Source organism: Arachis ipaensis, chromosome B2 (genome assembly GCF_059453495.1).
Source record: "Arachis ipaensis isolate K30076 ecotype BB chromosome B2, ASM5945349v1, whole genome shotgun sequence".
In the NCBI taxonomy this organism is placed as follows: domain Eukaryota; kingdom Viridiplantae; phylum Streptophyta; class Magnoliopsida; order Fabales; family Fabaceae; genus Arachis; species Arachis ipaensis.
The window spans coordinates 2,365,754-2,495,132 of NC_142437.1; the positions used below are offsets into that span (position 1 = coordinate 2,365,754).

General features: G+C 34.0%; 11 protein-coding genes, 1 long non-coding RNA gene and 3 pseudogenes across 30 annotated transcripts in view; 6 read left to right on the plus strand and 9 right to left on the minus strand.

Moving 5' to 3' along the window:
• LOC107621729 (putative disease resistance RPP13-like protein 1) overlaps positions 1-3,178 on the plus strand; it is a 5,631-nt gene extending 2,453 nt beyond the window's left edge. The window contains exons 1-3 of one of the 2 annotated variants that reach the window (XR_001615916.3): positions 1-1,363; positions 1,941-2,116; positions 2,522-3,178. The exon at positions 1-1,363 is cut by the window's left edge and continues 2,453 nt beyond it. Coding sequence is in view for 1 of the 2 variants with exons in the window: in XM_016323743.3 (XP_016179229.1) it covers positions 1-1,363 (1,363 nt within the window). In the remaining variant the exon portion in view is untranslated. Of the gene's footprint in view, positions 1,364-1,940; positions 2,387-2,521 lie in introns of those variants that run through there. The other variant, XM_016323743.3, reaches the window with a different exon arrangement.
• A 34,203-nt stretch (positions 3,179-37,381) lies between these two features.
• Positions 37,382-42,749, plus strand: LOC107621768 (putative disease resistance RPP13-like protein 1). 2 transcript variants are annotated; one of them, XR_015905323.1, is made up of 3 exons: positions 37,382-41,376; positions 41,799-41,886; positions 42,381-42,749. XR_015905323.1 is itself a non-coding variant. In XM_016323773.3 (2 exons), exon 1 carries the CDS (start codon positions 37,675-37,677, stop codon positions 41,356-41,358), a length of 3,684 nt encoding a protein of 1,227 aa, XP_016179259.1. In that variant the 5' UTR covers positions 37,499-37,674; the 3' UTR covers positions 41,359-41,376; positions 42,381-42,749. The 2 variants fall into 2 exon arrangements, 1 of the variants encoding a protein (XP_016179259.1); XM_016323773.3 differs by lacking the exon at positions 41,799-41,886 and having other exon boundaries at positions 37,499-41,376.
• A 1,014-nt stretch (positions 42,750-43,763) lies between these two features.
• Positions 43,764-45,275, plus strand: LOC107628109 (putative UDP-rhamnose:rhamnosyltransferase 1). Its single transcript, XM_016330917.3, has one exon. It carries the CDS (start codon positions 43,808-43,810, stop codon positions 45,185-45,187), a length of 1,380 nt encoding a protein of 459 aa, XP_016186403.1. The 5' UTR covers positions 43,764-43,807; the 3' UTR covers positions 45,188-45,275.
• Positions 45,276-46,457: 1,182 nt separating this feature from the next.
• On the plus strand, positions 46,458-48,248 carry LOC107628110 (UDP-glycosyltransferase 91C1 pseudogene; annotated as a pseudogene). Its single transcript, XR_015905164.1, has one exon. The product of XR_015905164.1 is annotated as a UDP-glycosyltransferase 91C1 pseudogene (transcript).
• A 15-nt stretch (positions 48,249-48,263) lies between these two features.
• Positions 48,264-51,947, minus strand: LOC107621785 (Mechanosensitive ion channel protein). Its single transcript, XM_088504859.1, has 7 exons — positions 51,807-51,947; positions 50,611-51,518; positions 50,238-50,515; positions 49,874-49,974; positions 49,645-49,752; positions 48,956-49,177; positions 48,264-48,778 (listed from the first exon to the last, which is right to left on the minus strand). Exons 2-7 carry the CDS (start codon positions 51,411-51,413, stop codon positions 48,677-48,679), a joined length of 1,614 nt encoding a protein of 537 aa, XP_088360985.1. The 5' UTR covers positions 51,414-51,518; positions 51,807-51,947; the 3' UTR covers positions 48,264-48,676.
• A 13,920-nt stretch (positions 51,948-65,867) lies between these two features.
• LOC107621797 (uncharacterized) lies at positions 65,868-72,353 on the plus strand. Its single transcript, XM_088505205.1, has 3 exons — positions 65,868-67,279; positions 71,364-71,903; positions 72,142-72,353. Exons 1-3 carry the CDS (start codon positions 66,380-66,382, stop codon positions 72,241-72,243), a joined length of 1,542 nt encoding a protein of 513 aa, XP_088361331.1. The 5' UTR covers positions 65,868-66,379; the 3' UTR covers positions 72,244-72,353.
• Positions 72,354-72,655: 302 nt separating this feature from the next.
• Positions 72,656-74,028, minus strand: LOC107626552 (limonoid 7-O-acetyltransferse-like). The gene has a single exon (XM_021114681.2). The coding sequence runs from the start codon at positions 74,018-74,020 to the stop codon at positions 72,656-72,658; it is 1,365 nt and encodes a 454-aa protein (XP_020970340.2). The 5' UTR covers positions 74,021-74,028.
• A 1,535-nt stretch (positions 74,029-75,563) lies between these two features.
• On the minus strand, positions 75,564-81,330 carry LOC107626553 (palmitoyl-acyl carrier protein thioesterase, chloroplastic-like). The gene is made up of 6 exons (XM_016329456.3): positions 81,166-81,330; positions 80,009-80,142; positions 76,926-77,039; positions 76,111-76,282; positions 75,951-76,019; positions 75,564-75,839 (listed from the first exon to the last, which is right to left on the minus strand). The coding sequence occupies exons 1-6, from the start codon at positions 81,313-81,315 to the stop codon at positions 75,564-75,566; spliced, it is 915 nt and encodes a 304-aa protein (XP_016184942.2). The 5' UTR covers positions 81,316-81,330.
• A 5,063-nt stretch (positions 81,331-86,393) lies between these two features.
• On the minus strand, positions 86,394-91,764 carry LOC107621808 (putative disease resistance RPP13-like protein 1). 3 transcript variants are annotated; one of them, XM_088504520.1, is made up of 4 exons: positions 90,432-91,764; positions 87,817-90,341; positions 87,281-87,348; positions 86,394-86,716 (listed from the first exon to the last, which is right to left on the minus strand). In XM_088504520.1, exons 1-2 carry the CDS (start codon positions 91,594-91,596, stop codon positions 87,835-87,837), a joined length of 3,672 nt encoding a protein of 1,223 aa, XP_088360646.1. In that variant the 5' UTR covers positions 91,597-91,764; the 3' UTR covers positions 86,394-86,716; positions 87,281-87,348; positions 87,817-87,834. The 3 variants fall into 3 exon arrangements, with proteins under 3 accessions (XP_088360646.1, XP_020970343.1, XP_088360645.1); XM_021114684.2 differs by having other exon boundaries at positions 87,817-91,763; XM_088504519.1 differs by lacking the exon at positions 86,394-86,716 and having other exon boundaries at positions 86,724-87,348; positions 87,817-91,764.
• Positions 91,765-92,301: 537 nt separating this feature from the next.
• On the plus strand, positions 92,302-99,361 carry LOC110268519 (uncharacterized). Of its 9 annotated transcripts, none has more exons than XR_015905069.1 (6): positions 92,302-92,581; positions 92,766-93,801; positions 93,893-93,951; positions 94,326-94,466; positions 95,578-98,521; positions 98,676-99,361. It is a non-coding gene; the product is annotated as an uncharacterized LOC110268519 (long non-coding RNA). The 9 variants fall into 9 exon arrangements; XR_015905070.1 differs by lacking the exon at positions 94,326-94,466 and having other exon boundaries at positions 95,578-97,584; positions 97,686-98,521; XR_015905072.1 differs by lacking the exon at positions 94,326-94,466 and having other exon boundaries at positions 95,578-95,692; positions 96,004-98,521.
• LOC148572798 (putative disease resistance RPP13-like protein 1) lies at positions 94,899-101,149 on the minus strand. 2 transcript variants are annotated; one of them, XM_088504522.1, is made up of 4 exons: positions 96,834-101,149; positions 96,153-96,231; positions 95,605-95,767; positions 94,899-95,200 (listed from the first exon to the last, which is right to left on the minus strand). In XM_088504522.1, the coding sequence occupies exon 1, from the start codon at positions 100,737-100,739 to the stop codon at positions 96,834-96,836; it is 3,906 nt and encodes a 1,301-aa protein (XP_088360648.1). In that variant the 5' UTR covers positions 100,740-101,149; the 3' UTR covers positions 94,899-95,200; positions 95,605-95,767; positions 96,153-96,231. The 2 variants fall into 2 exon arrangements, with proteins under 2 accessions (XP_088360648.1, XP_088360647.1); XM_088504521.1 differs by having other exon boundaries at positions 96,153-96,243.
• On the minus strand, positions 94,899-116,967 carry LOC148572799 (putative disease resistance RPP13-like protein 1). 3 transcript variants are annotated; one of them, XR_015905064.1, is made up of 3 exons: positions 96,153-96,264; positions 95,605-95,767; positions 94,899-95,200 (listed from the first exon to the last, which is right to left on the minus strand). XR_015905064.1 is itself a non-coding variant. In XM_088504525.1 (3 exons), the coding sequence occupies exons 1-3, from the start codon at positions 116,825-116,827 to the stop codon at positions 95,189-95,191; spliced, it is 3,792 nt and encodes a 1,263-aa protein (XP_088360651.1). In that variant the 5' UTR covers positions 116,828-116,967; the 3' UTR covers positions 94,899-95,188. The 3 variants fall into 3 exon arrangements, 2 of the variants coding, with proteins under 2 accessions (XP_088360651.1, XP_088360652.1); XM_088504525.1 differs by lacking the exon at positions 95,605-95,767 and adding an exon at positions 113,127-116,967 and having other exon boundaries at positions 96,153-96,231; XM_088504526.1 differs by lacking the exons at positions 94,899-95,200; positions 95,605-95,767; positions 96,153-96,264 and adding exons at positions 111,312-111,865; positions 113,127-116,967.
• LOC148572800 (putative disease resistance RPP13-like protein 1) lies at positions 105,673-110,729 on the minus strand. 2 transcript variants are annotated; one of them, XM_088504529.1, is made up of 4 exons: positions 107,583-110,729; positions 106,954-107,512; positions 106,533-106,603; positions 105,673-105,985 (listed from the first exon to the last, which is right to left on the minus strand). In XM_088504529.1, the coding sequence occupies exons 1-2, from the start codon at positions 110,608-110,610 to the stop codon at positions 107,478-107,480; spliced, it is 3,063 nt and encodes a 1,020-aa protein (XP_088360655.1). In that variant the 5' UTR covers positions 110,611-110,729; the 3' UTR covers positions 105,673-105,985; positions 106,533-106,603; positions 106,954-107,477. The 2 variants fall into 2 exon arrangements, with proteins under 2 accessions (XP_088360655.1, XP_088360654.1); XM_088504528.1 differs by having other exon boundaries at positions 106,954-110,713.
• Positions 116,968-117,872: 905 nt separating the features above from the next.
• LOC107621888 (putative UDP-rhamnose:rhamnosyltransferase 1 pseudogene) lies at positions 117,873-119,498 on the minus strand (annotated as a pseudogene). The gene has a single exon (XR_015905065.1). The product of XR_015905065.1 is annotated as a putative UDP-rhamnose:rhamnosyltransferase 1 pseudogene (transcript).
• A 6,136-nt stretch (positions 119,499-125,634) lies between these two features.
• LOC107626555 (UDP-glycosyltransferase 91C1 pseudogene) lies at positions 125,635-127,078 on the minus strand (annotated as a pseudogene).
• Between the last annotated feature and the right edge of the window lie 2,301 nt (positions 127,079-129,379).

The following is a 129,379-nucleotide window of genomic DNA, read 5'->3' on the forward strand; positions in this document are numbered from 1 at the left end:
TGGACAGTTGCCATCTCTTAAGGCCCTGCGCATTAAAGGTTTTGGTCAGCTGAAGTGTGTTGGCATGGAGTTTTACAAGGCTATTGGTGACCCTTCTTTGCAAATTGCTCCTCCTTTTCCCTTGTTGGAGAGTTTGAAATTTGATAAAATGGCATGTTGGGAGGAGTGGCACTTACCTGACTCAAAAGCTTTTTGTCAGCTTAAGAGTCTTAAAATAAGAGATCGTCCAATGTTAAAGGGAGATATGCTTCATCAGGTATTCATGAGAATCGTTTCTTCTTCATCGGATGCTTTGAAAGTTCGCGAGTTAGTTATAATCGAATTTCGAGAAGGAGGGTTTTCAGGTATGTCACTTAATGGGGATACATTATCAATTAGCGGAAGTGAATGTGTGGTGGAGTCTGCATTTAACGAAATGATGAGCAATAAGCATCTACCCTCCCTCCAAGAAGTAGAAATCATCGGGTGTTGGTTTGCTGTGTCCTGGCCGAACAATTGTTTACTACCCAAATCTTTGCAAAAGCTCACAATCAGGGAGTGCAGCAAACTGGAATTCCCGCAGCAAAAGTATGATTTGGTAGAGCTACTATTACACAGCTGTGATTCACTGAGCTCCTTATCGTTGGATGTCTTTCCCAATCTCAAGAATCTCCGGATTGATAGGTGTGAGAATCTGGAATCAGTGTCAATGTCAGAGGCACCACACGCTGCTCTTCAACGTCTCATAATCTGGGGGTGCGAGAAATTAGTGTCATTAGCAGGAGGAGGACTGGCTGCACCCAACTTGACTCATCTTCATGTCGCAAATTGTGAGAAGTTGGAGGCATTACCACGTGACATGAATAGTCTACTCCCAAGTCTGCAGTCTCTCGAGATATATGGTTGCCCAAACATTTGCAGGTTGCCAGAGGGTGGTTTGCCGCCTAACTTGAAATCACTTGAACTGCAAATTGGCGAAGAACAAATGAGAGATCTATCCTGGATGGCCAACTTGCACGCCCTCACTCATCTCAGATTTTATGGTTCTTACTGCGACAACTTAAAGTCATACCCAGAGGTGGGTTCGCTGCCTCACCTTCCCTCCCTTACCACTCTTGGGATATGGTGCTTCCATAATCTGGAGACATTGGAGTGCAACGAGCTTCTCCGCCTCACCTCCCTTCAACAACTACATATTTCATTCTGCAACAAGCTGAAGCATATGGAAGGAGAAAAGCTGCCTCCCTCTCTCTTGCTACTCAAAATTCAATACTGTCGTTTGCTGGGAAAACACTGCAAGAACAAGCATCAACTAATCTGGCCCAAAATTTCCCACATCCCCACCATTCAAGTCGAAAACTTTTCAGATAAAGCTTCTGCGTAGGTAATTTTCTAATCTCCCATGTTTGTCGTTTCCTTTTTCCTTAAAACATACCCACCATTCAAGTTGACGGCCGACGAATTTTCTGAACAGTGATTTATGAGCAAGTAATTATCTAACCTTCATGTTTGTCATGCTACCACATGTAAATTCACACATGCATAAATTTCCATTTCCTTCAAGTGAAAAATATTCTCTCATTCTTTAGCGAAAAGCTTCTGTTTTTTTTTTTTTGCTATCTTTCTCTATTCCTCTCTATAATTTTATTTTTGCTGTTTTGCATAGAGAAAAAAAATAAAATAACAGCTTGATTTGTTGAAAGAAAAGAGTTATAAAATGGTGTTCCTGTCTTTGCCAATTCTTTATGATCATTGTCAGTTGTTGTGCTGCAAGATTCATATAGGAATAAAAAAAGGAATCAGCATGCATGAGCTATATAAGCTTTCAAAATAGAAGGATCAAGTTATTGTTATGTAGTCGTTTTTTTTCCTTACCACAGATTGAATCCTTACATAAAATGAATAGTATTAGATGCCAATAATAACTATTTCTTCCTTTCTGGATTTGGATACGTCATCAGACAAATTCACAAGGTGATGAAAGTATGTAGCTAATGCAGACATGATTCAAGAATATGCTTTCCACATTTAAAGATGACAATCCTGTACCTGAAATAGTCATTAGAAGGTGAAGTTGTGGTGATGCCATCAGCAGCAATTTCATTCCTATCAACTTCACTCATTGATCTTTATCTTGGTATGTGCAGTTTGTACATATATTAACCTGCAGTGGGATTCAAATTATTCAAGAAAAAGCATTGTCATAGAATATTTGATCTTTTTGGACTGAATTGAAGAGGATAGCTACGAATATACAGGGTTATTGTTATGCAAAGTCAGTGTATTATGTGTATGGAAAAAATTTTCTTTTATAACTTGTAGTATTATAACCATCAATCACTTTAGTTTCTTTATAATTTCTCTAGGTATGCTTTGACTTCCTGTTTTTGGGTGTCATTTCTTTTCACTGCTAACTCTAAAATCAAACCAATAATCCAACATTGTGTTAATGAGGTTTTCACATAAGTGTGTCTGTGGTTATTGTGATGACATTCTGACAAACATTTAGTTTTGAAATGTATATATATAATTTGTGTTTTAGGAGATACTTTGAAGATCAATCAGCAATTATTGTCCTGAGAGCATTGCAGTTCTGGAATGGATCTTAAATTCCAGTTTCAGTCAAAACAACCAAAAGAAATGAAGAATCATTTTCCACCTTTACTTTGGTTTTTCCAAAGAAAAAATAAGATTGAAAGGTAATAGCACGAGGGGAGAAAAGATGATAAAGTTGCTATTAGCATGAAGGAGCATAACAGGTGAAGGAGTTGTGAATATCAATTCACATCAAATCATAGCTTTTCTTTTTCTTTTTAATTGTATATTTCTTTGTTGTTTTATCATTGATATCCAATGCATTAATACATGAGTTCAATTTCGAATTGAGGAGTGCTAGGGGGCAGCACTTTTGTTAAATTTTGGCCAGCATTTAACCATCAAAAGGAAATTGAATGATTCTACACCATTAGATGTAATTTCAGACCATTAAAAAATTATTGATGGCTAATTGATGGCTAAAAACCACGCAATCTGCTGGCCCCTAGACTTTCTCTTTGGAATTCTCTTACTAAGTCACGAGCGATCTTGGTAAAATAAATATTTGTTCATTATATTCCAAAGATGAACACTACAAATTTAAACATAAAAAATAAAGATCATACTAAAGATTCAATAATAATAAAATGAGTATTTGTGCACCATATCCCAAAATTACTGAAATAAAATAAAAAAGACGGCTGTTTCCAAAAGCACATATTCATGTATGTTAATACCAGATTAGTTATGTGGTAGGTAAGATTGTTTTTAGTGTGTATGTAAGATTGTTTTGGTGTGGATTTTGAGAGCGTTTTCTTCAAGCTAAGTAGATACTTACTTGGTGATGAATTTAGTTGTTAAGAGGTTGTTAGTTAATGATATCAGATAAGACAGTGTGACCAACGCAAGTTGGCACAGATGGATGAGGGTCTGTGTCCCTTAACCATCTCTCTCGAGTTTGATACTTACTGGAGGATGGGAATGGAGCTTGCTTGCTTGGGAGGGTCGCCCACTTTGCCTCTGCAGTATCCGCGGGATTAGTCATTGGACTTCCGGCCTCATGGATATCCTGATGCAAACCAAAAAAAAAAAAAGATAAGACAGTGTGTTTGAAGGTGTAAATTTAGAGTTTTATTTGAATGATGTTTTGTTTGTTTTTGAGATCTTGTTAGTATTGGATCTTTTTGTCTTTAGTAGTTTTTCTATTTCAGAGTTAAAGCATTTTTGAACTATTCGAGAAAAACAATTGAAGTGGTAGGTGAGTTTTGTTCCTTCTTTAATAGTCTTGACTTTCAGTCTTTAAGGTGGAAAAAGTTTGTAGAAAAAAGTAGTAGTGCCAAATTCATACTATAAGACAAAAACAAAGTTCCTTGAACTTTATTAATCAATTCATAACAATAAAGGTTGGATAGTCCTACACGGAAAGAATTGCTAGCATCTATTCTTAATATATAAAAGTAGATACATAAATTTATCCACATTATTTTTTTTAAGACATGTTTTTTTTTCTACTAATACCGTATCAGCAACATCGCTTACTTGACAAAATTTTAGAATCAACCACTCAATTTTTGCCAAATCGCCTATTATTTACAAATAAGCAAAAAAATTAAAATATACAAAAAAAAAAAAAAAAAACACCGATAACTAGAAATTTACCTACAAAGACATTGAATGCATATCCCTATATTTATTATATCTTACCGTTATAAACAATACAATAAATTTATAACCCCCAATAATTAATTTCTATAAATAACTCATTAAATGTTATAAACATCCGTATTACAAATGTCATAATAATATTATTAATCATAATAAATTTTATATTATAAATATTCAAATTTCATAATATTTGACGTACTTATATAAGTCTCTTATCACTATTCCTTCAAATAACATCAAATTTAGTGCAAAAAAATTATTTTCAAACTACACAACATCTCAAACTTACTCAATGAAGCATTATTCTTTGGACAATATTACCAAAACAAACAATTGGTTTATCAAAGTTTGTGTGGTTTGTCTATAAAAAACATTAAGAACCACAAACGAAGAGGAGCCTCTTTGCTTAAAAATAATTATATTAGATGAAAATGAGACAACTACATTTGTGGCACATATAATCAAACACCACAATATCTAACAATAAAGTAACTCTATATACTTTTTATAATCTCATCTATTAAATTATTAGTTATTAACCCAATACTTATTTCAGATCAAAGTACTACAACAATTTCTGTACTATTTGATGGTGTAAACCCCGCTAAAATTAGTAAATAATTAGTCAATAAATTAATTTTAATAAAAGGAATTAGAAATGCAAATTTAATAGTAAAATAGGATAGAGCTAATTAAAATGAGAATTTTGACACTAATTTCAAAGGATTTGACCAAAGATTGAGCTGAACGGGCCGAATCGGACGAACAGGACCCAAATGGGCCCAAGGCCCAACTTAGCCCATTCACTTTTAATGAGCCAGCTTCCTTTTTCTCCTTCTTCATTAACGTTGCACAGCAAAGGAAGAAGGGGGAAGAAGCTTTCAACCCTAGCTTCCACTTCAATCCAACATATCTTCTTCATCCGAGCTCCGATCGCCGTACCGTTTGCGACTACGCATCCAGTGCGTCGAGCTATACACTTCTATCGAATCAATTTCATAGGTAAACCTCAATTTTACCTCAGTTTCTCTACCTTAATTATCAAAAATTGTGGGTGCCAAAGTTGAAGAATTTGTTGATTTTGGTTCTCTAGGTTTGAATTAGCTTGCGGAATTCGTTGAACTTGACTATCTTGATCTGTGGATATGGTGAGGTTTCTAAACCTAGCTAATTTTTGGTTCTCAATATGTAGAATTCTGAATTTTAAGTATGTAAGAATAATATATGGAAATAGGTGCATAAATAAACATATTGGAACTTGAATTGTGGACATTGGAGGCTTGGTGAAGAATCGGTGTCAAGGCTTGGTAATTTTAGAATTGTGGGGCTGTGTTTGGCTTTGGATAATACGTGAAAAAGCGACCAAGGTATGGTTTAGGTTTCGCGCATTTAACATGTAAGGTTCTGTGAAAACTTAGGTTAGAGCACTATAGGATAAGTTGAAATGGTTAAACGTGTTAAATGATTAGTTTTTGTGATGTTGATGAATGGATTGATGTTGGGCTTGTATTGAGTAATTGACAATGTGGGTTAAATATATATATATATATGCTAGTATAATGATGATGGATAAAGGATTTATGATTATGATAATGTAATAATATGGTTGAGATTGAGTGGTGTTTATTTAGATTTGTTGGTATTGACATAATGAATGATGTTGTAATGATAGTGGAGAAATTTGATGATGATGATGATATGTGTATATACAGTAACATGTTGGTTTGTGGCTAAAATTTGTGAAGTTGGGTGAAATGTGGTGTTAATGAGCTAAGTTGTAAGAATTGTTGTGCTATGGTTAAAGACAAATTATATGGGTGGTTATGGTATGTTGAGTTGAGTGGAAATGAGTTTTGAAAGGAAAATGTGATTTTGGTAAAAATGGGGTTGTGTATAAGTTGGTAAAAAGTGGTTTTTGATGAACTTCGGTAGTCCATAACTTGCTGATGAGTCTATATTTTCCTGTATATTTTGGTTTGATTTGAATGGATTTCATCATATAAACCCACATTTATTCATCCAAATAGCATACTTTTGTGTTCTCTCCCTTAATTGTGCCTAAATGTGAAAACATGCTATTTTGTGCTTATTTTAATCACTTTTATCCCACTTTTATGCCATTCGATGCCATAACATATTTGTTGAGTGATTTAGGTCCTAGCGGCAAGTTTGGCAAGGCAAAAGTGGAAGGAAGCATGTACAAAGGGAGAAAACATGAAGAAAACAAAGGAGAAGCACACATTGGAGTGTGCGTGCGCACAACCACCTGTGCATATGCACAAAAGCCACAAAACCATGTGTGCATACGCACGACAATCTGTGCGTACGCACAAGAAGAAAATCAGCATGTGTGCGGATGCACACACCTGTGCGTCCGCACACATCCCAGCGCGTGACTCATTTATTGCAAATTGCTAGGGCAATTTTTGGGCCTCCAGGACCCAATTTTGGGACTTTCTGAAGCTGATTGAGTGCTATATAAAGGAAGGCCTTACTCCATGTGAAGGGGGGAGAAATTAGGGTTAGTTTAGCATTATGTAGGTTATTTTCTAGAGAGAGAAACTCCCCTCTCTCTAGAATTAGGTTAGGTTTAGTTTAATTTCCTTTAATTTCAGCATTTAATTCTTATTTTAGTGTAGTTTCATTTATGTTTCTATGCTTTCTTGTCTCTATCTTCTTCATCTCTTTTGTTATTTTTTCTTTTATGTCAATTCTCATGTTATGAACACTTTTGTTACTTTAATTCCAATTGATTCCAATTTATGTTTCCATGTCATTTATTGCTTTCTTTGGTTGTTATTGTTATCTTCTTGCTTTGGTAGCTTTGGAATTTATTTTAATGCATTTTAATATTATTTTATTTTCATGCACACCAAGTGTTTGATGAAATGCTTGGCTTAGTTTTCACTTAGTTTTTCTTCACTCTTGGCTTGGAATTGATGACTTTGGTGATCCTTGAGTCATTGATGTCCATTCTTGTTTGATATATTAGAGTAGTTAGTTGATTTGGTCTCCCTTGACTTTATGTGACTCCTTAGTGTTGACATAGGACTTAGGGATTGAAATTAACTATGCCTATTTGACTTATCTTCGATGTAAGGTTGACTAAGTAGGATTAACTCTTCATAATCATCATGTGTTTGTGGTCAATGTCTAGGATAGGTAGCTTTAGCCTTCAATTACTTGCCAAGAGGTTTCTTGCATTTTAAGCTTCTTTTCCTTGCATTTTATTGCTTTGACTTTAATTTCTTGCATATTTAGTTTTCACACTCTTGGTTGAGAAATTGGATGTTTGGGTGGAATTGAGTTGTGGATGTCCATTCCGCATTGTGTGAGAATAGTTAATTGGTTTGGTTTTCATTGACGCTAGTCTTTCACTAAATAATTAGTGAGTTGACTAGGACTTATAGATTGAGACCAGTTATGCTCTTTTAACTAATTCTCAAGGAGGATTGACTAATTTGGATTGATTCCATACAATTGGCATGTTTGTGGTCCATAACTAGGATAGGAAACCTAGATTACCCAATTCTTACCAAGAGTTGTCATTTACATTCATTGCATGCTTATTTGCTTTCTTGCTATTTATATTTCTTGCTCTCTTTCATTCCAATTCCCTATGCTCTCTAATAGCCAATAACATAACATTTCATTACAACTCCTAGGGAAGACGACCCGAGATTTAATTACTCTCGGTTTATATTTTGTATTGGATTTAATATTTGATCTTGAGAATTCATCGTTGGTTTAGACTATGCTACCAACGAATTGATTCTTGTTTTGATTGGTTCTAAACCGGCAAGAATCCTCTCGTCAAATTTGGCGCCGTTGCCGGGGAGTTGCAATGATGTGATGTTATGGCTATTGTAAATATTTTAATATGTAAATAGCTTGATTTTTGATTGTCTTTGTTAATGGTTAGGATTGGGATCCCGGAGGACATTGGACATTTTAGCATTGGTGGGGAGGTCAAGCACAAGCCACCATAGCAAGGGCTCCCCCAATTGTCTAACTTAAAAACATTAAATAAAAGTGTTTGGTAATATTGTTCTAACTCTTCTCTTTTTGTATATATTTTGACTTATTTGCTTTTTGTTATGCTTGATTAGCTTAGAATTAGTTTAATTTTGAGTTTAGTTAGGTTAATTTTGGTTTGGATCATGAATTTATGGGTTCTTGCATGTTTTGGTGTTGAGTTTTGGTTGAACTAAGGCTTGATGCCTTAGAGTTTTGAAGAAAATTTTTTTGGGAAAAACAGGGCATGAGCGTGCGCACACCCTTGTGCACACGCACACAACAACGAAAATTCACCTTCTGTGCGGACGCACCCAGTTGTGTGTACGCACAGATGCCTTTATGCCCTCTGTTCGCAGCGCCAGCACGCCTTGTGTGCGCGCATTCCCCTGTTTTCTGCGACCTATGCGCGCGCACACATGCTCTTTTTCGCACTCTTTGTGCGGACGCACAGACGTGTGCGTCCGCACGCCAACTTGCTTCCCTTCTGGTGGGAGCGTTGGCACAGCCTGTGTGTATGAACCCCTGCCCTCTTATGCTTCTGTGCGCGCACACGGACCTGTGTGTGCACGCACACATGATCCTTTCCTTAAAAAAAAAACAAACCCTACCTGTGCGTGCGCATAGCGTTGTGCGCACGCACAACCCTGGGAACCCCCTCTGCTCGCAACAGACGCACCTCTTGTGTGTGGGAACACCCCCTCTTTTCCCCTTCTGTGCGCACAGGCCCTTATGTTCATTCTGTCCGCAGCGCCCGCACCCTTCTGTGCACGCGCATGACCCCCTTTTCCGCCTTGTGTGCGTACGCACACATACCTGTGCGTACGCACACCCCTGTTTTCTCCCACTTTACTTCTTTTCTCCTCCTTTCTCTACTTCTTCTCTTCCTTTCTCTTCCACCCCTCTCTGCTCTTACTTTAGCCCTCTTCTCTACTTGTTCCACTTTGTTTTATTTGCATTTCATTTTTTTTATTTTGGTAATTATATTGATCTTAGTTTAGTTGTTTGTTAATTGAATAAGTTGCAATTGTTTGATTGATGATTCATTGGGTTGCTTCTTGCTTCAAATTGGTTTAATGAATATGTGCACTGAGCATCATGTCTTTATTTAATTGCCTAGATGAATTGTAAGTTTGATTTATATGTTGTAGCTACCATATACATTAGACTTTATCCTTGTTTGGCATCATGAATTGTGCACTCTTACTTTAGTGAATTGAGTTGAACTATTTATTCATCATGGTTTTTAGCGAATATAATCACATAACAAGGTATTTGTTCCTTGTTAATGCCTTGCATTTTTTGAGTCGACTTGACTTGATTCTTATCAAGACTTGTCACTTTTTGTAACAAGCACCTTATACATGTGATTATTTCATTATTCCTAAGGGTGAATAAGTAGTCTCTTTTCATCATTGAATTGGTTATTGTTAATTGTGCCATTTTCTATTAATTTTGCGCTTTCGCTTGCACAATTTCAATATCCGATAGCTCAAATACTCAATTCACTTTGGTTGTGGTTACCTAGGTTGTTTGTATCTTGGTTGTTGCTTATTCATCACTTGCAACCTAGACCACTTAATTGAGGAACATGCTATTTCTTTTGCTTTTGTGGTTATTGTTTTACTCGATCAATGTGCCGTGTTTTAAATTGTGCGCGCATTTAGAATACACACATTGCATTTTATCATACCACACACATCTTACTTTTCCTCAATTGTTGTTTATTTGTTTATACAAAGCAACCGGAGCCCCCGGAGCCCACCGGCTGAAGGTGGAGCCTCACAGTCCTTCACCCCCGGATCGTGTGGATGCACGGAGGACCGTGTATTATTTAAGTGTGGGGGAGGATTGCCAACTTCAAGGGGAGTAAATTTTTTTTTCTTAGACACTTTGCAATACTCAGTTTGTTCTTTTCCCTTAGTTTTCACAAATTTTTGTTTTTGTTTGCATTTTTTGTTTGTTTTGTTTGTATATATCTCTTTAATGCTTATAGTATATGATAGTAAATACTTGCTTAATTGCATGGTAGAGTAAATAAGTTTGGTAAAACAACAAAGAATTTTCAAGAAATCTCTTTTAGGGTATTCCATTGATTAGATTTGAAAACTTGTTTTTGAACTTGCATGAAGTATCTTTTTAAGGAACATAGAAAAGAGCTTGAACAAACTACCTTGTGAGATTTGAGCTTCAATTGGGTGGTTGCACATTATCAACCACAAAATTTTGTTCTTGTGTGATAAACTTCTTTTATGATTGTGATCTTTGATTTTCTTTAATCTTTATGTCCTATAATTGTTGTTTTGAATGCATTTAGTATGATTGAGGCCATTTTTGAAATTAAACTCACTTAATCCATATGGCCAACCCTTACATCTACCTTTATAAACTACTTTTGAGCCTTTTAATTCCCCCTTATTCTAATTTTAAGCATACCATTTGCCCTAAGTAAAAAACCAATAATGTCCTTATATTGTATCTTTGATTAGTTTGGGTTTGAGTGTGTGCGTTAATCAAGTGTGGGGGGAATTTATGGGAAAACATTGGTAGTTAGTTTACTTTGGGTTTTCATTAAGAAAAATGTTGGAAAATGGATAAACACACATGCATCTATTAAGTAAGACATATGCATATCTCTCTTTTTGTTGATAAAAGAAAAATTTTGGTTTATATACCTTTTGAAAAAAAAGAAAGAGAAAGAAAAAGAAATGATAATAAGAATGTTAAATAAAGGATGCATATGTGTGTGAATTGGAAAGAAGGATGCATGAGTGAATGTGAGAAAAGAAATGGATGGGAAGTTAGGTTGTTTTGTCATGTATGTGGGATGATATAGGATTAGGTAGGATACTTGAGCTAATCAAAGATCTAATCTATTAGCCCACTTAACCATATTAATCCTACCCTTACCTAAGCCCCATTACAACCCTTAAAAGTCCTCATGATATTTGCATTCATTCATCAAATATTAGTTAATTGTTAGATGACTTGCAAATCTTTGAAAACATGATTAAAGGAGGATTGAGTGATTAAGCCCTAAACACTGAGCGACTAGAGTGTAAACACATCCTGTGAGGGGTTCAATCGCTCAATTCTATGTTTCCATTGCTTATCTTGTATCTTCTCGCAAGTTATTGAAATTAATTTGAAAATTTCAAATCAAATCCTTGGACATTGATTATATTGCTATATTTTCTTGTCTTGACCCTAAGTTCCTATTTTGGATTGATTGAGATTCTTTTGTTTGCTTTTGCCAAACTCAATAGGAACCATAGTGTAGATATAGATAGATAGTATTTAGTATAGTTGCATGCATGTAGTTAGTTGCATTAAATAAATTGCTTTCCCTCCTTATCCTTCTCCTTTGATTGTGATTAGCATGAGGACATTATTTAAGTGTGGGGGAATCGATGAGTCCATATTTTCCGGTATATTTTGGTTTGATTTGAATGGATTTCATCATATAAACCCACATTTATTCATCCAAATAGCATGCTTTTGTGTTCTCTCCCTTAATTGTGCCTAAATGTGAAAACATGCTATTTTGTGCTTATTTTAATCACTTTTATCCCACTTTTATGCCATTCGATGCCATGACATATTTGTTGAGTGATTTTAGGTCCTAGCGGCAAGTTTGGCAAGGCAAAAGTGGAAGGAAGCATGTACAAAGGGAAAAAACATGAAGAAAACAAAGGAGAAGCACACATTGGAGTGTGCGTGCGCACAACCACCTGTGCGTACGGACAAAAGCCACAAAACCATGTGTGCGTACGCACGACAACCTGTGCATACGCACAAGAAAAAAAATTAGCATGTGTGCGGATGCACACACCTGTGCGTCTGCACATATCCCAGCGCTTGACTCATTTATTGCAAATCACTGGGGGCGATTTTTGGGCCTCCAGGGCCTAATTTTGGGACTTTCTAAAGCTGATTGAGTGCTATATGAAGGAAGGCCTTACTCCATGTGAAGGGAGGAGAAATTAGGGTTAGTTTAGCATTATGTAGGTTGTTTTCTAGTGAGAGAAGCTCCCCCCTCTCTCTAGAATTAGGTTAGGTTTAGTTTAATTTCCTTTAATTTCAGCATTTAATTCTTGTTTTAGTGTAGTTTCATTTATGTTTCTATGCTTTCTTGTCTCTATCTTCTTCATCTCTTTTGTTATTTTCTCTTTTATGTCAATTCTCATGTTATGAACACTTTTGTTACTTTAATTCCAATTGATGCCAATTTATGTTTCCATGTCATTTATGCTTTGTTTGGTTGTTATTGTTATCTTCTTGCTTTGGTAGCTTTGAAATTTATTTTAATGTATTTTAATATTATTTTATTTTCATGCACACCAAGTGTTTGATGAAATGCTTGACTTAGTTTTCACTTAGTTTTTCTTCACTCTTGGCTTGGAATTGATGACTTTGGTGATCCTTGAGTCATTGATGTCTATTCTTGTTTGATATATTAGAGTAGTTAGTTGATTTGGTCTCCCTTGACTCTATGTGACCCCTTAGTGTTGACATAGGACTTAGGGATTGAAATTAACTATGCCTATTTGACTTATCTTCGATGTAAGGTTGACTAAGTAGGATTAACTCTTCATAATCATCATGTGTTTGTGGTCCAATGTCTAGGATAGGTAGCCTTAGCCTTCAATTACTTGCCAAGAAGTTTCTTGCATTTTAAGCTTCCTTTCCTTGCATTTTAGTGCTTTGACTTTAATTTCTTGCATATTTAGTTTTCACACTCTTGGTTGAGAAATTGGATGTTTGGGTGGAATTGAGTTGTGGATGTCCATTCCGCATTGTGTGAGAATAGTTAATTGGTTTGGTTTCCGTTGACGCTAGTCTTTCACTAAGTAATTAGTGAGGTGACTAGGACTTATAGATTGAGACCAATTATGCTCTTTTGACTAATTCTCAAGGAGGATTGACTAATTTGGATTGATTCCACACAATTGCCATGTTTGTGGTCCATAACTAGGATAGAAAACCTAGATTACCCAATTATTGCCAAGAGTTTCCATTTACATTCCTTGCATGCTTGTTTGCTTTCTTGCTATTTGTATTTCTTGCTCTCTTTCATTCCAATTCCCCATGCTCTCTAATAGCTAATAACATAACATTTCATTGCAACTCCTAGGGAAGACAACCCGAGGTTTAATTACTCTCGGTTTATATTTTGTATTGGATTTAATATTTGATCTTGAGAATTCATTGTTGGTTTGGACTATGCTACCAACGAATTGATTCTTGTTTTGATTGATTCTAAATCGGCACGAATCCTCTCGTCACTTGCTCCCCAAATTTTGGATGAAAATGAGGTTTGTCTTAAATGAAAGTATGTTTTATAAGCTTGAAAATGATATAAGATTTGCGGAAAACCGAATTCTATAGAGAAAGTTATGGACGCCAAAAATCTGGTACGAAAAAGCTGAAATTTTGATAGTTGCAGCAGAATTGGAAAATTCTGATGTGTGCCCACGCACACAGCCGTGCGCAGGCACCCAGCAGTAGCAGAAACCTATCTGTGCGTACGCACGCCTTTGTGCCCACGCACACCTGGTGTTTTTCAGAAAGTGTGCACACGCACGCCCTTGTGCATACGCACACACTAGGATATGCTTTCTGCTGGTGGCGCTAGCACAGAAAAGGCGCACGCACATCAAGTAACTCCTGGTTGGTGTGCGCACGCACCCACTCTGATTCTTGTTAAGCTGTGGGCACGTACACATGTGTGCGTACACACACCCTCTGTTTTCCAGCACCTGTGTTTTTATGATTTAAACTTAGTTTTGAACCCCTAAACCCCTATTTTTGCCCTGTGAACCTTAGATTTTACTGGTAAGCTTAGTAATTAGTAGAAGATGGGAGTTTAACGTAACTTGAGGATGAAGTAAGATGTAAAAATGATGAATTATATAAGAAGATGTGAATGAACTATGATGTTAAGACTTACATGATTGATTTTCTGCATTATAAGATGGATGAGGCAAGTAAGAGAATAATGTAAGAAGTTGAGAATTGATAATGTTAATCCATCAAAAATAATAAAATGTATGATCAATGAGTTAAGTGAATTTGAGAATGATGAGATGAGACATGAATTAGTATTGAGAACAAAAATGATAAATTGTAAGATATGATTGAATAACTTAAGCTTGGGGCGTTGTCCCCATGTCAGCTGGAATTTTTCCCGTGGTTATTATTAAGCTTGGGGTAATGTCTTCCCCATGTCAGCTTGGGGTGTGGTCTCTTCTCTCCATGTCAGCTTGGGATTCGTCCCATGGATATTATTGAGCTTAGGGGCATTCTCTTCCCCATGTCAGCTTGGAGATTCTCCCCATGGTGTATTTTTGAGCTTGAGAACATATCGGGATGGCTACATAACCGACAGTTGATATCAACAGCCATAGGACAGGCATGCATCATGTGCACATTATTTGAATTGCTTGTTTGTGAACATTTGGGAATGCCTACGTGATTATAACATGCTATCTGTTGTACTTGTTATCTATATTACTTGTAAGTTACTTGTGCTTGCCTTGTTTGCTTATTTGTCTGTGTAAACTAATTGGTGATGGAAGAGCGGAGGAAGGGTGGACCGGTTTGGAGTTAATGTTAGGTTTAAAATATGTAAGGTTAGAATTCATTAGGCCACCTACCCCTTTTTATGGCTTCTGCTTAGAAATTAAGGTTTGTAATTATATGACGGAGTTCTAAGATTGCCTCTGGCATTCCCAGGACCTTATTTATTATACGTGTGACACCTTTACCATGCTGAGAACCTCCGGTTCTCACCCTATACTGTGTTACTGTTTTCAGATGCAGGTCGAGAGGCTCCTCGCTAGGCGTCTGGATCTCTGAAGCAGAGTGGTTCCTGGGTTTTTGGTGTTTATCAGCTTATGTATATAAGTACTTAGCTATCTCTCCAAGAAACTTATCTATTTTGTTCCTCATAGAGGTTACAGGAGAGTTAGGGACTTATTATTGTACGTTGGGTGTTTGGGATACTTATGTAATTATATGTAAATATTCTCCGGCCAGCCTTGGCTTCGTAAGCTGAGTCAGGAGCTAGTTTCACTGTATTCTTGGCTTTCTTTTATTCTTTTGCTTATTCATATTTGTAATCTTTAGGTTTCTTCGCAAGCAAGTTATTCTGTTCCAGAACATTACGCTTTTTATTTTACTTATTTTACCCATTTTTCAAGGCTCCTAATTTATTATATTCTTTCTACTATTATATGTATGTATTTTATTTTAGCCGTCATAGCGCCTCGCCACCTCTGTTTTACATCCTAGGTGTAAAGCTCTGTGTAGTAGGGTGTTACAGATGGCGAAGAAAAAAAAGTGTTAGGCACAACTGCTTCAAATCTAATGACACTCCAAAAAAGTAATGACATTGAAACACCACCCCAATTGAAAAATTTGTGCAACCTTATACTTATATTTGAAGTCAAAATAAATGATTTTAATCTCAAAAAAGATTGTCAACAAGACATTGTTACCAAGACATTTGTTCCAACTAAAAACACTGAACTTCAACACCCATTACAACAAATAAAATAGGTAATACTCCAGAAAAAATTTGCTTATTCAAGACATCATTTTTATTTCTAATTTAAATTATTCATTGATTATAGGAACTAACTTCGCCAATACTAATATCATCAGACGAAGATCACATACCCATCAAGAGATTAAGGAGAAAGAAAATCATACAAATTCAAGACACATCTTTGGAAGAAGAACATACGTGCAAAGATGGAACAAACAACACAATAGAAAGTGCATACAACTCAACAATTCATAAAGAACATGTCTTCACAAGAACCTACGACAGAAAGAAGAAAGCAACAACTTTAACAAAAACCAATAAAGAAAAAGGAGGACGAGCACTACATAAGAAGACTAAGTCCATCAACAAAAGCAAATGCAAAAATTAAATCCCCAAATAAAAATGTCACTTTGTACAATTCCAACATCCAAATCTTTTGTACTACAAATTATTTTAAATTAAACACCTTTCAAATTTAACTTTAATTTACACATATTTAATTTAATTCTACAAAACATAGCAATTTCTAATATTTATTATATATTATCATTAATTTACCGTCCCACGCATCGCGCGGGTCTCATTGTAGTTTATCTATATACATAAATAAATACATATGTAGCAAAACTTGTAAGATGCTTACACAAGAAAAGAAAGAGGGGAAAAAATGGCTAAGAATACAACTCAACATGTAGTGATGCTTCCATGGTCTGCATTTGGTCCTTTGATTCCATTTTTCCAACTCTCCATATCCATAGCCAAATCAGGAATTCATGTCTCCTTCATTTCAACACCAAAGAACATTCAAAGGCTTCCAAAGCCACCTTCAGATTTATCTCATTTTTTGCATTTGGTGGAAATTCCATTTCCATCATCATTAGACTCATCACAACTCTCTGGTGGTGAGGCCACTATGGACATCCCATTTGACAAGATTCAGTACCTGAAGTTGGCATGGGATCAGATGCAAAATCCAGTTAAGGAATTTGTGTCTAAATTGCTACCAAATTGGATCATTTGTGACTTTCATTCATACTGGATAGTAGAGATAGCACAAGAGCTTCTTGTGAAACTTGTAAGGTCCCACATCGGTTGGGGAGGGGAACAAAGCATGCCTTATAAGAGTGTGGATACCTCTCCCTATAATGACGCGTTTTGACGAGTGAGTGTGGGGGCTTTGGCTATCATCCCTATCATCAAAGGCAAAACCGTGAGGCCTTGTGTGCCAAAGCAGACAATATGGTGCTAGCGGGTGGTCTGGGCTTTTACAGATGGTATCAGAGCCGGAGCTCGGATCGATGTGCCAGCGAGGGCACTGGACTCCCTTAGGAGGGTGGATTGTAAGGTCCCACATCGGTTGGAGAGGGGAACGAAGCATGCCTTATAAGGGTGTGGATACCTCTCCCTAGCATGACGCATTTTGACGAGTGAGTGTGGGGGGCTTTGGCTATCATCCCTATCGTCAAAGGCAAAACTGTGAGGCCTTGTGTGCCAAAGCGGACAATATCGTGCTAGCGGATGGTCTAGGCTGTTACAAAACTCATGTACTTATTTGTTTTCTTTTTCTTAGTTTTGTCTGTCTGAGTCTCATGGTTAAAAAGCAAACATGGTGAGGTTTGTAAGAAAAAACCAGTGAGAGAAAAAAGGCAGTGATCAAAATTAGAGAAAAAGTCATAGATGTCTCAGAGTTTCTTTGTAGATCTTTCTGTTGTGTGTCATGATTCTGAGGGAATTCTCTTGCAAGTTGGGTTAGCACTTTGCGGTTGAAAGCTAGGTTTTGAGACCTAGTCAAGTTTAGATTGGGTGAAGAATCTGGATTTGTCCCTTATAGGAATGGGTAGTTCCTAAGGAGAAATTGGTGTTTGTATAATGTTATGGAAAACATAGTAAAATTCCATCATTGTTGTGATGGAGACTAGATGTAGGCCACATTATACCTAGTGGCTGAACCAGGATATATCTGGTGTTAATTCTTCTTCCCTACTCCTTTCTCTGTTTCTGTTCATCAGGAGATAAAAACAAAAATATCTCTCAACTCGCCACGAGACAAAACAAAAGTGTCTCTTAACTCGACACGAGACAAAAAGCAAAAATATCTCCAGAAGTTCCTTGAAAGTTCAGAAATTAATATTCAGCAAAAAATGGGCTAAGATTCAACCTCCCTTCGCGTGGGATTGCTACAAATAGGGTTATGAAACAAAGACAAATGGGAAATTGGAATTGCCGATCTCTTTGGAGAACTTAGCTCCTAATGTCATCCATGCTGATCTGTTTGCATCTGAAGTGGGTATTGTTACAAGTCAAAATGCTCCTTTGGATGTAGAGAAATAGAGCCTAGTTGGAAATGATGTCAAGCAAAAAATATGCGACCTTGTTTTGGTAATACGTATTTATATTTTCTGCTATTATGTATATTAAATCTTTATTTTTGCTAACTAACTTTGACCAATCTTATGTAGGAAAAGTTTGATATAGCAGATACGCAAGTAATGCGCAAAATAATTTTAGCTAAGGCTAATATATGTTATCGAAGTTGGCGCTCAAGATTGCGTGAGCACTATGAGTTGTATCAAACTGATGAGGAGTGCCTTCAAAATCCACCAAACAATGTTCTTCCGGAGACATGGGAGAATTTGGTGTCCTACTTTGGAAGTCCTTCTTTTCAGGTTTGAATTTTTCATTATGACAATCATTGAGGTGTTCTTATGTTGTTTTTCTATTTTAGGTCAATGAAATAATTATAAATTAACTCCTTTTGTCTTTTGTGAGTTTGGTCTTCTATAGGAAAAAAATTTAAGAAACAAAGATAATAGAAAGCATCATGTTGTACTACATATTGTTGGTCGAAGAACATTTCAAGTTGTTAGACGTGATCGGGTAAATAGTCTTAAAGTTTGAATTTGGAGTTATATTTCTTGCTATGTCACATTTCCACTTAACTACATGTTATATTTTAAACTTCAAAAAATTTGCAGCGCCATCCTAGAATCGGTGTCGAGCCTGACATTCAAGAATTGTGGCAAATTACTCATCAAAAGAATAACGGAGAATGGGTCAATGAAAAAGCTAAACAAATTGATGTAACATTACTAACCTTTTCCTTTTACTGTTGCATGGAAGTTAAATTTTATCTTCATTTTCAAATCACAAATTGGATTGTGCATGATGATATTAGCTGTATGCTCGATGAATCCTATGATTCGGAAAATCCTCTCACTCCAAATGAAGCTTTTTTACTTGTGAGAGGTGAGAAAAGTGGTGCAAGTTATGGCATAAAGCCTTCAAAATCTAAGTTAAGGATTCAAGCACAACTTCAAGAGGCAATGCAAGACCGTGAGGAGCTAACAAAGGAAATAGATGTGCTCAAAGAAAAACTTGAAGAGCAACGAATACGGCAAGAGGAAGAATTAGCTCAAATGAATGCTCAATTAGAATCTCAACAAGCCGTTGTGAACTCTTTCATAGCGCGCTTTGACAATGAAAGAAACTAGGCCCTAAAGGTACTCCTAAAATTGCTTATGGTTTTAATACATTTTCCTAGATGATTCCTATTTTATTAGTATAGTTTAATTTGTATATGGATCTATTTATCACATTTTACTTGTGTCATGGTTGAAAAATAACAAATGTCCTATTATTTGGTTTGATAAATTTGGTTGTGTATTGGCTGAGACATAAGTTGTGAATTTGTTATTTTTGTTGGAACCGTAGACGGTGGAAATATCCAAGTTTTAGGAGAGGTTCTGTCAAAATTTTTCTAAACATTTTGGATAAAACTTAATGGAAAAAATTATAATTAGTGTTATATCTTGTTTCTAATCTTTTGTTTCGGTTTTTCTTATTTACAGGAGTGCTGAAATAGTGACCACATGCTACCTTGAGGGCTCAAGAAGTTTTTTTTGATTCATAGAGAGACTAATCTATGTTAGAACTTTTAACTTTTGGTTGAACTTATGCAAGACATATAACTTGTAGAACTAATCAATGTACTCACTAATGTTATTTTGTGTTAAAACAATTTTATCTAAATGAGGCATGTTTGAATTATTTATGTTTTTGCATATTATATGAATGTAAACTTGCTTATTAGAATAGTTAATATATTAGTTAATTTAAAAATAATTTAGTAAATTATGCATGCAATTTGTATTAAAAAAATTGTTACAAAATAATTAATTTACTTTTGTAACTAAAGAAAAAAAACGTTACAAAATCAAGTTACATTTTGCAACAAAATTTTATGATAGGAAAAAATAGATTGTCACAAAAAATACCTTGAAGATCAGAATTCGTTACCACTTTTGTAACGGCTTCTTATTTTTTGTATCAAAAAAATTTGTTACAAGAAACCACTTTGAATTGTAACATTTCCATTTTTTTTTACAAAAACTTTTTGTAACGGGACATACTACAACAGCCACTTTTTTTGTTACAAATATTGCTTTTTCTTGTAGTGTGGACTCATTATTTTTTAAACCATAAAACTCTTTTAATTTTTGAAATTAATTTTTCAATGTGCCATCACTTCATTCCATTTCAAGTCATGTCAGTTTTAATCCTTCATCATTCCTCATAACTTGTCTTTTCAATTTTTATGGTTTTAAAAATTCAAATTAATTTTTGAAAACCATTTTCATTAATGATTTTGCTTTAAAAGATAAGGTTTGTTCCTAGCATTAATGACAATTTTACTCCTAACTTTTCTCTCTCCCACTTTTCACCTTTAAAAGAGAAGGCACATAGCATATTTTTTACTTGTGTGTTTGAATATTTTAATATTGATTTGAACAATGAGCTTGTTGAGAACAAAGATATTTACTATCAAAGGTGGCGGTGTACCAAAGCAAGCTAAAGGTAAAAATGGCAAAGGCACCAAGGCTTTGGCTATGTTTAAAAGTGAGGATGAAAGCCTCCCCTCCCCTTCAGTTGTTGGGTATCTATGCTTCTTGGATTCATTTGATGAGGATATGGAAGCCTCCGAGAAAGAAGATGATGTTCTGAAATCTGATGAAGAGACCTCTGATGCCTAGTTTGCTCCCTACTGCTGCTGACTGCTCTTTATTTTGTTAACTCCGGGTTTAGAATTCTGAAAACTGTTTTCATTTGTTTATTTTTCAGTTGGATAACTGTAATAACTTTAACTTTAGTACTATATCCCTATTATGCATGGTTTAATATTGTGGACTGCATTACTTGACCTATTTTGCTTGCAGGGTCCCTCCTTGATGACAAAAGGGGGAGAAAAGAGAAAAAAAAAAGGGCTCTAAATTGAAATTGTTTTTGAAACAAAGGCTGCCCTGTTTTGATCAAGAGCACTATGATCACTCTTATTTGTGCTCTGTTTTGAGCATTTTATGTTGGTTGATTACCTACTTGAGTCTTGATTATTGATAAATTTATTTGCTCAAGTATATATATGTGTTGTCTGGATCATACTAAGGTGTTGTTGAGTATTTTTTTTTATGTCTCGGTCTTAAAGGTTCCACTCTTTGAAATTCTTTATCCTTTGGAACTTTTAGAGCATGCATACAGGTGTTGCTTCCATGAATATTGTTTGGTAAATTGGCACACATTAAGGGAGAGCATAGTGAACAAAGGAAAGGGGGAGGATTTGGCTCTACCTTCAAAGGGAAGTTCTCTAAATCCTAATCCTTTCAATTCAGTTTAATAATGTTTGTCATCAAGGAGGAGATATTGAGTTTGAAAAACTTATATTTAATTGAAATAATGATCAAACATTATTAAAATATTGATTAAAAAATTATTAAATTGTTATATGCTTCCAATGGTTTGTTTGATGTGTTTATTAGTGTGCAGGAGGAAGAAATTAATTTTCTATTTGGCCAAAAAGATAGAGTAGCCCACTTTGATCAATAAATTATTTTAGCTTTATGCAAAATTAAATCATTCAATTGGCTAAACCTTGAGATTGAGACAAGCCCAAGTCACAAGCCCATGGACTAATATTGGCAAAGGAAAAGAAAAAGAAAGAAGTGGCCCAAGTGATAAAAAGCCCAGTTTGGTTACTAAACAAACTTAGCCCAATAATAATTGTTCACTTCAAGTGGCTAAACAATTAAAAGGCTAAGAAACTCATATTGGCCTATCCGGTGATCACAAGGAAGCTTCCTCAAGAAACCAAAAGTCTAACATGTGACTTCACGCCTTGGTAACTTGAAGTTGAAAATTCAAATTGGTTTAATCACATTGAAAGATTCATACATTACTCTATGCATTGGTAACTAGAAGTGAGAATTCAATTTTGTTTAATTCCATTTAATTCTTCCTTTGAAAGTCTTTTCTCTCTTCTCTCTCTTCTTTCTTTGCTTTTCGGTCATATCACATCAACAGAGAAGAAGATAGAAGTTATCAGAGGAAGTCATCAGAAGCCTAATGGAAGAAAAGGCTAGGATGAAGAAAGGCTAGTGAAGTTCATCTCAGAAGAAAGATCTGAAGTAAGGCAAAGCAAGATTTTTGCCATTGAAGGCAAGATTTGAAGAAGAGCTTCAAGATCTTCCATACCAAGAAAAGAAAGGATCCGCCTCTATCAGAGAGGAAGATTTCAATTGCAAAAGTTTATTTCCATTTTTGTTCATTAAAGAAGGAAGATAGCTATTGGAGCTATGGATAGGAAGAAGCAAAAATGAAAAGGAAGAAGCTGTCAAGGATCAGAAGATCATCAAGGGTCAGAATTCTTTCTTGGAGCCAAAGTCAAGATCAAGGGCTCAGAATGAAGGAGCTTGATGAAAAGGGATGAGAGAGGTACATGCATGTTGGTTTGTTTCGATTTTTCCTCTCTCTTCTCTATGTCCGAACCGCTGCTACTTTGGGTTGGAGAAGAAGTTGCTTGGTTGAACCGGTTTCAACATTGGAAACTTTTCCTTCTATATTAAGGGTGAACGGCCAAGGGTTGAGATCAAGGAGAGAAAGTGAAAAGCACAGAGTTCTCATAGCTACCCAAGCTTCCTGAGTTCTTTTCCTTCAAAGATATTGATTTTGTTTTCTTTTTCTTAGTTTTGTCTATCTGAGTCTCATGGTTTAAAGGCAAACATGGTGAGGTTTGTAAGAAGAAGCCAGTGATCAAAATTAGAGAAAAAGTCATAGATGTCTCAGAGTTTCTTTGTACATCTTTCTGTTGTGTGTCATGATTCTGAGGGGATTCTCTTGCAAGTTGGGTTAGCACTTTGCAGTTGAAAGCTAGGTTTTGAGTCCTAGTCAAGTTCAGATTAGGTGAAGAATCTAGATTTGTCCCTGATAGGAATGGGTAGTTCCTAGGGAGAAATTGGTGTTTGTAATGTTATGGAAAATATATTGAAATTCCATCATTATTGTGATGGAGACTGGATGTAGGCCACATTGCACCTAGTGGCTGAATCAGGATATATCTGGTGTTAATTCTTCTTTCTTACTCCTTTCTCTGTTTCTGTTCATCAGAAGATAAAAATAAAAATATCTCTCAAATCGCCACGAGACAAAACAAAAGTGTCTCTCAACTCAACACAAAACAAAAAGCAGAAATATCTCCAGAAGTTCCTAGAAAGTTTAGAAATTAATATTCAGCAAAAAAGGGGCTAAGATTCAACCCCCCATTCTCTTAGCCACTGATTACCATCAGAAATATTTGTTGGCAGCCACTTTGAAATTATGAAATATGTTTTTATGATTGAAAAAGATTTCTTATGAGAAGGTATTATTTGATTTAATTTGATTCGATACTTTATATATTTGAAAGATCATCGATTTATTGCATTTGAAACTATATGTTTTGAATTAGTTTTGGAGGCTTGTATTAGAAAATCATAGTTAACAACGGTTATGATGTTAACTTAGATGCATCTAACTCAGTCTTCAGCTAGCAGGGGTGTCGCTAACCTAATGTGTAGGCCACACGTTAGATCTGTTATTCTGTTAGGACACACAAGAGAAAAGGACTATCCATAGAGGTGGAGCCGTCCAGGTGTGGACTTTTGATTTGATTTTTGTATGAGAACTCCCTTATTGATTCACTTATTATTATCAACTACTATTTTCTAATTAAAATTACTTTGAAAATAATGTTTATACTTTATATAATCTCATGTCGATTAGAGATGTATTGTCTAGTCACTGAGTTGCAAAACTCACTCCTTTTTTCAAAAAATATTTTTCAGGAACAAATACTTGATTATGTGAGACTTTATATTCAAGAGTAACAATCTGCAATAAGTATTTATTCTTTGTCGAATTTCTAGATGTATATGCTCCATATGTTACAGGCAGGATCCATCCATATTTATTTATTTTACCTTTTGATAAAAATAGGTAGTTATTTGTGTTAGAAACTGTAAATTTATTTAAAATATTTATAACTTTCTTATTCAACTTATATTTGAGTCGGTTAGACTAGTTAGGAGATTATTTTTCTCAAAGCCGGTCATGGCTCATTTTGGGCCGTGAGAGAAAGAAGCTAAGAATAAAGACTAGAGAAGCTGCTAAAGTTGTAGGAGATTTGAAGCTTCACCATGGTTACATAGAAGCATTTGTCAAGTTTCTTAAGACTTGATGACTTTGCGAATAGATATTGTTTTTTAGCCTATTTTGAATAATTAATGAATAAACTCTTTGGGTTGTGTTTGACAAGTGAGATACTAAGATCTTTGATGAGTTTGGAAAACTCTTAATTAATATTTATGATGACTAAATATTATTAAAAATAATTAACTGCAAATATTAATAATCTGATTTGATTAAATAATTTTTATTGCAGGTTTTAATATTGGGCCGAAAATAAATGAAATACAGCAAGCCCAAAGAAAGCTTTCCTTTGTGTACAATGCTTGATCCAAAAATCCATCAGGAAAGCAAATGTTACTATTGGGCCAGAATTTAAATAGTATCAGTAAACCCAATTGGTTTGAAGAAATCAAAATTTCATTGGGTCAGATTAAGCTTTATTGCTACCAAGCCCAATTTGAATTTTGATGAATGTTTCCATGCTGATCCGAATCAAATATTCATCAAGAAAGCAAATGTTATCATTTGGGCCAGATTAAAATGCTACCAAGCCCAACATTATTTTTGATGAAAGTTTTCAAGCCTGGTCCAAAACCAAGGTTAAATGAAAGCTAAATGGCTTCATGCTTTCCAACGGATTCCATCTCTTTGTTAAGAATGGATTTCAAATTTTAATATGTTAGCATTGGAAACATGAGAGAGAACTTGACTTTGATTTGATGGGAATCATTATGATTAATGATATACGCTACTCAAAGCAAGGGAAGTAAAAAGCAATCTAACAACTTGTTTCATTCTCACTTAATTGCTTTTACTTTAACTTCACATTCTCTCTCATCTCTTTCTTCTTCTTTCTTCGGTCCTTGTCCAGAAAATAATGGAAGAAATGTTCTTCAACCAACAGAAGGAAGAAGCTGCATGCATCAAGACCATCAAGCTAATGATGGCAAGAAAACATACTAAAATAAAAATGAGCTGTGGCTAAGATACTTACCAAATGTGGTCAGATTTGGTGAGGTTATCTTGAGCTTTCCATGCTCAAAAAGGAAGAAGAAGATCTCGGCCAGCAAGGGAGATTCTTGAAGCATGGCTTGTCTTTGATTCTGCTCAACCACCACAGGGAGTAGCTAGAGTGGCGAAGTGATGGTTGAAGGCAGAGATTGAAGCAGATGAAGTCATCATCATCATGAAGCATCAAGGGCCAGAATTCCATCTTGGAGAGCAAGCCAAGGATGGAGAGCTCGGATTGATGAAGGGTGATGATCAAGAAAGGACTAGAGGTAATTGCATGTTGGTTAATGCATGGTTATCTCTTCTTTCTCTTCGTGGCCGAACCGGTTTGTTGAAGGAGGAAGAAGTTGGTTCGGTTTTGGCTTCAATAAGTGGAGGCTCCCCTCTTCTATAATAAGGGTGGACAGCCACTGTTTGAAGCAAGGAGAAAATTTGAGAGTGCAAGGCACAGAGTTCTCAGAGCTATCTGAGCTAACAGTTTTCTCTTCTCCTTCAATGTATTCTGTTTTGTATTTTTCTGTTTAATTTTGTCATGTCTTGAGTCTCATGGTAAAAGGCAAACAGTGAGGTTTGTAATGAAAAAGCCATAGAGCGGAAAAAGGCAGAGAGTGCAAAATTAAAAGAAAAAGCCATAGATGTCTTAGAGTTCCTTTGTTCATCTATGTTGTGTTTCATGATTCTGTGGGAATCCCCTTGTAAGTTGGGTTAGCACTTTACAAGTTGTAATCAGATTGATTATAGTGAAATTCCATCATGGTTGTGATGGAGACTGGATGTAGGCTGCACTGCACTTAGCAGCTGAACCAGGATATATCTGGGTGTAATATTTCTTCTCTTCTACTTCATTTTTGTTTTCTACTGCACAGGAGCAAAAACTAAAATGTCTCGTGCCAAGTGACGAGACAAAACAAAAAGTCTCGTGGCAAGTGACGAGCAAAAACAAAAAGTCTCGTGTCCATAGACGAGCTAAAACAGAAAAGCCTCCTCTGAGTTCAGCAAGTGTTAGCAACAAAAAAGGGGGCTAAGATTCAACCCCCCCTTCTCTTAGCCACTGAAACCATCAATTGGTATCAGAGCTTGGTCTCAAAGAGATCAAGCTTTGCAGCTTGGAGTAAAGATTCTTATGGCGGAAAACAGTGGCGCGAATGTGGTGTCCTACAATCTGACTGAAGGTCAATCAAGCAATAGACCTCCTCTTTTCAATGGGAAAAATTATACCTATTGGAAGGAGAGGATGAAGATATTTGTGCAAGCAGTGGATTACAGACTGTGGAAAATCATCTTGGAAGGACCCCAATATCCAACTGTTACAAGTGCCGAAGGAGTTGTTTCTCTCAAACCAGAAGCAAGCTGGACCGAGGAAGATAGGAAGAAGGTGGAGTTAAATGCCAAGGCAGTAAACCTACTCAATTGTGCTATCAGCTTTGAGGAGTACCGACGGGTATCAAGATGCACAACAGCAAAGGAAATCTGGGATAAGTTACAAATCACCCATGAAGGAACCACCATTGTAAAGAAGACTCGGACAGACATGTTGAATAGAGAGTATGAAATGTTTGCAATGAAGGAAGGAGAGTCCATTGATGAACTGTTCGAATGGTTCAATGCTATCATTGTTGGCTTAGATGCTCTTGGAATTACACATTCTAAATCTGTGCTAGTGAGAAGAGTGTTGAGATGTCTCACAAAAGAGTGGGAAACTAAAGCATTAATTATTACTGAGAGCAGTAGCTTAGACTCCATGACACTTGATGATTTGAGAGGAAATCTTCTTGCTTTTGAAAATACCTATTTGAAAAAGGATACAAAAAAGAAAGGAATTGCATTTTCTTCTATGACTAACCCTCTGGATGATGAATCCAGTGATAACTCTTCTAAAAATGAGTTTGTTTTATTTGCAAAAAAATTCAGGAAAATGGCTAAGCTCAAAGGCAAAGGCAGCAGCACAAGGAGAGTAAAGAAAGACCTTAGCAAGGTAACTTGCTATAATTGCAAGGAAATGGGGCATTTCAAATCTGATTGTCCCAAGCTAAAGAAGGAGGAAAAGCCAAAAAGAGGAAAGAAGAAAGGACTGATGGCCACATGGGAAGACTTGGAGAATGACTCTGATGATGATGATGAAGAAACCGAGACTAAGTCACAAACATGTCTCATGGCAGACCACATAAATCAGGTAGTCTTTCATAACCCTAACACTGAAGATCTTCATCTTATGATAGACCACCTTTCTGAAAAAATAAGACATTTTCTGCTGGAAAATCAAGAACTTGAACAGCAAATTACCATTTTTAAGGCCGAAAACAGTTTTCTAAAAGAAAAAGTGAGAGAGGCCGAAACTGCTTGTGATCTTGTTGAAGAAAATAAGCAGTTAAGAGCCCAAGTTAGGAGCTGTGAAAGTAACCATTGTGTTCTTGCATATGTGGACTGTTTTAAACAAAATGAAGAGTTGCTTAAAAAGGTTAAAAGACTTGAGGAAGACTTGGCCAAATTTACACAAAGTTCTGAAAGTTTAAATCACATCTTGGCTAGTCAAAAACCTCTTTATGATAAGGCTGGGTTGGGGTTTCATAAATCTGAAAATTCACATTTTGAAAATATTGCTTCATCTTCTAATGACACAAGATTTCAAGATCCCACCTACTTTAACAAAAAGGCAACTCCAAGGTTTTGTAGACTATGCAATCGGAATGGACACTTTCCCATTCAATGCTTTTTCGGTGAAAGAATGGTTGGTGACAAAGTTTATAAAATTGTTTTTGATTACAATGGCTTAGGACATAGAAGATGGTTTAACATAAAAGGATCCAAAAGGATTTGGATACCTAAGGTTACTTAAGCTTGTTTTGTAGGTGTGCCTAGCATCCAAAAGAAAGGAAAATATGTGGTATATGGACAGCGGATGCTCTAGGCATATGACCGGAAAGGCAACCTTCTTCATAAAACTTGATGACTATGATGGAGGACTTGTCACTTTCGGTGATGATGCAAAAGGAAAAATTGTGGCTGTTGGGAAAGTTGGTAAAAACTTTTCTTCTTGTATAAATGATGTTCTCCTTGTACATGGCTTGAAACATAATTTGCTTAGTGTTAGTCAACTTTGTGATTTGGGTTTTGAAGTTATCTTTAAGAAATTTGTTTTTTTAGTTGTGTGTGAGAAAATTGGGGATGTTCTTCTTGAAGCTAAAAGATGTAACAATGTGTATGGATTAACTCTTGAGGATTTAAAGGAACAAAATGTAACATGCTTCACATCTTATGAATCTGAAAAATGGCTTTGGCATAGAAAGTTGGGACATGCTAGCATGTATCAAATTTCTAAGCTAGTCAAAAGAAATTTGGTTAGAGGAATTCCAAACATCAAGTTTGATAAGGATCTTACTTGTGACGCTTGTCAATTAGGCAAACAAGTAAAATCCTCTTTTAAATCAAAAGATGGAATCTCTACCAAAAGGCCATTGGAAATGTTACATATTGATCTTTTTGGTCCTACTAGAACTCAAAGTTTAGGAGGTAAGCATTATGGTCTTGTGGTGGTAGATGATTACTCTAGATTTGGTTGGGTACTTTTCCTTGCTCATAAGAATGATGCCTTTCATGCTTTTTCCACCCTTTGTAAGAAAATTCAAAATGAAAAGGATTTGAAAATTGCCCATTTGAGAAGTGATCATGGAAGAGAATTTGAAAATCAAGATTTTGAAAAATTCTGTGATGACTTAGGGATTTCTCATAATTTTTCATGCCCTAGAACCCCCCAACAAAATGGGGTGGTTGAAAGAAGGAATAGAAGCCTTCAAGAAATGACTAGGGCTATGTTATGTGAGAGTGAAATTCCTAAATTCTTATGGGCTGAGGCTGTGAACACAGCATGTTATATTTTGAATAGAACAATCATTAGAAAAGGGTTAAAGAAAACACCTTATGAGCTATGGAAAGGAACCCCTCCAAATCTTAAGTACTTTCATGTTTTTGGATGCAAATGTTTTGTGCTTAATAATAAGGAAAACCTTGGAAAATTTGATCCAAAATCATATGAAGGAATGTTTGTTGGATATTCCACCACAAGCAAGGCCTATAGAGTTTATCTCAAGGAGCATAGAACAATAGAGGAATCCATACATGTTACTTTTTGTGATTCTAACTTAATTCCCAGTATTGTGAAGGATATTGATTCAGATTGTGAAGAGAATGGAACAAGTAAAGAAATTCCCAAATCTGTCCAGAATGAAAAATCTGTCAGCCCTGTTCTGTCTCGTCAAATTGGAGGAGACACTTCCATTTTGTCTCCTGAACAGGCACGAGCAACTGAAATAGTGAGACCACCAGAAGTTCATCAAAGTTCTACACCTGTCCGAAAGCCTAGAGAATGGAAGTCTATGAGGGGTTATCCTCATGATTTCATCATTGGTGATCCTTCTCATGGCGTAACAACAAGATCCTCCACCAAAAGGCAAACCGAACCTAGCAACTTTGCTTTCTTGTCACAAATGGAGCCCAAAAATGTCAAACAAGCTCTTGAAGATCCATCATGGGTCAAGGCCATGGAAGAGGAGCTAGCTCAATTTGACAAGAATGAGGTTTGGACATTAGTACCTTATTCGGATGATATGAAGGTAACGGGTACTAAGTGGGTTTTTAAAAATAAACTTGGTGAGGATGGACAAGTTGTTCGTAACAAGGCTAGATTAGTGGCCCAAGGTTACGATCAAGAAGAAGGTATAGATTTTGATGAGTCTTTTGCTCCGGTAGCTAGAATGGAAGCAATTCGATTGCTTCTTGCCTATGCCGCCCATAAAGGTTTCAAAATGTTTCAAATGGATGTTAAGTGTGCTTTCCTTAATGGTTTTATTGATAGAGAAGTGTATGTGGCACAACCCCCCGGTTTTGAACATAAAGAGTTTCCAAATCATGTTTTTAAATTAACTAAGGCTCTTTATGGTCTTAGACAAGCTCCAAGAGCTTGGTATGAAAGGCTTAGTGCCTTCTTGCTGGAAAATAAATTTCAAAGGGGTACCACCGACACTACTTTATTCATTAAAGCATCTAATGATGATATACTTCTTGTTCAAGTTTATGTTGATGACATTGTATTTGGATCGGCCAATATTTCCTTGTGTGAAGAGTTTGGAAAACTCATGACTAGTGAGTTTGAAATGAGTTTAATGGGAGAGCTTACTTTCTTTCTTGGCCTCCAAATTAAACAAACTCCTAGTGGTACTTTTATTTACCAAGGAAAATATGCAAAAAAACTTATTAAAAAGTTTGGCCTAGAAAATTCCAAAGCAATGGGTACACCAATGCATCCCAATACAAAACTTGAAAAGGATGATGATGGTCAAGATGTGGATGAAACAAAGTATAGAGGAATGATAGGTTCACTCATGTACCTTACCTCCTCTAGACCGGATATTGTTCAAAGTGTGGGTGTATGTTCAAGATTTCAATCTCACCCAAAAGAATCCCATCTTACGGCTGTTAAACGCATCATTAGATACATTAAGGGAACTTGTGATTATGGCTTGTGGTATCCTAAATCTGATGAATTTTGTGCAGTAGGGTTTTGTGATGCAGATTATACGAGAGATAGAGTGGATAGAAGAAGCACTTCCGGCATGTGTTGCTTCCTTGGAAGCTCACTCAACATGTGGTCAAGCAAGAAACAAGCCACAGTGGCTTTATCCACCGCTGAAGCAGAATACATTTCCGCATCTGCATGTTGCACTCAATTAATTTGGTTAAAAACACAATTGGAAGATTACAAATTAAAAATCAATAGTATACCCCTATTTTATGATAATATGAGTGCAATAAATATTTCAAAAAATCCTGTTTTGCATTCAAGAACGAAGCACATTGAGATAAAATACCATTTTATTAGGGAACATGTGCAAAAGGGTACTATTGATATTCAATTTGTAAAATCTGAAGACCAAATTGCTGATATTTTTACAAAACCTCTCTGTGAAGACAGATTCTGTACCTTGAGAAAAAGTTTGGGAATGTTTGATTTAAGTTTTATTGAAAATCTGTGAATTTGTGACTCTGTTCAGTTTTTGCTCGTAGGTTTGGACGAGATAAAAATTATGGCATGATGGAAGAGCTGTGGTCAAGGGGGAGGCAGCGCAGAATTCAAAATTTTATGGGCCCCACCAAAAATTCCTTGACCCCACCTTAACAGTTATGGTAGTTATCTTTCTACAAATAAGAATCTTCCTCTTGTGTCATCAAATCTCCTTGGAAGTGGTTATTGTCAAATCAAATCCCTATATCCATCCAATCCCTTGATTTAAGGCAACAACTTTTCAGTTTTGGATTTCAAAAGTTAAAAGGGAAATCATTTTTGGATAATAACCACCCATTATGGTCATTAACCGTCCACTAATGGTCATTACTCTCCATATTCTCTTTCCAAACCCCATTAAATGTGTTCACCCACCTTGTCTCTCTCTCTCTCTCTCAATTCGGTTATCACCCCCACCCTTTCATATTTCATTCCCCATTACCATGAAAAAGAAAACTGCACCAAGAAAGAGTGAAAGAATTCTTCTTTCTCAAAAACCATCAACACCCCAAACTCACACTCACATTCACATACATTCTACTTCCTCATCCTCTCCCTCACCTCCAACCAAACAAACCGAAGCCATGAGAAAAAAGGTAGTGGCCCAAAAGAGTTCCGGAAGAGGACGAAACAGGAAGAACAAGGACCCCCAAGAGGAAGAAGAGCAAGAATCTTATACTTCTCCCATTCCTTCACCTCCACCTTCATCACCGAAGCGGACTACTCCTGGAAAAAGCTCCCAGAAGAATCAGGGGTTTGCACTCAATGACACTACTGAACCTCTAAACTTGGAATCCATGGAATTCAGAGACAAATATGGCAAGACTCACTCCCACTTTGATCCAAGCAGATTTAACTCTTGCACCGCTTTTGAGTTTCATAAAGAGGTTATGGAGAAGCGTCATTTGTGCACAACCTATCTTGTTAGCCTTGAAAATCTCACCAACAAGGGTATCAATATCTCCTCTATGTTTGAACTCCTCAACTGGAAGCCTCTGCTTCTCATCCAGAAACCCGTCTACCCTGGTCTTGTTCGAGAGTTTTATGCCAATATGCAGCTCATTGACGGCACCCTTCATTCCTATGTCAAAAGGGTTCAAATAGCCCTTGATGCTGAGACTATTGGAGTGGCCCTGGGCTTCAAGGATGAAGGACCGCGAGCATACATGGTGGAAAAATGGGACACACAAGTTGGCGTTCCATACAAGACTGTTCTCAAGCACATTTGCGAGAACCTTTCTGGATTGCATGGCACCATTCCAACACATAAAGCTCTAGGACCGGTCAATTCTCTGCTTCACCGCATCATCACACATATTCTGACTCCCCAAAGCGGCTCACACAACCGAGTAACATTTTCTGACTGTCTCATCTTATTTGCTTTGGTTACCTCTACTCCTATATCCTTCGGTTATATTATGATTAGGCACATGTGGGATTCTGTTAGAAGCACCAGAAAGGCTAACCTGCCTTATGGTATGTTTTTAACTAGAATATTTGAGTACTTTAAAGTTGATTTGTTAAATGAGGCTGTAGAAAACAAGGTGTCTTCAATCAGAGGAGGAGGAGCAACTAAGGAAACCAAAGGGCGACAAACTGCTGCATCGGATAATGACCATGAAGGCAGACCAGAATCTTCCAAAACAATCAAGTCCATCAAACAGATTTTGGGAGAATTTTCGAACATGGCAGATTTGATGTATCGGTCAACCAAAGAAGCCCATAAGCAAGCCTTTGAGAGTGAGAAAGCTTGGAAAAATTGCAAAGACATGGTCAATCTGATGATGGAACATTTTAAAGAAGATTTGGGAGATGATAGTGACAAAGATGCTGAAGAAAAAATTAATTTTTCTGATGATTAGTGACTGTTTCTTTACTCTGTTTGATATTGGCTCCACTAGGCTCAATCTGTTTTTTGTATGAGCATGACTTGATACTCACTGCTCTAGGATAATCTCTAGGATACTGTGATATACTATTGCTACTGTGCTTTGAATATTTTGCTATGTTTGATCATGTTTTGTGCAGGTGCCCCCATGATGACAAAAGGGGGAGGAAATTTAAGTTCCAAAATTGAAATTGGAACGAAACAGGGGCTAACAGGGGTTGGAAAAACAGGGGAACAGGGGATGAAATTTTCAAAATTGAAAATTTATGATCACCCTTGTTCAAAGAATGCATGTGTTATTGCATTCACTATATTGCTTGAACTACATTTGGTTTATGATGATGTTTGATTTTGATGCTTGGCTGTTGATTCATCATTGATAAATTTGTTAGATTGAAAACTTATTTTTGGCAGTTCCTTTAAAATTGTGTAATGTATTAAAACTGCCTTGTTTTGATCCTGTGTACTTCAAATATTTTTCACATCATTTTGTTTTGCTCTGATATACTAACAAGAAATGTTTGGAAAATATTTGGATAAATTTTTGTTTGTATGAAAATGTTTGAGCAGCAAACCAGTTATGATATCAAATGAGTTTTGAATATCAATTTAAAACTGCTCATAAATCAAGCATTTAGCATCATAAAATATGCTAAATAACATTGTTACTTGAAGCTTGATTTAAATGTTACAGGTTAGTGCTTCCCTTGGTAAAATAAGCACACATCAAGGGGGAGCATTGTGACATTTTGAAAGGGGAGAAATTCAAATCAAAGGGAGTATTCTTTACTCAATCTCTAAATTTTTTTCCCATTTCAATTTTAATAATGTTTGTCATCAAGGGGGAGATTGATGAGTTTGGAAAACTCTTAATTAATATTTATGATGACTAAACATTATTAAAAATAATTAACTGCAAATATTAATAATCTGATTTGATTAAATAATTTTTATTGCAGGTTTTAATATTGGGCCAAAAATAAATGAAATACAGCAAGCCCAAAGAAAGCTTTCCTTTGTGTACAATGCTTGATCCAAAAATCCATCAGGAAAGCAAATGTTACTATTGGGCCAGAATTTAAATAGTATCACTAAGCCCAATTGGTTTGAAGAAATCAAAATTTCATTGGGTCAGATTAAGCTTTATTGCTACCAAGCCCAATTTGAATTTTGATGAATGTTTCCATGCTGATCCGAATCAAATATTCATCAAGAAAGCAAATGTTATCATTTGGGCCAGATTAAAATGCTACCAAGCCCAACATTATTTTTTATGAAAGTTTTCAAGCCTGGTCCAAAACCAAGGTTAAATGAAAGCTAAATGGCTTCATGCTTTCCAACGGATTCCATCTCTTTGTTAAGAATGGATTTCAAATTTTAATATGTTAGCATTGGAAACATGAGAGAGAACTTGACTTTGATTTGATGGGAATCATTATGATTAATGCTATACGCTACTCAAAGCAAGGGAAGTAAAAAGCAATCTAACAACTTGTTTCATTCTCACTTAATTGCTTTTACTTTAACTTCACATTCTCTCTCATCTCTTTCTTCTTCTTTCTTCGGTCCTTGTCCAGAAAATAATGGAAGAAATGTTCTTCAACCAACAGAAGGAAGAAGCTGCATGCATCAAGACCATCAAGCTAATGATGGCAAGAAAACATACTAAAATAAAAATGAGCTGTGGCTAAGATACTTACCAAATGTGGTCAGATTTGGTGAGGTTATCTTGAGCTTTCCATGCTCAAAAAGGAAGAAGAAGATCTCGGCCAGCAAGGGAGATTCTTGAAGCATGGCTTGTCTTTGATTCTGCTCAACCACCACAGGGAGTAGCTAGAGTGGCGAAGTGATGGTTGAAGGCAGAGATTGAAGCAGATGAAGTCATCATCATCATGAAGCATCAAGGGCCAGAATTCCATCTTGGAGAGCAAGCCAAGGATGGAGAGCTCGGATTGATGAAGAGTGATGATCAAGAAAGGACTAGAGGTAATTGCATGTTGGTTAATGCATGGTTATCTCTTCTCTCTCTTTGTGGTCGAACCGGTTTGTTGAAGGAGGAAGAAGTTGGTTCGGTTTTGGCTTCAATAAGTGGAGGCTCCCCTCTTCTATAATAAGGGTGGACAGCCACTGTTTGAAGCAAGGAGAAAATTTGAGAGTGCAAGGCACAGAGTTCTCAGAGCTACCTGAGCTAACAGTTTTCTCTTCTCCTTCAATGTATTCTGTTTTGTATTTTTCTGTTTAATTTTGTCATGTCTTGAGTCTCATGGTAAAAGGCAAACAGTGAGGTTTGTAATGAAAAAGCCATAGAGCGGAAAAAGGCAGAGAGTGCAAAATTAAAAGAAAAAGCCATAGATGTCTTAGAGTTCCTTTGTTCATCTATGTTGTGTTTCATGATTCTGTGGGAATCCCCTTGTAAGTTGGGTTAGCACTTTACAAGTTGTAATCAGATTGATTATAATGAAATTCCATCATGGTTGTGATGGAGACTGGATGTAGGCTACACTGCACTTAGCAGCTGAACCAGGATATATCTGGGTGTAATATTTCTTCTCTTCTACTTCATTTCTGTTTTCTACTGCACAGGAGCAAAAACTAAAATGTCTCGTGCCAAGTGACGAGACAAAACAAAAAGTCTCGTGGCAAGTGACGAGCAAAAACAAAAAGTCTCGTGTCCAGAGACGAGCTAAAACAGAAAAGCCTCCTCTGAGTTCAGCAAGTGTTAGCAACAAAAAAGGGGGCTAAGATTCAACCCCCCTTCTCTTAGCCACTGAAACCATCAATCTTGTATCTCTTTCTTTGTCTTTGTCACCATTATTCTAAAATTTCTAGCCTATGAAAAATAGAATTTAATTTTGATGCACTGTCAGTGTAAAATAGTTTCACACATTCATCTAATTACATAACGTCACATCAGTAAAAAGAACTATCTTTAATATTGACCATGTGAATAGTCATCCAAAAGAACGGTTGTGATTGCACGACTGTGTAAAACACTTTACACTATTAGTGCATCAAAACTAAACTCATGAAAAATAGCTCATTATTTTAGGACAGACATTTTGCTTGTTTATACCTTCTTCAAATAAGTTTATTTCTCCTATTGTTTCTATATTTTTATTCTAAGACAGTTACTAAACTATTCGCTAATTCAATCCGCCATGTATTTAGATATGTGACTTAAAGCTTGTAATAAATTAGTTTGGCTGTTGGTTTTGTATTATGGTTTGAGAACTAAATTCGTCAAGGACACAAAATCGATGCATTTTATTGATGTAGCATTTCACTTAACATTCAATATTTTTTTTCGCTAGTTTACACTTGAATCACCACATTAAACACGATGCAAAATAGCATCCACACATTATGGATGAAGTTAGATCAAGTGTTGATATTTTTTGGTTTGTGTGGCAGAACTTTTCCAAGTATATATTTTGGAAATCACCTGATTTTTGTGATCACATGTATATTTCATTGAAGCAAAATGTTGGCAGTATATTTATGCAACAAAACTTAGAACTGAGAAGAACTTTAACAATGGAAAAGACAAATATTAATGAAGATTGGATGGTTAAGATCTTGATATTGAATAATCGTTTTCTTAATATTTAACCGGTAATTAATGCATCACAAAACATTATTCGACAGTTTATTTTAAATAGTGAATATTTTTTAGTCGAATTAATCAACTTAGGTAAAATTATGAACGGTAAGAGGAAGAAGTGGGAGCTATTGTTAGATGACATGCATGGATATCAAAATTTGTAAAGATAAAAAGTGAGATATATTTTTGGTGTTAATAGCTTAAGTAACTTTTATAAAACAATCTGGTGGTGATTAACCATCTCAATTTGGATTGGATAAAAATAATAAAACAATACTAATAATGAAATTCATATTGTGGAAGTCAGTCACAATTATATGAAGCAAATTATTCAGATTCTTTCTGATAAATTATTAATACCTTTTGCCGTTTATTAATACCTTTTGCCGTTGACCATATGAAACTTGTTTGACAAATTATGAGTGTATGGTAGATTTTAAAAAAATGGTAGATGCATGTAATTACCAGTGAGTGACAAACAGCTCATGAATCATGATGATGTTTTCTGTAATACAAAATTTCCACAAAGATTACATTTTCATTGGCCCTACAAAAGTTTAAACTTTACACACCTTGCAATCTCATTGCATCTTTCAAAAAGTAGGAATATGATTAAACATTAAAGGTTTTATGCAATTATGCTGCACCTTCCAAAATGACAATAACATTTAAAGTATAGTGTTAACAAAATAAAAAGTTAGTAAAGATAGCTATGTACTCCACTGTTTTGAATTACTTTAAGTTATCTCAGAGATTGATACCACGTCTTGTTGCTAACTTGCAATTGCAAAGCATTGTTCTTCCCTTCTATTCTGAAAACTTTAAGCATAGTTCTTTCCTTCTGTTCTGAAAATTTGATTACTTTGATCTTGTTTGAGATCATGGCTGGAGTTCTTGTTGGTGGAGCTTTTCTGTCTGGCTTCATTAATGTTGTCCTTGACAGGCTCATTTCTGCTGATGCTGTCAACTTGGTTGTGGGTAAGAAGCTTAGCTCTGACTTGGTTGAGAGGCTGAGGAATGCTCTGACAGATGCTGGAGATCTTGTTGATGATGCAGAGTTCAAGCAACTGGATAACCATGATGTGAAGGAGTGGCTCAACTCTCTCCGTGATGCTCTTTACACTGCTGATGACTTGCTGGACCGCGTCTGCACCAAAGCCGCAACTCAAAAGGTCACTCTCTTGGGTAGAATCTTCAACTCTGAAGATAGGCAGATGGTGAATGAGATAGAAAGGGTGGTTAGAAGGATAGAAGATCTTGAGAACCGCAAAGGAAAGCTTGGGCTTGAAAAGATTTCCACTGCTAGCTTCTCCTGGAAAACTCCATCCACTTCTCTTGTAAAAGGGAATGTGTGTGGCAGGGAGGATGACAAGAAGGCCTTAATCAAGATGCTGAATGACAACAATGAGCATCACCTCTCTGTCATCTCTATTGTTGGCATGGGTGGTGTTGGTAAAACTACTTTAGCTCAATGGATGTACAATAATGCAGAGTTGATGGAGGGATTTGATCAGAAAGCATGGGTTTGTGTTTCGGAAAACTTCAATATTGTTGAGACTACAAGGAATATAGTAAAGCAGATCTCTACAAATACTCAGGATCTTGATAGCTTCAATTCAATTCAAGATGCTTTGAAGAAAGGATTGTCCGAAAAGAAGTTCTTTATTGTTGTGGATGATGTTTGGAGCAATGATCATCATCAATGGAAGGATTTTCTAGCCCCTTTTCAATATGGGGTTAAGGGAAGTACTATTCTTCTGACTACTCGCAAGGTAGATGTTGGTTCAGTTGTTCAAACAAATTATCAACCTCACTATCTCATTCCATTATCAGAAGACTACTGTTGGTCAGTATTTGCAGCCAATGCTTCTTTTCCAGAATCAAATGGGAACCCGACACTAGAAGGAATAGGCAGAAGCATTGCTAGGAAGTGTGATGGTTTGCCATTAGCAGCCGAAACCCTTGGTTGCTTGTGCAGAAGGCATGATGCTAAGGAATGGGAAAAAATCTTAAGGAGTGATATTTGGGGATTTTCTACAAATGACAGTAAGATTGTTCCAGCATTGTTAATTAGTTACTTTCACCTTGCTGCACATTTGAAGCGTTGTTTTGTTCATTGTGCACTGTTTCCAAAAGATTATCACTTTAAGAAAGATGAACTAATTTTGTTGTGGATGGCCGAAGATCTTTTAAGACTACCAAAGAGAGGAGAGAGCTTGGAAGAGGTTGGTTGCAAGTGTTTTGAAGAATTAGTTTCAAGGTTATTCTTTAAAAAGCTTCAAGACGATGATGAGTATTTTGTGATGCATGATCTCTTGCATGACTTGGCAATATTCCTTGCTGGAGATTTCTATTGTAGAATAGAAGAACTTGGTGAACAAGAGGAAAAGATGGTTCTCACTCGCCATTTGTCATATTTGCCACCTGGAAGGTTAGATCATCCAATCTCAAAAGTCTTTAACTCCAACGCGAGGCTGGAATCTTTCAGGACATCGTTGTATATCGATGATTTATTCAGCATGGAAAGTGTAGCATCTAAGTTTATATGCATGAGAGTTTTATCCTTTCATAAACTTGATGTATTACCTGATTCAATAGGTGAATCGATTCATCTACGGTATTTGAATCTCTCTTCTACTGACATTAACAGGTTGCCAGAATCATTGTGCAACTTGTATAATCTACGAACATTAATATTGTACGGATGTACTAAGTTGACCATGTTGCCGATTAACATGCACAATCTTGTGAATTTACGGCATCTTGATATTAGGAAAACTTGTTTGGAAGAAATGCCTGGAGGAATAAGCAAAATGAAACACTTGCATACCTTAAGTTCCTTTGTGGTGGGGAAGCGTGAAGATAATGGAATCAAGGAATTAGGAGGGCTCTCAAATCTTCATGGATCACTTGAGCTTAAGAAGTTGGAGAATATTGTTGATGTGAAAGAAGCAGAGAATGCAAGGATGACAAACAAGAATCTCATCAACGAATTATACTTGGAGTGGTCTTCAGGCGATGATATGGTTCCGAACACAAAAGCCGAAAGAGATATACTCGATAGCTTGCAACCTCACAACAGCTTGAAAGAGTTGACAATCAAAGGATACAAGGGTACAATATTTCCAGATTGGTTGGGGAACTGTTCATACAACAATATGACAAGTGTATCTCTGGAGTCTTGCAACAATTGCTGCATGCTGCCTTCACTTGGACAGTTGCCATCTCTTAAGGCCCTGCGCATTAAAGGTTTTGGTCAGCTGAAGTGTGTTGACATGGAGTTTTACAAGGGTATTTGTGACCCTTCTTTGCATATTGCTCCTCCTTTTCCTTTGTTGGAGAGTTTGGAATTTGATAACTTGCCATGTTGGGAGGAGTGGCACTTACCTGACTCAAAAGTTTTTCCTCAGCTTAAGAGTCTTGAAATAGGAGATTGTCGAATGTTAAAGGGAGATATGCTTCATCAGGTATTCATGAGATTTGTTTCTTCTTCGTCGGATGCTTTGAAAGTTCGCAAGCTAGTTATCCAATCTCTAAGAGCAGGGTTTGCAGATATGTCACTTAAAGGGGATAAATTATCAATTAGGGCATGTGAATCTGTGGTGGAGTCTGCATTTAACGAAATGATCGGCATTAACCATCTACCCTCCCTCCAAAAAATAGAAATCTTGGGGTGTTCATTTGCTGTGTCCTGGCCGGACAATTGTTTATTACCCAAATGTTTGCAAAAGCTCGCAATCCGGCAATGCAGAAAACTGGAATTCCTGGACCAGAAGTATGATTTGGTAAAGCTACAAATAGAAGACAGTTGTGATTCACTGACCTCCTTGTCGTTGGATGTCTTTCCCAATCTCAAGAATCTCGAGATAATAGGGTGTAGGAATCTGGAATCAGTGTCAATGTCAGAGGCACCACACGCTGCTCTTCAACGTCTCTCCATTAGTTTCTGCGAGAAATTAGTGTCATTTGCAGGAGAAGGACTGGCTGCACCCAACTTGACTCATCTTCAAGTCAAAGGGTGCTGGAAGTTGGAGGCATTACCACGTGACATGAAGAGTCTACTCCCAAGTCTACAGTCTCTCAAGATATCTGGTTGCTCTGACATGTGCAGGTTGGCAGAGGGTGATTTGCCGCCTAACTTGAAATCACTTTATGTGGGAATTTGCGAGCAACAAATTAGGGATCTATCGTGGATGGGCAATTTGGACGCCCTCACTCATCTTACACTTTATGGTTATAAGTGTAAGAACATAAAGTCATACCCAGAGGTGGGTTCGCTGCCTCACCTTCCCTCCCTTACCACTCTTGTGATATTGCACTTCCGTAATCTGGAGACATTGGAGTGCAACGAGCTTCTCCGCCTCACCTCCCTTCAACAACTATACATTGGTTGGTGTCCAAAGCTGGAGAATATGGAAGGAGAAAAGCTGCCTCCCTCTCTCTTGCTACTTGACGTTTATAGTTGTGGTTTGCTGGAAGAACACTGCAAGAACAAGCATCAACTAATCTGGCCCAAAATTTCCCACATCCCCACCATTCAAGTCAATGGCAAGAAACTTTCCTGAATAGAGATTTCTGAGCAGGTAAATCTCTAATCTTCATGTTTCTCATGCTAAATTGACACACGCATAAATTTCCATTTCCTTCAGGAGAAAAATAATTCTATCTTTCTTTGACAATTGAAATCGTATGCCAAATTGCAATCTTTTCTTTCATTTATCTGGGAAGCTCAAACTTTGCAGTTGTAGTTAAAGAAATATCTTTTGTTTCTTTCACAAACTCATTGCTCTCTCTAATACTTATTAACATTCATATTTTTCAATAAAGACAGTGACTATCTTTTGTGTGTATCCAACATTTAAGAATTTTTTTAGATGTATTAAACAAAGAGTTTGGTTTACCCGGTCATCCAATTAGATTCATGCATTTAGATGACTTTTGAAGTGATGAGTTTGAAACTTAGTTACTTTAGTGGATTTAAGAATTATTTGTTGTGTACCTGAAGCTGTGCTTACAAAGTTCGGATACCAAAGGAAGACATCATGGAGAAAGTTGGAATGGCACTTCTTATTGAAAAGATTCTTTTTTTTGTTGCTATGTTTCTCTTTTCCTCTATATAATTTTATTTTTGCTGTTTTGCACAGAAAAAAAATCAAATAATAGCTTGATTTGTGGAAAGAAAAGAGTTATAAAATGGTATGTGCAGTTTGTACATATATTAACCTGCAGTGGGATTCAAATGATTTAAGAAAAAGAATTGTCATAGAATATTTGATCGTTTTGGACTGAATTGAAGAGGATAGCTACAAATATACAGGGTTATTTTTATGCAAAGTCAGTGTATTATGTGTATGGAAAAATTTTTCCTTTTATAGCTTGTAGTATTATAACCATCATCACTTTAGTTTCTTTATAATTGCTCTAGTTCTGTTTTGACTTCCTGTTTTTGGGTGTCATTTCTTTTCTCAAACCAATAATCCAACATTGTGTTAATGAGGTTTTCACATAAGTGTGTCTGTGGTTATTGTGATGACATTATGACAAACATTTAGTTTTGAAATTTATATATATATAATTTGTGTTTCAGGAAATACTTTGAAGATCAAGCAGCAATTGTCCTGAGAGCATTGCAGTTCTGGCTGGAATGGATCTTGAATGCCAGTTTCAGTCAAAACAAGCAAAAGAAATGAAGAATCATTTTCCACCTTTACTTTTGTTTTTCCAAAGAAAAAATAAGATTGAAAGATAACGGATGCCATTATGAAAATTAGTAATAGCACATGGGTAGAAGAGATGATAAAGTTGCTATTAGAATGAAGGAGCATAACAGGTGAAGGAGTTGTAAATATCAATTCACATCAAATCATAGCTTTTCTTTTTCTTTTTATTTGTATATTTCTTTGATGTTTTATCGTTGATATCCAATGCATGAATACATGAGTTCAATTTGGAATTCTCTTACTACTTAGTCACGAGCGACCAATGGTAAAATAAATATTTGTTCATTGTATTCCAAAGATGAACACTACAAATTTAAATATTAAAAATAAAGATCATACTAAGATTCAATGGTAATAAATGAACCATATCCCAAAACTAGTAAAATAAAATTAAAAAAGAAGGCTGTTTTCAAAAACATTTCTCTAATTTGGAGCATGTATCTTACTGCCTAATGCCTATTAAGTATTGTGTGCTGACATTTTATCATTTTCTTGAGGCAAAATTTGTCTGATATTGATGTAAGTGAACCAGATTTTTGTGACCATATATTATATGAAAAATGTTATATATTAAAATTGGCACACAAACTTTTAGACACTTAATGTATGATTATTGATTAAAATATAGTTTCTAAATATTTCTATTAAATTCAATGGATGTCTCAAATAGACATAAGTGTAAATGATCAGTTGCTATATCATACACTGAAGCAAAGTGATAGCACCAGATTAGTTAAGTGGTAGGTAGGATTGTTTTTTAGTGTGTAAGATTGTTTTGGTGTGGATTTTGAGAGTGTTTTCTTCAAGCTAAGTAGATACTTACTTGGTGATGAATTTATTTGTTAAGAGGTTGTTAGTTAATGATATCAGATAAGACAGTGTGTTTGAAGGTGTAAATTTAGAGTTTTATTCGAATGATGTTTTGTTTGTTTTTGAGATCTTGTTAGTATTGGATCATTTTGTCTTTAGTAGTTTTTCTATTTCAGAGTTAAAGCATTTTTGAACTATTCGAGAAAAACAATTGAAGTGGTAGGTGAGTTTTGTTCCTTCTTTAATAGTCTTGACTTTCAGTCTTTAAGGTGGAAAAAGTTTGTACAAAAAAAGTAGTAGTGCCAAATTCATACTATAAGACAAAAACATAGTTCCTTGAACTTTATTAATCAATTCATAAGAATAAAGGTTGGATAGTCCTACACGGAAAGAATTGCTAGCATTTATATATATATACTCATAAATAAATACATATGCAGCAAAACTTGTAAGATCCTTACACAAGAAAAGAAAGAGGGAAAAAATGGCTGAGAATACAACTCAACATGTAGTGATGCTTCCATGGTCTGCATTTGGCCATTTGATTCCATTTTTCCAACTCTCCATATCCATAGCCAAATCAGGAATTCATGTCTCCTTCATTTCAACACCAAAGAACATTCAAAGGCTTCCAAAGCCACCTTCAGATTTATCTCATCTTTTACATTTGGTGGAAATTCCATTTCCATCATCATTAGACTCATCACAACTCTCTGGTGGTGAGGCCACCATGGACATCCCATTTGACAAGATTCAGTACCTGAAGTTGGCATGGGATCAGATGCAAAATCCAGTTAAGGAATTTGTGTCTAAATTGCTACCAAATTGGATCATTTGTGACTTTCATCCACATTGGATTGTAGAGATAGCACAAGAGCTTCATGTGAAACTCATGTACTTCTCTGTTTACTCTGCTTCCACTATTGTGTTCTATGGACCACCCGATCGAATGAGAGCTAAAACATCACCAGAAGACCTGACATCACCAAGAGAATGGATGAATTTTCCGTCTTCAGTGGCTTTCCAACGAAATGAGGCCATTGCGTTCTACCAAGATGCACATGTAGAAAATGTGTCCGGTTTAAGAGACATTGATAGGTTTGCCAAGATGATAGGTGCCTCAAATGCTGTAGCATTTCGCAGCTGCTATGAGATGGAAGGTGAGTATTTGAATCTATACCAAGAACTTATTGGGAAGCCAGTGATTCCTATAGGTTTGCTTCCTCCGGAGAAGCCGGAGAGAAGACTTGTTGATGAGTCATGGAGGAAGACATTCGAGTGGCTTGACGCGCAAGAAACAAAATCGGTAGTCTTTGTTGGGTTTGGTAGTGAGTGTAAATTGACCAAAGAGCAAGTTTTTGAGATAGCTTATGGATTAGAGCTTTCTGAATTTCCATTTTTATGGACATTGAGAAAACCAAGTTGGGCAATTCATGATCATGATTCTCTGCCTCTTGGATTTTGTGAAAGAACATCAAAGAGAGGAAAAGTTTGTTTTGGATGGGCACCACAAAAGGAAATTTTGGCACATAAATCTATTGGGGGGTCTTTGTTTCATTCTGGCTGGGGATCTATAATTGAGACTTTGATGTTTGGCCACACTCTTGTAGTGTTGCCATTTGTTGTTGATCAACCTCTTAATGCAAAGGCTTTGCTTGATAAGGGTCTTGCCATTGAAGTGAAAAGAAACAATGAAGATGGTTCATTTAGTAGAGATGACATAGCCAAATGCCTTAGAGAAGCTATGGTATTGCAGGAAGGAGAGAAGCTCAGAATAAAGACTAGAGAAGTTGCTAAAGTTGTAGGAGATTTGAAGCTTCACCATGGTTACATGGAAGCATTTGTCAAGTTTCTTAAGACTTAATGAATTTCCGAATAGATCTTGTTTTTTAGCCTAAATTTTTCTTATTTTGAATAATTAATGAATAAACTCTTTGGGTTGTGTTTGATAAGTGAGATACTAAGATCTTGTATCTCTTTCTTTGTCTTTATCACCATTATTCTAAAATTTCTAGCATATGAAAAATAGAATTTAATTTTGATGCACTGCCAGTGTAAAATAGTTTTTTTGGTTAAGCATATTCAATATTTTTTTTCGCTAGTTTACACTTGAATCACCACATTAAACACGATGCAAAATAGCATCCACAAATTATGGCTGAAGTTAGATCAAGTGTTGATATTTTTTGGTTTGTGTGGCAGAAATTTTCCAAGTATATATTTTGGAAATCATCTGATTTTTGTGATCACATGTATATTACATTGAAGCAAAATGGTGGTAGTATATATATGCAACAAAACTTAGAACTGAGAAGGACTTTAACAATGAAGAAGACAAATATTAATGAAGATTGGATGGTTAAGATCTTGATCTTGAATAATCGTTTCTTAATATTTAAATGGTAATTAATGCACCACAAAACATTATTTGACAGTTGATATTAAATGTTGAATATTTTTTAGTCGAATTATTCAACTTAGGTAAAAACTCACGTATAATTGTATTCATGTTAAGTTGTTAATTAACAACCGTTAAATAATTTGATGTCTGATTAAATTATTATCTATCGGTCTTAGTTAACTTCATATGAAAACAACTGCATGTGAGTTTCCATCATCAACTTATTGGCCAACAGTAAACCTTATTTGGAGTTTAAATTTGCGACAGATTAGTTCTTGGCGTACCGAGTTAGAAAATACCGTAGAAAACAAACAAAAAAAATCAGATGTTATCATGTAATATGATCCAAATACCCATGAGAAAGGCTAAGAAAGTAAGGATGACAACGACACCACCAGACCAAGTGTGGCTGTGTGGGGCGAGCTGGGACAAGTTGGATAGTGCCAAAACCCATGGCAATCCCCAAAAGAAGGTTGAGTCCATATATTTCAAATGAGGAATGCTAAAGAAACCAGTCAAATTTATTGTATTTGGTCAGTAGTTAGTCAGTAATGTTTAAAAGTGTATGCTAAAAGTACGTTGTTAGATTACTAGACTAAAAGAATTGGACTGACTGCTAAAAATATTGGTCATAAACAATAAATTCTTCTAGTCCTTGAGCTTTTCTCATTTCGAATTTCGGCACGTGACAAAATACCAATTTAGTTAGGTAAGGTTAGAAGTGAAGGTTGAGATTTTTCTCCTTGCTCTAGATATATATATGGCAGTTTTTGTTTTGTCAATGACCAAATACAACTCAGATGATCCTCCACCACAGAAAAAGAAAAAGAAAATGGCAGAGAGTAGAACTCACGTAGTGATGCTTCCATGGTGTGCCTTTGATCACTTGATACCATTTTTCCAACTTTCCATATCCTTAGCCAAATCTGGTGTTCATGTCTCATTCATATCAACACCAAGAAACATTCAAAGGCTTCCGAAACCACCTTCAACTTTGGCTCATTTGTTAGATTTGGTCGAACTTCCATTGCCATCCTTAGACGCCGGCCTCTTGCCCGAAGGAGCTGAGGCCACCGTGGACATTCCATCTGATAAAATTCAATACTTAAAATTGGCAACTGATCAACTTCAACATCCAGTGAAGCAATTAGTGGCCAATTGGTTACCGGATTGGATAATATGTGATTTTCATTCATACTGGATTGTAGACATTGCCCAGGAGTTTCAGGTGAAACTACAGTTTTTTTCGGTTATTACTGCTTCGGCTCAAGTGTTCTTTGGACCACCTGGTGCAAGGGGTGCGCTCCCATCTCCGAAAGATCTAACAGTACCGCCGGAATGGGTTACTTTTCCATCTTCAGTGGCTTACCAGATGCATGAAGCCATTGCTATTTTTGATGGTGCCTACCAGGAAAATGTTTCCGGCCTAAGCGACCTAGAAAGGTTTAACAAGGTATTTGGTGCTTCGCAAGCTGTGTTATTTCGCAGCTGCCACGAGATTGAAGGTGAGTATCTGAATCTGTACCAAGAATTGATTGGGAAGCCAGTTATTCCCATTGGTCTGCTTCCTCCAGATAAGCCAGAGAGAAAAATTGTTGATGAGTCTTGGTGTAAGACATTTGAGTGGCTTGATGCGCAAGCAACCAAATCAGTAGTCTTTGTGGGGTTTGGGAGTGAGTGTAAATTGAGTAAGGATCAAGTTTTTGAGATAGCTTATGGATTAGAGCTTTCTGAATTGCCCTTTCTATGGAGCCTGAGAAAACCAAGTTGGGCAATTCATGATCATGAATCTCTACCTCTTGGTTTCGTTGAAAGAACATCAAAGAGAGGAAAAGTATGCATGGGATGGGCACCACAACAGGAAATTCTGGCACATCCATCTATTGGGGGATCTTTTTTTCATTCTGGTTGGGGATCTGTGATTGAAAATCTGCAATTTGGAAACACTCTTGTTGTGTTGCCCTTCATTGTTGATCAACCTCTTACCGCGAGGTTTTTGGTCGAAAAGGGATTGGCGATTGAAGTGAAAAGAAACAACGAAGATGGGTCGTTCAGTCGAGATGACATAGCCAAATCCCTTAGAGAAGCAATGGTTATGGAGGAAGGAGAGAAGGTCAGAAACAAAACAAGAGATGCTGCTAATGTTGTAGGAAACTTGAAGCTACACCAGGATTACATGGCGGAATTTGTCAAGTTTCTTAAGACAGGAATCTGGAAACAGATCTAGTCATACTGTTGTAGCAATGTTTGGATTTCCATTTAGAACTTCAAAGCTATGGCTTTCGGACAAAGAGCTACAATAGAATAACCTTTGACCAAACGTTAAGCTTTCCAAATGGGGATTCAAATATGCTAATAGATTCTTTAAGAGTGTTGATATGTGATTTCAGTAATCCTTTGTAAATGATAAATAAATAAACCGTACCAGTGAGTAACCTATGTAAGTGAGCGAACATGATTGTCTTGGTTTGAGAAGTAATGCAGATTTGGAATGAATATTTAAGAATGCATATTGAAATAAAAATATAATGTGAATATGTGATCACCAATAGTAATTGGGCATTCATTCTTTAATTATGATACACAGAAACAACTGAACAATCATCAGAGTTAGAGTTTAAAGTTCATCAACTGAGTGTGTAAGATTCTCACATGAATCGTGCTAAATTGCTGTAGAACTGACATGCAAAATTAAAATCTGTAGTCAAAAGATGCAAACTACAAGTATTAATTACAAAAATACATTTGGTTCTCGCTTGGAAACTGATTTTTGTGTGAAATAATACTCTTGTTTTTCAGAATCTGTTTCAGGGACTACATAATTTGAACCCAAAAGAGGAGAGGGGTAAAAAATTCTATCCATAGACACAAGTAGAGCATGTTAACATCCATTCAGGCCTTGTATTAGTGTAAAACTTTTCGCAAGTATATGAATCATGTCTTCAAAAATAATCAACCTGGCAATGTGCTGCCAAGAGCTATCCCATGATTCTTAATGACCTGAACTGCATGCAGGAGAACGTCTTGTTCTGCAGCAAATAACTCATCTTTGCGCTGCAAGAAAAGAGAAAAATTAGATATGCATCAGAGATAAAAAGATGTGCAGCAAAATATAAAGGTGAATAAGGGGCAGAAAGCATTTGAGAACTCCTCTTCCGAAAGCATTTTATAAACAAAAACCATTCACTGAGAAAATATCGACTGAATCTGGGATTTAGGTGGGTGCAGTACCATGTGTTTGAGGTTGTATCCAATAGTCAATTCTGCATATGAACTTTCCACTCTTGACAAGAAACAGTAAGGAACCTCTTTTCCCAAGAACACCTTTGCATGTGATCTTAGCATGCTTTTTATATCCTCAGATAACTGGGGAATCTTACTTAAATCCTCAATTTGCAGAGGGATTTTGCTGATGATGCCACGACACTCAGCACGAGATTTGTTCACTATAACCTGCAACGTATGCATGGAAAAGAAGGTTATAACTTATAAGTATGATCACTGAAGCAGCGAATCTGCATGTGTGAATGAGATGCATGAACTTCAACATTTACACATGTTATCACGTCTGTAGGAGAAGTTTCCTAGCACGAAATACAAAACATAACATAGTCTTAGGAATACAAGACAAGCCAAGGTAACATTTGTTTCTTACATGATGTATCCCTATTTATCTCTTTCTTATTAAGTTATTATGCATAAACAAATTATGATTGAAAAAATTTCCATGAAGAGAAAAGAACAACCTAGCATCTTCTAACACAATGGAGGACACAAGAATTACAAATAAATTTAAGTGACACGCACAAACTATTGCTTGGAAAATCAAAAACAACTCTCTCTCTCTCTCTCTCTCTCTCTCTCTTACATCTTAAGTTATGTACAAAAACCCCGGAAAAAAGGGAGAAAGCAAAACTTACCTGGCTAGAAAAAAAGGAATTCGGCACTATGACTGGAAACTTCTCAGTACTCAGCAACGATGTTGTAGTAAGGCCCATTTCCACCACTTGACCCTCAACTGAGCCAGCCTGCAATTTGTGCAATTTGTCAGATTTGGAAAAAGATGATGCACACAAGTCGGAAAAATAACTTCTACAAAATAAAATAAAAAGAAATAGTCATTAATTTGCACCTATTCAATCAACATACTTTTATTGTATCTCCTATTGAAAAGGGCCTGGAAAACTGCATAGATAAACCACTGAAAACATTGCCAAGGATATCTCTTGCGGCAAAAGCAGTAGCAACTCCTGTATGAAGGTAAAAGAACGAGCAGCATAAAATCACCCATTTGTCATTCGCTCAGGACAGGAAACAGTGTTATAAAAGAAGAATTCAGTTCAGCAAACAAAAGAAAAGGACACATTATCAAACAGGAAAAGAAACTCCTACAGAGAGCAAGTTATACATTTCTCTTCTTCACGAAACCAAGTTATGCAATCTTTTTTCAGTTCAACTCATTCAACAATCCCAAAGCATCATAATCTGTAAAATATATCTATGGAATACGTACCTCCGATACCACCAACAGTTACAATAGATTGCACAGCCACACCACAAGCCTCAGCCAAAGCCATTATACCAATCACAAACAGACCAACAGATGAAATTCTATCTAGAGTGAGCAATTTCTCCTTGTCAAGTCCAAGTAAACCTTGATTGGACAGGGTACGATGAAACACATTTGTCTTCCATCTATGCAAAAACCATACAAATGAAATAATCGCTGCGCCCCTCCAAGCCGGCACAAGATATTGTGAAGTTATAGTTGTTGGAGCTACCATTGCACCACTGGAAATCAAAGTCAATTGTCATGAACTGAAAATTGAAAATTTAATACAAAAAAAAAAGGACTAAAAATGTTTCTAAATTTGAAAGTCACTAACATCTGTGATAATGTGATGAAGGTAACTAAATATCGCACTGGGTCTTCCATAGCACCCCAAAAGCTTTTCTCATAAGCAACTTGTTCCCATGATGTGCTTCCAGGTATTAGAGAAATTGGACCTTTCATTGCATATTTGTGAAATTTCCTCAAAATCCAAGGCATCAAAAACCAAGCTACTAGAGTAGCAGTTAATGTACTACCAACTGGAATAACCACCTTGTTAAGATACGGATGTGAATCAAGCAACTGTTGAGCATATGGAGTCAGCTCATCCGAGGCTTCTTTAACCTTTTCTCCAGCATGTGTTGCTGTCTCTACCACACTCTTCCATGTATCTTTCATCTTCTCAGCTAGATCACCAGCAACAACAGAATCATCACCGGCATTCACATCACCAGCACCAGCAGCAACTTCTGTGCCATTATGATCCCTGCTACCTTTGCCACCCAAAACCGACGAATATGTCCGGCAATTCAACATGGGGCTCATTGAAGCAAAAGGAAGAGCACCCCGGATTCGAAAGCTAGGCAACATCCCAGGATAAACTAATGCATTGTGTTTGGTAATAACAGGGGAACTACTAGCATGACATTCAGAAGGAATACTACTAAACTGATTCTTAGTGAAAATTCGAGGTGACTGTAACTCCCTTTTGTAATAAACATTGCTAAGTGAATCACTAGGCAACCTTGCACTTCTTGCAAGATTCATATCCACACTATTGTGACACAGTTCAACATTCAGAGAACCCTTGATTGAACTCTGGAGGCGTTTTAAATGGGAAAACCTAACAGCAGCCATTTTATCAAAAACCTACAAGCAGTTCAGCATTTCAAAGAAGAAAAACAATCCATTGTTCGATAATTGATAATGGTTTTAATCCAAAGTCCAGAATCACCTCAAAATCTGCAAATTCAAAAACAGTATCACACACCAATTCTCAACACAATTAACATGCTAAGATTCAATCACATTGAAAAAATATAAAAAGGAAAAAAAAATTATATCAGAATGATTGAATAGGTTAGTGAACCCTAAGATTTTTGCAGAGGGTAAAAACACAAATGCGATACAGAAGAAAGTAATTGGTTTTGTGAATTCGATTTTCGTGCGTTTTATGAGAAATCAAACAGCGAAAAACGGGGAAAATAAAATATTTTTTTATTTAAAAAAAAAAAAAAAACTTGCACCCACCTTGAGCTAGCTCCTTCAACTTGAAGTGCAGCTGAATCAGTGAGGAAAACAGGGTCAAAACTCACAACAATGGTCATTTTTTTCGAGATTTTTCTTTTTTTGCTTGCAAAGTAAGACAAGAATAAGCAACAAATTAACTATAAAAATATTTAACAAAAAGAAGTTACTATAAATATCACTAATAATAATCTAAGGTTAAAATATAACACTAGTCCTTATGCCTATAATTAAATTTAAAGGATTTTTTTTAAATAAATAATTTAATTCTTTCATTTACTGATATATGTAATTTAGAGATAATTTATATTTTTAAATCTTATTACTTATATCGTTTACAATATATAAATTAATTATATACGTATCTAAATTGATTATGCACGTACATAATAAATTTTTTTATACTATATATATATATATATATTACGATAAATTTAAAATAATTATAAAAGAATCTAAAAATATTAACTTTTTCACAATCATATCAATTTTTTATTTTTTTCTATTTTTTTTTCTCCCTTCTTTCAATAAGTTTAGAAAAAAGACAATGATAAATATATTTTTTGTGAGTATATATTTTAATTATTACATGAGAAATAGTAACGATAAGATTGTATTTGAGTGTGATAATTCTATTTTTTTGCACATTTATCGATTTAGTTTTTTTTCTAAATTTAAGAACCTAATATTAATTAGAATAGATATTAATTGAATAAAAAGGGTTAAAAATATTGGATATAAATTATTAGCACCAATGGGAATTTAATTTCGTGTTTTTCGACTCGATAACAATGAGTATGTTTGCCCGACATCTGATGTTCATAGGAGAATCATAACCCAACAAGTGATGAAATTTTTAGGTTGGTGATGTAGCTGGTAGCAGTTTTAGCGGCTCGAATTTTGTCTAAAATGACCTACTTCTTGCACCATTATCTTTGTGCTGTGCTAGTTCTTTAATTTAAAAAAACTTGTACTTTTTTAAATATCTTTGTTAAAATAATACTTGAGTTCAATAAAAATCTAAAGTAATATTTGACTAAAATAACTAATATATTAGACTAAATGAAATAATTATTGAATAATTATATTTTTTTTTTAATTTTACAGTTGTCTATCACAATGACAGATTTATTGGCTTAAAATAATTTACAATATTTTCTTCTATTTTAAGATAGGTAATAAAAATTTACTAAGATAAGATAGAATACAATTTACATTTAGTCATTTACCTTTATATATATATATATATGCACTATTATATATAATTACTTATGATCCCTATAAAAAGGAAGGTAACCTAAAAAGACAAAAAAGATACTTTTTATCGATATTATTTTATCATTTAAATTAAAAATAAAATTAGGCACATAATAAAGAGTATAATTTAAACATTGAGAAGACTCAACATGTGAAAAGTTACAATAAACTAATTTGTATAAGATAAAAATTAAAAAATAGAAACTAATGCATTATAGAAAAAAAAATATTAACGAATAAAAGAGCAATTGATAAAAAAATAAAATTTTCTTTTAGCATATAATTTTTTACAATAAATAAGTTATGCAATACAAAAAAAAAAAAAAGAATGAAATAGTATTTTTGTTTAAATAAATTGAATAAATATTTACAATCATACAATTGATGGTATATAACTATTAGACAATAAATTATAAAAAAATATTAATACAAATATTTAATTTAATATTAAAATAAAAAATATATAAATAATAAATAAAAATCTGAAATTTAAATTCAAGGTATTTAAGATTAAAGAAGAAAATGAAAAAAAAACTTTTTAATAAACAACGACTCAAAACATTAATGTGACAATAAATTGAATTAAATAACATATATTTAAGTTAATTATATTAAATAATTAATATAATAAATTAATTATAATTATTTGATTCAATAAAATAAGTTAAATAAATAAAAAATATTTTATAAATATCTATTTATTTTTGTTATATAAAATTTATTTATTTATTTATCTATTTTAATTATATAAAAATCGATACAAATCTATTATAAAATTAGCTGATGACATATTGATTTAAGTGATTGTATCATGTTAGCAATTCGCTTAGATAACAATTTTACAATTTTGCAAAAAAAGTTTTCTATTATATAAAATATTAGAAAACATACCTAATGAGTTAGTAGTGAAAAAAGAGATTAACTTTACAAGACTTTTGTTATTATTATTCTGGTATATTTTTTTATTTTTTGTTTTTAAATAATTATATTAAATTATATAAAAATTATAAATATTTTTTACAAATGAGTCTTTAATTTTAATATTAATATACAGATTATCTAATTATTTTTTAAATAATATAATACTTTTAAATTTATAGTATATAGTATAATTAATTTAACATTCTACATATTGTGCGGGTCTTAGTCAAATTATATGTAAAAATTATAACGCTTTTAAAAATCATTAATCAAAATACATAAGATGAAAAAATTAATGTAAATTAAAACAAAATCTATTCATTTATTCTAGTTAAATTAAATAATTAATATTTTTAATTAGTTATAACTAGTGTGATCAAATAAAATATTAAATAATTTGATGTTTATCACAATCAAATAAAATAATTGATTAATTATAGCACGTTTAAAAATTATTAATCAAAATACATAAATAAAAAATTAATACAAATTAAAATAAAATTAATTCATTTATTTCAATTAAATTAAATAATTAATATAATTGATTAGTTATAATTAATATAATAAAAAATATATATATAATTTAATATTTATCTCAATCAAATCAAATAAATCAATAAATACCTTTAAAAATATGTCACGTTAGTTATGTCATTAATTTAAAAAATCCAATTTTAATAATAAATATCATACATTTAGTCCTTATAAAACAGAAAGTTTGTAAATCAATTCCTTGTCATTATTTGTTAAAGGGAAAGTTATAATCAATTCCTAGCAGGACTCTTTGTTAAAACATCTGCACCATTATTATTAACAATCAAAACTAGAGATATAAATTTTGTTAACAAGTCATTTTATCCGTCTATTTCACTTGCTTATATTGACATTATATACACAATATATGGGACCTAGATTGAATTATGTTAACCAAATATAATGAGATTTTGATTGAATGAAACTACACCATAGCTACAATAACAAGTATACAAATAATTTGCCAATAAATTATAGTTTAAATGGCATAATCTTTCCATACTCATTTTAAAAGGTCACGATTTCGAGTCTCCTTATCTTTAATAAAAAAAAGTATTCAAACAATTTTTATTTTTTATTTTTTAAATAAAATTAGAATTAATAATACATATATAAAAAGTATTCTTCTTCTTCTTTTCCCAACTAAATCAACTATTATTATCATAAGAGATAGAATAATTGAAAAAACTATAACACAAAATTGGAAAGTTGGCTTATAAAGTCATGGATATGTTATATGTATGCAAGTTTACAAGAGCTTGCTTAATAATCGCTCAGGAAAAGTACCTAAAATAAGAAGCAATCACCAAACTATGTTTGAATCTGTTTCAGCTGAAATAAAATAAGAGAATTTTTAAGTAACTCAAATGGATTGTTCAAATTTTACTTATTAGATACATTTGAGTAATAATGTTCATTGAAAAAATAAAAAAAATGAATTGGACACAATAAAATCCACCACTAGTAAATGGAATATCAATTGAAAAAAACATATATACATTATTTATCTGATATGTGTTATCATAGTAGTAATAGAATTTAATATTATACAGATTATTAATTATATATTATTACACTAGTAAAAATAATTAATTTTTAAATTTATTATTTAATAATTATCTAAACATATAAATATAATTAAATAACTGTATAAAATTCTTTTATAGTATCAGTGTATCAAAGTTATACTTTTAATAATATATTTAATTTTTGTAAGTGTTAATATTACATGTATAATCAATAATAATATAAAAAACAATAATATAAAAAATATGTTAAAAGTAAAATGTATCTCCATAAAAAATATAAGTGTGTTAATATAATGTTGGTTTTTTTTCTTTGTTGACATCTATGAAGCACAGACACTTTGTTGAGTTATCGTGTCTGTATGTCGGATACATTTCAGATACGATACTCGCCGACACTCGTCCGACACGCGTGTCTGCTGTGTCCAACCGTATCTTAATAAAAAAATAAAAAATTCTTTTCCAGACACGCCTGGACATGCCTGGACACACCTAAATATTATTACGTGTCAGCGTGTCCAGTCTTATTCTTAATATATATTCTTAAAATAAATTTAGATATAATATATATTATTATTTATTAAAACAAAAAAAATATTTTAAATACTTGATATAATTAAAATAAGATATTAAAAATAATTAAAAATTTTAATTTATATTTTAATATCAATAAAATATCAAAATATCATTACGATTTATATAAAAAATACTTTATATTTTATATGTATGTGTGTCTCCGTGTCATGTAAGATTTTAAATTCGCGTGTCGACGTGTTTTGTGTCGTGTCATATCCTATGTCCGTAACTTGACATACTAACTTCATATTTAAGATATATAAGTCATCTTACTTGAGTAAAATAAGTTGGAACTAATTCATATTTCCACTAAACTTTTTTGTCCTTTGCATTTGACCTTGTAAGTGGAGTAGATCACGCTGTAACACCATTTTTTATTTCTAAAATTAGCATGTGAAGAAATAAAAATTAGATTAATTTATGGAAGAGCAAGACTACCAACCACAATCTCACAATAAAAGAATTAACTAAACCCCTTAAATACCATTAATATTTAGCAAGTTTGAGAGTCTTACAAGCATTGATGAGTTCACTTTTAGTTCCACGGGATAGTGAAACTTCTTATTCACTTTCCATCCAAGTCTCCACAAAATCAATGATAATGTTAGTTGAATAATTCAACCAAGTAATCACTGATCACATTAACATTTCACCAAGGCCACAAGTTTTTTGGTTATGATATCAAATATATTCACTTATTCATAATTTATTTTTTAATGATCGAAATATTATAAATTATCGGGACAAATTTTTAAGTACTTTATTGTAAGTATTTTGTTGAGTCTGCAGTGAAATTTGAACTTCTAATAGATATAAAGTAATCTAAAATTAAACACTATTCACAATAATGCATTAAATATAATAAAGTCAATATGAAAAAATATGATGTGATTACTTTATATAATATGATGTGAATTAATTTTCTTTCTTATTTTTGATGATGTTTCAATTACAATGCTACAGAAATATATATATAGTATCATTTATGTTATAATTTCAATGAACAAGAATAAAATTCTTTTATGAAAACTCCCTATAAGTTCTCTCATATTAAAACTTCTGGCAAACCTTATTTTACTCTCTAAGTTTGCTCTTAGCCTTCCTGTATTCTCACAATTCTCTACCTTGGTCACAATTTCAAAAACTGACTCAAAATTTGAACGAACAAATTGTAGTAGTCGTATCCGATTGCATCATCTTAACAATGACTGCCTGCGTACCCTTTACCAGGATCAAACGAAATGTAGTTTCTTTATTCGCCATGTAATACTTAACATGGAATAATGTTGAGCAATCCAAACAATGCTGAAATTTTGTTTCTCGACACTACTTTAGTCAACATGTCTGTTGAGTTTTTCGTTTGTGTGTACCTTCACGAGAGAAATGTCACCTTTCTCTATAATATCATGCACAAAGTTATACCTAACATCAATATGCTTGGTATGAATATGATGAACCTGATTTTTAGCCAAATGAATCGCACTTTGGCTATCACAACTAAGATTCACACAATCTTGCTTAAAACCCAAATCATCTAGAAGACCCTTAACCACAATGTCTCCTTCACCCCTTCTGCTATTGCCATGTACTCAGCCTCTGTAGTAGATAGTGTCACTGTAACTTGTAACATCGATCGCCAACTAAGTGGAGCACCATATATTTTATATACATAACTAGTTGTAGATCGTCGTCTGTCTAGATCACCAGCATAATCTGAATCAATAAAACCGCTAATTTGACATGATGATTTACCACCAATGCATAAACCTATGCCAATGGTACCCTTCAAGTATCTTAATATCCACTTGACTGCTTCCCAGTGTGTCTTCTCTGGATTTGCCATAAACCTGCTAACAACACTTACTGCTTGTGAAATGTCTGGGCGTGTGCATATCATATCGTACATTAGGCTGCCTACAGCACTTGCATAAGGTACATTGTCCATGTAAGCCTTATCTTCTACTGTTGTAGGAGATTGTTTACTTGAGAGTCTGAAATGTGGAGCCAATAGAGTCACCACCGACTTAGCATTTTTCATCCCAAATCTTTTGATAACCCGTTCAATGTAGTCTTTTTGCCTCAGGAACAATTTTCGACTTGATCTCTCTCTTCTAATCTCCATGCCTAAAATTTTCCTCACAACACCCAAATCTTTTATTTCAAACTCTTCACCAAGTTGAAACTTTAACCTATTTATCTCCACTTTACTCTTGGAAGCAATGAGCATGTCATCTACATACAATAAAAGATAGATATAATCACCTCCAAAAAACTTACGAATGTATACACATAATGATAGTTACTTCTAAAGAAACCTTATTTTAAAATAAAGTAATCAAATCGCTTGTACCACTACCGTGGAAATTGTTTCAATCCATAAAGTGATTTTCTCAAGCGACAAACCTGACCTTCTTTACCCTCAACTTTGAAACCCTCAGGTTGATACATGTAAATTTCTTCCTCTAAATCATCGTGTAAGAACACTGTCTTCACATCTAGTTGTTCTAACTCAAGATCGCCATGAGCTACAAGACTTAAAAGCATCCGAATGATAGTGTGTTTTACCACAGGAGAAAATATCTCATTATAATCAACTCCTTCTTTCTGTGCGAATCCCTTTGCCACTAACTTAGAATTGAATCTTGTACCATCCGATTTAGTAGGATCTTCTTTTCTTTTATACACCCACTTACAACCAATAGCAGTCTTTTCCATGGATAATGAGACTACCTTCCATGTCTTATTTTTATGAAGAGACTGCATCACTTCTTCCATAGCAACCAACCAGCTTTCACTATCCTTGTCCTTGATAGCTTGTTTGAAGGTGACTGACTCATCATCCTCCACTGAGAGTGCATACTCTATCAAATTTAACTGCCCATAATGCCTCAAAGGCTTGTCTAACCCAAGCTTCTATACGAGTTTGTAATTTTTCTTTGTTCTAGTGGATGCAAAAAAATCCTGTTGTTGCTATTATAATACATGTGTATTTTCCCGCTGAATCTCCTCATGATCAAGTTCATCATCCTTCTTATCTTCATGAGTAGCATTAAGATGCTCTACCTAAACATGATTAGAGTATATTGGTTGGTTTTTAAACTCTATCTCTATCACTTAAGTGTTTATAGTTTTTCCAACATCACCATCATCTATCATCATAATTTTAGACAAAGCTACCATGGATCTTTCATTAAAGGTCACATCCCTGCTACTTACAAAATTAGAATCACTTACGGTCCAAAGACGATATCCTTGAACCCCTCTTGAATACCCCCAAAAGATTGCCTTCTTAGCTCTTTCATCAAGTTTATTGTCTTTGACATGATAATAAGCCGTACATCCAAAGACTCTGAGTTTCTCGTAATCTGCATGTTCTCCTAACCACACTTTATAAGGTGTATCTCCATCTAAAGAAGAATGTGGAGATTGATTCACTATGTAGCACGCTGTAGCAACTGACTCAGCCCACCATTCTCTACCTAACCCAGAATTAGAGTGTATACACCTTGCCTTCTCAAGTAGTGTACGTTTTAGTCTTTCTGCGATTCTATTCTATTGTGGTGTGTCTCTAATTGTCCAATGTCTTACAATCCTTTCCTGATCACAGAACTTCTTGAAAGCTCCATCCGTATACTCTGTGCCATTATCAGATCGCAGAATTTTTAGCTTCCCACCTGTTCTGTTTTCAACCATTGCTCTCCACCGTTTAAAGTGTCGAATACCTCTTTCTTATGCTTGAGGAAATAAACCTAAGCATACCTTGAATAATCTTCAACAAATGTAACAAAGTAGGGAACCACCCTTGGAAGTAACTTTAGCCAGATTCCAAACATCAGTATGCACGTAGTCTAACAACCGTCTGCTTTTGTGTTTGCTTGTAGAAAATTTCACCTTTTGTGCATTTTCATATACACAATGTTCACAAAACTCAATTTGTGATTTCTTCATTTTTTCAGAAAACCTTTTCCACTAAGCAATGATAGACCCTTTTCCGACATATGCCCAAGCCGCATGTGCCAAATCTTCGTGTAGTTTGTTTGGTCTTTATTTTCACCGATTTCAATTGCTAGCTCACCTGTAACAGTTGTCCAACAAAAGAGGATAAAGATTACCATGACGAACCCCCTTTATTATTACCAAAGAACCACGAACAACTTTTAAAATTCTATTTTCATCAATAATTTTGCAACCATTTTTCTCTAACAAACCTATAGAGATCAGATTTTTTCGCAAGTCAGGAATATGTTTCACATTCTTGAAGGTTCCTTACAACTCCATCATGCTTCTTGATTCTTATAGTATCTATCCCTACAGTTTTGCAAGCATGATTGTTACCCATCAAAACTGTGCCACCATTAGTGCTTTGATAGGTAGTAAACCACTTTCTATTTGGACACATATGGTGAGAAACTCCAGAATCAAGCATCCACTTATCGGATATCTCGTAAGAATCATCTATTACACAGTAACAATCTTCATCATCCTTTGAGACATAATTTGCTTCTTGTTTTTCTTTTGAGTCGCCATTGTTCTGTTTCTTGAAATTTATCTTCTTATTTGGGCAATTACTTTAAAATGTCTAAGCTCGCCACATTTAAAGTATGTTCTCTCTGTGTGAGGTCTAGATTTTAACCTAGACTTTCCATGCTTACCTTTTCCTCTTTCATTACTGCTCCCTCTAGCTGCAAATAATCCTTGTGCTTGATTATTATACTCTCTTCCATTTGAAGACGACATTACACTCGTAGCAACCTTACGTAGATCATCTGCTAAAAGTGATGCCCTCTGCACCAAATTTTCATAGGACTTCGGTAATGAAAGTAATAATATGAGTGCTTGATCCTCATCATCAATCTTCATATTTATATCCTTTAAGTTTGATATAATCCTATCAAACTTATTGATATATTCTCGGATTGAGGTGCCTTCCTCCGTCTTGCATGTATACAATTTGGATTTTAAGTAGATCTTGTTAGTTAGAGTCTTTGTCGTGATGTTATTCTCTAACTTTAACCAGACGCCTGCTGCAGTTGCTTCTTCATTCACCAAGAAAGCAACATCCCTCTCAAGGTATAAGATTATCGCAGCCCGTGCTTCAAGATCTAATTCTTCCCTATCCTCATCCTTCATATCCTCTGGTTTTTTCTCTTTTTCTGCTAGTGCCTTATGCAATTTCTGTGATATAAGCAAAATTTTCATTTGCATCCTCCAATAGAAAAAAAAATATCATTTTTTTCATTAAACTTCTCAATTTTATATTTGCCTACTTTGACATTTTCACTAGTAGAAGCCATTGTATTCAAACTTGAATTTTACCAATCAAATAATAAATAATACAATATTAACTCTTGATACCAATTGTTGAGTCTGCAGTGGAATTTGAACTTCTAATAGATATAAAGTAATATGAAATTGAATACTACCCACAATAATGCACTAACTATAACAAAGCCAATATAAGAAAATATAATGTGATTACTCTATATAATATGCTGTGAATTAATTTTCTTTTTATTTTTGATGATATTTCAATTATAATACTACAAAAATATATATAGTATCATCTATGCTATAATAATTTCAACGAACAAGAATAAAATCCTCCTATAAAAATTCTTTACAAGTTTTTTTCTATTAAAATTTTTTACAAATCTTATTTTATTCTCTAAGTTTATTCTAAACTTTCTTGTATTCTCATAACTTTATGAGAGAAAGACAATTTATTTAACAACTTATTTATACTGTGAATATATTTATACTTTCTAATATTATGCTTATAATAGAATTAAAAACTTCTTTAATAAAAGGTAAAATAAAAATATGAAGATGATTGATATGAGAAACCAAAAGAAACTAACTAATTATGTAGAACAATGTTGCCATACTTAAGCTTCAATTATCATAGTCAATATGGGAACTCCAAGCAAGCAGTTATGAATAACCAAATAAACCATTAAGAAAGCACCATATTTCATAGTTAAAATATAATAATTTTTTATTTTTATGATATCTTTCAATTTAATAGGTTAAAAACTAATTTATCACAGATTTAATTTTTTTTTAAAGATTTGTCGTTACTTAATGGGCTACTATATGTAAAAAGTGGAATTAATTACCAACCGGACTAATAAATTAATTAATTACTAAATCATTTCAAATTAGGTAGTTAAGATATAATTACGTTTTAATTGATAATTAATTATTTAAATTTGTCTTTCTAGGATCAAGAGTCATTGATACTATTATTGCTTCACGGCTAAAGTTAATTAAATAAAGGGAAAGTATGAGGAGCTAATGGAATATTTGTATAATGTGTACAATGAAGGTTTAGGGAGTATTAGAGATATAACTATTAGTGTTACCTTTTTCCATCAGCTGAAACTTTTGGGATGAGTGGTATCATGACATGATATTAGAGCTCTAGATTTGAAAGGTCAAGAATTCGATCCTTGGTGAACCCCAACATCAATTTAAACTTTTGGGAAGATGTTTATTATTCATAGTACTCGGATGGTTATTCTAGATAGTATGAGTGATGTTCATTTTGTAACTCAATAGTCCATTGTACACATTGTACAAATAGTCCATTGGCTCCCTAGCAGGACTCTTTTATTTAAGCAAACGAATGAATTAATCACTTAACCACCTTAAATTAATTTAGTATAAATTGGTTAAGTACGATTTTCGTCCTTAAGGTAGGGATTGAAAATTTTTTTTTTGCTATAAAATGGTGCCAAAGATTTAACTTAGTTTTAAAATCGTCATTTCTACCAAATTTTTAACTTTTATTCCAAAAATATCCCTAATTAAAAAAAAAATAAAAAGGAAACTAATCAAGGGGGAAGGGGGGATCACGCTTCGTTGGGGGGGGGGTTCCAGGGAAGGGAAGGTGGATAAGGGGAGGGAAAGCGCCGCTGCTTCTCGTTGCCGCCACCATTGTCGCTGCCGCTCCTCATCGTTCGGTCACACTAATGGGAAAGGGGAGGGGTTCCAGATCTTCCTTGCACTAACGGCCAGAGAGGACAGAGCAGAAGGAGAGAGGAAGAGAAGCGGAGAGGGAGAGAAGAGAGGAACGAAGGCGCTGAGGAAGACCGCATCCAGCCACGCCCTGCCATCGTCCTCATCGCGAACCGCCGTCGTCGGTCGCCATCGAGCCCTGTCCCGTCGCTGCCGCTGGAGTGAGGTCACGTCGACGCCAGCAGATCCGCAAGGTTGGACAGTCGTCAATGCTCCTTGTCGGATGCCAGCAAATTGGTGTTTCAATGTTGTTGTTTCTGCTTTCTGTTTTTTACTTCTGCTTTATGTTTCTGCTTCTTTTTTACTTTTGTTGTTGCTGTTGTTGATTCACCATTCACCATTGTTGTTGTTATTTTATTTGTTATTGCTATTGTTGATTCACCATTGTTGATTTACTATTGTTGTTGTTGTAGATTCTGCTTTCTGTTTTTGTTTTTTCTTCTGCCTCTGCATCTGCTTCTGCTTTCTGGTTGATTTTGGAAAAAAAGGGGAAAGGGTATTTTCTTCCGAAAGACGATTTTAAAACTAAGTTAAATCTTTAGGACCGGCCAGGAACAAAAAAAATTTTCAGTCCTTATCTTAAGGATCAAAATCGTACTTAACTCTAATTTTAAATAAATTTGACATCAATTAAAGCATTAAACTGTTAAATTATAGTTATTAGGTAGCTCTTCCTCTAAGTATTTGCTTATGAACAACCTAAGAATGTAGTACAAATATGTAAATGAAAAAAAAAAAATCTACGAAGAAGGCTTCCAACAATTTTCCTTATGTTGAATCTTCACACCAGGCAAAAAAGTGACATTATTTATGAATGTTTTATAGATTTTGAGAAAAGAAATTTAAATTAAGGCACTTTTTTAAATTTAAAATATATAATAAAATAAGTAAAAGATTGTTTTGGTTTAGTCTATTGTAACGATAGAGGATAAAAAGAAAAAGAGTAAAGATTTAATCTCTACTATAATGATAGTAAAATTTCATTATATCTAATTTAAAATTACAATCACTAACAACGTCAAAACCAAGATCAAGACAAAGATAAATTACACCAAACCTACTAAAATCAAACAAAAACACCAAAAAAAAAAAAACCAAGACAATCGAACCAATAATTCTATGCTTCATAAATTAATAGTAAGACAAAAAAATGCCAAAAACAAAAGAAAATCATGACAAACTAAATCTAAAATAATGTGATCTTTTTTCTCTAATTTATGACTTTGACTCATAGATTTTTTCAAATAATCTCTCAATGAATCATAAGTATTTTCTCTTTATACTAAGAAGGTTCAAACAAAACTGAATATATCAAGATAAAAAAAAAAAATCAACTGTCTTTTGTTTTTTGAATATTTATCTTTGAGGACCTTAAAACTTGATTCTTCTTCTTGTATCATAAACCTAGTCTTTTACTAGCCGTCGCAACAAATCAATCATCATAAACATTTAATACTTTCCTTTATTTGAACACCAGCACAACACAAATTTTTATATTCTCTTCATATCTTGTTCTTAATAGTTGATTATTTCTAAACATAATCAAATGAATACTTCATTATTCATACTAGCTATTTAGTGTCCAAATTTTGTTATAATTGTCATGATTACTTTTTTTTATTCGGTAGTATTAATCTTTTTCATATCTTACTCTTATCAGTTGATTCTTTCCAAATCAAATCAAATCACCATATATATTACTGCTAATTCTAAAACTATATAACACAAATAATAATATCATAAATTAAAATCAATTTTTAATCAATCAACCAAATATTTATCATTACAATAAATAATAAAATCTTTTTTCAAACTCAATAATTTATTTAACAAAACTGTAAATTATTAAACAAACATTTTTTTATAATTGAAATTATTCCTAGTTGTTAGATTGTTAGATATACTTGTAAAAATCACACTAACAACTTTTTTTTAGCTATAATTGGCTTTTTAACCTTTTTATTAATTTTCGTTAAAAATAATTTTCTTAAATATATTATTATTTTCTCATTTATGTATGACTCTCACTTGAATATTTTGTATAAATATTAAATGAGGTATTTTTCATATAACTGACTTAATAAAGATATTTTAATTTTGTGATAATTTAAACTTAAAAATTATTTTTTAAGAAAATCCTTAAAAATTTATTCAATCGAAAACTAACATTTTAGACTAGACTCAAAATTTAAATTAAATTTAAATTTAAATTTAAATTACAACAAATTATATTATGTGGTTTAACATATTTTTTTAATTTATAACCGATCTAAGCTGCGGTATGTATTAATTTACCAAATATTTTACTAATTTTTTGTTTTCAAATTATTATTTTTTGAATCACTTTTTTAGATTTTAGACTCTCAGTTTAAAAGATAAGAAATCAATGATCATACGCATGTAACGAACTTGATACGTGTTTTATCTTGTGAATAAAGTAGAATTCAATAAAATAAAAGAATATAATTAATTAGTTACTTATTAGCTATTTTCTCTTTATTTTTTCTGTTTTGGAGTGCATTAAAGTACAACAAGAAATAAAGAGAATTTCTTTATTTTATTTTAATTTTTTTTGTGTTCATTTTTTCTCAAAAGAATGTGTTGTTTTTGTGAGTAGACACATGTCCATTGCAATCCATAGCACCGAACGGCCAAGAGAAAAATGTGAAAAAAAGTGAAAAAGAAAAAAAAAAACGAATTATTAAAATTAAAAAAAAAAAAAACTATTTTTTAAGAACTAAATCTAAAAGGGTATCTAGCTGTGTTCTTATATGTATAAAAATCGAACACAGATTCTTTAAAACTGCAAAAAAGAAACCACATAGTTGCAGACTTGCAGCATCATCTTAAGTTAAGTGTTTACTTGTTTTTTTGTTCAGTTTCAATTCTCACTTGACTTCAGCTCGAAGATTTTTCTTTTTAACCTTCTTTTTTTTCTTATTTTCAGCTACCCTTTTTTGTTCCTTGTGAAACTCTTGCAACCTTAGCAAAAAGAAACAAACTTTCCTAAAATCTGATCTGGGTTCATCACTTTTTCTATGATGGGGTTGTTATATATTTCTGGCTAATAAAGCAAGTTATTATGATGACTCAAAATATTGTTATATAGCTCACTTTTTTTTTCTTTCTTTTTTTTTTTTTTCTTATTACTACTATTATTGTTCTTCTTCTTCTACCTGTGAATGATTCTGTGTTTTTATACAAAGTTCACCAAATCTTAAATTTATTTTTGAGATACCAATTACCATGTCTATCATGAAGAACAATCACAAAGATCTAGAACACATATATTCTTCATGGAACTTCTCAAAGCTAATGGCTTTCATTCTTCTCTTGATCACAATCTCTTACCTTTGTTACTCTCTTAGATTTGTTACCAATTCATATGACTGTAGCCAAACACACCACATTTCAATTAGCCACATTTCTGACACCACCACCACCACTACCACCACTTCCACCACAGCAGCAGCAACAAATTCACACTCTCAAGAAGAAGAAGAAGATGCAGCAATTGTTTCCACAAAGTTGGAACCTTTTGAAGAAACAAATATTTCCCACATAGTGTTTGGGATTGGAGCCTCAGCAAAGCTTTGGAAGCAAAGAAAAGAGTACATAAAGCTATGGTGGAAGCCAAATCAGATGAGAGGAATAGTGTGGCTAGAAGAGAAAGTGAAAACTGATCCAAGTGATGAGAAACTCTTGCCACAGTTGAAGATCTCTGAAGACACTTCAAGGTTCAATTACAAGAATCCAAAGGGTCATAGATCAGCCATAAGGATCTCAAGGATTGTTTCAGAGACACTAAGGCTTGGATTGAAGAATGTGAGGTGGTTTGTGATGGGAGATGATGACACAGTTTTTGTTACTGAGAATTTGGTGAAAGTGTTGCAGAAATATGATCACAATCAGTATTATTACATTGGAAGTAACTCAGAGAGTCATCTGCAGAACATTTATTTCTCTTATAACATGGCTTATGGTGGTGGTGGTTTTGCAATTAGTTACCCTTTGGCTTTGGCATTGGAGAAGATTCAAGATAGGTGTATTCAGAGGTACCCTGGTTTGTATGGTTCTGATGATAGGATTCAAGCTTGTATGGCTGAGCTTGGTGTTCCTCTCACCAAAGAAAGAGGCTTTCATCAGGTTTGTCTCTGGAATCTTCTCTTTTTCTTTTCCTTTTTTTGCTTTTATTTTTCATATTTTATGTTTGAGGTGTGTTACATTAACATCAAAAAGTGATGAAATTAGCCATTAGCTTGTGTCTGGTAAATTTTATAGGATAGAAAACATAGGAACATTGAGATGGTGTTGACTGAAAAATTATGTGTTTAGTATGTGTAATTGTCTTGTTTTCAAAACAGATTTGTGTCTTGCAATGTGTATAGAAGTGTTTGGATTTTGGAGTGGAAGAACACTACAATTTAGGTAGAGTTTGGTAGAGAGACAGAGACTGAAAGACTGATACTGAGAGACAGAGACTTAAAGACAGTGACTGAAATAAATTTCAGTATTCTGTTTGGTGCAAAGTGAGAGACAAAAATTGAAACGAGAATGAAGCTTTAATTTAATTTGTACAAAGGGTAAAATTGGAATTAATTAATTGAAATATGATATTTTAGGTATAAAATGTTATTAAAGTTTTAGTTTTCGTTTCTAAAAATTTCAGTCTTCTGTGTCCCCTTTTTGGAGGTACTGAAATACTGAAATTTTAGGGACAAAGACAAAAATTTTAGTACCAGTCTTTGAGCCAACAAACATGATACTGAATCTCAGTCTCTCAGTCTCTGTCTCAGTACCTCAAAACAAACGCTACCTTAAAGGACAATGAATATAGATAGTTTAGAGGTTTAAAATTTGGTGGAGAATTCATAAATTGATAGTAAAAAACTTTTATATATTAATTTAATCAAATATGTCAAATTACTTATGGATTTTTAACTGTTAACCTCTAATGAAGATTTTTTACCTTAAAATTAGGAGAAATGCAAAATTAGAAAAAATTAAGAGGATCAGCAGAATTTATTGTTAGACTAAAGAAATTGATCTGATGGCTAAAAGTGCATATCAAAAATAATAAATTCACCTAGTTTTTTTTAGTATTTTTCTTGTTTGAAGACTTTACATATTGACTTGGTCAACCTATGGAGGTTTTGGAGAAATTTATTGGAAGTGGTGTGAGACAAAATTATAAAATGAACAAAAGAGAATTTTGGGGGCTCATAAAAAATAAGTAAAGTTAGGAAAGCCTTCCTTAGGTTCCCCCACTTGGTATAATTTTTTGTTCATGTGAGATCTCATTTTATAATAAAGTAAGAGATATTGTTTAGTGGGATTTTTGTTGAATGAATGGGGAGTATGGGGAGATATCATTACTTGGAATAATAATGATTTAGGTCAAAAACAGGTAATAGATCATTAAGAATATTTTAATCTAGGTAACCTAATCAAATCTATTGATTCTATTTAAGGTCACTTTATGATGATTTGTGTCACATTTTAAAAATAGTTATTTTTTAATTTTTTTTATGTATTTGTGGGATGAAGTTCCCTAGGGTCTTGTCTATGATGTGGATAAATTTTAGAGGAAGATGATTAATTTAATGATTAATTTATAATATCAAGAATTAAAAAAAAATCCCTGCTTTCCATTGGCGCCAATAGATCTAGAAATTATTGTATAAAATAAAGCATTATTGTATTTTTGAAATGCCCAAAAATTTTTAATACTATCATTTATTGCTAGTAGTTTTCTGAATTTAGTAGAATTTTCATCAGTTTTCTACCCTAATTGACAGAAAAGAATGTGGTGCTGAATTTAAAGACTTTACCAAATTTGTTTATTCTTTAATTGGGAGATGAGACATTATATTCTTCTAACTATGAATATCTTAAAAAAAATAATAATAATAAAAACTTCAAATCTTCAATAGTCTTAGTCTCCAAATCAAAACTAGGCCACCACCACCACATCTAGGGTTTGATGCTTCCAGCTATATATCTCCACCGACTAAATGAGTCAATTAATAAAATCTTTTGGTTATTTTCATTATTTCCTACCTTTCCTTTTCTCTCAGCTGCTTTTCAATTTCAACGTTTCAAGTATTTTTATGTTTAAGAGGATTTAAATTTTTGATATATCTAATGTATTAAAATTATAAAAAATCTTTTTAATAAATTTGAAAAAATATTTTTGTGGTATTTTTAAAATATGTTTTTAATGCTTATGCTAACAAAATTCTTATATTAAAAAAATTTATTTTAAATTTGAATTCTTAATAATTATTATCTATTTAGACAAAATAATATATTAAAGAAAACAATTTATATTTAAATGAAATTATGATTTAGTTTTGATGTAGAGTTGCTTTATTTTTTTAAAGAAAAAAGTTTACCTCCTTTTTAAAAGTAATTATAAAATTTGATCATGTTATCTGTATGGAATAAATATTGAAATTTAAAATATAAATTAAAAATTTATGAAATAAAATATATAAATATATAGTAATTAATTTGGTAGCTAATTTTTATTGGTATTTTTTTAACAAAATCATACAAAACTAAAATTACATAATTAAGTTATATTCAAAATAGGTCTCAATCATAGTAGTGAATAAAAAGTTCATAGTGTGGGGAATATGTAATTGCACAAAGCATCCAGGTGTTAAGTCTAGAGATTGTTTCAATGTGGGGTGTGTTTGTTGAATTGGTCCCACCCTAATTAATAATATTATGTAAAAGGGACAAAGATTTAAACCAAACAACACTTGTCACATCCCATAAGGCACGTCACAATCCCACCTTAGAAATCTAAGAAACTCTTCCTTGGGTCTGATTTAACGGTGAAATTTTAGTGGAGGGAGAAGATTGTTTAAAAAAAAAAAGTTTATAAGAAAAATTATTGTGTGTATTATACATGTTTTTTTTTATAAAATTAGTAAAAATTTTCATTCTTCACCTAATTTTGTACTTCACCAAAGAAATTTCCTTGATTTAATACAATAATATCCATACCCAATCCGTTTCTATCTATTTTTTCGAAAGACAACATGATCGTTGATGGATAAAAAGGAGAAAATTCATCCTCGTCAGTGTAGCGCGAGACAATGTGGTTCTTCAATGTTGTTTCTTGCCCTGCAAGGCTTGGTCTAGTGACATTTGTGTATGTCTTGTTAGAAAGTGCACCGGATTCAAATCCTAGCTATGACTAAGAAGTGGTTATATGGAACTCATGGGAAGGGAAGGGCGTGTGTGTTAGGGTATATGACAAAAACAAATGATGTTTGTTAAAGGCTAGAAACTCAGGTGCAGTTAACTTCATGTGAAGTTGAAAGCCGAGAGTCTTTAGATGACAATTTAGTCAAATTTGTCAAATCATTTAACGGCCTTCAGTTATCAACTTCGCATGAAATTAACTGCACTTGAGTTTTTACCTTGTTAAAGACTAACAAAAGTTGGTGACACGACCGGTTAACTTGCTGAGTTAGCTGTTTAAGTATCATGTTTGGAATAAGGACAAAATTCTCCTTGTTTTTTAAACTAAAATGATTTTTGTTTTAGAATTGGATTATTTTTTGTTTTTGAGACACTTAAATCACCTACATATTGAGGTCTATTTTGAATTATGATATGTCTTGGAGTAATGAGTTTATTTATTTATTTATTTTTTAAAGTGTGATATCATGATTACTATGATAGTCTAGAAATTAATTTTATCTGACAAAATTTGTCTCTTTAATCTATAAATATTTCTAGTTCGAATACAATGAATAAAACACTTCCCAAGTTGCCACTACTCCAGTTACATCATTATGTGTTAGACACAGTTGTTTTCACATAATAAAATACGCGTTTTTTGTTGTTTACTTTATCTCTGAAATTTCTCCATTTCTTTCGCCAGATTGATTACATTAAACTTAACCACAAGTTATGGATATTCCTTTTTCTTTTAATTTTGTTTTTCTCTTAGTCTTAGTTGTACACTTGTACCCTTCTTTCTCTCTTTCATAATTCATAGTATTTATCTATAAACAATTATATATTTTTATGTCCATTTTGACATTTTAGTTGGATTTAAGTTTAATTCACTATAATTATTAAAATAATTACCTCAAAATTCACACCAAGATAATATAAATTAATTTACACTTACTATGTATTATTGTTGCCCTAATTTTGAGTTTTATCATTATTTGACTTGGCTTATTTTGTTTTGTTCTGTTTTGGGTAGTTTGATGTGTACGGCAATCTATTTGGGCTTTTAGCGGCCCATCCTGTTACTCCACTTGTGTCCCTCCATCATTTGGACATAGTCGAGCCCATTTTTCCAAACGTGAGCCGAGTCCAAGCCCTAAAGCGGCTCAAGGTGCCCATGCAACTCGACCCGGCTGGGCTCATGCAGCAATCCATTTGCTACGACAAGACCCGGACTTGGACCATATCCGTTTCATGGGGCTATGCGGTTCAAATTTTCCGGGGCATTTTTTCGGCCCGGGAGATGGAAATGCCGGCGAGAACCTTCTTGAATTGGTACAAGCGGGCCGATTACACAGCCTATCCGTTCAATACCCGCCCGGTTAGCCGGAATGTCTGCCAAAAACCATTTGTTTACTACTTGTCCAATGCAGCATACAACAAGGGTGCTAATGAGACTGCGAGCCGGTACGTTCGGACTCAGTCCAACCCGGCTTGCAAGTGGAAAATGGAGGATCCGACCCGAATCAAAATAATTGAGGTTTATAAGAAACCCGACCCACATTTGTGGGACAAGGTAAAACTTCAATCCACTCTTATCCAATAACAAAAATGCTATTCGTACACCAAAATCAGCTATCAATATATTTGTGTATAAATACATGTGTAGTTTAATTTGTTTTTAATGTGTATTTGTATTCTAACATGTATTTTATAATGGTCGCTGATTTTGGTGTACACTTAGCAGAATACTTTCATCAGTTTTTTCTTGATTTCTTTTTTAATGTGTTTGTTTTTGTTGTTGTTTTGAGCAGTCTCCAAGAAGGAATTGTTGCAGGGTAAGACAAACAAAGAAGAAAGGAACTTTGGTGATTCATGTTGGTGAATGCATTGAAGATGAAATTGTTGAGTTATAGTTATAGAAAGAACTGCAAACAGTTCCAACACGCTTTTGTTTATAAATTCTTCTTAACCCTACCTTTAGTTATATGCAATCTTAATTCTTTCCTTTTTTAAAAAATAAAAATTATTTATTATTTGGTTAACGAATTCCAAGATTAAGATGCAACTATTTGATGCAGTTCAATTTTCTAAGTTAAACATTCTAAATAACTAATCAACAAGCATTGAGATTGATATATATCTCACTTGAAGATTGAATCAAAGTTCAAATATTGAAGAAGGCATGATAATATGTCTGTTATTTAAAGGTGAAAATTCACGAGCCGTTAGATGATAATTTAGTCGAATCTCTCAATTCATTTAACGGTTTTCAACTATTAACTTCCTATGAAGTTGAAAAATATATGTTCTTTTCATGGAAATGACTTAATAACTTTGGTCTAAAGGACTTGGATCCAAAGTTGCATAATTGAGGATTTCAGTGTTTGAAATCAAATGATTCATGTCATTTTCATCCAATGTAACCCAAGCTTCAATGCCATCTCTTAACTTTGTATCAACCAAAATGATGAGATTCATGAACATAGGACCATTTGATGCAACACTACTCACCCATGTTGGTTTTCCCCACCCAAAATCAGCTTCATAGAATCCAAGATTGCACCAACTACTAAACCCAAAATGTTCCATTTCATTCCTTGATCTTAACTCACATATTTCCCTAAGCGAATCTTTCATGATTGAGATCCCTTTTTCGCTTCGCAATTTGTCGACAAAATCCTTATCGATTCTTGATATTGTGTTCCTTAGCTTACACGCCAAGTCATCCATGCTCATCCCGTGTTCGTCGAAATGCTTAGCTGAAACTAACCAAACTAGGTTGCCCATGGTGTGATCAGGACATAGAGCTTCATCCATTCTCCGCCGCAAGTTCACCAAATGAGTCACAAAAGAAGACCTTTGCACTTCAAACCGCGATTGGGATGCTGCCACGAGACACTTCCACAAGATTGCAGAAACAGTCTCCAACCGCGTAGGTGGATCTTGCGCTGCATCATAGCAATATTTTGCAGACATTTGAGCCTTGAGGGTGGATATAGCTTTGTTTGTGAACAAGAACCTCTTTGTTACACACTTTCCTTGCCTGAACAAGGAACCCCACATTCCCATTGATAAGTCTCTAAGCCATAAACTATTTGTGGGAAAAAGAGAAGATGCTATGAACTTTGGTTGTGTCAAGTGTTTGCAGCCTCTAGCCCTTTCACTCCAACACTTTAGGAATGTGGCTAATGCAGCACCATCTATAATCCTATGTGAAATGCATGTTCCAATGGCAATTCCACCACATTGAAACATATTCACTTGGATGTTGGTGACATAGGTTCCAAAGTTTGATTCTTTAGAAACAAGTTCATCACTAGGAAGGAACTTGTGCAAAAGGGTCAAATTGGGGTGGCTTAGAAACACAGAAAGATGACACTTTACTTTGGATACTACAAAATTAGCACCTTCATCATTGCAATCAATGGAAAGTTCATGTTTGATCTTGCCACCTAGAGGGTAGAATTGTGTTAGTGTCTCAGATAAAGATTGTTTCAGCAATTCTAGCTTCTTGGGGACTTCAAGGAGGGTATTTGTGTCATTTTGTGAGGTGTAGAACAAGATTATAGGAGCATATGGAGCAGGAATGAGCTGATCCAACAGGGAGAGTTTGAAGGTTCTTAAGTGAAAGGGTGTTGGAGAAGAAGGCCTAATGTCTTCTCTACTAATGATTTCTACTTCAAATTTCATCCTTTTTTTTTTTTCTAATTTCTATGGCTTCTAGAGAATGAACTGTGTGAGAAAAAGTTGCAACATGTGCAATCTAATTTATAGCTAGAAGGAGGGCAAAAAGTTTTGACTTGTCTTTTAATGTAATCATTGATTATACTAGAACTAGAACAAGAAGAGAATCTTATCATATAAGGTGCTCTGCCATTTGATATTTGTCATTTTATTGGAAAATGATGATTGCAGATAATGTCAACAAGTTTCTAACTTCAAACTTTGTAAAATCCGTATGGAACTTAGTGTATCTTAACATTTAAAAATAAAAGGAGACTGATATAGCTCAATTTAATTACATTATTTGATTCAATATGACATGGTAGGTCTTGGATTTGTATAAAGTGATGTAACAATATCTTTGCATATATATATATATATCATAGGATTATGATATTAACAAAAGATATTTGTTTTTGTAAGATGATAAATTTATACGTACCAATATGTTAAAAGTATAGATAAATAACAAAATAATACGTGAATTATATTTTTTACGTTCGTAATTAATTTTTATTTTTTAAAATATATATTATATTATTATTTTTATTAAAATATTTTTATAATTTAATAATAAAAATATTTTATTATTTAATTTTATAAAAAGACTTAAATATTTTTTTTTCACACACTTCTCTCTTTATCAAAATACAATGTATGGTTTAGATTGGTTTTGGTTTAGTTGACATATAAGCTTTGGCCAAATATCATTTCCCTTTAGTTGACATAAAGTTATTATCATCACTTCTTAGCATGACATGTGCTTAGTGCATCACTAAAAGAGTTGGATAAATTTTAAAACTTTTTTTTAAAAAAAATAATTGATTGATTAAATATTTAGGAGACAACAGAAAATTAGCACAAAATTGTTTAAACTTATCTTATTTTATATTTTTTGGTTATTGTTAGAATAAGTAAGTAATATTAGATACAAAATATTATTTATAAACTAAAATCAATCAAAATATATATATATATGTGCGCGCGCGCACGTGTGTATTATTTAATTTATGTTTAATATATATTTTATATTAACATGATTGTTTTAGATATAATAACTATATAATTATAAATATTATATATAAAGACAGATTTAAAAATTTTAATATAAGGAGGCCAATCTTTACATAAAATTTTTATTTATCCCTTTTTGTGTTATATTTTTCGTGTATAATAAAAGCAATTGACGTATGATATGAAGTTATTGGATTTTTTTTTTAAAAAAGGTTTATGAACATATAAAATAAAAAAATTATAAAAAAAAAAAATATTTAAAATACACAATGTAATTACCATAATATTTAAAGTATACAATATGATTACAATAAATATAATATGTTTAATAAAATAAATTCTGATTATTTTTTTATCTTAATATTTCTGTTATTATTATTAACCATCAAAGTAACAGAGACACACATGGTATAGACTCCCTATACTCAATTAAGAGGTTGCGGATTCGAGTCTCCTATCTTTCCAAATAGAGACTAATGCAATTCCCAAGTCCCAATTACAAGTCTTTAATGGAAGCTTCTGGATCATGATTAAAAATGTCAAAGTTGTTAGTAGGTTTGAGTCTCCACTCAGTCCTTCCTCTCAAAATCTCAACACCATCTTCAGATCGAAGCATATGATTGTACTCAACGTTATTATTATTATTGTTATTATTATTGTCACTACAAACTTCAGCTAGAGATTGTAACTTACTGTCTCTCTTACACTCCCTCTTGAATTTCAAAGTCAGGGAAGATAACTCATAATTCATCAAGATTGATTCTGGAATACTCTACATATTTCAAAGTAAAAAATAGTTTAAAAAATTAGTTGATATTAAGTACCAAAAATTAGTTGTCTAGTTAAATTCTAAAAGTATATATTAGAAAAAGAAATTAAATACCTCTAGAATCCAACTAACATATTTCGCATTATTGACATGAAAATTTATATCTATATCACTCCATCTTGGCTGAAAATTAACACGCACATGTTACATAATATAAATTTAAAAAAATAATCAATGAAAAAAAAAAAATTATTAGAAAAGAAAACATGTATACCTTTAAATCAAGACAAATATAATCTGCTGATGTGTCATCAAGTTTAGGTATTTTTTTGTCATCACCTTCTATAATAATTCTGGAATTTTTAAGATAGGACTCAAATTCCCTTCTGACTTCTACCGGTATTTTAGATAATCTTCTTGTCAATTTGTTCATCAACACACAAACACTGCATAGACAGTATTAAAATTCAAATCCAAATCAATTGATTATGTTTTTCAAGATTTATATTTTAGAATTTAAAGTTTAGAATTTAAAATTTAAAATTTAGGATTTAAGTTATTTTTTTTCTTTACTAATCAAGTTAATTTCGAATAGCGTCCAAAAATTATAAATTATGAGAGTTTATATAATAATTTTTTTTAATAACATCTCTATTAATCATGAAAAAAAAAATGGATACTCATGTATGTATGTAAAAGTGTAAAAAGATATTATATATATAATTATTCCAAATATAGTGATTTTTTTTTCAGAATTATTTTGGCATGAAGTTTTTATTGGATTTTAGTGTTGTACACCTTAAATATTAGTGTAAATTACTCTTTATAAAACAAGCCTCGTATAATACTATCATACATGTATAATATTATTTATCTTTATGTATACTTATGTGATAATGTCAATCTATGCGATATAAATATAATTTTCCATCCAAATTTTTTCTGTTAAAGTTGATTTTCGAGAAAGAAAAAAAATGATGTCATATTTTCTATTTTTCCTCCCAAGAAAAAGATCATTTTTTTTAGGTTTGACGATGTGATTGTTGGAAAGTGAGGAAGAAAATGTTTAAAAGTAATTGATTTATAAACCTTGAGGCTCTATTCAACATTTGATTTGTTTTGAAATCTCGCACAATCCAATTGAAGCGCGCAGCATTCTTTCCTTCTGAAGATAACCAAGTTTCCACTTCAACTACATCATCCCTGTATAATACAAATGTGGAAATGTTCAATAAAAAAATAGTTAGAATTTATTTTATTTAGTAATTATTGTAATAATTAATAAATATTAAATAAGACAAATTTTAATTATTTTTTAGTATTATTGTAAACGTAAAAAAAAATTAAATGAAAAAATATGACAATAACATCCTAAAAGAAGGTAAAAACTCAGGTGAAGTCGACTTCACGTAAAGTTGATACCTGAGAGCTGTTAGATGAAAATTTAGTCAAATCATTTAACAGCTCTTAAATATCAATTTCATGTGAAGTCAACTGCACCTGAGTTTCCACCCTAAAAGAAACTATAAGAATTCAACCAAGACCAAATCTAAAAAAAATTCCATAAGGCTTAATATACAGAGAGAGAATATATAGTACATAGACTTTTATAATTACTTAAGAAAGCAATATATTGCTATTTAATTTGTAGAGAAATATCAGGTGAATTATGGTGTTTTTATAATTAAGTTTAAGTGTTTAATTAAGTTTTTTTTTTGTGTCTCCTCTTTATTCTTTAATTGATTTTTATTATGCCAATAAAATTAATTTTAATTATCAAAATAACATAATCATACAGTACCTTTCCTAATTTGTCAACATAACTAAAAGTGAAACTAACAAACAGATTTATTGTTCACATAGTACTATGATTACATGTTATATCCTATGTGTAGAAGTAGTTTTCACTTTGACAAAACTAATATATTCATAAATTAATTTTGGATACAAAATTTGAAAAAATTATTAGATGTTCTCAGTACAAATTATAACTCTTAGACATACTGATATATTAATTGAATGATAAGTTATTATTGAATATGTTAGAGAATCATTAGAATCATTTTAGATCAGTTAGTATCGTTTATATTTATATAGTATATCTGTATATTAATCGTAGGATTCTATACTTTTATTACTTTGATTCTTCTGGCATCTATATATATTCCTTGTACATTGTATTTTTTGATCAGACTGGATAATACACAATATACAATATGGGTATACAAGATCAAGACTGAAAAAGCACACACTTGGGACTTGGTTGATTCTCCTTCTAATCAAGAAGTTGTGGGAAGCAGATGAGTATACAAGATCAAGACTCGCTCTGATGGTTCTATTGACCGTTATAAGGCACGACTAGTTGCTCAGGGTTGTACGCAAGAGTATGGTATTGACTATGAAGAGACTTTTGCTCCTATTTCTCGTCTCATATCTGTTCGAGCTCTTCTTGCCATTGCTGCAATAAAAAAATAGTCTCTCAGTCAGATGGATGTGAAAAATGCTTTTCTTAATGGAGATTTGAAACAACAGGTCTATATGAAACCCCCTCCGGGTTATCCGTGTCCTTTTGGAAAAGTTTGTCTACTTCGCAAGGCACTCTATGGGTTTAAGCAAGCTCCTCGTGAATGGTTTGACAAGTTCAGCACTACCATATGTAGTCTTGGTTTCACTTGCAGTCCTCATGAGAATGCTTTCTTTATTCGTAAAAGTGACCGTGGAGTTGTTCTTCTACTTCTGTATGTTGATGACATGATCATTACTGGAGATGATACTGATGGTATCTCTGATCTTAAGGCGTCCCTTCAACGTACTTTTGAGATGAAAGATCTTGGTTCTCTCAGCTATTTCCTTGGTCTAGAAGTCATATCCACCGATGATGGCATCTATCTCTCTCAAGCTAAATATGCTTCAGATCTTCTTGCTCGAGCCGGGATTACAGATAGTCGGACTGAGTCTACTCCTCTTGAGCCTAATATTCGATTTACTCCTATAGATGGCACTGTTTTGGATAATCCTACTCTCTATCGATAGCTAGTTGGAGGACTCGTCTACTTAACTGTCACCCGACCAAACATCGCCTATCCAGTTCATGTACTTAGCCAGTTTTTGTTAGCTCCTCGTACTACTCACTATGCAGCAGTTCTTCGCATTCTTCGCTACATTAAAGGCACTCTATTTCATGGCCCTTATTTTTCTGCCCATTCCTCTTTGTCCCTTCAGGCATACTCCGATGCTAATTGGGCTGGTGATCCCACTAATCGTCGTTCTACTACTGGTTACTGTTTGTTTCTTGGCGATGCTCTCATTTCTTGGCGTACTAAGAAGCAAACGTTCACTGCTAGATCAAGCATAGAAGCTGAGTACCGTGCCCTTGCTGGCACTACTGCTGAGGTTATCTCGATTCGTTGGCTTCTCGAAGATTTGGGTGCTCCTCAGTCGTCCCCTACTGATATTTTTTGTGACAACCGCAGTGCTATTCAGATTGCTCATAATGATGTCTTTCATGAACGCACCAAACACATTGAGATTGGTTGTCACTTTGTTCGGCAATGTATCTTTATTGATGCTGTTCGACTCATTGCTGTTGGAACACCGGATCAGACTGCTGATATTTTCACGAAAGCTCATCACCCGACTCATTTCCGGACTTTGTTATCCAAACACAAGATGGTATTCTTAGCTCCCATTTGAGTTTGAGGGGGGATGTTAGAGAATCATTAGAATCATTTTAGATCAGTTAGTATCGTTTATATTTATATAGCATATCTGTATATTAATTGTAGGATTCTATATTTTTATTACTTTGATTCTTCTAACACTTATATATACCCCTTGTACATTGTATTTTTTGATCAGACTGAATAATACATAATATACTTTCTTTAGATTGCTCTCTTGTTTGTAACAGAATATTTATAACAAAGTCATTTGAGCTTATGTGATCTAAACTAATTAGAAAGAGTAAATCGTTTTATCTTACTCTTAAAACACTGAATAATTATTCTTTATGAATGTATAGCAATCTTGTTTCATAGTCAAATAAATATCAATCGATCTCCTATAAACTACTACTCAACCAAATCCAGTGATAGATATGTTATAGAGTCATCATTATTGATCGTAAAGATATCAATAAGATTAAAATTATAAATATGTATAGGAAGACTTACCATTTAGGATAACGGTAAATCCAAACCTGCATTTCACTATATACCCATACTAAGTTCCTTTTGATCATTTCTTTCGAAGAACCAGCTGCATCAACGTGGATCCCAAGTGTGTTACAGTGATCAATTATAGAGCTCTATGAAACAAATAATAGAGCCAAATGAGATAACAATAATATTGTATGTTATGGATATGGAAAAATATAGGTAGACAATAAAAATACTAAACAATGTGAACAATGAATATATCAAATGTTCAATTTAATAAGTATGCAGATAATTATGTTCATTATGCTAGGTAGACAAAAAAAAAACATTTTTTTTGGGTTAGATTAAAAAAGAGTAGCATATTTATAGAATAGGCTATGTTTTTCTATTTTTTTTTTGTTACTTGTTTATAGTAAAATAGATAATACAATTATGATATCACTTAAAAAATATCTCTTTAAATAATAAAAAGATCATTTATAAAACGTAGTCTTATCTTAATATCAATGGATACACTTTTTTCACAAAAAACAACACCTTTTAAGAATAATCTAATATTTTATATTTTAGGTGCGCTTCACAAACTCTTCTAATATCAAACGCGCGCATACTTTGTGATTTTTTTTTTGTTTTCACACTAATACACAAACCCACGCGCCTTTTCTTTTGTTATCACGTGTGTGAATTTGTATTTTATGTCAACCGTCACTATTAGAAACTAATCGTCACTATTAGTAATTAATTGGTCAAACTAAAAGATGACTGTATTATCTAACGGTGATAAAATTGAAAATTATTTTGTGTATTTTAAAATCTAAAAAATTAAAATGTCTAATTTTAAAAATTTCAAAGACTAATTAAAAAAATTACTAGTGACATCATTTTAATGGACATCATCATATTTCTCAGTCATACTTTGTGTATTTTCATGTTGTACCTTAAATTCTTGATACATGATTAATTCATATTTTATTTTGGTAAAATTTCAAGTTAACTAACATACACTTTTGCCAATCTAAAAACAAAAAATTAATATATATATATATATATATATATATATTAACAATCTATAGCATTTACATAATATCTGTTAACTTTATTAACCATGTCTTAATTTGTTTTCAGCAGCTCATTTGTATGATTAAAAATGATGATGATGTTTAACGACAAACCTGAAAATAGTTCATCAAAGTCTCAATAGATGCAATTCCATTAGCATCAACTTCATATGATCTGATGGTAAAGTTTTGACGAATAGAAGATTTGCTAACAACTTTGGAAATCTTATCATCACCATTATGATTTTGGGCATTTGCCTTCATTTGTAAGCCACCACAAGAACCACGCTTCACTCCAAGTCCTTGTTTGATGCCCTTTTTTATACCATAGTTTTGTGTTGCTAACACAACATTGTGAAATGCACACATTGAAGCAGCAGTAGTAATAGGTGCCACCATAATTGTTTCTGCAAAAGTATAATTAAGAATTCGTTAATGTAAACATGTTTCATGCATAAAAATAATTGGATGAAACGTAAACATTCAAAAAGAAGTAAACAAATTTAATTGGATGAAACTTAAAATATTTTACAAAATTAATACTTTAAAATTAAATATTTATTGTCAACAATATAAAACAAGCAAAAAACAATAGTGGGCAGGGAAACATTTTCTGTTAATTTTTCTGTTGGAATTATGAAACTAGATAAACTAAAAATCTAACTCTATACTAATTAATACATACATGTTTTGCCACTTCTAAAACTGCATAAGGAAAGGAGCAAAGTTCAAGAATATAAATGGGCTCCTTATATAGGGTTTTCTTTTCATGAGTGTGAGTGCTTTTTCATGGAAAAATAAAAGAGAAAAAATTCTAAACATCTGACAATTATTTCAAAAGACAATAAAGTCCTCAAAAAAAAAAAAAAACTTCCCTTTGTCAATATTTTTTATTGATATTAATGGAATAAGCCTACATGATATATTAAACTATTGATTTATCTATTAAAAACAAACTAAGATTAACAAATTCTTTTTTGTTGAGAGTCTCATTGTTTTTTAAGGATAATTATCAAGATTTTTAATTTTTTATTTTATTTTTTATTATCTTTTTTAAACATATTAGCTAAATAATTTACTCTGTAAAACCAAAAAATATTAGTAATTTTTAAATTATTTTTACTTATAAAAATTAAATAGAGGATATAATAGTGATTAACGTGTTATGTAAGTATGTTTTAAAGAGAGATCATTAATAGAGAGACTAACCACTCTCATATTTTTTTTGTTTGGATGAAACCTCAGTCGAAGAAATTATCAAAGATCAAAGATTGAATTGGGTATTCACTCAAAAATAAAAAAAAGTTAGAATTGATAATTTTTTTTTAAAAAAGCTATTGAGACCAACATTATTTAGTTTGTTAATATTAACTAATTTTTAGTTTTTAATCACAAAAATAATATTTTTTAAAAATATAGAATAATATTTATAATTAAAAATTTATGATTTAAAATCTAAAATTTATGATAAATACAATAATTTTCAAAAATTAAATGATGTTCTCTGAAAAAGAATAACTCCCTAGTCCTAAGATTTTGCAAATAGTGGAATATGCCGAGAAAAAATGGACTCCCTTGATAGGATAAATTATATAAATAAAATAAAGTGAATTTAATATTATCCAATAAATTACTCTAAATAAGATTTTTTTTTTGGTGACTTAAATAAGATTTGGTTAGATTACATCTAATATTTTTGAATATAGTCGATGTCAGAATTAAATTAGTGATCAAATTGGTCATATTATTAATTTATTAATTTAATTGATAAATTACTGATTGAATTAGTTGACTCGGTCTTACATAAATAAAAACATATAAAATAGTGAAAAATTTAAAATTAAAATTTTAAATAAATATCCTTATTAATATTTTAAAAATTATAACCAACAAATTATAATTCGGTTATTATTAAATAATTATATAAAATTCTAGTATTTTTATAATAAAGATCTTTAATTTTACTTTTATATTAAAGTAATTATTTTTTATTTTAATAACTAACTGATTAGTTTATATTTATTATATTTTTTATTTATACATGTTTAGTAATATTTATTGTTATATTAATAATTATGAATAATAAAAAATATAATTAATTTAAATATACGAGAGTATAAAATTAAAATAATATTTAACAAAAGTATTGTGTGTGTTTACTATATAATTAATAAGGGTTAAGTACGATTTTGGTCTCTAAGGTAGAGGCTGAAAATTTTTTGTTTCCAACCTTTTTTTTTTGTATTTGAATTCGTCTCTAAAGTTTAACTTAGTTTTAAAATTGTCGTTTGAACCAAAATTTCCTTCTCCTTCTTCACCAAAATCCTCATTTTCTATTCTTCTTCTCCATCATAACATCATCTCTTCTTCATCAAAGCATCATCAACAACAACAATGAAACAATGTAATAAACATAAAAAAGCAGAAACAAAAATGAAAAATAAATCTGTATAATCTCCATCACTATCTCTCTCAACTCTAAAGAACAACAACAATAAAAGAAACAGAAGCATAAGCAACCAAAAGCACCAACAATGACAATGGATAATGGAATCAGAATCAGAAGCAGAAAAACCATAGAAGTAGAATGGAATTAGAATCAACATCAATAATAGAATCAGAATAAAAAATAATGTAATTAACAAAATCCACAAATTCACAAATAAAAAAATTCAACAATATAATTAACAGAAGAAACAGAAAAATCAACAATATATTAACAAAATCAAAAAATTAGAAGCAGAATTGGAACCCTAGAGAGGATGAGCGGCGAGGACGCGAAGCATAGCGGTGGGTGACGAGGAGTAGTTGCGACTGGCGAGGAGCAGCAACGACTAACGAGCAAGAGAAGAGGAGGAGCAGAAACGGCAAGCAGTACGCGACGTCCACCCTTACAGATTTGCTGGCGTTGATGTCGAACACGGCGTCGACGTCCGTCCGTCCCTTGACCTTCCTCGTCCCCCTTCTTGGTCTTCCCCTATGCCCTTCCCCCTTCTTCTTCTTCCCCTCTCCTTTCCTCGTGTTCTTTTTTTATTTTTTATTTTATAATTTTTTATTAGAATAATTTAGTCAAAAATTTTAAGATTTAGGTCAAAAGGACGATTTTAAAATTAAGTTAAAATTTAGAGACGATTTTGTATGCAACAAAATGTTGAGAATGAAAAAATTTTTCGATCTATACTTTAGGAACCAAAATTATACTTAACCCAATTAATAACTAACATATAAAATACCAAGGGTCAGCACAAGTAACAAAGAGGACCTTGAATTGAACCATATTTTGGTCAATTTTGATAAGAGTCCTGCTAGGGAGCCAATGGACGTACAATTTACAAATAAACATCTTTCTAAAAGCTTAAATTGATTTTTGGGTTCACCAAACATCGAACTCTTGACCTTTCGGATCTAGAGTTCTAATACCATGTCATGATACCACTCATCCCAAAAGTTTTAGCTAATGAAAAAAGATAACACTAATGGTTATATCTCTAATACTCCCTAAATTTTCATTGTACAATTCCATTGGCTCCTCGTACTTTCCCTTTTGATAAATAATTGTTGCGGCCCAAAAAAGACAGAGGCAACCAAATCCCATTCAAAACAACTGGCTAATATAAACAAAATCAATTTAATTGTAAACACATCCTTGTGGAAGAGTGAAAGAAAGTTAGGATCGATAATTTGGCAAATAGTTAACTAAGCATATAACAGATGGACCTCTTTTATAAATGAAATTTATTATTGGTGGTAATTTGGCGAAAAAAGTTATGATCAGCAATTTGACAAATAGTTAATAGATGGACCTCTTTGATAAATGAAATTTATTGTTGGCCGTTGGTAGAAATGTTTTAAATCCAAGTGAAAGAGTGAAAGAAAGTTAGGATAAGTGGAATTTACCGTCTTTGATAAATGAAATTTATTGTTGGTGGTTGGTAGAAATGTTTAATTAAATCCAAGTGGAAGAATGAAAGAAAGTTAGGATCAACAATTTGGCAAATACTTAACAAATGGACCTCTTTGATAAATGAAATTTATTGTTGGTGGTTAGTAGAAATGTTTTAAATTCAAGTGAAAGAGTGAAACAAAGTTAGGATCCACAATTTGGCAAATAGTTAAGTATGGAGATAAAAGATGGATCTCTTTGATAAATGGAATTTATTGTTTTCCTTAAAAGGAAAGTTCCAATTAAGATAGGTGTATTTTTCCTCCGAATCTCCAATTTTTCACCTTCTCAAGTCTTCCAATCTTGCATCTAAGTTTGCGACGAAAATTTTTGCTGTATTCTAAGATTTCTTTCTCAGGGAGAGACTCGCGTTGTTGCAGGCGATTGCCAACTCAACATCACCGTGGACTGTTCCAATGGTTCCGTCGTCGGCCAGTACTTCATTGTCAGTACTTCATTGTCAGGTACTTGGTGAAGACCATAACATAAAAGTCACTAATGGTTTTTCTTCCAAAGATGACTGTTATAACTAGAAAAATTATATATTTATAATTAGTACTTGTAATTTATTAAAAATATTTGTAACTCTCATTTAGTTTAGATTTGAATTTGTTGGACTTGTTAGGAGATTATTTCTGAAATTTATAATAAAGTAGCTTTTTAGAACAAGATAGGTTGGGTAGATTCATGTTTTATACAAAATTAGATGGAATAATATTGGTAAATTTCAAATTCCATTAATAATAATAGGTAAGGTTTGTATTCACAAAATATCTCAGAAAAAATGAGTAGATATACAAAATATTTGTAATGCTCAATATCATAGTTTATTTTGGACCTTGACATAATTTAGAGTTAGGAAATAACCAACATAAGTGCGTCTATTTTTTTAAATTATTTTATGTCATTTGCATTTACAATTTTAAACAGATGCGCACAAACTCTAAGAGTCTAAGCAAAAGAAATAATTGATTTTTTAGACAAAAAAAAAACATAGGTTTATATTTTCACAAATGAAAAAACTTGTATTACTAACAATGGAAGTTACTTTATTTTTTTGCCACATTACATATAAGTGGAAACTCAGGTGCAGTTGACTTTCATGTGAAGTTGATAGTTGGGAGCTATTAAATGATTTGACTGATTTAACTAAATTTTCAGACTCTCAACTATCAATTACATATATGTTTCAAGGGATTACGAAAGCTGTTGCACCTACCTTTGACTAGAAGTTAATTAATTTAACTGCTTTTCATGCATGGTAAAATGTAGATTATCATAGCTTTAACATATAAGTAACATTACTTCAACTAGGTTCAATAATGATGTTAATCATCATGATGCTTTTGAATTGTAAATTTAACAAAAAAAAAAAAAAGCCTACAATTCAAGTTTGCTATAACCCTTGCATTAGATATCGAAACTCATTTGTTTAGCATGTTGGTTCAAAGTTAAAAAATGATTGCTATTGATAACCAAACAACCAGCTATGGTTCCCATCTTTGAAGCAAAGCATTGAATTGAATAATCCAAGCAAGTCCACATGTAGTGTGGATATGATACAAATCAGTCATTAATTTAAACTAGTGTAGATACCAATTAACATGGAAGCTGAAATCACAAAACACTACTGCTTCCCAACACATTAATCCACTTTACATCTCCATATATATATATAGATATACATGTGCAATGAAATCTCGAACATCTGTGCACTTTTACCTGAAAATGATGGAAAAAACAGTATGAAAAAAATTGTTAAATTATTTTGAAGCTTCACTTTCCATTCTAGCCAAGACAATAAGCTTTGTTTTCTTCTAGTCCATCACTCAAAGTCGCAAACCAAAACATGTTATATTGTAAAAAAGCTTTAAAAGAAGATTAAAGAATAGAAGAAAATGAAACAAGGAAACCATATCAAATGTCCTTACTGTTTGGCGAAAGTTTTAATTTTACCTCAAATATTTTTAAGGGATTTCAATTTATCTCTCTGTTAAAGTTATGAATGAATGACAGTAAATAGAATCATAACAAAAGATACAATTTATAGATTCCAAAAACAGTTAAAGAATCAAATTTAAGTTACTACATGGCAATACAAATTAGTTCAGCATTAAGTCATAAACATCAAATAGCGGCAAAGGCAGAAACACAATTTTACCATTAACTGCATATAACTAATAACTAATTTCCTCTAAAATCAAGCTTTCATAACATTTTTCTTTTTCCCAACAGAACAGGAAAAGTAAATTCTAGAATGGAATGAAGTGGAGTAAATTGACCAACCTGAAGCTCAAACCTTGTAAAAGATGAAATCTCCGCCATTCGGGGACTTTTACTTCATTACAATCTACCTGCAGAAGATGGATGAAACAGAAGATTTCAATATCTATTTATGGATAACAGTGACATTTTTTGAGAATAACAGAGGATATTTCTTTTGAGTACAAGTACAAATTGAGAGATTTCCAACGAATGAAATAAAAAAGAATGCAAATTTTGTTGTTGGCGAATCAGATTATGAGTCCAACTAGTTAATAATATGTAAAGAAAGAGAGAACTATTTTCTTTTGAGGAAAAGGAAATTTAGGAAAAGTCTAGGGGGGCCAGCAATTTTATTGCATTTTGGCCAGCATGTAACCAGCAGAGAAAGGTGAGCCATTGGATGAAATCTCTCACCAATCTCACACCATCAAATCATCATTGATGGCTAGTTGATGGCTACCAATCACAAATGTTACTGGCCCCCTAGCATTGCTCGGAAATTTATACATGTATAATTGAATTGTGGTGGCATGAGAATCGTGAAGTTAGATGATTACCTCTTCAGAAATCTCCATTCAGAACATTTGTTCTCCATTGACTTTAATGGTGGGGATGTGGGAAAATTTAGGCCAAATTTGTTGATGCTTGTTCCTGCAGTGTTCTCCCAGCAAATGACAGTGATAAACTTTAAGTAGCAAGAGAGAGGGAGGCAGCCTTTCTCCTTCCATATTCTCCAGCTTCCAACAGTACGAAATGTGCAATTGTCGAAGAGAGGTGAGGTGAAGAAGCTTGTTGCACTCCAATGTCTCCAGATTATGGAAGCGCCATATCACAAGAGTGGTAAGGGAGGGAAGGTGAGGCAGCGAACCCATCTCTGGGTATGACTTTATGCTCTTACACCAAGAACCATTAATAATAAGACGAGTGAGGGCGTGCAAGTTGGCCATCCATGAAAGATCCCTCATTTGTTCCTCGCAAATTCCCACTTCAAGTAGTTTCAAGTTAGGTGGCAAACCACCCTCTGGCAACCTGCAAATGTTTGGGCAATACATGTGGAGAGAGTGTAAACTTGGGAGTAGACTATTCATGTCACGTGGTAATGCCTCCAACTTGGAGCATTCTATGAGGCTTAGATGAGTCAAGTTGGGTGCAGCCTGTCCTTCTCCTGCTAATGACACTAATTTGTTGCAGAAAGCAATGGAGAGACGTTGAAGAGCAGCGTATGGTGCCTCTGACATTGACACTGATTCCAGATTCCTACACCAAAATATCTCGAGATTCTTGAGATTGGGAAAGGCATCCAACAACAACGAGGTCAGTGAATCACAGCTGTCAAATATATACAGGCCTACCAAATCATACTTCTGCTGTTGTTGAAGAAGTTGCAGTTTTCTGCATTTTATGATTCTCAGATTTTGCAGAGATTTAGATGGTGGCTCTGACATTGAAATTGATTCCAGATTTGAACATCCTTTTATCTCGAGAACTTTGAGACTGGGAAAGGCATCCAACGAGAACGAGATCGAGATCAGTGATGAACACTCTGAGATTTCAATTTCTTGGACGCAACTTAGATGGTTGATGCTCATCATTGCCTTACTTGCAGCCTCCACCATAGATTCACAACCTCTGAATGATAAAGTATCCCCAGAAAGTAGCATCTCTAGACACCTTCGGTTGTCATCTTGTAGTATTTTCAGTTTGCGAACTTTTGAAACATTCATTGAGGAAGAAACAATTCTCATTAATACATGACTGAGCATATCTCCCTTTAACATTGGACAATCTGTTATTAGAAGACTCTTAAGGTGAGGAAAAGCTTTTGAGTCAGGTAAGTGCCACTCCTCCCAACATGGCATGTTATAAAATTCCAAACTCTCCAACAAGGGAAAAGGAGGAGCAATATGCAAAGAAGGGTCACCAATACCCTTGTAAAACTCCATGTCAACACACTTCAGCTGACCAAAACCTTGAATGCGCAGGGCCTTAAGAGATGGCAACTGTCCAAGTGAAGGCAGCATGCAGCAATTGTTGCAAGACTCTAGAGATACACGTGTCATAATGTTGTAAGAACAGTGCCCCAACCAATCTGGAAATATTGTACCCCTGTATCCCCTTATTCTCAACTCTTTCAAGCCATTGTGCGGTTCCAAGCTGTGGAGTATCTCTCTCTCAGTTTGTGTATTCGAAACCATATCACCACCTGAAGACCACTCCAAGTATAATTTGCTGATGAGATTCTTGTTTATCATTCTTGCATTCTCTGCTTCTTTCACGTCCACAATATTCTCCAACTTCCTAATCTTAAATGAACCTTGAAGATTTGAGAGCCCTCCTAATTCCTCCATTCCATTGTCTTTGTGCTTGCCCACCACAAAGTAATCTAAAATAGGCATGTGTTTCAATTTACTTATTCCTCTAGGCATTTCTTCCAAAGAAGTTGCCCTAAGATCAAGATGCTGTAAATTCACAAGATTATGCATGCCACTGGGCAACATGGTCAGCATAGTACATCCATTCAATATTAATGTTTGCAGATTATACAAGTTGCACAATGATTCTGGCAACCTGTTAATGTCAGTCCAAGAGAGATTCAAATAGCGTAGATGAATCAATTCACCTATTGAATCAGGTAATACATCAAGTTTATGAAAGGATAAAACTCGCAAGCATATAAACTTAGATGCTACACTTTCCATGCTAAAGAAATCATTGATATACAACGATGTCCTCAAAGATTCAAACTTCGCATTGGAGTTAAAGAATTTTGAGATTGGATGATCTAACCTTCCATGTGGGAAATATGACAAATGGCGAGTGAGAACCTTATTCTTTTCTTGTTCACCAAGCTCTTCTATTCTATAATAGAAATCTCCAGCAAGGAATATTGCCAAGTCATGCAAGAGATCATGCATCACAAATCTCTTAAAATAATACTTACTTGGTTTAAAAAACAATCTGGAAGCTAATTCTTCAAAATATTTGCAACCAACTTCTTCAAAACTCTCTCCTCTATTTGGTAGCCTTAAAAGATCTTCGGCCATCCACAGCAAAATTAATTCATCTTTACCGAAAGGATAATCTTTCGGAAACAGTGCACAATAAACAAAACAAGGCTTCAAATGTGCAGGAAGGTGAAAGTAACTAATTAACAATGCTGGAATAATCTTACTATCATTTGTAGAAAATCTCCAAATTTCACTCCTTAAGATTTTTTCCCATTCCTCAGCATCATGCCTTCTGCACAAGCAACCAAGTGTTTCTGCTGCTAATGGCAAACCGTCACACTTCCTCGCAATCCTTTTGCCTATTCCTTCTAGTGTTGGGCTCCCATTTGATTCTGGAAAAGAAGCATTGGCAGCAAACACCGACCAGCAATAGTCTTCTGATAATGGATTGAGATAGTGAGGGTGGTAATTTGTTTGGACAACTGAACCAACATCTTCCTTGCGAGTAGTTAGAAGAATAGTACTTCCCTTAACCCCATATTGAAAAGGGGCTAGAAAATCCTTCCATTGATGATGATCATTACTCCAAACATCATCCAAAACAACAAAGAACTTCTTTTCAGACAATTCTTTCTTCAAAGCATCTTGAATTGAATTGAAGCTATCAAGATCCTGAGTATTTGTAGAGATCTCTTTTACAATATTCTTTGTAGTCTCAACAATATTGAAGTTTTCCGAAACGCAAACCCATGCTTTCCGATCAAATCCCACCATCAACTCTGCATTATTGTACATCCATTGAGCCAAAGTAGTTTTACCAACACCACCCATGCCAACAATAGAGATCACAGACAGGTGATTCTCATTGTTGTCATTCAGCATCTTGATTAAGGCCTTCTGGTCATCCTCCCTGCCATACACATCCCCTTTTACAAGAGAAGTGGATGGAGTTTTCCAGGAGAAGCTAGCAGTGGAAATCTTTTCAAGCCCAAGCTTTCCTTTGCGTTTCTCAAGATCTTCTATCCTTCTAACCACCCTTTCTATCTCATTCACCATCTGCCTATCTTCAGAATTGAAGATTCTACCCAAGAGAGTGACCTTTTGAGTTGCAGCTTTGGTGCAGATGCGGTCCAGCAAGTCATCAGCAGTGTAAAGAGCATCTCGGAGACAGTTGAGCCACTCCTTCACATCATGGTTATCCAGTTGCTTGAGCTCTGCATCATCAACAAGAGCTCCAGCATCCATGAGAGCATTCCTCAGCCTCTCAACCAAGTCAGAGCTAAGCTTCTTGCCCGCAACCAAGTTGACAGCATCAGCAGAAATGAGCCTGTCCAAGACAACATTAATGAAGCCAGACAGAAAAGCTCCACCAACAAGAACTCCAGCCATGATCTCAAACAAGATCAAAGTATTCAAATTTTAAGAATAGAAGGAAAGAAATATGCTTAAAGTTTCCAGAATAGAAGGAAAGAACAATTCTTTGCAATTGCAAGTTAGGAACAAGACGTGGTATTAATCTCTGAGATAACTTAATTTAAAACAGTGGAGTAACTTTTCATTTTTATAACACTACTTTAAATGTTATTGTCATTTTGGAAGGTGCACCGTAATTGCATAAAACCTTTAATGTTTAATCATATTCCTACTTTTTGAAAGATGCAATGAGATTTCAAGATGTATAAAGTTCAAACTTTTTTTAGGACCAATGGAAATGTAGTCTTTATCAGAAAGAATCTGAATAATTTGCTTCAATATTAAGAAAACGATTTTTCAATATCAAGTTTTTAACCATCCAAACTTCCTCCAAGTTGATCTATTGCATGTTGGAAGTAAGTCTAGACTTGCTTGGCTCAAACGTAATTTATAGCCCTTTTAATCATTAACAATATTACCGAATTTATTTCTCAAACCATGCAACAAAATCAACAGCAGAAGATAATTTATTACATAGTTGATCTACTGCTTAAGTCACATTTAAATGGTTATAACCGAGAGAGAAAAAAAAAAAAAAAGGAGAGAAGTAGAAGCACGTGGGGGGCACATGTCCCCACTTAAATTTTCTTTTTCCCTTCCCCCTTCCTTCGGTACCCCCCGTCCCCTCCTTCCTTCTTTCATTTTCTTTCTATTTCTTCCCAACAACTTAAAACCCTCTCTTCCTCTTCCCTTCTCATTCAACTCTTCCATCTTCTCATCTCTTCTTGCAATTTCACACTATTATCAAACTCATCTTCATCATCTTACCTTCGTTTCTTTTTCTACTCTATCTCTATTTATTCAAAATCTCATTTTCTCAAAACCCCAAATCATGGAATGTCAACTTAATGAGCGAAAGAAGCATTCAACTTTGAGTTCCAATTATTATTGAGGCTTCAAGGTAACTTTTTGACTCAATAATTAGCCATATCCCCAATTTTTGTCATCTCTATATTTATGGGTATATAAAAATCCGAATTAGGGTTATTATGATTAGGAAATTTTGGGCTTTTGGTCATGATGAGTAAGATTATGTTAATTGACAATGTAGTAGCTCACAAACATCATTATTGTCAAATTTTTAGAGTTGTAGAGTTATTGGACATCATTTGGTAGCTTGTTGGCGCGCTCAGAGTTGCTTCCGGTTCTTTGAAATCAAGTTGTGAGTGAATATTATATTTATAATTGTTTTTAAATATATTATTATCAATATTTTTATTGAATCATTAATTTTGGAGTTTGAAATTATTTTATTATTGTGATTTTTGAAATAAATATTGATTTGTGAAACTTACAATTTTATAAAAATACGCACGATACGATATTTATATATTTTGTAAAGCATACATGTTTTCTTATTTGACTTTATTAAATTTTAATTAAATTTTAGTATGCATTCTTATATATATTTTTTATTTACTATGGAAAATTTAGTAATATGTTATAATTATTAGAGATTTGTTATAAATGATTTGGTTTGGATTGGTTTGGGAGACTCTGACTAAAAAACCGTAGTTAACAGCGGTTTTGAGGTTAACTTAGATGCATCTAACTCAGACCTCAACTAGCATGGGCGTTGCTAGCCTAACGTGTAGGCTACACGTTGGATCTGTTATACCGTTCGGGCACACTAGAGGAAAGGGCTACCCTTAGAGGTGGAGCCGCCCTAGGTGTGTAATATTTGATTTGATTTGCCTTCTGGAATGAGAACTCACATTTCAGTTCATCCACTTAACAATTTATCTATTTGTTTGCATAATTAATTAATACGAAAGAGCAATGCTATCAATGATTATCAATAATGAACAAAATTGGAAGAGGAAGAAGAAAAGGGAGAAACTTTACCCTCTGCAGCAACCATTTTTGGCGCAACATTTCTTGACACCGTTGCACATAGTTCCCGGCCATTGCAACGACAACGCGAAATAATCGAACTCTCTCTGCTTCTTCCCTAATCCTCCTCCAACTACGCTTTCAATTTCATCCAAATCTTCTTCCATCACCGAGAAGCCACTATCGGCGGTGACAACCACCGCGGCGGCGGCGGCGAGGAGCAGAAGGAGAAGAAAAGCTCGATCGGAGGAGCGAGTCATCGTCAATGGCGAAAATATAATTTTCAAGGTAAACTCTGTATTGTCTCGTGTGGGTTATAGATGTAATGTTTGTTTACTGAGTTGCAAAACTCACCCTATTATATTCCCATGTTTTTCAGATACAGGAGTCATTCCAGGTTCCATTCCACCTGCCTCTCAGTAGATCTTAGTCACTTTGGTGAGCCCTTCTTCTTTCCAAGGGCTAAGTAATTATGTAATGGAACCTTGCTCAAAATTTAGATTATGTCAATGCTCCATATGTCACAGGCAGGGTCCTCGTGTGGGTTATGTTATTTTGAATCTTGAACGGTTTAGGTAGTAATTATGATTTGGTTATGTAAGACTTATGGATTTAACCATATACTCTAGTTATCAACTTGATATATATATATATATATATATATATATATATATATATATATATATATATATATATATGCGTATTTTGGATATACTTGATGGTGGATATGATTGGAATGTGTTGTTGTTGTTGTTGTCCTTGGAAATGGATATTTATTATTGATACAGGAAATTAATATTTATGTTGGTAAGGTCCTAGAAACAGAGGAGATTCTATCCGTTTTTCTGAAAATTTGGTCGTTTGGCTTGCTGAGGAACTTGTCCCTTGAGCGTCAGTCATGGCTTGGTCCGGGCCATGACATAAATACATCCATAACATTAGGAGTTTGTTCGGTAACTATCTTATCTGACTCCATAGTCTCAATATATCTGCATCTGTCTTAAGAAACAGTATAAGAAACATTTGGACTAATCTGGTATTAACATACACACTAAAAAAAAATCCACACCAAAACAATCTTACATACACACTAATAAAAAATCTTACCTACCACATAACTAATCTGGTAGTAACATACATGAATATGTGCTTTTGGAAACAGCCTTCTTTTTTATTTTATTTCAGTAATTTTGGGATATGGTGCACAAATACTCATTTTATTATCATTGAATCTTAGTATGATCTTGAATCTTAGTATGATCTTTATTTTTTATGTTTAAATTTGTAGTGTTCATCTTTGGAATATAATGAACAAATATTTATTTTACCATTGATCGCTCATGTATTAATGCATTGGATATCAACGATAAAACAACAAAGAAATATACAAATAAAAAGAAAAAGAAAATTTATGATTTGATGTGAATTGATATTCACAACTCCTCCACCTGTTATGCTTCTTCATGCTAATAGCAACTTTATCATCTTTTCTCCCCATGTGCTATGACTAATTTTCATAATGGCAGCCGTTATCTTTCAATCTTATTTTTTCTTTGGAAAAACAAAAGTAAAGGTGGAAAATGATTCTTCATTTCTTTTGCTTGTTTTGACTAAAACTAGCATTTAAGATCCATTCCAGAACTGCAATGCTCTCAGGACAATTGCTGCTTGATCTTCAAAGTATTTCCTGAAACACAAATTATATATATACATTTCAAAACTAAATGTTTGTCATAATGTCCTCACAATAACCACAGACACACTTATGTGAAAACCTCATTAACACAATGTTGGATTATTGGTTTGATTTTAGAGTTTGCAGTGAAAAGAAATGACACCCAAAAACAGGAAGTCAAAACAGAACTAGAGCAATTATAAAGAAACTAAAGTGATTGATGGTTATAATACTGCAAGTTATAAAAGGAAAATTTTTTCCATACACATAATACCCTGACTTTACATAACAATAACCCCGTATATTTGTAGCTATCCTCTTCAATTTAGTCCAAAAAGATCAAATATTCTATGACTGCTTTTTCTTGAATCAATTGAATCCCACTGCAGGTTAATATATGTACAAAATGCACATACCAAGATAAAGATCAATGAGTGAAGTTGATAGGAATGAAATTGCTCCTGATGGCATCACCAGAACTTCACCTTCTAATGACTATTTCAGGTACAGGATTGTCAACTTTAAATGTGGAAAGCATATTCTTGAATCCTGTCCGCATTAGCTACATACCTTCATCACCTTGTGATTATGTATCAAAATCCAGAAAGGAAGAAATAGTTATTATTACAGAACCATTTCTCTTAATATTAGAAATAGTTTATTATAGGCATCTAATACTATTCATTTTATGTAATGATTCAAACTGTGGTTTAAAAAAAAACGACTACATAACAATAACTTGATCCTTCTATCTTGAAAGCTTATATAGCTCATGCATGCTGATTCCTTTTATTATTCCTATATGAATCTTGCAGCACAACAACTGGCTCTGATCATAAAGAATTGACAAAGACAGGAACACCATTTTATAACTCTTTTCTTTCCCCAAATTAAGCTATTATTTTGTTTTTTCTCTGTGCGAAACAGCAAAAATAAAATTATAGAGAGGAATAGAGAAACATACCAACAAAAACAGAAGCTTTTCACTAAGAAGTGCCACTCCAACTTTGTCCATCATGTCTTCCTTTTCTATCTTGTTCATTCTAGTGTAGATACTAACATGAAGCCAAACTCAGTAAACACAACTTCTGGTAACTAATTTTCAAACTCACTACTTCAAAAGTCATCTAAACCCATGAATCTAATTGGATGACCATGTAAATCAACCTCTTTGCTTAATACATCTAAAAATATTCTTAAATGTTGGATACACAATAAAGATATTCACTGTCTTTCAATTTTTGTTTCATGTTAATTCTTATCTTCTTTTGTAAAGGTGATTTTATCGAAAAATATGAAGGTTAATAAGTATTACAGATAGCAACGAGCCAATGAATTTGTTAGAGAAACAAAAGATATTTCTTGAACTACAACTGCAAGCTGAGAGCTTCCCTAATAAATGAAAGAAAAGAATGCATATTTTCCAGTTGGAATACGAGTTCAACTAGTTAATAATTTTTTTCACTTGAAGGAAATGGAAATTTATGCATGTGTGAATTTACATGTGGTAGCATGACAAACATGAAGGTTAGATTATTACTTGCTCATAAATCTCTCTTCAGAAAATTCGTCGGCCGTCAACTTGAATGGTGGGTATGTTTTAAAAAAAAAAGGAAATGACAAACATGAGAGATTAGAAAATTACCTACTCAGAATCTGTATCGGAGAAGTTTTCGGCTTCAATGGTGGGGATGTGGGAAATTTTGGGCCAGATTAGTTGATGCTTGTTCTCGCAGTGTTCTCCCAGCAAACCACAATAATAAAGTTCAAGTCGCAAGAGAGAGGGAGGCAGCTTTTCTCCTTCCATATTCTCCAGCTTGTTGCAGAATGAAATGTGTAGTTGTTGAAGGGAGGTGAGGCGGAGAAGCTCGTTGCACTCCAATGTCTCCAGATTATCGAACCGGTATATCACAAGAGTGGTAAGGGAGGGAAGGTGAGGCAGCGAACCCACCTCTGGGTATGACTTTATGTTGTTGCAGTAATCACCATAAATGGTAAGATGAGTGAGGGCGTGCAAGTTGCCCATCCATGATAGATCCCTCATTTGTTGCTCGCCAATTTCCACATGAAGCTCTTTCAAGTTAGGCGGCAAACCACCCTCTGGCAACCTGCAAATGTTTGGGCAACCCTCTATCTGGAGAGAGTGTAAACTTGGGAGTAGACTCTTCATGTCACGTGGTAATGCCTCCAACTTTGAGCAATTTGTGACTTGAAGATGAGTCAAGTTAGGTGCAGCCAGTCCTTCTCCTGCAAATGACACTAATTCAGGGCATTCATAGATGATGACACGTTGAAGAGCAGCAAGTGGTGCCTCTGACGTTGACACTGATTCCAGATTCCTACATTCTCTTATCTCGAGATTCTTGAGATTGGGAAAGACATCCAACGACAAGGAGGTCAGTGAATCACACCTGTCTTGTATTTGTAGCTCTACCAAATCATATTTCTGCTGTTGTTGTTGAAGAAATTCCAGTTTTCTGCAATGACTTATCTCCAGATGAGTCAAGTTGGGTGCAGCCAGTCCTTCTCCTGCAAATGACACTAATTCAGGGCAGCATATAGTAAGATGAGTCAAGTTGGGTGCAGCCAGTCCTTCTCCTGCAAATGACACTAATTTGTCGCAACTAGAGATAGTAAGATGAGTCAAGTTGGGTGCAGCCAATCCTTCTCCTGCAAATGACACTAATTTCGAGCACCTAAAGATGGTGACTTCTTTAAGAGCAGCGTGTGGTGCCTCTGACATTGACACTGATTCCAGGTTCCTACAATTATATATCTTGAGATTCTTGAGATTGGGAAAGACATCCAATGACAAGGAGGTCAGTGAATCACAGCTGGAATCTATTTGTAGCTCTACCAAATCATACTTCTGCTGTTGTTGTTGAAGAAATTCCAGTTGTCTGCAATGCAAGATTCTCAGATTTTGCAGAGATTTAGGTGGTGGCTCTGACATTGACACTGATTCCAGATTTAAACACCCTTTTATCTCGAGAACTTTGAGACTGGGAAAGGCATCCAACGAAAACGAGATCAGTGATGAACACTCTGAGATTTCTATTTCTTGGAGGCAACTTAGATGGTTGATGCTCATCATTGCCTTAATTGCAGACTCCACCATAGATTCACAACCGCTAAATGATAAAATATCCGCCGAGAATAGCATCTGTAGAAACCTTCCTTTGTCATCTTGTCTTATTTCCAGTTTGCGAACTTCTGAAACATCCATTGAGGAAGAAACAATTCTCACTAATACATGATTGAGCATATCTCCCTTTAACATTGGACAATCTATTATTTGAAGAGTCTTAAGCTGAGGAAAAGCTTTTGAGTCAGGTAAGTGCCACTCCTCCCAACATGCCATTTTATCAAATTTCAAACTCTCCAACAAGGGAAAAGGAGGAGCAATATGCAATGCTGTAGGATTGCCTTCATTCTTGTAAAACTCAATTCCAATGCTTCTGAGCTGACCGAAATCTTGAATGTGCAGGTCCTTAAGAGATGGTAGCTGTCCAAGTGAAGGCAGCATGCAACAGTTCATGCAACACTCCAACGATACATGTGTCATATTGCTGTAGGAAGAATGCCCTAACCAATCTGCAAACCTTGTACCCCTGTATCCCCTTATTCTCAACTCTTTCAAGCCATTGTGCGGTTCTAAGCTGTGGAGTATCTCTCTTTCAGTTTGTGTATCTGAAACCATATCACCACCTGAAGACCACTCCAAGAATAATTTGCTGATGAGATTCTTGTTTATCATTCTTGCATTCTCTGCTTCTTTCACGTCCACAATATTCTCTAACTTCCTAATCCAAAATGAACCTTGAAGATTTGAGAGCCCTCCTAATTCCTGGATTCCATTATATTCATGCTTTCCCACAATAAAGAAATATAAAACACGCAAGTGTTTCAATTTGCTTATTCCTCCAGGCATTTCTTCCAAAGAAGTTCCCCTAAGATCAAGATGCCGTAAATTCACAAGATTATGCATGCCACTGGGCAACATGGTCAGCTTAGTACATCCATACAATATTAATGTTTGTAGATTATACAAGTTGCACAACGATTCCGGCAACCTATTAATGTTACACCAAGAGAGATTCAAATACCGTAGATGAATCAATTCACCCATTGATTCAGGTAATACATCAAGTTTATGAAAGGATAAAACTCTCAAGTATTTAAACTTTGATTCTCTGTTTTCCATGCTGAACAAATCATCGATGTACAACGATGTCCTCAAAGATTTCAATTTCACAATGGAATTAAAGTCTTTTGAGATTAGATGACCTAAGCTTTGACGTGAAAATTGTGAAAAATAGATTGGATTACTTAACCTTCCAAGTGGGAAATGTGACAAATGACGAGTGAGAGCCTTCTTCTTTTCTTGTTCACCAAGCTCTTCTATTCTACCATAGAAGTCTCCAGCAAGGAATATTGCCAAGTCATGCAAGAGATCATGCATCTTATGAAAACACCATTCTTGTTTAAAAAATAACCTTGAAGCTAATTCTTCAAAACACTTGCAACCAACCTCTTCTAAACTCTCTCCTCTCTTTGGTAACCTTAAAAGATCTTCAGCCATCCACAGCAAAACTAGTTCATTTTTCTCAAACTTATGATCTTTGGGAAACAAGGAACAATAAACGAAACAACGCTTCAAGTAAGAAGGTAGGTGGAAGTAGCTTATTAACAATGCTGGAATAATTTTACTATCTTTCATGGGAAATTCCCAGATGGCACTCCTTAAAATAGCTTTCCATTCTTCAGCATCATCCTCTCCTTGCAACAAGCGCCCAAGTGTTTCTACAGCTAATGGCAAGCCCTTACACTTGTTGACAATCTGTCTACCGATATTCTCTAGCATTGGGTTCCCATTTGACTCCGGAAAACATGCATTGGCTGCAAACAATAACCAACAAGAATCTTGCGACAACTCATTAAGAAAGTAGGAGGAACATGTCTGAACGACTGAAGCAACTTCTTTAATGCGAGTTGTAATAAGAATTGTACTACCCTTAGCCCCACAGTGAAAAGGAGTTATAAATTGCTTCCACTTATGGGCATCATCGCTCCAGACATCGTCTAGAACAATGAAGAACTTCTTTGCTGACAAGACTTCCTGCAGTTTATTTTGTAGCGAATTTAAAGTCCCAAGGGCACAAGAATTTTTAGTAATGTCCTCAATGGTTTTCTTTGTAATATCAGCAACATCAAATGTTTCAGAGATGCAGACCCATGCTTTCGGATCAAATCCTTCCACGACACTGTACACCCATTTGGCTAAGGTTGTTTTACCAACCCCACCCATGCCAACAACAGGAATCACAGATAACTGAGATTCACTGTTGTCATTTATTGTTTTGATTAGAGCTTGTTGATCATGCTCCCTGCCATATATGTTCCCTTCCATCAGACATGTGGTTTCTCGCCATGATGACGATGATGATGATGACAAGTTATTATCCTTAGTAGTCTTTTGAAGACCAAGGATATCTTTTTGACTTGCAAGAAATTCTATTCTTGCAACCACCCCTTCCATGTTATCTACCATCTTCCTATGTCGGTTGAGGAAGAAACTAGGCAACAAAGAATATACCTCCTTTTGCGTGGCGGCTTTGGTGAGTACAGCGTCCAGAAAGTCATCAGCATCATAAACAGCATCTCTCAGACTGTTGAGCCAACCCTCACACGATCGTCGCCCAGTTGCTTGTGCTCAGCATCATCAAGCACAGCTTCAGCAGCATACAGAGAAATTTTCAGCCTCTCAACCAAGCCAGGGTCAAGCTTCTTGCCCAAGACCTGGTTGACCGTATCCATTGTGAGCAACCTTTCAAAGACAACATTAATGAAGCCATTAAGGAAAGCTCCACTAGCCATGATATGATCTCAAACAAGTGATGAGAATTCGGGTATGAAGGAGAGTAAAAATGCAGATTTTGCAGGGTTTGTAACTGAACTGTGTGTAGGTGTATGAAAGCTTATTGTGAAGTAATAGTTGTCAATAATTTGATGGCAAAAGGACAAAGACTGTTGACTCAATAAAAAAGTTGGTCTCCTTAATTAGTGGGAGTGTGTTGCTGGTTCTGTACTAATTTTATGTATTTGGAAGGAACGTAATTTTCATTTTTGCCTTTAATTCTTACTGTTTGTTACCTTTTATTTATTTATTGTTTCAAAACTGGCATCATTATTTTTGCCTTTGATGTCAGATACATTATCATAATGAGATTGAGGGTCATGGTAAAATAATGATGCAGATGCAGTGCAATTGCTTTCCTCCTTCCAAGTTCCAATAATTCAGCTTCATTCACTGTATTCCCTTTTTGATTGTGTCATGCTCCTTACTTGTTAGCTGAAGGACATTGACTTCAAGTTGTCTAAACATCTCTGTCCTCTGTACATGGAAAAATTGTATGAATCCAGTTATTTGAATTGCCTAGCTTCTTGCTGGCTCACACTAACTTTGTCCTTCATTCTAATTTATTTGATGAATGCAACATGATTATGTCTTGTTGACAGTTTCAATTAATGTCTTATCTCGTGACTTTTGGGACCAGGCTCAATAGTACTGCTAATCTTCTATACTAAATTACTAATCTCTCTCAAATGCATCAAATCACATTAGTTATGTTATATAGCATGTTAGTTACTACTTAGTATTAAATTAAGAGTTATGCTACTATTTCAACTATTACAAGTGATTATCAAGCAAAATTATTGATTCAGAGTTGGATTCCAGAGCTTCAACCACCCCACAATCTTCTAAAAAAATTCATAATTTTGTGTTTTTTTTTTACTTTCAATTTGTTTATGCTCAAAACAAAATAATGTCCTCTTTCAGAGATACTCCTAAATAAATTACACTATCAATTTTGAAGAGAATAATGTCTAGAGCATGAGCGTATTTTGTTTTCTGAAGTACTGTTTTAATTGCTGAGCCATTCCCTTATCTATTCTATTCTTAATATATAAAAGTAGGTACATAGGTTTATCCACATTGCTTCTAAGTTATTTCTCTTCTTCTACTAACGCCATGTCAGCACCAACGCTTACTTGGCAAAATTTTAGAATCCACCACTCAAATCTTACCAAATTAACTTTTATTTTCACATAAAAAAACACAAAAAACAACTAAAAAACACAATAAAAACCAACAAATTAACTTTTTCCAAATCAATCCTTATTTCTAAAACAACAAAAACACAAATTAACATTTACCCCAACAAAAAGTTCTCAAAACCAAAGAGCTTATTACCTTTCTCAAACCCTCACCCTTTTAGCACCTCTCCGTACCAAGATCCTATTTCCTCCATCCTCTTCCGGTCCCATGAGCCATTGTTTTTTCCTCAAAACAAATTGTACATCGCAATGTCCATCTCCGGCAGAGCCGCATTGCATAAATTGCAGAAACCAGGACAAACTCCATTCCTCCTCTTGCGGTTTCCCTGCCAGAGCTCGATTCTGGGTCTCAGACCAACGTCACCATTCGGTGCCGCCAACGTAGGAAATTTGTCTCAGGTATCTTCCTAAAGATTTTCAACTTTGTCGTTTACTCTTCTCATTGTTCAATATCATTTTCAATAACCCTATTTATTTGTTATAAATAATAACATTTTAATTGTGAACTCATTGCAAGTAACACAAGTTTATCTATTCCTCTTTTGTAAACGGTTCTGTCCAACACTCACAACCAAAATTAATGTGCATTTAAAATTATTGCTCCCTATATACTATCGATTGCAATATTTCATCATCAAATTATAAATTGTTATTTTACATGTGGAGTACTTCTTCCACAATTTACATTTACGTGTTCCTCTTTTTCAAATTGTTATTCCACATGTGCAGTATTGCTTCCACAATTTACTTAGAATGGATTATCATTCTTTGACCATGTCTTATTCTCTTTGTTGTAGAAGAATTTGAAGTGGTAATGACAGACCGGAAGAGTTAATACTTAATACCCAAAATTGTTAGATGAAAATCAACCAATCACTATTTAGTAAAATGTTTTAAAAAAATTAAAACAAAAAACTCTTATCTATTATTATTCAATTGAAACATCAAGTACTAATTAAATGCAATAAACATACATTAAAAGTGTCATAATAATAATAATAATAATTATAAAAAATTTCAGTTACAAATATTCAAATTCTATAACTTATACATATTAAGACTCTTACTACTCTTCATTTCTTAATCTCTTATACTAATTGTCAAAAATTCCTTAAATTTGATATAACATTTTTATATATTTTTCATTCTCATTCATTTATTTTTTTTCATTATTTACAAACAAAAAAACAGCAAGAAAAGACAAAGGGTAGCCATTAATGCAAATCGAAAAATAAAAAAAAAATGCAGTTTTGTATAACTCTAATATAAATAATCTATGTCTTTTTTAAAAATAAATAAATTCAAAATCTATTTATAATATGTTCTCTAAAATATTTTTAATATAACATTTATTAAAATATACTATATAGTATAAATAATCTACCTCTCCGCGCATTGCGCGGGTCTCACTCTAGTTGGTTTTAATTTGCTGAACTTCATTGATAAGAACATTAGATCATGGTATTATCGGTCTAACTAATATATTCTAAGACAAGATTTCATCTTGAATAATTTTACATGTAAGAATAATATATTCATTCTGATCCTATGCAGCTTAGTATATGTAGTTATTACAAACTGCACATATCAGGATTTATTCATGGTATGCCTATTTTTATTTTATTAAAAAAAAGAAAAGAAAAAGAAGAAGAATAAAGAAATTCACCAATAAATAAAGTTGATAGAAACTAAATTGTCTTCTATGGCATGAACACAAGTTGACCTTCTAATTACATTAGCTATATCTTCATCAGGTTTGGAAAACAATTTGATAAAACAAGTTATACAAGGCACTAGATGAGTGTAGAATTCAACTCAACGGTTATAAATCTAGCAAGCAGTTGAAGGCAAAAATCCCAACCTATTCTTTTAGTTCTAGCTGATGATAAGGATAGATACTGTAAAAATGTTGACACATATATATCTGCATACAAACAAGACAAGGAAGAAATAGTTATTATTAATCCCCTATTTTTAGTATTAGAAATAGCTTATATAGGCTTCTACTTTTAATATTATCTCATGATTCAATCTATGGTTAAAAAAGACTACACAACAATAACTTGATCCTTTTATTTTGAAAGCATTATACACCTCATGCAGATTCCTTTTATTGTCCTACTGACTGATGAAAAAGCTATCAGACATTCTGCAATCATCTGTTTAATAGACCTGTTTAATTTGCTATGTACCATGAATTTGGTTAAGCATAAATATAAAGATTTGACAAAGACAGGATCACCATTTTGTAAATGATTTCTTTCCACAAATCAAGCTGTAATTTTTTTTTTTTCAAAATAGAAAAAGATAAAATTATGGAAAGCGACAGAGTAATGATACCAACAACAAAACCTTTTAACTGCTACTCCAACTTTCTCCATCATTTCTTCATTTCTTATACATTGCTTCTGGTTCTGACATATCAATCCAATTTACCATCTCAAATGAACTTCGAATTGAATGAAGACAACAAAGATATGATTACCAACCTTAACTTGTTTTTAAAATGCAAAAATCTTGTAATTCTAGATAAGCATAAACTGCGTTCCTTTCAGTGTGATAATTAGTAAACAAGTTGAATAATTTGATTGATTTTTCACCTTATTTTCATATTAGTATAAACTAAAAAAAATCAATGGAAGACGATAAAGTAATATTAAATTAAAAATTTCAAAAGGACATGATCACATGATATACTTTTCCTAGACTAAGAGAATCCATATAGTTGACAAGAAAACTTTCAATTTTTTTTGGTTGATTATATATGAATAGAAGAGTAAGGTTAAAAATGTAGGCAATGACATAATAAGATATATAGTTATCCAATGTCTAAACAATTTAAATAATATCATAAGAAAAGAAAATTTTTTAATCAAATATAATAGTCATATTATACTTAAGAATTAGAGAAATAACCAACATATATGAGTCTCATTTCTATTAATTATTTTATGTCATACGCATTTTATAATTTTGCACGAATGCGCACAAACTCTAAGCAAAAGAATAATGGATTTTTTATTAGACATAAAAAAACAAAAAACATAGATTTATATTTACACAAATGAAAAAACTTGTATTACTAACAATGGAAGTTACTTTATTTTTGTCATATATGTTTACAGGGGATTATGAAAGCTGTATGTTGCACCTACCTTTGATTAGAAGTTAATTAAATTAACTGTTTCATGCTTGGTAAGATGTAGATTATCATAGCTTTAACATATAAGTAACACTACTTCAGCTGGCTTCAATAATGATGTTAATCATCATCATGCCTTTGAATTATAAATTTAACACAAAAAAAAAAAGAAGAAAAAGAAAGAAAAAGCCTACAATTCAAGTTTGTTACAACCCTTGCATTAGATACCGAAACTCATTTGTTTAGCATATTGGTTCAAAGTTCAAACATGACTGCTATTGATAACCAAACAACCATCTATGGTTCCTATCTTTGAAGCAAAACATTGAATTGAATAATCCAAACAACTCCACATATAGTGTGGAAATGAATCATATGATACACATCCGTCATTAATTTAAACTAGTATAGACACCAATTAAAATGAAATTGAAATCAGAAAACACTACTGCTTTCCAACACATTAATCCAGTTCACATCTCCATATATATAGATATACATGTGCAATGAAATCTCTAACATCTGTGAACTTTTACCTGCAAAAAAGATGGCAAAAACAGAAGGAAAAAAAGTTGTTAAATTATTTTGAAGCTTCACTTTCCATTTCAGGCAAGACAATAAGTTTTATTTTCTTTTAGCCTATGACTCAAAGTTGCAAACAGCATCATGTTCTGTTATATTGTAAAAAAAATTTAAAAGAAGATTAAAGAATAGAAGAAAAGGAGACAAGGAAAACCATATAAAAGAATGTCTCTTATGTTTGGCGAAAGTTTTAATTTTACCTTGAATATTTTCAAAGGATTTCAATTTATCTCTCTGCTAAAATTATGAATGATCAACAGTAAAATAGCATCTTAACAAAAAGTGGAATCTATAGATTCGAAAAACAGAAAAAGAATCAAATTGAAGTTACTATATGGCAATACCAATAAGTTCATCATAAATATCAAACAGTGGCAAGGGCAGAAACACAATTTTACTATTCAGTGCATATAACTAAATCAAGGTTTCATAACATTTTTCTTTTTCCCAACAGAACTGGAAAAGTAAATTCTAGAATGGAATGGAGTGGTGTAAATTTACCAGCCTGAAGCTAAAATATTGTATAAGATGAAATCTCCACCATTGGGCACTTATACTTCATTACAATCTACCTGCAGAAGATGGATAAAGACAGTAAATTTCATTTATAGATTATGTAAAGAAATTCTCAAATGTCGGATACACAATATATATATATATATATATTTTTTTTTCCCTGTCTTTGAATTTATAAGAATGACTCTTTTTTGAGAATAACAAAGGATATTTCTTTTGAGTACAACTACAAAGTGAGAGGTTTCCCAATGAATGAAAAAAAAAGAATGCAAATTTATATCAGTCCAACTAGTTAATAATGTCTAAAGAAAGAGGGAGGTATTTGTATTTTCTTTTGACGAAAAGGAAATTTATGCATGTATAATTGAATTGTGGTGGCATAAGAACCGTGAAGTTAGATAATTACCTGCTCAGAAATCTCTATTCAGAAAATTTGTTCTAAATCGACTTGGATGGTGGGAATGTTGGAAATTTTGGGCCAGATTAGTTGATGCTTGTTCTTGCAGTGTTCTCCCAGCAAACCACAGTATTCCATTTTGAGTAGCAAGAGAGAGGGAGGCAGCTTTTCTCCTTCCATATTCTCCAGCTTTGGACACCAATGAATGTGTAGTTGTTGAAGGGAGGTGAGGCGGAGAAGCTCGTTGCACTCCAATGTCTCCAGATTATTGAACCCAAATATCTCAAGAGTGGTAAGGGAGGGAAGGTGAGGCAGTGAACCCACCTCTGGGTATGACTTTATGTTCTTACACCCATTAATAGTAAGATGCGTGAGGGCGTGCAAGTTGGACATCCATGATAGATCCCTCATTTGTTGCTCGCAAATTCCCACTTCAAGTTCTTTCAAGTTAGGCGGCAAACCACCCTCTGCGAACCAGCACATGTTTGGGCAACCATATATCTCGAGAGACTGTAAAGTTGGGAGTAGACCCTTCATGTCACGTGGTAATGCCTCCAACTTTGAGCAGCTGCTAACATTGAGATGAGTCAAGTTGGGTGCAGCCAGTCCTTCTCCTGCAAATGCCTTCAAATTGCCACAACATGTGACTTGAAGATGAGTCAAGTTGGGTGCAGCCAGTCCTTCTCCTGCAAATGACACTAATTTGGAGCAGTCATTGATGGTGACTTCTTCAAGAGCAGCGTGTGGTGCCTCTGACATTGTCACTGATTCCAGATTCCTACAATTATATATCTTGAGATTCTTGAGATTGGGAAAGACATCCAACGACAAGGAGGTCAGTGAATCACAGCTGTCATGTATTTGTAGCTCTACCAAATCATACTTGTGCTGCTGTTGCTCGGAGAATTCAAATTTTGGGCACCTCGAGATTTTCAGCTTTTGCAGAGATTTGGGTAAACAATTGTTCCTTGCATTAAATGATTGAGATGGCCTTATTGATAAAGCATCCCCACCACCTACCATCTCATCAGACCTTCCTTCATCATCTTCCCGCAAACAACAATCCCTTCTCCACAATATGCCATTAAGCATATCTCCCTTTAACATTGGACAATCTTCTATTTCAAGTCTCCTAAGCCGAGGAAAAGCTTCTGGGTCAGGTACGTGCCACTCTTCCCAGCATGGCATGTAATGAAACACCAATTCCTCGAGTGAAGGAAACGGTGCAATAGGTGAGGAATGATGATAGCTTTCATTCTTGTAAAACTCATCACCAATACGCTTGAGCTGAAGAAAACCGTAAATGCGGAGGGACTTTAGAGATGGCAGTTGTCCAAGTGAAGCCAGCATGCAGCAATTCTTGCAAGATGCTAGTATTACACTTGTCATATTGTTGTAGGAATAGTGCCCCACCCAATTCGGAAATCTTTCGCCCTTGTATCCCTTGATTTTCAACTCTTTCAAGCCATTGTGCGGTTGCAAGTTATCGAGTATATCTCTCAAAGTCTCTATGTTTGAAACCATCATATTACCTGAAGACCATTCCAACAATAACTTGTCAATGTTGTTCTTCTCCAACATCCTTGCACTCCTGGCTTGTCTGATATCAGCAACATTCTCCAACTTCTTAATCTCAAATGATCCTTCAAGATTTGAGAGCCCTCCTAATTCCTGGATTCCATTGTCTTTGTGCTTGCCCACCACAAAGTATTCTAAAATAGGCATTTTCAATTTACTTATTCCTCTAGGCATTTCTTTCAAACAAGTTCCCCTAAGATCAAGATGCCGTAAATTCACAAGTTTATGCATGTCATTGGGCAACATGGTCAGCATATAACATTTATACAATATTAATGTTTGTAGATTATACAAGTTGCATAATGACTCTGGTAATGTCTTCACATAGGTCCTAGAGAGATTCAAATAGCGTAGATGAATCAATTTACCTATTGAATCAGGTAATGAACCAAGTCCACGAAAGGATAAAACTCTCAAGTATTTCAACTTTGATGCTCCGCTTTTCATGCTTAACAAATCATCGATATACAACGATGTCCTCAAAGATTCTGATTTCATATCAGACTTAAAGACTTTTGAGATTGGATGATCTAAGCTTCGATATGGCAAATGTGACAAATGACGAGTGAGAACCTTCTCCTTTTCTTGTTCACCAAGCTCTTGTATTCTACAATAGAAGTCTCCAGCAAGGAATATTGCCAAGTCATGCAAGAGATCATGCATCTTATGCCAACCCCATTCTTGTTTAAAAAATAACCTTGAAGCTAATTCTTCAAAACACTGAGAACCAACCACTTCTAAACTCTCTCCTCTCTTTGGTAGCCTTAAAAGATCTTCAGCCATCCACAACAAAACTAGTTCATTTTTCTTAAAGTAATGATCTTTGGGAAACAATGAACAATAAAGGAGACAACGCTTCAAGTAAGGAGGTAGCTGGAAGTAGCTTATTAACAATGCTGGAATAATTTTACTATTTTTCAATTCCCAGATGTCATTCATTAAAACAACATTCCATTCTTTAACATCATCCTTTCCTCGCAGGAAACGCCCAAGTGTTTCTACAGCTAGTGGCAACCCCTTACACCTCTTGACAATCTTTCTACCCACATCCTCTAGTGTTGGGTTCCCGTTTAACTCCGGAAAACATGCATTGGCTGCAAACAATAACCAACAAGACTCTTCGGACAACTCATTAAGAGTGCAAGAGGGACATGTTTGAACTACTGAAGCAACCTCTTGATTGCGAGTTGTTAGAAGAATTGTACTACCCTTAGCTCCACAATGAAAAGGAGTTATAAATTGCTTCCATTTATCGGCATCTTCGCTCCAGACATCGTCTAGAACAAAAAAGAACTTCTTTCCCGACAAGATTTCCTGCAGTTTATTTTGAAGCAAATTTAAACTCCCAAGGGTACAAGAATTTTTAGTAATCTCCTCAATGGTTTTCTTTGTAATATCAGCAACATCAAATGTTTCAGAGATGCACACCCATGCTTTGAGATCAAATCCTTCCGCGACACTGTACGCCCATTTGGCTAAGGTTGTTTTACCAACCCCACCCATGCCAACAATAGGAATCACAGATAACTGAGATTCACTCTTGTCATTTATTGTTTTGATTAAAGCTTGTTGCTCATCCTCCCTGCCATATATGTTCCCTTCCATCAGACATGTGGTTTCTCGCCATGATGATGATGATGATGATGATGACAAGTTATTATCCTTGGTACTCTTTTGAAGACCAAGGATATCCTTTTGCCTTACAAGAAATTCTATTCTTGCAACCACCTCTTCCATGTTATCTACCATCTTCCTATGTCTGTTACGGAAGAAACTAAGCGAGAAAGAACGTACCTCCTTTTTAGTGGCGGCTTTGGTGAGGACAGCGTCTAGAAAGTCATCAGCATCATAAACAGCATCTCTCAGATAGTTGAGCCAATCCCTCACACGTTCGTCGCCCAGTTGCTTGTACTCAGCATCATCAAGCACAGCTTCAGCAGCATGCAGAGAAATTTTCAGCCTCTCAACCAAGCCAGGGCCAAGTTTCTTCCCCAAGACCCGGTTGACCACATCCTCTCTAAGGGACTTGTTACTGACAATGTTAATGAATCCAGAGAGCAAAGCTCCACCAACAACTGCACCAGCCATGATGATATGATCTCAACAACAGCAAAGTGAATGGATTTTCAGAGAAAGGTAACAGAACAATGGTTGCAGTGTAGTGAACTACTAAGTTTTTCTCAATCAAGTAGTATATGCTAAGGAGTGCTTAATTGGATTTGTTCTAACTTTTCATTTTTTAATTCTTTCTTGCAAGTGGTGCTGTTTCCGTGTAACTATATAAAACTAGGAACGTTTTGGCGCCACATTTTTGTATGTATATCATGGTAACATTATGAGGTTATTAATAACAATAATGCATGTTAGTTGTCTTATTTTAATAGTTTGTACGTTGCTAATGTCTTAGTCTTAGTTTAATAGTTTGCTTGGAGCTTTTAATTTGTGTTTTTAAATCTGAGTGATGCAACAAAACTGCAAGTTGAGGCAGGTTTCAACTGTTGATGAGTCATGATTTGGGAATATGCAAGGCATATCCAAGTTATATTAGGTGATTAGTAAGATGAACCAATTTTAGTTTATTAAACTATAGAAACATGATCATGACATTTTAGTCTTTCATTTTGCAAATGTCAATTGTATAATATTTTTTTGCTGGTTCTGCACATATATGCATCATAGTAATAAGAATCTTTCATTTTGCAAATGTCAATTGTATAATATATGCATCAGCGTAGAAAAACAATGAGAACTTATGTATATATTTGTTTATTAGTATGAATGATATATCATTTTTAGTAAACCAACTAATAATAAAGACCATGAATTTTGGTGGATCATTATACAACATAATAACCAATTAACTAACAGCATTAATATTATTCAGTACATAGGTTGATTTGGCAACAACCTCATCATACTCTTGTACTCAATCTCTTCTACACTGACCAGAATGGTTACCTAAATGCATCAACGAGATGAAATTAGTGAAACAAGAGTGGTCAAATTTCACCAGAAAAGCAGCTGCTGTTCATGATTTCTGGCAGTTATATATATTAGAGAGCTAAGTTTGCAAATCAATCCTCCAAATTGAAGAACTATGAGTGAAGAATCTCCAGTTAAAGTTTCAGCTCAATAAGATTTGACCATCCGATCTTTCACTTGATGAAAACAAGTTACTGCCCCTGCAAAATTAGCATCTCCTCTCAACTTTTCTTCTCTTTGCTCAATTGGTTGTGTCCACTCAAGTTAATCCAAATCTGATTAGGTTCATACACTAACGGGAATGTAGAGACACTTCAGAAAGTTTTGGCTTGGGCCTCACACAGAGGAAAATGACCAGAACCTACATGATAAATACACAATCATATGAGCAATTTAGTAAATGGAGAAAGAGAACTTCTTCAACATTATTGGCTTCCTTTTTAGATTCAAAAACAGAATTGAAACTTGAAAGGCACAAATTCAGCTTGAGAAAAATTTGACATCAATATAACAATACTGCAATGGAAGTTGAGGCTCACATAATATCATATGACGCAAATATTTTACAAAAAATAACTAGTAAGAGAACGATAATATGCCAATGAATCCAAATTAGGCTTGCAAAGAATATCTTATTATATCAGTCAAACTATTACATAGTATGCACATGGCAGCATACAATTTCATATTAGAAAGAGTTAGTATAGGATCTACAATTCATTTAATGTGATATTTTGTAAATAATTGCTTGTTTTAATCAACAAAAATAATTCTAAGCTTTTTGTTTGGCATGAACCATAGATCACAGCAAGTCAACAAAAATATGATCACAAAATTGTAAAGTTTAAATGATCAATTTATTAAAAATATACCATTCTCTTCATGAAATCTTTATTTTTGTGTCATATAACTCCAAGGGATTATCAAAGCTGTTATACCTACCTTTGAATAGAAGTTAATTAATTAATTGTTTCATGCTTGGTAAGATATAGATTATCATAGCTTTAACATATTCAGCTAGGTTCAATAATGATATCAATCATCATGATGCCTTCGAATTGTAAATTTAACCCAAAAAAAGAGCCTACAATTCAAGTTTGATATAACCCTTGCATTAGATATTGAAACTCATTTGTTTAGCATGTTGGTTCAAAGTTCAAACATGATTGCTATTGGATATAGAATATAGAAATTCTCAAATGTTGGATATAGAATATATAGAAAGTTCAAATGATTGCTATTGCACTTTTCCTTCATTACAATGTACCTGCAGAAGATGGATGAAACAGTAAATTTCATTTATCGACGTATATAAAGAAATTATCAAATGTTGGATATAGAATATATAGATACACATATATATTCCCTAACTTCCAATTTATAGGAATGACCTTTTTTGAGAATAACAGAGGATATTTCTTTTGAGTACAGCTACAGACTGAGAGGTTTCCCAATGATTTGAAAAAAAGAACACAAATTTTGTTGTTGGCAAATCAGATTATCAGTCCAACTAGTTAGTAATGTCTAAAGAAAGAGAGAAGTCTTTTCTTGTGAGGAAAAGGAAATTTATGCATGTATAATTTAATTGTGGTGGTATGAGAACCGTGAAGTTAGATAATTACCTGCTCAGAAATCTCCAATGATTGTGATTGTTGTGATTGACTTCAATGGTTGGGATGTGGGAAATTTTAGGCCAGATTAGTTGATGCTTGTCCTTGCAGTGTTCTCCCAGCAAACGACAGTATTCAATTTTGAGTAGCAAGAGAGAGGGAGGCAGCTTTTCTCCTTCCATATTCTCCAGCTTTGAACAGTCATAAATGTGCAATTGTTGAAGGGAGGTGAGGCGGAGAAGCTCGTTGCACTCCAATGTCTCCAGATTATCGAACCAGTATATCACAAGAGTGGTAAGGGAGGGAAGGTGAGGCAGCGAACCCTCTGGGTATGACTTTATGTTGTCACAGTCATAACCATAAAATTTGAGATAGGTGAGGGCGTGCAAGTTGGACATCCATGATAGATCCCTCATTTGTTGCTCGCCAATTCCCACTTCAAGTGATTTCAAGTTAGGCGGTAAACCACCCTCTGCCAACCTGCAAATGTTTGGACAACCATATATCTGGAGAGACTGTAAACTTGGGAGTAGACTCTTCATGTCACGTGGTAATGCCTCCAACTTTGAGCAGTATTTGACCTTGAGATGAGTCAAGTTGGGTGCAGCCAGTCCTTCTCCTGCAAATGACACTAATTTCGAGCACCCACCGATTATGAGACGTTGAAGAGCAGCGTGTGGTGCCTCTGACATTGACACTGATTCCAGATTCCCACACCCTGATATCTGGAGATTCTTGAGATTGGGAAAGACATCCAACGACAAGAAGCTCAGTGAATCACAGCTGTGTATTAGTAGCTCTACCAAATCATACTTGTGCTCCGGGAATTCCAGTTTGTTGCAATTACTGATTGTGAGCTTTTGCAAAGATTTGGGTAGTAAACAATTGTTCGGCCAGGACACAGCAAACGAACACCATAAGATTTGTATTTCTTGGAGGGAGGGTAGATGGTTAATGCTCATCATTTCGTTGAATGCAGACTCCACCACAGATTCACATCCCGTAATTGATAATGTATCCCCATTAAGTGACATACCTGGAAACCCTGCTGCTTGAGATTGGATAACTAGCTTGCGAACTTTCAAAGCATCCGATGAAGAAGAAACGATTCTCATGAATACCTGATGAAGCATATCTCTCTTTAACATTGGACAATCTCTTATTTGAAGACTCTTAAGCTGACAAAAAGCTTTTGAGTCAGGTAAGTGCCACTCCTCCCAACATGCCATGTTACCAAATTCCAAACTCCCCAACAAGGGAAAAGGAGGAGCAATATGCAAAGAAGGGTCACCAATACCCTTGTAAAACTCCATGCCAACACACTTCAGCTGACTAAAACGTTGAATCCGCAGGGTCTCAAGAGATGGCAACAGTCCAAGTGAAGGCAGCATGCAGCAATTGTTGCAAGACTCCAGAGATACACTTGTCATATTGTTGTATGAACAGTTCCCCAACCAATCTGGAAATATTGTACCCTTATATCCCTTGATTGTCAACACTTTCAAGCTGTTGTGAGGTTGCAAGCTGTCCAGTATATCTCTTTCGGCTCTTGTGTTCGGAACCATATCATCACCTGAAGACCACTCCAAGTGTAATTCGTTGATGAGATTCTTGTTTGTCATCCTTGCATTCTCTGCTTCTTTCACATCAATAATATTCTCCAACTTCTTAAGCTCAAGTGATCCATGAAGATTTGAGAGCCCTCCTAATTCCTTGATTCCATTATCTTCATGCTTCCCCACCAAAAAGGAACTTAAGGTATGCAAGTGTTTCATTTTGCTTATTCCTCCAGGCATTTCTTCCAAAGAAGTTTTCCTAAGATCAAGATGCCGTAAATTCACAAGATTGTGCATTTTAACGGGCAACATGGTCAACTCAGTACATCTGTACAATATTAATGTTTGCAGATTATACAAGTTGCACAATGATTCTGGCAACGTGTTAATGTCAGTCGAAGAGAGATTCAAATACCGTAGATGAATCGATTCACCTATTGAATCAGGCAATACATCAAGTTTATGAAAGGATAAAACTCTCAAGCATATAAACTTAGATGCTACACTTTCCATGCTGAACAAATCATCGATATACAACGATGTCCTCAAAGATTCCAACTTCACATTGGAGTTGAAGACTTCTGAGATTGGATGATCTAAGCTTCCATGTGGCAAATATGACAAATGACGAGTGACAACCTTCTTCTCTTCTTGTTCACCAAGCTCTTCTATTCTACAATAGAAGTCTCCAGCAAGGAATATTGCCAAGTCATGCAAGAGATCATGCATCACAAAATACTCATCATTGTCTTGAAGCTTTTTAAAGAATAACCTTGAAACTAATTCTTCAAAACACTTGCAACCAACCTCTTCCAAGCTCTCTCCTCTCTTTGGTAATCTTAAAAGATCTTCGGCCATCCACAACAAAATTAGTTCATCTTTCTTAAAGTGATAATCTTTGGGAAATAGTGCACAATAAACAAAACAACGCTTCAAATGTGCAGCAAGGTGAAAGTAACTAATTAACAATGCTGGAACAATCTTACTGTCATTTGTAGAAAATCCCCAAATATCACTCCTTAAGATTTTTTCCCATTCCTCAGCATCATGCCTTCTGCACAAGCAACCAAGTGTTTCTGCTGCTAATGGCAAACCGTTGCACTTCTTGGCAATCTTTTTTCCTATTCCTTCTAGTGTTGGGCTCCCATTTGATTCTGGAAAAGAAGCATTGGCTGCAAACACTGACCAACAATAGTGTTCTGATAATGGAATGAGATAGTGAGGGTGATAATTTGTTTGGACCACTGAACCAACATCTTCCTTGCGAGTAGTCAGAAGAATAGTACTTCCCTTATCCCCGTATTGAAAAGGGGCTAGAAAATCCTTCCATTGATGATGATCATTACTCCAAACATCATCCAAAACAATAAAGAACTTAGTTTTGGACAATCCTTTCTTCAAAGCATCTTGAATTGAATTGAAGCTATCAAGATCCTGAGTATTTGTAGAGATCTCCTTTACTATAGTCTTTGTAGTCTCAACAATGTTGAAGTTTTCCGAAACACAAACCCATGCTTTCCGATCAAATCCCTCCATCAACTCTGCATTATTGTACATCCATTGAGCCAAAGTAGTTTTACCAACCCCACCCATGCCAACAATAGAGATCACAGACAGGTGATGCTCATTGTTGTCATTCAGCATCTTGATTAAGGCCTTCTTGTCATCCTCCCTTCCATACACATTCCCTCTTACAAGAGAAGTGGATGGAGTTTTCCAGGAGAAGCTAGCATTGGAAATCTTTTCCAGGCCAAGCTTTCCTTTGCATTTCTCAAGATCTTCTATTCTTCTAACCACCCTTTCTATCTCATTCACCATCTTCCTATCTTCAGAATGGAAGAAGGTAGGCAAGAAATTGCGTACCCCCTTTTGAGTTGCAGCTATGGTGCAGACACGGTCCAGCAAGTCATCAGCAGTGTAAAGAGCATCTCGGAGACAGTTGAGCCACTCCTTCACATCATGGTTATCCAGTTGCTTGAGCTCTGCATCATCAACAAGAGCTCCAGCATCTGTCAGAGCATTCCTCAGCCTCTCAACCAAGTCAGAGCTAAGCTTCTTACCCACAACCAAGTTGACAGCATCAGCAGAAATGAGCCTGTCCAGGACAACATTAATGAAGCCACACAGAAAAGCTCCACCAACAAGAACTCCAGTCATGATCTCAAACAAGATCAAAGTAATCAAATTTTCAGAATAGAAGGAAAGAACTATGCTTAAAGTTTTCAGAATAGAAGGGAAGAACAATGCTTTGCAATTGCAAGTTAGCAACAAGACGTGGTATCAATCTCCGAGATAACTTAAAGTAATTCAAAACAGTGGAGTACATAGCTATCTTTACTAACTTTTCATTTTTATAACACTAATACTTTAAATTTTATTGTCATTTTGGAAGGTGCACAATAATTGCATAAAACCTTTAATGTTTAGTCATATTCTTACTTTTTGAAAGATGCAATGAGATTGCAAGATGTGTAAAGTTCAAACTTTTTAGGACCAATGGAAATGTAATATTTGTGGAAATTTTGTATTACAGAAAACATCATTATGATTCATGAGCTGTTTGTGGAAATTTAGGACCAATGCATCTACCATTTTTTTTAAATCTACCATACACTCATAATTTGTCAATCAAGTTTCATATGGTCATCGGCAAAAGGTATTAATAAACGACATTTTGCCACAGTATCCGATATAACCTATCTAGAATTTATCAGAAAGAATCTGAATAATTTGCTTCATATAATTGTGACTGACTTCCGCAATACGAATTTCATTATTAGTATTTTTTTATCCAATCCAACTTGAGATAGTTAATCACCACCAGATTGTTTTATAAAAGCTACTCAAGTTATTAATACCAAAAAACCCTCTCTTTTTATCTTTACAAATTTTGATATCCATGCATGTCATCTAACAATAGCTCCCACTTCTTCCTCTTACCCTTCATAATTTTCTACCAATTAATGCACATGTACTTCTGAAAGATGATGTTTCACTTTCAGATTAGATTTTGTTCTAGATAGATAGCTTTTCTACATTCTACAAATACTTTTTTTTTTTGCGAACTATCAAAAATATTTCCTGATGCATTAATTACCATTAAGAAAACAATTTTTCAATATCAAGTTTTAACCATCCAAACTTCCTCCAAGTTGATCTATTGCATGTTGGAAGTAATTCTAGACTTGCTTTGCTCAAACCATACAACAAAACCAACAGCAGAAGGTAATTTATTACATAGTTGATCTGCTTAAGTCAGATTTAAATACATCCATAACATTAAGAGTTTGTTCGGTAACTATCTTATCTGACTCTATAGTCTCGATATATCTGCATTTGTCTTAAGACACTTATTAAACACAACCTAAGAGTTTATTCCTTAATGACTCAATCTAAGAAACATTTGGACTAATAACAAGGTCTATTCTCAGATTCATCAAGTCCTAAGAAACTTGACAAATGCTTTCATGTAATCATGGTGAAGCTTCAAATCTCCTACAACTTTAGCGATTTCTCTTGTCTTGATTCTAAGCATCTCTCCTTCCTCCAATACCATAGCTTCTCTGAGGCATTTGGCTATGTCATCTCTACTAAATGAACCATCTTCATTATTTCTCTTCACTTCAATGGCAAGACCCTTATCAACCAAAGCCTTTCCATTGAGAGGTTGATCAACAACGAATGGCAACACTACAAGAGTGTGGCCAAACATCAAAGTCTCAATTATAGATCCCCAGCCAGAATGAAACAAAGACCCCCCAATAGATTTATGTGCTAAAATTTCCTTTTGTGGTGCCCATCCAATACAAACTTTTCCTCTCTTTGACGTTCTTTCACAAAATCCAAGAGGCAGAGAATCATGATCATGAATTGCCCAGCTTGGTTTTCTCAATGTCCACAAAAATGGTAATTCAGAAAGCTCTAATCCATAAGCTATCTCAAAAACTTGCTCTTTGCTCAACTTACACTCACTACCAAACCCAACAAAGACTACCGACTTTGTTGCTTGCGCATCAAGCCACTCGAAAGTCTTACTCCAAGACTCATCAACAAATCTTCTCTCTGGCATCTCCGGAGGAAGCAAACCTATAGGAATCACTGGCTTCTCAATAAGTTCTTGATATAGATTCAAATACTCACCTTCCATCTCATAGCAGCTGCGAAATGATAGAGCATTTGCGCCGTCTATTACACTGGCAATCCTATCAATGTCTCTTAACCCGGTCACGTTTTCTATGTATGCACTTTGATAGAACGCAATGGCCTCGTTTCGTTGAAAAGCCACTGAAGACGGAAAATTCACCCATTCTCTTGGTGATGTTAGGACTTCTGGCAATGTTGGTGCTCTCATTCGACCGGGTGGTCCAAAGAACACAATAGTGGAAGCAGAGTAAACAGAGAAGTACATGAGTTTCACATGAAGCTCTTGAGCAATGACTACAGTCCAGTGTGCATGAAAGTCACAAATGATCCAATTCGGTTGCAACTTAGACACAAATTCCTTCACTGGATTTTGCATTTGATCCCATGCCAACTTGAGGTACTGAATTTTGTCAAATGGAATGTCCACAGTGGCCTCACCACCAGAGAGATGTGATGAGTCTAATGATGATGGAAATGGAATTTCCACCAAATGTAAAAGATGAGATAAATCTGAAGGTGGTTTTGGAAGCCTTTGAATGTTCTTTGGTGTTGAAATGAAGGAGACATGAATGCCTGATTTGGCTATGTCTATGGAGAGTTGGAAAAACGGAATCAAGTGGCCAAATGCAGACCATGGAAGCATCACCACATGTTGAGTTGCATTCTCAGACATTTTTTTCCTCTGTTTTTTTCTTGTGTTTATCCTATGAGTTTTGATGGATATATATGTATATAGAAACAAAAAGATATATGCTAGCTTTTCTTTCCGTGTATGACTATTCTAACTTCATTATTTTAGGGAATGGTTAATCAATTTCAAGGTACTAAGGTAAGTAAAATACTTGTACAATTCTTCTACTTTTAGAGAAATGTTTTGTTACTTTTCCTTCTTCTTTAATTTTATTATTTTTGTATATTGTGCACAAATACTCATTTCATCATTATTGAGTTTTAATGTGATCTTTATTTAATGTTTATTTTTTTCGTTTTTATCCTTGATTTTGGATTTGATTATTATTACTATGTACTGGCTAATATACTTGATTGTATTTTTACAACATCAGTAACTTTGAGCTTATAGCTATCTAACTTTGTGTTATTTGAATTATTTAGCTTCTGGTCTCTCACACTAATAATTTTTTATGCAACAAAAGTAGTAACTTTGTGCAATGCAACAAAATTGCATATGATTGGGGATCAAGTCAGAGATATCCAAATTTCATAATGACATCGTTATCTTTGAATCTTATATTTCCTTTGAGAAAAACAAAAAGAGAAGTGGTATTTGTCATCATAAAAAACTAGACACACACTTAGCAACAAGACATGATAACTTAGAAAATTTATAGCAGTGGAGAGCTTAATTGGCTTTGCTCTAACTTTTCATTTTTTTTTTAATTCTTTCTTGCAAGTGGTGTTGTTTCGGTGTCACCAACGGACACTGCTAGTCTTTGAGGAAACAATATTAAACTAGGAACATTTGGGCACCAAATTTTTTGTATGTATATCATGGTAACATATTATGAGGTTATCAATCTATATATCTATCTATTTATTCTTAATATATAAAAGTAAATAGATAAGTTTACCCACATCTATTTTTAATATATAAAAGTAGATAAATAAGTTTATCCACATTACTTTTAAGACATCTTTCTCCTTCTACTAATGTCATGTCAGCAACATTGCTTACTTGGCAAAATTTTAGAATCAATCACTCAAGTTTTGCCAAATCAACTATTATTTCCATTAACCAAGTTAACTCAGAAGAATATAAAGTTTCAATGGTCAGAAGCTTGTGAGGAAAGTTTCCATATGCTTAAGGCTTGTCTAACCTCAGCGCCTGTTCTTGTTTTACCTTCTGGGTCTGGGGATTATCGGTCTTTTGTGATGCATCTCGGATAGGACTTGGTTGCGTATTGATGCAGCATGACCGCGTTATTGCCTATGCCTCGCGACAACTCAAGAAGCATGAGCAGAATTATCCAACTCATGACCTGGAAATGGCAGCGGTCGTTTTTGCTTTGAAGATTTGGAGACACTACCTTTATGGTGAGACCTGTAATGAGATCTATACAGATCACAAGAGTTTAAAATATATATTTCAACAGAAGGATTTAAATTTGAGACAACGGAGATGGATGAAATTGTTAAAAGATTATGATTGTACCATTTTGTATCATCCTGGAAAGGCAAACGTTGTAGCAGATGCCCTTAGTAGGAAATCTATGGGTAGCTTGGCCCATATCACTCTTGCAAGGAGACCAATTGTTGAAGAAGTCTATCAATTGGAGGCTAGTGGAATTCAATTTGACCATGGAGAATCAGGAGATTTCTTAACACATGTTCGAGCCCAATCTTCCCTGATAGAACAGATCAAGGCTACACAAAGTGATGACCCAAAACTAAGAAAGTTTATAGAAGATGTTCGCAATGGGAGGAGCTCAGACTTTTCTCTTGATCAAGATATTTTGTGTTGTGGTCAATGCTTATGTGTGCCAGATAACCACGACTTGAAGAAAGTTATTTTGGAGGAGGCTCACAATTCTAAGTACACCATTCATCTAGACTCCAATAAGATGTATCAAGATTTGAAACAATTATTTTGGTGGGAGGACATGAAGAAAGACATAGGAATTTTTGTTTCTCATTGCTTAACCTGCCAACAGGTTAAAGCTGAACATCAAAGACCTGCTGAGTTATTGCAACAAATTGAGATACCCGAATGGAAGTGGGAAAGGATTACGATGTATTTTGTAACAGGTTTACCTCGTAGTTTTAAAGGTTTTGATTTAACTTGGGTAATTGTGGATAGAATGACAAAGTCAGCCCACTTTCTTTCGGTGAAAACAACTTTTAGTGCAGCTCGATATGCTCAACTTTATGTTGATGAGATAGTTAAATTACATGGAATCCCAGTGTTCATTATTTACCTCAATTCACCTCTCATTTTTGGAAATCTTTTCAGAAAGCATTAGGAACTTGTCTGGATCTTAGCACAGCTTTTCACCCTCAAACCGATGGACAGTCGGAAATGACGATTCAAACATTGGAAGGCATGTTAAGGTATTGTGTTCTAGATTTTGGTGGAAATTGGGACAGCTATTTACCTTTGATCGAGTTCTCTTATAATAATAGTTATCAAACCAGCATTCAAATGGCACCATTTGAGGCTCTTTATGGGAGAAGATGCAGGTCACCTATTGGGTGGTTTGAGGTTGGTGAGGTTAAGTTTTTGGGGCCAAATTTGCTACAAGATGTAGTTGAGAAGGTTCGCATGATAATAGAACGTTTATTTGCAGCTCAGAGTAGGCAGTAGGCTTATGTTGATAACAGAAGGCGTAACTTAGAGTTTTCAGTGGGTGATCAGGTATTTCTTAGAGTGTCACCTATGAAGGGAGTGAAGAGATTTGGAAAAAGAGGCAAGCTTAGTCCTCGCTACATTGGTCCATTTGAGATATTGGACAAAATAGGTGCAGTTGCTTACCGCTCGGCATTACCGCCTGAGTTATGCATGATCCATCCAGTGTTTCACGTATCAATGTTGCGTAAATACCTTCCTGGCCCATCTCATGTGCTCGCACCACAAGCCATAGAGCTAAAGGAGGATTTATCTTTTGAAGAGGAACTAGTGGCTATAATTGATCGCCAAGTAAAGAACCTACGCTCTAAAGAGATAGTATCTATGAAAGTTATTTGGAAGAATCATTTGGTAGAAGAAGCAACTTGGGAAGTAGAGGATGCCATGCGCGACAAATATCCGTATTTGTTTGAGTCTGAAGGTAATAATCACATCTATCGTAGTATATGAGTTCGAAATTCGGAGACCAAATTTCTTAAGGGAGAGAGAATGTAATACCCACAAAAAAAAAGAGCAGAAGTGCATAGTCACGTGGGGGGCACATGCCCCCACTTAAACCCCTTCCCCCCACATGCCCCCACTTAAACCCCTTCCTCTTCTTATTCTCTCGAGCTTTTCTTAATCCCTCACTCTCTCTTTTATTTTCATTTCCTTCATACAAATCAACACCAAACCCTCTCTTTTCCTTCATCTCCTCTTCCATTCCATCTTCTTCATTTCAAAATCTTCATCCAACCACAATACACTAGATTTCATTTTACCCTTTTAGTTTATCTCTATTTTAATATATCATCTATATCCAAAGCAAGTTTTTATTTTTCACAACCCCAAATCAAGAAGTTCATACTAATGAGTAAAGGAAGCATTCAACTTTTAAGTTTCTATTATTATTGAGGCTTCAAGGTAACTCTTTGACTCAATAATTAGCTATATCTCAAATTTTTAGCATCCCTATACTTGTGGGTATAGCAAAATCCGAAATTAGGGTTATTAGGATTAGGAAATTTGGGGCTTTTGTTAAAGTGAGTAAGAATGTGTTAATTGACTACCTTAGTAGCTCACAAATATTATTATTGTCATATTTCTAGAGTTGTAGAGTGATTAGACATCATGTGGTAGCTCAGTGGTGCTAGGGGTGGCAATGGGTAGGGTAGGGTAGGGTAGGGTTTAGATCCAACTCTAACCCTACCCGCGGGTTGAGAATATCCCAACTCTAACCCTACCCACTCTTAACCCGCGGGTACCAGACTCTACCCGCGGGTTACAAAAAATAAACAACATTATTATATAATTTGATGATAATTCAAAATAGAACTGATTTTTATGTAAAAAAAATATTAAGTTATCAATTAATGATTTTCTTTTAGTGGCTAAGGATCTTTTACATTTAGTGAAAGGTCTTTGATCCAACATTCACTTAAAACATATTTTTATATAAGTATATACTATAAACATATATAGAGTGCGGGTTGATCGGGTAGGGTTGAAACTCAACCCGCACCCTACCCGACCCGCACGAGAACCCTACCCGCACCTTACCCTGCCCGTTGCGGATCGGGTTGGTAACCCTACCCGAGTGGGTGGGATTGGGTTGGGTATCCGTGGGTAGGGTACATATTGCCACCCCTAAGTGGCGTGCTCAGAGTTGCTTCCGGTTCCTTAGAATCAAGTTGTGAGTGGATATTATGTCTATAATTGTTTTTAAATATATTATTATCAATATTTATATTGAATAATTATTTTTGGAGTTTCAAAAGATTTGATTATTGTGATTTTTGAATTTTTGAAATAAATATTGATTTGTGAAACTTATAATTTTATAAAAATACACACGAGATGATATTTATATATTTTGTAAAGCATACATGTTTTCTTATTTGACTCTATTGAATTTTAATTAAATTTTAGTATGCATTCTTATATATGTTTGATTTACTATGGAAATTTAATAATATGTTATAATTATTAGAGATTTGTTATAAATGATTTGGTTTGGATTGGTTTGGGAGACTTTGACTAGAAAACCGTAGTTAACGGCGGTTATGACTTTAACTTAGATGCATCTAACTCAGACCTCAGCTAGCAGGGGCGTTGCTAGCCCAACGTGTAGGCCACACGTTGGATCTGTTATACCGTACAAGCACACTAGATGAAAGGGCTACCCTTAGAGGTGGAGCCGCCCTAGGTAGTATTTGATTTGATTTGACTTCTGGAATGAAAACTCCCATTTCAGTTCATCCACTTAACTACTCATTTATTTGTTTGCATAATTAATTAATATGAATTTCTCATCTCTGAAAAGAAATATAATTTTTAAGGTAAACTTTGTATTGTCTCGTGTGGGTTATAGATGTAATGTTTGCTCACTGAGTTGCAAAACTCACCGTATTATATTCCCATATTTTTCAGATACAGGAGTCATTCCAGGTTCTATTCCACCTGCCCCTCAGTAGATCTTAGTCATTTTGGTAAGTCCTTCTTCTTTCCAATGGCTAAGTAATTATATAATGGAACCTTTACCCAAAATTTAGATTATGTCAATGCTCCATATGTCACAGGTAGGATCTTTGTGTGAGTTATAAAATTTTGAATCTTGAACTGTTTAGATAGTAATTATAATTTGGTTATGTAAAACTTATGGATTTAACTGTATACTCTAATTTTAAACTTGATATATATATAATGCATATTTTGGATATATTTAGTTGTGGATATGATTGGAATATGTTGTTGTTGTTATTTTTGGAAATGGATGTTTATTATTGATACAGGGAGTTAATATTTATATTGGTAAAGTCCTAAAAACAGAGAAGATTATGTCCGTTTTTCTGAAAATTTGATCGTTTGGCTTGCTGAGGGACTTGTCCCTTGAACACCAGTCATGGCTTGGTTCGTGCCACGACAAAATTTCACTTTGATCAAACCAATTAAAAATTGATCTTAACTCATTAACTGGCTTTGTTGTAAATAATTAAATAAAAAAGTAACAAAAATGTGTCAATGTGCAGCTTCTATATTTTTATCATGGAGACAGATAGCTTCAGAAACAAAATAGATCAAAATATGTAAATTGAAATGAATAGCGAAAGGCACAAGAGAATAAAACTAGTAATTTTTATACTGGTTTGATATATTTTTCATGAGTTTAATTTTGATGCATTACACAGTCGTACAATCACATTTGTTCTTTTGGATGACTATTCATGCAGTTAATGTGAAAGTTAGTTATTTTTACTATGTGGCGTTATATAATTAGATGAACGTGTAAAACTATTTTACACTGACATTGATAGTGACATTGACAAAGATAGTGCATCAAAATTAAATTCTATTTTTCATATGCTAGAAATTTTAGAATAATGGTGACAAAGACAAAGGAAGAGATACAAGATCTTTTAGTATCTCACTTATCAAACACAACCCAAAGAGTTAATTCATTAATGATTCAAAATAAGAAAATTTAGGCTAAAAAACAAGATCTATTCGCAAATTCATACGTCTTAAGAAACTTGACAAATGCTTCCATGTAACCATTGTGAAGCTTCAAATCTCCTACAACTTTAGCAACTTCTCTAGTCTTTATTCTGAGCTTCTCTCCTTCCTCCAATACCATAGCTTCTCTAAGGCATTTGGCTATGTCATCTCTACTAAATGAACCATCTTCATTGTTTCTCTTCACTTCAATGGCAAGACCCTTATCATGCAAAGCCTTTGCATTAAGAGGTTGATCAACAACAAATGGCAATACTACAAGAATGTGGTCAAACATCAAAGTCTCAATTATAGATCCCCAGCCAGAATGAAACAAAGACCCCCCAATAGATTTATGTGCCAAAATTTCCTTTTGTGGTGCCCATCCAATACAAACTTTTCCTCTCTTTGATGTTCTTTCACAAAATCCAAGAGGCAGAGAATCATGATCATGAATTGTCCAACTTGGTTTTCTCAATGTCCATAAAAACGGAAATTCAGAAAGCTCTAATCCATAAGCTATCTCAAAAACTTGCTCTTTGGTCAATTTACACTCACTACCAAACCCAACAAAGACTACTGATTTTGTTTCTTGTGCGTCAAGCCACTCGAATGTCTTACTCCATGACTCATCAACAAATCTTCTCTCCGGCTTCTCCAGAGGAAGCAAACCTATAGGAATCACTGGCTTCCCAATAAGTTCTTGGTATAGATTCAAATACTCACCTTCCATCTCATAGCAGCTGCGAAATGAAACAGCATTTGAGGCGCCTATCATCTTGGCAAACCTATCAATGTCTCTTAAACCGGACACATTTTCTACATATGCATCTTGGTAGAATGCAATGGCCTCATTTCGTTGGAAAGCCACTGAAGACAGAAAATTCATCCATTCTCTTGGTGATGTTAGGTCTTCTGGCGATGTTTTAGCTCTCATTCGATCGGGTGGTCCATAGAACACAATAGTGGAAGCAGAGTAAACAGAGAAGTACATGAGTTTCACATGAAGCTCTTGTGCTATCTCTACTATCCAGTGTGGATGAAAGTCACAAATGATCCAATTCGGTAGCAATTTAGACACAAATTCCTTAACTGGATTTTGCATCTGATCCCATGCCAACTTCAGGTACTGAATCTTGTCAAATGGGATGTCCATAGTGGCCTCAGCACCAGAAAGTTGTGATGAGTCTAATGATAATGGAAATGGAATTTCCACCAAATGTAAAAGATGAGATAAATCTGAAGGTGGCTTTGGAAGCCTTTGAATGTTCTTTGGTGTTGAAATGAAGGAGACATGAATTCCTGATTTGGCTATGGCTATGGAGAGTTGGAAAAATGGAATCAAATGGCCAAATGCAGACCATGGAAGCATCACCACATGTTGAGTTGTATTCTCAGCCATTTTTTTCCTCTTTCTTTTCTTGTGTAAGGATCTTACAAGTTTTGCTGCATATGTATTTATTTATGTGTATATATATAAATGCTAACAATTCTTTCCATGTAGGACTATCCAACCTTTATTGTTATGAATTGATTAATAAAGTTCAAGGAACTATGTTTTTGCCTTAGTATGAATTGGCACTACTACTTTCTTGTACAAACTTTTTCCACCTTAAAGACTGAAAGTCAAGACTATTATAGAAGGAACAAAACTCACCTACCACTTCAATTGTTTTTCTCGAGTAGTTCAAAAATGCTTTAACTATGAAATAAAAAAACTACTAAAGACAAAAAGATCCAATACCAACAAGATCTGAAAAACAAACAAAACATCATTCAAATAAAACTCTAAATTTACACCTTCAAACACAGTCTTATCTGATATCATTAACTAACAACCTCTTAACAACTAAATTCATCACCAAGTAAGTATCTACTTAGCTTGAAGAAAACACTCTCAAAATCCACACCAAAACAATCTTACATACACACTAAAAACAATCTCACCTACCATTTAACTAATCTGGTGCTATCACTTTGCTTCAGTATATGACATAGGAACTGATCATTTACACTTATGTCTATTTGAGACATCCACTGAATTTAATAGAAATATTTAGAAACTATATTTTAATCAATAATCATACATTAAGTGTCTAAAATTTGTGTGCCAATTTTAATATATAACATTTTCATATAATATATGGTCACAAAAATCTGGTTCACTCACATCAATATCAGACAATTTTTGCCTCAAGAAAATGATAAAATGTCAGCACACAACACTTAATAGGCAGTAAGATACTTGCTCCTAATTAGAGAAATGTGAAAACAGCCTTCTTTTTAATTTTATGTGACTAGTTTTGGGATATGGTGCACAAATACTCATTTTATTATCATTGAATCTTAGTATGATCTTTATTTTTTATGTTTAAATTTGTAGTGTTCTTCTTTGGAATACAATGAACAAATATTTATTTTACCACTAGAGTCTAGACCCACGCAATGCACGGAGAGGTAAATTATTTATACTATATAGTATATTTTAATAAATGTTATATTAAAAATATTTTAGAGAACATATTATAAATAGATTTTGAATTTATTTATTTTTAAAAAAGACATAGGTTATTTATATTAGAGTTATACAAAACTGCATTTTCTTTTCTTTTTTTTTCATTTTTCGATTTGCATTAATGGCTACACTTTGTCTTTTCTTGCGTTTTTTTTGTAAATAATGAAAAAAATAAATAAATGAGAATGAAAAACATATAAAAATATTATATTAAATTTAAGAAATTTTTGACAATTAGTATAAGAGATTAAGAAATGAAGAGTAGTAAGAGTCTTAATATGTATAAGTTATAGAATTTGAATATTTGTAACTGAAATTTTTTATAATTATTATTATTATGACACTTTTAATGTATGTTTATTGCATTTAATTAGTACTTGATGTTTCAATTGAATAATAATAGATAAGAGTTTTTTGTTTTAATTTTTTTAAAATATTTTACTAAATAGTGATTGGTTGATTTTCATCTAGCAATTTTGGGTATTAACTCTTCCGGTCTGTCATTACCACTGCAAATCCTTCTACAACAAAGAGAATAAGACATGGTCAAAGAATGATAATCTATTTTAAGTAAATTGTGAAAGCAATACTGCACATGTGGAATAACAATTTGAAAAAGAGGAACACGTAAATGTAAATTATGGAAGAAGTACTCCACATGTAAAATAACAATTTATAATTTGATGATGAAATATTGCAATCGATAGTATATAGGGAGCAATAATTTTAAATGCACATGTTAGATAAACTTGTGCTACTTGCAATGAGTTCACAATTAAAATGTTATTATTTATAACAAATAAATAGGACTATTGAAAATGATATTGAACAATGAGAAGAGTAAACGACAAAGTTGAAAATTTGTAGGAAGATACCTGAGACAAATTTTCTACGTTGGCGGCGCCGAATAGTGACATTGGTCTGAGATCAAGAATCGAGCTCTGGAGAGCCGTTTACAAAAGAGAAATACATAAACTTGTGCTACTTGCAATGAGTTCACAATTAAAATGTTATTATTTATAACAAATAAATAGGGCTATTGAAACTGATATTGAACAATGAGAAGAGTAAACGGCAAAGTTGAAAATCCTTAGGAAGATACCTGAGACAAATTTCCTACGTTGGCAGCGCCGAATAGTGACGTTGGTCTGAGACCCAGAATCGAGCTTTGGCAGGAAAACCGCAAGAGGAGGAATGGAGTTTGCCCTGGTTTCTGCAA

Excerpts from the sequence above, each read along its gene's own strand:
- LOC148572800 (XM_088504528.1), bottom strand. The coding sequence starts at position 110,610 with ATGGCTGGTGCAGTTGTTGGTGGAGCTTTGCTCTCTGGATTCATTAAC.
- LOC107626552 (XM_021114681.2), bottom strand. The coding sequence starts at position 74,020 with ATGAAATTTGAAGTAGAAATCATTAGTAGAGAAGACATTAGGCCTTCT.
- LOC107628109 (XM_016330917.3), top strand. The coding sequence starts at position 43,808 with ATGGCTGAGAATACAACTCAACATGTAGTGATGCTTCCATGGTCTGCA.
- LOC107621768 (XM_016323773.3), top strand. The coding sequence starts at position 37,675 with ATGGCTGGAGTTCTTGTTGGTGGAGCTTTTCTGTCTGGCTTCATTAAT.
- LOC148572799 (XM_088504525.1), bottom strand. The coding sequence starts at position 116,827 with ATGACTGGAGTTCTTGTTGGTGGAGCTTTTCTGTGTGGCTTCATTAAT. Across the intron at positions 96,232-113,126 it reads CATTGGAGATTTCTGAGCAG|AATGAACAAGATAGAAAAGG; the intron begins GTAATTATCTAA and ends TATCTACACTAG.
- LOC107621785 (XM_088504859.1), bottom strand. The coding sequence starts at position 51,413 with ATGGCTGCTGTTAGGTTTTCCCATTTAAAACGCCTCCAGAGTTCAATC. Across the intron at positions 49,753-49,873 it reads CAATAGGAGATACAATAAAA|GCTGGCTCAGTTGAGGGTCA; the intron begins GTATGTTGATTG and ends CACAAATTGCAG. Across the intron at positions 49,178-49,644 it reads ATTCCTTTTTTTCTAGCCAG|GTTATAGTGAACAAATCTCG; the intron begins GTAAGTTTTGCT and ends CATACGTTGCAG.
- LOC107621797 (XM_088505205.1), top strand. The coding sequence starts at position 66,380 with ATGTCTATCATGAAGAACAATCACAAAGATCTAGAACACATATATTCT. Across the intron at positions 67,280-71,363 it reads AAGAAAGAGGCTTTCATCAG|TTTGATGTGTACGGCAATCT; the intron begins GTTTGTCTCTGG and ends TGTTTTGGGTAG. Across the intron at positions 71,904-72,141 it reads ACCCACATTTGTGGGACAAG|TCTCCAAGAAGGAATTGTTG; the intron begins GTAAAACTTCAA and ends TGTTTTGAGCAG.
- LOC107621808 (XM_021114684.2), bottom strand. The coding sequence starts at position 91,596 with ATGGCTGGAGTTCTTGTTGGTGGAGCTTTTCTGTCTGGCTTCATTAAT.
- LOC148572798 (XM_088504522.1), bottom strand. The coding sequence starts at position 100,739 with ATGGTAGATAACATGGAAGGGGTGGTTGCAAGAATAGAATTTCTTGCA.
- LOC107626553 (XM_016329456.3), bottom strand. The coding sequence starts at position 81,315 with ATGAAGGCAAATGCCCAAAATCATAATGGTGATGATAAGATTTCCAAA. Across the intron at positions 77,040-80,008 it reads ATTTACCGTTATCCTAAATG|GGATGATGTAGTTGAAGTGG; the intron begins GTAAGTCTTCCT and ends TGTATTATACAG. Across the intron at positions 75,840-75,950 it reads ATGTTAGTTGGATTCTAGAG|AGTATTCCAGAATCAATCTT; the intron begins GTATTTAATTTC and ends TGAAATATGTAG.